Genomic DNA, 139,190 nt, shown 5'->3' with positions numbered 1-139,190 from the left:
TTTATTTATTCATCCATCTATTTATTCAGTCATCTATTCATACATGTCAAACTGTGGTTTCCAGTAATAAAAAAAGACAAAACAAAAATGATCTTGCAGTGCTTGCACTGTTTCATGCACGTGTTCAAAGCACTCTTGTGGGAAATTTTTCACAAAATCTTCACATCTAAAACTATGACTAAAAAAGAGGTAGTTCACCCAGAAATTACAGTTCTTTTGGGTGTTTTTTTACGTTTGAAAACTGGTCACCATTCACTTTCACTGTTTGGGAGATTCTGCAATGCTGTTTTCCTGTGAAGAGCCAGCACTGTTTCGTGGACTAAAAAAAATTAAACCCAACCTTCAATTAGCATGAGGGTGAATAGATATTATTTTAATTTTTGGGTAAACTAGCCCTTTAAAACCCATGGAGACATTTGGGAAGTAATGTAGTCCAATGTATCTAGGCTGAAATAACAAAATTTCCTTATCTTTTTTTCAAAAGATGACCTTTATTTTCCAAACAACACTCTATCTCTTGGGATACATCACCCATTTAGGGTGTAACTTAGACATTTTCCTGTTTTGTGTAAATAATTCATGTGCCAACTTTTTTAACATTTCATAAACTATTAACTTGCTACTTACTGTCATGTTTTGCATAAAAAGTATTAAAAAGTGAAAAAAAAACAGAACAATACTTATTCACATATATTTTAAATGCTGGAAACAAATCTGATCTTTGAATAAATAATAAGCTATTATTATGATGATTGTTCCTGTTGTATACAACCATCTGGGCAATGTATCCTCCAGGATACAGACATTTAATGTTTGATTCTCAAAGTTGTGAGGAGTTGTTCATTCTCTTTTAGCAAAAGCATATGAAAAAAAAACAAACAATTTTCTAAAACAAAATTCCCCATAACTCAATAAATACTTTAGTTCATGGCCACTGTCTCTGTCTTTGTTTGTATTTTGGATTCTGAAAAAAAATTATTATTATTATTATTGAATGTTTTTCAGACATTGTGAATCACAGATGTTCTTCAGTATCCAGGCATGTGCACAAAAATTAAAAGACTGTACTATGCAACATTAGCTGCAGACATTGCATAGTCAATCACGCACACAAGCAATCGCATGATCCCCTCCAGGCTTATGAAATGATGGAGGCGTGTCTGCTCCACTGTCTCACTGCCAAATACCACTAAGACCTGAAAAATGGACTCTCTGCCTAACAGATTAATTGGACCTGTACAGACATGTTGGAGCCACCAGAACCCGAGGATGGTGACTTACATATCAACTTGTTGCTATCAATCTGCAACAGAATGTGTTTTTTTTTCTTCATCACTGGATTGCTGAAACTAAAAGAAGCTGTCCTCTCATCACTTACACCGGTAATGCTAACTGCTAACTGCTAATGTGCTTTGGTTTATCTAGTGTTAGGAGTTGCGCAGCTCCAGAGCAGTATTGAGCCATGATCTCAGGTCCTCTCAAAAATTCCTGAACACAGAAACGGTCGAACTTCACAGTTCATTACTACAAACTTCTCTTTTCACATTTTCTGCAACTATTTTCCAATATATGGTTTGCAGAAAATGTCTGAATTTCCTTTACACAGACTTTAATGCTGCAGTCTTTGTTGGTCCTGGAAGCTAATGATGCCTAATGTTTGCAAATTTCTCTCAGTCCCACTGTAATTGTTAGAGGATATTTGGTGCATTGCCTTCAGTGTGTGTGTGTGTGTGTGTGCATTTTGTGTCCTGTGGTACATAATGCATGCCCTTGCAGTTAATGATTCATTACTCAGGACACTCCATATAAACAATTAGAATAAATATAAACAGTGCAGGTTGACAGCAGCCCACAGAGCAGCAGCATGTGTGTGTGTGTGTGTGTGTGTGTGTGTGTGTGTGTGTGTGTGTGTGTGTGTGTGTGTGTGTGTGTGTGTGTGTTATGGAGGCACCTACACCTTGCACAGGTCGATTGATGACAGACGGTGCCTGTGGCTTTTCCACCAGACCACCAACAATGAACTTCCTGCAGACAGCAGCACCTGTGAGTCGAGACAAAAATGTGTGTGCATGTGTGTGTGTCTGTGTGTAACACAGCTTACATTTGAGCTTCATGAATATTGCATGGCTGTATGGAAATAATGATGTTGGTCCTGAACAGATATGTATGTTCATGCATGCATAGTGAATACATATATGTATTTATCATGTTGTGGAGACAAAAATCAGCTCACAGTCACACTGTGTGACAAACATCCAGACAACAAAAGAAAAAACATTTATTTTAGGTTTGAGATTTGTTCTCTGGATAAAGTTTCCGCAACGCTGGTCACGTTGATTTTTGAAATGACCCATGTACACCCCTTTTCTGCTGGTAAATAGTGACTTTTTTGAGGGTGGAGCTCAGGTTGAGGCAGAAAAAATCCCTAAACACGTTAGCTAACACTAGTTAGCAAGTTTGGTTCACTTGATTCTTAACAATGGCTAAAGCAAATACAAGCTCTTTTGAATATATTCTTTCTCTCCAGACTGTGAGTGTTACCTGGAAAACTTTAATGCCATATGGTTGTTTGGATGAATATATCGAAGATTGTTTATTCAGAAGGATTTTTATTTTTAATGGTCTGCAGGAGTGACAGAAGCTGGACGCTGCTGGGAGGCGAGCAAGAGGAAAACAGTCTGAAAAAAACAGACTGTTTTCACATCTAACATGGTAAATTATAGATTTATTTTGACCAAACCAAAGTAAATGATTGTTTTAATGGTGGAAAGACTGACCCAGACAGTTTTGGTGAGTTTTAATTTGTTTCTGTCTGTCTAAAGAGTAGAAAAGAAGTGAAGTGTGATGTAATTAAAGGTCATCTTAGTTCGCTAAAAGAGAGAAACTTGAATTTTGAAGGTGATTGGTTATATTTTTCCTGTTTAATAATAAAAATAAGTGTGAGATTATTAATTTTCTTGACATTTTGAGTTCATTTTGGTAACATTGTCACGGCTAGGACATATCTTGCAGCTTTTGTGATTTTTTTTTTTTTTTTTTTGGCTAAAAATGGCTCTTTTGATAGTAAAGGTTGCAGACCCCTACAGAAGAGCATCATCTCCTGTTGCATTGACTTGCACTCAGACTTCACAGTTTCAGTAACCTTTTCACCAGCCACAACTTTTATGTAAATGTACATATACTTTTTTTTTTAACCATAACATGGGATTTTCTCCTCATACCGCGTCAACAGCCCAGTGCGTCTTATAAAGCTGCAGATGGATTTACACTGAAGTCACTTTAAATCCTGCTGTGTCGCTTCCAGCCACAAATGAGTACCATCCACATCTGTATGAGTCGCTGAGCGGCGGTGACAAATCATCAGTGTTTGATGAGTAGGGAATGAGAGCGGGCTGCTAGTTTTCCTGGTGACCGTCTCTTTGAGGTTTAAGGTTATGGGATAGGATGGAGGATAAACCTCCACGGGATCCGTATAAATCAATTCAATATGCTCACACGTCCAGTGGTAATGATGTATTAAGGAGAAAGAATGTGAAGCTGCTCGACTTTGACTTGGGGACAAACTGTCCTCCTTTCTGCTGTTTTCCTCATCTGATGTCCCAGTTCATCTCTTTGAATCACAACAGATTATTTTTCCATTATGCGAGAAACCACCAGAGATTTGCTTTTATGTAAGAAGTGATTTATTCAAGCTTGACACAACACAACATTGCTCACAACACAACAGTGAAAAACAGCCTGGAAACATGTTTCCATTTCCACATGTTGGTGCACCGAAAACCATCTGAGAAAGAAAAATCATAAAATGTATAATTCACTCTGTCTTAAGTACAGATGATGCATTATCTCTACTGTTGTCATTCAGTTTGCATTATATCAGAAACTGCATACAGATGGTTTTTTTTATTAACCATTTAACAACAAATTTTAAATATGTAATTGTCACAATTTTCCAATGTAAATAGAAATAGTAATATTACACTGTATATGAAAAACTTTTATCCTGAAAGCAATATGACTGCAGTTTCTTTAATAGTTAAATGACTCTGATCGTGCGTGTGTGAGTCTAATTAAAAAAAAAAATTAGTAAATGAAAATGATGAAGCTTAATGCTAGTTTCAGATCAGGTGCTGGGACCTAATGTGGAGGTGTAAAGTGTGCGTGGAGCTGTTGCAGCAAAATTTATTTGACAGAAAAATTGACATCAAATAAATTTCAGTTCAGACATCAACCAAACTAATTATATTTTAGAAAACAGTTCAATTAAAAAGAAGTGAAAGAAACACTTCCGGGCTCAGGCCACCTGTGATGGTTTCAGGGTTTATCAACCAAATATTGCACGCTTGTGGTCAGAGTGTTTTATATGTGCAGTGTGTGAAGTACATAGTCCGGTCTTACAGGGACATATATACATAAAAGATTTGAGTCTGTATTTTTATCCTAAACAATGACCATGATGTTGAAACAGAAAAAATCCATTCCTTTTCAGGCTGTACGAGATAACCTCAGATTTTATAAAGAACACAACATTTGAAAATAAGAAAACAAGAAATTTGGAGGTTAAAAACCAAAGAAGCAACTGATAGAACATGATTAGACTGTGTAAAGCAAAAGTGTAAAGCTGAATAATCAGACGTTGCATCAACAGACATTTTTGACCTTTGACCTGAATCCCTGCTGCTGTATTATAAACTACAGCTGACCTCGTCTCTGTTTGTCCTGATCTGTTCCTCTGTGGATTGGGTGGGTTTTCAAACAGCATTCCTCTGCACTGTACTCTGTGTGCGTGTATGTGTTTGTGTTGTCCCTGCTGGACACCTGCTGTTTGCAGCTGTATGTCCCCTTTTGGCCCACCCAGACGCTGCGAGGCTCTGTTCCCCCAGAGAGGAACTGATGGAACTTCTCTGAGGAGGAACAATGAAGAAGAAGCCCGAAGTTGTTGTTATGTGTAGATTAAGTCTGGTGGCGGCTCTCAGTCATGTCCTTCACCTCAGCTCTGTCTCTCACTGAAAGCCTGAAAAATACCTCGGCGGCAGTTTGATTTCTGGGTCAGATTACAGATTCATGCTCTTTATCATATTCTGCAAACATTAAAATGGTCTGATTCTAAAGAGAAGTTTTTAGAAATTCAATAGCCATTTCAATTCATGTGTATTTTTAAGTATTGCATTAGAAAAGGTTGATGGAAATGGCAAAATTTGAAAAAAGTTCCACAAAAATGTTTTTATTCTTACTTGAGGTGTATTTTTTTGTTTGTGGCTTTTTTAAAAGAGTTAATATGCTTAATTGGAGATGGAAACACTGCTTACAATCTAGAAGAGGCCACAGATTACTGCCAGCTAATTTGAAAAGAATATTTTGACATATACTCTTTAGAATTGCATTACATTAAACATTTAACTGTAATTTTATTATGTATTTCTTCTCGTAACTGTAATTCAGTCAGACAAGAATGTTAAGAATGTTTACAGCAGCAGCAGAACATAGTTAGAGTTCAGACGTCTAGGCTCCGACCTCATCACTCCTCACAGATTATGTTTACATAGAGATATAAGGAGTGATAAACACGTATCTTGGACCTCTTCTCGGAGCCTGCTGGTGGACGCTGGGGTGGTGGTGGGGCTGAATGAGCAGGCAGTGACGCTGTTGCAGGGCAGCAATGGCACTGACAGGCAGAGGGAGAGATGGGGGGTTTAGTAGTTTAAATAGAGTATCACATTGGAAGAGTGCATTTGGTTTGTACTACAATGAGTGAGGCATGTACATATGATTGCGGTGCAGCTTGAGTTGACAACCTGAACTAGCTCGCAGGCATCGCTACATTAGAATTAAAATTTTGAATTTGATTATTTTGTGGTTTGATTGCACATATAGTTACATGGAAGTAATTTCTCTCAAACACTGCTAGTATCCTTTTAGATATTTGTGTGACATAATAGCGTCTGAATTCCTGAGTTTATGGCCAGAAAGGTGATTTGTGAGGTCACAGTGACTTCTGCCCGTTGACCACAAGTTTGATCTGTTTGATCAGAGTACTCGGAGAGAACCTACACGGACATGAGGAGAACATGCAAACTCCGCACAGAAAGGTCCTGCCCCTGCCACAAACTCCCCAGCGGGTTGTGGCATTTAAACTCAGAACCTTCTTGCTGTGAGGCAACAGTGTTAACCACTGCATCACTGTGCTGCCCACAACAATGGCAGCACCTATGGAACCCTAAAATAATGCATACGGTCATATAACATATTGTGTTGTTTGTGCAAGAAGGCTGCACTGCTGCAGGTTCAGCTGAGTGAAACAAAAATCATCAGACTTTTTTTTCAATAACTTTTGGCATCATGGACCTGGAAGCCTTTAAGGTCGGAAGCTGAAGATTTAAACTGGGAAATTCTGACCTCTGATGTTGTTGCGTTATTTCTCTGTTTGTCTTCCACCAATAGAATCACCTCACCTGCTCACCCTCCACACTCACCTGTTTCTCATTCCCTCATTAGCTCACTAGTTTATATATACCGGTTCTTCTCCACTAGTCCTCTGTCAGATTGTCTTTGTGTCATTGTTCTGCAGCGTCCTGGTTTTTTTTTACCCAGCCTGTGTTGATTCTGCCTCAGCCCTTTTGTACCTTGTTCATCAGTCTGGATTTTTGTGTCCTTGAACATTTTTCAAGCAAAGACTTTTAAACCTTTACCTTTGCCTCCTGAGTCATGCATTTGGGTTCAACTGCTTTTTCCAAACTGTGACAATAATCATTCAGAAACAAAAGGAGGAAAAGTCACCAAAATCTACAGACTTCAACCTCTGGGAGCCAAAGACATCTGAACCAAATTTCACAACGATGCATTCAATAGTTGTCAAGATATTTCACTGTTGAAAAAAGGTGGTGATCAAACCAGACTGACAGTCAGCAGGTGACACATTTCTGCATCAACTGAAATGTTACTGTTGGTTCTAGATTGCTGATAATGTCAGTAAAAGCCAGTTCATTAGTGACATTTCCACCTCTTCTAGGTCACTTTGCTCAAATGACAGATTAAATTATGCTGTTCTGACTTTTAACTGACTCCTATTAACAGAAAGATATCCATTTGTACCAACAGTAAAATATCAGGGCGCTCAGGTGGAATAACATCCCAGCTAAAAATGCTCTGAGAATGTTACCTAGAATGTTCTCATAATGCTTTCAGTGGGAAGTTCCCTGAATGTTCTAGGATAACGTCCTCTAAAAACATTTTGAAAATGTTTTGTGATATCCTTCTTAAAATGGTAATTGACAACATTGCTAGAAAACAATGCTGTAGCGTTCTTGAAACCATTTTCAGCGGGAAGTTCCCAGAATGTTCCCTTCTTAATATATGAACTGTGGTTGAAGTAAGGCTGCGACAGATGGCAGTGCACACTGGAGGTATTTTAGGGAAACATTGTGGATTGGGTTAAAATTACTGCTAAGATGAGGGAAGCTTTGTCATCAAGGTTACAATAATAAATACTTGGTTAAGATTTGAGGATGATCATGGTCATTATTTTTTGTTTTTTTAAACAACAACAAGGAGTGTCGTTTTTGAAACAGGAAGCGAACAACAATCTCTCCTGTCATCCTCCCTGCCCTGTGCAGACTTGATCTCTTTGCAATACTGTCAGATTTATTCTTGTTATTATTTCTGTGGTCGCTAAAAGGCTTTGTCCCTTGAATAAAAAACATTGTTATTTGGGGGGCTGTGGCTTTCTTGGAAGGACAAACTCCATAAATAAAAAGATGCTGCGATCTCATGAATATTCTGCCCGTAGCAGCTTTAAGTAATGTGGAAGGACTGCCGCCTCCTTCATCCAGAGGATACAGAGCCTGCTGCTTTTATAGAGACAAGAAGCCACTAATGTCAGAGTGCAACCAGCTGTGGCTGGATGATGATGATGATGATGATGATGATGAACTCAAGGAGAGTCAATACTGAATTACCAAACAAGACAATCACATACAAGTGAGCCTTTAGTGCCTTTAGCAAGGGCCATGCTGGGAAATGTAAGATCAACATACTTTTCTGAAATAATATCTTTTTTGTGCAATTCTGTGTTGGCTGTCTTGCAGGTCGTGGGTCGCATGTGGCTGTACAGACCTCAGCTTTAACTAGAGTATAATTTATTGAGAACATGAATTGATATGTGAGCTAGCACAAAATTTGCGAGGGGCTGGTTTTGCCACGTTTGAAACCCACTTAATTTTATTGATGAGCAGCAGGGGCGTTCTAAAAATAAAGACACAGTAGAAAAACTCTGAGGGAAGTAAGCTGTTTTTTTTTGTCCTTCATTTCACAATAAAATCACCTGATCGTCATTCAGCAGGGGAGTCCACAATGTGACTTTCACCCACGTGTCCAAACACCTACATGTTCACGTGTCCCTGTTGTCCTTTTTGTTTGTGGAGATGCGTCCCGGTCCTGTTGGCGTCTGGCTGCAGACGGAGAGATCGCTGCTCTCGATGACCCCTCTGATGGACGTTTCATTGACACACAGGACGTGATAACCTTCAGACTCCCTCCTGGAATTCATGAGGAGACATTTATGAAGATGATTTGAATGATAATACACCGACAATCATGATTATATAACATCAAATATTTGATATTGCTTTTAGGCCATATTGGCTTTTAAATTAGCTCATATCATGACTTTACTGGAGAGCAATTCTCTAATCTTTGTCTCTTTCTCATTTCATTCTTGCTGTCTGTCGTCTTCTATTTTTCACCAGTTTGAAGCATTTGTGACTGATTTTTAAAGGATATTTAGACTATAAATGAGTTAAAGGTGACAAAATAGCCATATAAGCACAGTTTATGTGACATTCACTGAAATTTTTCTCATCTTTATTGATTGCTTTTGTACATTTCAAGTCAGAGAATTCATTTTCTACTATGTTTCTGTGTGCTGAGGGGGTTAAAGAAGAGTTGTGCTGAATACAGAGGATGCAGTCGATGTAAATGTGAGTCTGTTCATGTCTAATTTGTATTAATCTGCTGTAGGATTTTGATGTTTCGTTGCTATGTGAGGAGAGTTTTACCAGTGATCTCACAGAGCCATTTGAAGGTCAGATTTAATTGTATCACAGTGAGAAGTGTCTAGCTGGCAAGATCTTTTTATATTTTAACATTACGTCCAGACAGTCAGAGACATTGTAGACAGCACTGCTGGTAAGAGGGTCACAGGGTTGATTTGCAGGAAGTGAGCGGCCAAAAGTGCCCAACTGAGGGGCAGTATGTGATTGTCACTGCCTTCAGACACACTAGCCAGTCCGGAAAACACTGTTATACCTCACCAATCAAACTCCACAGGTAAAATGAGTAATTTTACCTCACGGAACACAGGAGCTGCTGGCTTTCTGCTGCCTCAATATGTTAGTTTGAGTAATTGTCTGACTTTGGCTTTTTAAAAGGACAGTTTGGATTCACTGAAGTCACGCAATAACACAAACAAGTAAAGGCTGAGTGCAGGTGTAGATGGGCTGCTTGGTTTAACCTGTTAGTCTAGTTTGTCTGACTCATTGATCCTTTATCTGACTGAGGTTTGTGCCTGCTAGAATCTGTGACCCCGACCACAGCTCTGAAATATCACTAGTCTAAACATGTCTTGATAAATCCATGGAGCTGTCCGTGGTGCTGAAGTAGCAGACAGATTTGTAACGCTGTAACAGCAGGACTTCGGACAACTAGGAACCAAGAACAACCTGTCATGGATCTATAATATTCTCTTAAAATACAGGGTGAGCTGGTAACGAGCTGGTTCGAGAGTTGCAGGTGAACAAGACAAATCAGATCCATAACCCCTGATAAAAACTAACAAAAGGAGTCTGTGTTCATGACAGCTTTTCAAGAAACTGCAGTTTCCCTGCCTCAAGTGAAATTTGTATGCTTTCAATTACGTGTCCACTTTTCATACCTTTATATTGAAGGGCTAGGATTAGAAGTTTATTTTTAAAATTAAAGGTCAGCCAAACTCCCTTCTGTTTTAGAATTAATACACAGCTTGAATGCAATCAGAATGACTTGGCTCAGCCACACTCCAAAGTTTAGTATTTATTTTGTGTATTACTGAGTCCAAACCCAGTACTCTGCAGTATCACCAGTATCTGTATCTGTCTTCACAGCAGAGCGGCTCCCACAACAACAGGGTCATTAAAAAAGAAACATGATCAGCATTATCTTCGCAAGGACTGACAACAGCAGCAGCAGCAGGTCTGTCCCCACTGACTGAGAGGAACCCTTCAGAATGAAAAGTCTGTTTTCTTCTCCCTCATTAGTCATGACCGAGGTCAGGAGTCAAGGATGAAGGCGGAAAACTGACGAGCAGGTAATCAGAGGAAAATACAAGATGTTTGCTGTCCCCTCTGACCCATGCATGAGGCTCACTGCTTTCATGTTTTATCAGTTTGTGCAAGAAAAACTGTCCTGATGACCAGCAAAATTATTATAGATTTTTCTGACAGTGGTAGTTCATATATAGCTTATTTTTGCTTAGCCTATGCAGACATAGTTTACAGTAAACAAGGTCCTTATGTGAGCTCACAAAATTTTCCAGTTTTAAATAGTTAATTTCATTTTTCTACAATCACTTAACCACCAATCACTGAGCTGCAGTGCTGCAAAAAGTTGCAGTATTTGAATTCTTTTCATCTTTTTTTGTATAATTAATTAAAAATCAACGACAACTTGTTTGTAGTGTTGTAAATATAATAATAAAAAAAAGAAATTGCCGCTGACCCTCTGCATTTATGCCAACTACAACATGTCTGGGTGTAGCTGGGTGTAGGGCAGGTTCAACTGGGACATGAGGAGACAAGGCTGCTGAACCTGGAGCTGAATCTGCATCTGTGGGACACCAGGGACAACTGATTTAGCACGAACTGTTTGCTTAAAGTTTGACTGCCTTGATTAAATGTCTGCTAAAAGAGGAGTCAAATGTAAACACTGTCTCAACTATCACCTTTTCTTCTCTTTTTCCTCTCTTTCTTTCCTTTGTTTCCATTTTTGGAAGCCAGATTTATCTTTAATATGAGACATGATGCTGCTTTAACGGCACTCCAAACCAAACCGATCCAAATAAACACTGTGCACGCCTGGTTTGGGGCCAGGACCGGACCATTTCATGTAAATAATGGGGGGTGTTGGGGCCAATAGAGGCTCACTGTTTTTTGCCATAAAACAAGAAAATGTAAAGACACTGTTAGTTTTAGTAGTACATTATAAATAAAAAGACTGTATTTATGATGATAGTTTAAGAATTTAATATTGAAAAAATACCTTAATATATATTATATGAATATATAAAGTATATTTTACCTAATATATATTCATGCACAGGTAAATATACATCAGCGGGTGTGATGATTATTAAACACTCTCAGTCGGTTGCATCACAGGTCTTACAGTTCTGAAACAGCTGTGTCAGTGACAAATAAACATGACAACGGCGGCTCATTAAATGGAAAGCTTTATCTCAGGAAACGTCTGGATGGTTCAGAGCAGAGTAGCGTTTGACACTGAGACAGTGGAGCAGACATGCCCCCTGCATTTCAGAGCAGAAAAAAATGCAAATTTTTTCAGATTTTGACACCTAATTTTATATATTTGGCATTTTTAAAAAATATTTCATGTGGCTGGGTGGATAATAAAACAAACTTCTGTTCTGTCACAATCTCAGAACACAAAAGGATTACAAAGGTGGAAACAAAATGAGCCCTGCATGGTGAGAGGGCATCTCCTTCATAAAAAAAGCAGAATATACAGTTGTTACCAACAAAGGGGTGCAAAGACAGAAGAGGTACACCTCAAAACTCAACAGCGTTGAGTCTGTCCCTTAACGCGCTACGAAAAAAAACTTGATTATTTTCCTAAATCCTTCTCAAAAAGAATGTCATTTTAAAAGCTATACCTCTTCAAGTATAAGTTTAAAGTTAATACTGGATCACAGTTAATTAAATAAATAACTGTAATTGGAGAATTGGAGTTTAAAGTTTGCTAAAGAAAAAAAAAAGCGTTCAGCTAAAGCTTTAGTGTTCTAAACCAAACTGAGGGGTAATTTTATTTTTTCTTATTTTTTCTTTGGTGACACATAATTTGAATTTAAACCTTGATTAATAAGGTCTAGAAAGTAATGATTGTTGGTGTGACTCAGTGTCAGTGTACTGTAAAGGGTTGAGGTAAGAATGACACAGCCTGGAAACACTAAACGACTCATACGGTGCTGCTGTGATGTGAGCTTTTGTGCACATCAACATACTGTGACATGCTGGTGAGTCTGATGCTGCGCCTTCAACAACAAATCATCTTAATGAATGGCAACCGCCCTAATGGAAAGAATGTGAACAGTGTTCGGAGATAATGGTGATTTATGTGCGCCTTTGAGTGTTCAATTATGAGACATCATCAGAAAGGGCGGAAATGCGCATGGTTCGGCTCATTCATCTGATTAAACCGAGACCTCTGAAACTCTATAGCAACCGTCACCACACGTCTTCTTTAGAGAAACAACATGTAAACAGAGTAGATCAATGAGCCTCTCTAAAAGGACAGCACAGGAGTCAAGCCTCAAATTAGGAAACGGCTATCTGTCTCCAACCTAATCTCCTCATTAAACCCTGCTCATGAGTCAGAACAAAGAGGAGCTGTGGGCCTACCCTGACGGAGATTAAGAGGTCACAGAAACAAGGGTCTCATTTAAGATAAGATTTGTTTTATTGAGTGACAGAGACATTTTATTTTCTTCACGCTGAGATGTGGGGGAAGATTCTGAGGTGTAAAACCAAGTTACTGTATGGCAACGTGTCCACGTGTCTACTTTTTTTTTTCACCTTTATTTAACCAGGATGTTCCACTGAGATTGAAGGTAGCAGCCAATCACAACATATATTAATGTTAATATAACAGTTAAAAGCATATTTCCCTGTACAATGAAATTCCTCCTTTGCCTTCCACTCTGAATGTCATTGAAAATATGAAATATTAAAAAAAAATTTGAAAGTACCTACATAAAATGTAAAAATATAACGTGCTACCTGCATGATTAGGATGTAGCAGGTTGATCTGGAAACAAATACTGAATATCAACAAGAAATTCTAGTATTGTGATTCTACACTACTTTCTACATGTGAAATTGAGATTTGGGTGATGTCATGCATCAGTCAGGAAGGTAGTTTCCACAACGCAGCATGGTGGAGATTTAAACAGATGTTTGTGGCTGCTGTGGAGTCATGAATGGGTCCTCAGGGAGGTGAATTCAAGTCCCTCAAAGTGCCAGTATAGAGGTTGCAGCCACCAAATGACAGATTAAGTAGCAGATTAACAGAAGGCCACCAGTTGCATGGAGGACCTGCAGCCTGTGGGAGATCGATTGGTGGTTTCTCACTAAAAGCCGGGTCTCGTGGTCCCATTATGAGTGAACTCATCTCTTTATACTGTGATGGATAAATCAGCTGCAGTCCCACGGGCAGCCTTTCTCTCTGAGTGTGACATGCTTTATTATTATTTATCATGATCAGCTGTCTTCATATGGCACTTTTTAATTTTTTAATCACACACTTCCACATCCTGGTGTCACTCTCTTCCATCTCATGTCTAAGCTGTCTTGGCTGAAGTATAAAGAAGAACATGGAAGTATAAGTCACTGTGGGAGAAATGATTTTGAAGCCGCAAATGAGACGGCGTTAACCTTTCCGGTGCTAAATTATGCAGATGGAACATTGGCCAGGCACCCCCTTTGTGAATATCTCCCATGACAGTTGGGGGAGTAATACACTCATCATGATGGATGTAGATCAGGGTCCCACAGGTGCTGATGACATACAAATCTCAAATCATATCCAAAGATCACCGCATCCACACTGCCGCAAATTAATTTCACACTCTAGAGACGTCAGACACACAAACCGCTGTAAAGACTACTGTATTCTGCCAGCATGTGTGCTTTAATGACACATTCATGAGCACTAATGCAGATAAGTAATTGAAAGAGCATATGGCTGTGAAAGTCATAACTCTCACAGGGTGGAGAGGAGAAGCAATAAAAGCCTTTCTTCTCATGGGAGAAGAGGAACTTTTTTTTATGAAACTGAATGGATTAAAAGTGGACTGAATGGAGATAAAAGCTTTAATACATGTGTGACCTTTGATGAAGATGTTTTATTAAAAAGAAGGAGGCAGAAGAAGACCCATTCATAAATAAAAATAGAAAAATGTGTGAGTGTGCAGAAGAAAAATAAACAGCCCCAGTTCAGGTCAGAAATAATAAAATCACAATAAAACAAATTAAAAATAAACCCCTTGACTCCATAAACTGGAAGAAACAGCATGACAAAGTTGTCTTGTGAGCTCTGGGATCAACCAATAAAACTTTAACTGTGCGCAGGAACAGATGTTTGACTAAACAACACAACATTTCTCTTTGAAATCAACCTCCGATCTGCATTGATTCATCAGAATCTGCGTTGACGTCAACGGGCTCGTCAGAAAGACGTCACTGGGACTTCCAGTCCATCAAGACTGATCATATTTGTTCCCTCTCCTATTGAAAGCTTCCGGACTGCACTTAGAGAGGATGAATGTGTTCAGAGCTGAAATGGATGACAAGGACACCATTACAGAGCTGTTTATTATATATAGTACCTGTAGACATCAGCAGAGTATTTCAGCAAGTGCTGGGGGACATTTTTTTTTTTACATTATTTTGTCAGTTCCTGTTTTCACTTTAAGGTGGTGGGAGAAAACTGTAATGATCACAAAAAAAAGTCACTCTGCTTTCCAGGGACAGTCCACATTTTGGTGGCCTGTCCTTGTCCCTGGAAATATTCCCTTTTTCTAACTGTGCATTAAAAGCACAAACTGTAAGAGGTCAGTCAGTAGAGTGCAGATCCCCGCCAGGGAACAGATGGTGAAGCACCTACTGCAGGGCACCACAACCAACAGAAGCAACCAGCAGAGATTTGGAACATTAACATTAACATGACCCCCACAAACGTCCCGAGCTGAATAACTGATAATGCGTTAACAAATTTCCTATTAATGCCATTAATTTTTTAATTAACATGGGATTAACACACGTTCTGTTATATTGATCTGATCAATAGTTTGAATCAGCAGCCGGAAATGAATCGGCTTGCTGTTGCGAAGAGGCAAGCTTCTGTTTGCTTGTCTAAGCAACTGGCTCAGTGCAAAGAAATAGAAGTAGAAGGGAGGAGGGAAGGGAATCAAGTGAGTGCTGATGGATTGAAACCAGGTAAAAGTGAAGGAAAGAAAAGCTGACCCACAGCAGAGAGAGAGGGAGAAAGCATCTGAATATGGACAGATGTGCCAACTTGATAAAAACATTTTATAATCATGAATCGTGTTACCATACACTTCTGTGCTGCGTGATTTTTTATTAAGTTTAATTTGTGTACTTTTAAATACTTAGTTACTTCATGCTGATTGATCACAACAGCAAGGGAGAGAGAGGAGCTGCAGAGAGGAGGGAGGGAGGAGTGCCAACGAATATATGAACTTTATTGATGGTGAATTCTGATGTTACTGTGCAATTCCGTGGTTTAAACACTACAAATTAAAATATCTGTCTCTGTAAAGTCCAAACTGACTGACGCTCGTCTCTTCCACAAAACATTTGTCACTGCGCTGCGTTATTGTAAGTCACGATGAAGAGTCCAGACTCTGTCTCTCCTCTTCACCTCTTTGGTGTGTGTCGGTGTGCAGTTTGCTGTCTGCTTTGGTCTAAAACATCCTCACTGATGTAAATGATCCTTACTACAAAAACATGAATATCATCATTATACAGACTGAGCTGATAGAGAGCTGAAAATTATGTCACAGTGAAATTGACCTCTGGCCTTCTGGATATAAAATACCATCCTGTCATCATTTTATCCTATTAGATATCAGATTAGCGAGGTCACTGTTACCTTTGAGACTGTGATCTTTTAAAATGTATGTTAAGATAGGACAGTTGCTTGTTTTGTGTTCTTGGATTACTTAACCTATTATTTCTGTATTTTTTTAAAGTGGTTTTTATTAAATGTTTCTTAGTTTTGTTTTGTGCCTGCGGACCCCCATGGCAACAAGATGATTCATCTCAAAGAGTTTATCCTCTTATTAAAATTTCAAAATGAAATCTCTGTATTAGGGACAGCTGACTAACTGCAGACTGTCTGTACATTCAGCGAGAATGATCTTTTCCTTCAGATTAGCAGGACTAGAAATGTCATGTTGACTTTGACATGGAAAAGGTCTGCTGCTTTGGGCTCTGTGTGTTTTATTATGCAGACATTATCTTCTTTCAACAAACCCAGAAGTAGTACAACAATACTGCTCAGACAAGCACAACTCTCTTCTTTATGTAAACACACACACGCCAGATCTGTACTTTTTTCTGCATAATGATGAATATGCTTGAAAATGCTGAGCGTGTCGGATTGAAAGGATGCTGCTGTGTTGAGTTGCAGGGCTGTATATTTAAGACAAGGCCGCTCTGCTCACTGCACCCTCGGGTATATAAAAGAACCCAACTCATCACAGAGCAGCGCACAGCACAGCACTCCTAACTAGTGTAGAGGTCATCCGCAGAGCTGATCACAGCGAGGCGGAGGGGAAACGCGGTGGACAGCAGGATCAAAAGCATCCGGAACGAAGACAAATATCCACCGAGGCATCGCTTGGAAAAAAAAGATGAGACGGGAAGAGTGAGAGCTGAGGAGACTTAATGTAGAAATCCTCGGCATGTATTCAGATCACGTGAAGCTGGAGTGCATGCCATGCTGGACTGATCAAGATGGGGTGGATGTGACACCAGAGCGCACTTCAAAGCCAACAAAGCAGCGTCTTGTTGTACCTTAAATGTAAAAGACGTTTCAAGTCCCTGCAAGGTTGTGAATCTGACTGTACATCTTTGAAGACTGCTAAACACTTCACTTCCTACTTGTTTTATGTTTCACACTAACAGTACTGGAGTCAGCTTTGAAATGTATATTTGCAGCAGGTGAGAAACAACTCAGAAATAACAGAGGCAGTTTGAGAGGGTGTGGAGGTTCATGCTATCAATCAGAATTGTGTAGTCACCCCTGTGTTGCTAATGCAGCACTGTGATCTCTTGCTGGGTTAAAAAAAAAATGGTTTTCCAATTCAAAGCTTGATCTTGATTTGAATAATCAATGTTCATTCATAAAATCCAAAATTGATCTTATAACATGCATTTGCTAGTGGCTATATGCAGCTTTAAAGTTCCCATGAAGTGGATATCATATGTTGTTGCAGCCACATACTATGCTGGAAGTTTTAGTACCCCATTGTTAATTCACTCGTGTGTCTAGGTTTTAAGACGTGATATATTGTATTGAGGACATAATGTCAGTTAGCAGGAAAGCTAATGTTAGCTGGGGTTAAATGCCACTCTGTGTGTGCGCTCTATTTACCTTGGTTCTTTGTAACTCACTCAGCCAGCTCTGGTGTGAGCCCGCTGAGTCTGCTTCACCGCTTGGTGGCTCTGGGGTTTGAACCAGGTTGGTCCTGAGATCCCGTTGTCTTCCTTGCACCTCCTCTGTCAGTGGTCCATTCAGTTTTGTTAGACACCAACATTAACACAAATGTAAATGAAATGAAAATTACTCCTTGGGGAGGTGAGCACTTCCGTGACTTTCCTTTCAAAAAGAGGAACAAGGCCATGATACGCTTAACAGCTCAGATTGGTGTCCTCTCACGAGGTGGAGATTGTGGTTTCCCACGAGGCCCCTGTATAAGCCTCCCCCAGCATACCCAGCAAACTTCCTACTCACAGTTACTGGGAACCGAGGTGCAGTTATTTAGGATTATTCAGCCTTAGAATTTTGCTTCTTCACAAGAGGAAACAGGACTTGAAATTCCTGCAGAATAATTCATCAGGTTAACAATTCATGAGTTAACAAAAAAACAAACAAACAATATATTGTTCGTTTGTGTTCTCAGTGATCAATAGTTAGAAGAGAATACTGTACACCTCACCCATCACACACACACACTCTCTCTGATGTACACACATCTTACCTGCTGCCAGAGTCCTTTCAGTCTGCTGTTAAACAAACATGACATTGTCCTGTCCAACAAACTTCGCACTCGCATTGATCTTTTATTCATAAGCACCATTTATTTCAACCTTTTTAAAACGACTGTGTTAATGTCCTGATGTTTCATGTTCCAGTTACTTAAGGATTTTTTTTTTCAGTGCTTTGATCTGACCTTCTTTCCTGTAAATATCAATTTTTAATATGTATTAGTATTTTTAGACTATCATATCTTTGTTCTGGACTTTATAACAATGTGATTGGGAAACAAAAAATAAAGGCACCAAGTTTTAATTGCGACGTCTGAAAAACCAGTAGGTTTGAAGATGACATAGCCTGGCTGGCTCATATCCGAAAAGCCAGATATCCAGAGGGATCCAGTAGATCAAGGCAATGTGTGTAGAATTTTATTATCCCCCTTCAAACTGATGAGAAGGCCGAGGACTGCTGTGGTGACATCAAGCTCTTTTAACCTTAAAAATCTAATCAAAGAATTTTGAAAGTCACAGCTGCTGCGGTATTTTAAGCAGAGCAGTGCGGGAAATCAATTTATGACCGAGCGTTTCTTAAGACTAAATGTACGTAAGAAAGGTTTCGTCAGTGTTCGTTATGGTGTGGATGACAAAGCTCTAGCAATCAAAGTCACAAATACTAATAAAACTAATAAAGTTTGTGACCTGTGTGGTAGTTTCCAGAGACATGTTCTAAATGAGAACATATTTCCTGCTGCTGACACACCAATAAAAACAATCTGTTTTGTCATTATTGAGTTGCAGGAAACTGTGAGACATCAAGCTAATTTATGTCTTTAATACACTCAACTATTGACTTACAGACCTGCAAACTTCAGAGTAGTGAAAAAGGTGACATCATATGAATTAAAATCACATAGGGAGTCCAAGGGCACTTTCACCCCGCAAGAAAAAGTCTTTATTTCAAGAGGGCTGCAACTGACAACTAAATTTTCATAGTCAGTTAATCTGTTCATTATTTTCTCAATTAATGAATTAGTTGTTTGGTTTCTAAAATGACAAAAAAAATTTCAAAATGTCCATCAGTGTTTTTTCCAAAAGCCAATGACAACCTCCTCAAATGTTTTGTTTTACACACAACCCAAAGATATTCAAATAAAATCATCAGCATAAACACAAACCGAACGTGAACCTGAAGAAGCCACGGGTGAAACGTGTTGTTCACGCCTCATAAAATCACAGTAATTCAGGTCAGTGTGCGGTGGTGTACGTTGATGATTTTATCTGAGACGTTCCTGCGGCCGACCTGCACCTGATCCTTGAGACTGGCTGCGCAGAGGGAGTTCTGTCCAAAGATAATCAGTTCACTTTCATAAAGGAGTAAAAAAAAACAGAAAATATTCACATTTGAGAAGCTGCAATCAAAGAATTTAACTTTTCTTTCTTACAGAATGACTCAAACAAATCAATTATCAAAATAGTTAGAGATTAATTTAGTAATGTATTAATAATCTATTAATTATTGCAGCTCTAGATTTAGATCATTTTGAGAATAAAGAGTATGTTTGATAAATATGTTTTCTTTTATTTTTTTAGGTCTCTTTGCCTGCATGTTTGCATTAATATCACAAAATACAACACAAGTCCTGCATTGAAATGGTGGTTTCTGGACTGCGAACAATGTAAGACTACACTGTGGTCAAAATTAAAATATCACTAAACAGAATTACTAAAAGTGACACTTTGGATTGGATGGAGCTTGCAAGTGAAAGTGTGCAAGTTTAGATTACTTTTCCATTTTTCCAAAACATAGAAAGTGACATTGTCTCTCTCTGAAAAACAGCTGCAGTGTTATTTAATTTCTGAGTTAAAGCTAAACTATTAGATATCAAGATGTTCCTGCAGAGATGTTAAGACCTTTGACACTTTTGATGAAGTGATATAAAGTGATATAAAGATGCAACATCTAGGACAGACAGTGTGTGAGATGTTAGTCCAAAGTATGACCCTGGGTGTAAAAAGCTGAGAGAATCAGAGAAACATGATCACATTAAAAGTACAATTGATAAATTAAGCAAAACATCAACATGTTTTTGCGGTTTTGTTGTTTTCCTACATTTGTCACCAAATATAGCCATGCTTCTCTATATAAAAATGTATCTCTTGCTGTTTCAGTAAAAACACCTGTAATTTGTGTTGGATGTGGGACATTTCTTTATTTATTGTATTTATTGAACTATAAACCAGTAGCAATAAAGATGGAGTATACAGGAAATGGAAAAGGCCACAGAGTCGGTTTTCCCAACATTGCGGTTTACTGTACTGTTATCCCAAATATCCCGTCACTTAGGATGATAGATGCAAGAGCATTTTCATATTAAAAAGCAGCATACAGCATAATTTCTCCTGAGGTGAAATTCAAATTTTAAACATTCAAAATTCTATAAAGCAGCTGGTCCAGCCACAACCCTAAACCACTCATGAGTCAGAAGAGTCTCACCAAATTAACATTTATACTGACAAAAGTCCCGTGTAGAGATGTTCCGACACCAGTATTGGAAATGCTTTCGATGCAGCCTAAAATGTTGGATCAGCGGGTGTGAATCTATGCACCGATCCGATATCACGTAATTCTTTAGCCCGGAAATGAAACTTTGAGCTTTCCAGCAGTTTCCCACAAGCCAATCTTTTTTTTTTTTTACCTGAGCCAGGCCATGCAACAACAACAGACAAATCAACAACAACCACATCAGATTCATACAGGGTTTGTAGTACACCGCTGTTAAAAAATATTATTATTTAATCTAGCTGTTCCCAAACTTTTTGGGCCATGCACCTCCTTCTAAATACTCTTCTACATATAGCTGTCGCTGTGGTGAAGGTGGTGCATTCAGACGCTATCAAAGATACCGGATGGAAATGAAGTGTAAGGAGTTGCCCATTCAGTCTAACATCAGGATATTAAGGCACTGTATCAGATTGGCACTTGATATGAGCTGATTCACAAAATTAAGGTATTGTAAAAATTGGTATCGAAACGTCTCTACCCTGCAGCAACATTTAAATTGCAACAGGCCACTCTGAAATCATTTTTTGAATGTCTTATTTAGTAGATTTGTTCATCTGCAGAACTCGCTCTCAATATAAAATGAGTAAATCTAACCTTTACAGATAATTATCAAACACCAAGAAGAAACAGCAAACTACAAAATATTAATATTACAGTGCAAAATGTCAATTATCTTTGCAAACACATGCTGATGCATGTCAGTGATTGTCAATTTCTTTTCTTTATAGTGCAAAATTATTGAGCAAGCAAAGTCAGTTTTTACTTTTTCTTCATATAAAATTAGAGAAGTAAACGAATGCCGTTATAAATAATTAAAGCCTGATAATACTTTCCCAGCACCAGGACAGTATACTATATATATATGTACATAAACAGCAAAAGAAACAATATTGTCTTCTATTGTGCAGTGAGTTTGCTGCGGGTGTTTCCAGTTTCCACTCAGCGGTACAGACACATGTTGGTGCTCTGATACAGGTACATGTAGGCGTCACAAAAGAGACGTTTGGCCACACCCTTCATGTCCCGAGGCACCTGATTGGCCAGCTCTGCAGGAGACATTTCCAGGTACGTGCTGACCTCAGGACAGGCGTGAATCTCTGGGATGTTGTAGCCATCTGTCTCACCTGAACGCAACGCACAACTGAGCCAAAGAGGACGAGAACAAATAGTGCAGATTATGAGATGGTGTATATAAAAAAAAAAGGAGCACTCACCCTGTCTGTCTGCCATGCTGTCGAAGAAGATCCAGTCTTGGCTGTTTGGTCCGTATTTGACGAAGGACACGTAGTGGCTGGTCTCGATGCAGAGGACAGCGAACAGCTCCAGTTTGTCTCTGGTCAGAGCGTGCGGTATCCCGCGACCTAAGTAACCCTTGGGGATTTCCAGAGGAGTTCGTTGATGGGACAGACGCTGAGGGTGAGCATGCACCTGGAAATAACCACATGCAGTATGAGCAGCTACCAATAACTATTTTCATTATAATATCAAGAGAATTATTGGTGTTTTCTATTTAAAGAATAACTATGGTGTTTTGTGTTTATTTTTTGGGTCCATGTGACAGATGGGTAAACCAGTTTTTAAAGAATTAAGTGAGACCGGTGCAGCCTGTCAAAGTATGAGCACTACAAAAGTGATTTTTTTTCTATTGACAGTTTTTCAAGGTGTCTTGACAACATTATGGGAAGGATCCTACAGAGAGAGATCTTTTTGTTTAAGACTAAGATTTAACTAGAAATAGACGATTTATCCCTCTGCTCTAAGCTGCAAGACTCCATTCACAGAAACGGTAGTCTTATCATCATAAAACAGATGCCAGAAACAAAATAAAACTCACCAAATCTGTCCTTTGACCATTCTAACAATCACCAAATCTGGCTGACTGGTTGAAATAAACCCTTTATTCACTGCTTTAGATGTGAAAATATTGGGAGAGGAGTGAGAGGGAGGTCGGACGTCACCGAGGGAGCGGAGAGAAATGGTGTGTAGAGCCAGAATATTTTCATATCTAGCGCAATGCATTGAGGGTTTATCTCAACCAAACCAGAGTTAATGATTTTTGGACCAGGGGGACGAGGAGCAAGGACAGTTTTGGTGATTTTGACTTTGTTTCTGTCAAATTTGAATGAGGTTGAAATGATGGTTGTGTGCCTCCTCAGAAATTAACGCTACACATACGAGAGCAAACGTGTGGTTAAACAATGATAATCTGAGCCTGTAAGTAGCTAAAACAATCACCTTTTGTGGATGTACTCTGATGTTTTGCAGTTGCGATAACTGTTGTCTCCATTAGTCACTCAGTCAGAAAAAACATGAGAAAACAGGGTCCAGGGTGAAAAATACCCAATTATCAAATTTTAGCACTACATGCTACACCCAACAATATCTCAACAGAGGGTATGGGTGTGAGGTCACGTCAGGTTCTGTCTCTTTCTCAGTTAGCATCTGCCCCTGTGCTTTCACTTAGGGGGAAAAAGTAAGAAACACTTTCTGCACAGGTTCAGCCATAGACACAGATTGACACTTTCTAGATTTTTTTTTAATGAAACATTTAATATAATCTGTATTTTTACAAATCTGTTAAGACAGGATATAGACCCCTAATGTTTTTCTTTTTGTACAGTTCAGTGGTAATTCTGATAACTTTTACTTTTGAAAGTATTTGTTGTTTGGTTTCCTCCCTGTGACAGAGCTATACCACAGGCTGGGTTGGATCACAAGGAAAGGGACATCAGTCCACATCCTCAATGCTGTATACAGACAAAATGATTCGGGTGTCCAGACAGTGACATAAACAGCACCTGAGACGAACACATCTTGCAGAAGACTTTGAATCCCGTCTGGCTGAAAAGAGGATCTTTAAAACAGTCGGGGCACTCCTCCTCCGCCAAGTTTCCGCACAGCATGCACTGCTGAGGACCTGAAACACACACCACATGTTGTATTCACTCTGTCCATTTCTGTGAAATCATGTTAGTCCGTGTTTGTTATGTGTGTGTGTGTGTGTGTGTGTGTGTGTGTGTGTGTGTGTGTGTGTGTGTGTGTGTGTGTGTTTAACCTTCAGAGAGGAGGTCAGTGATGTCCAGCTCCAGAGAGGGAATGATCTTATCAAACATCTTGAATTTCTTCCCAAAACGAGGCATCTGGAGGATGAGGCAGGACGGCACCTGCGATTATAAGACAACAAAATAAGTAGATCAGACAGAACACACAAACATGAACTCTTTACAGGAGGTGAGAAGATCTGCTAAAAAAACTGTCCAACAGAGCCATCTGCTGGAGAATAAACCTAAAAAAATGAAAACGTCTCATAAATACACTTCCTGACCAAAGAGATGAGGAGAACTAACAACAAGTTATATCAGTTTCACAGATCCACTTCAAGTTGACAAAGCAGCACAAACTCATGAACTAAACTTTAATTAAGTAATGAAATACTTTATTATTATTTCTGTGACACTTGTGAGATCAAATGTGTTCTAATTTATTACCAATAAGTTATCGATATGATAAAGTAAAATCACTACCAGTTTAATTGGCTGTCAGTTTAACTTGTTAAAATGAGAAACTGCAAAATTCTGTTGACTTTTTCTTGACTATCATGCTATTACTAACCACTACAAATGTGTTTAAAGGCAGAGTTAACAAAAATCAAAGTGATCTCACCTCTGCCAGCTTGAGTCCTGAACTGTGGAATGAATGTTCCAGCAGCTGCTGGACTGTCGGCAGCACCAGGCTGTGGTTCTGGTCCAAGAAGATCTGATAGCAGTAACTGTCCTGCACTTTACCAGCAGCTGACCTAAACAGGAGAGGGACAGAAATGACTGGAACTTTCTTCAGAGGTTTTTTTGTATTCAAGGTCTAGAAACGGGACATAGTGTTTTGCTGTGGTTTTATAACTTTACAATTTAAGTAGAGGATCCAGTGCAAGAATGTGGTGCATGATGACAGTAAGAAACTCCTCTGGATCTGGAACACAAACAGCACAGACAGTTACTTTAAACCAAAAGATAAATCAACTGTTTTAAATCTTACAGATCAAACTGACCCTTTTCGTCTGTGGTGAAAGAATCACTGTAGCCTTGTTTCTGCAGCTGCTTTCGCAGCTTCATGATGTGTCCCCCTTCCACAAAGCCCTTACTGCAAAGAACGTACAGAGAGCATGACACTTGATAAAAATTACCACAAAAATAATTAAATGTCCCGCAAAATACATGGAAGCACACACACCTGCGGAGGGGGTTCACAATGTCATGGAGCAGTGTTCTCTGTATTGGTGCATCTTGAGGTTCTGTTGATTTAAACAGCATGGAGTCCAACACGGAGGAGCAGGAAAACAAACTGAAAGCACAGACAGAACAACATGAAACAAGTGTTTAATTTATGAGCAGTCAGTTTCTATTCCTTTCAGTATGCTCTAAAATATCCCCACAAAGATGTGAAACTAGCTTGAAAATGTTAAACAGTAAACAATACTGGACATGGGACCATTTTCAGTGCCCTAAGTTTATTCATTTCAGGGATAGTCAATATTTTAATATGTGTAATAAAGGCAAGATGCAGCAGACTGCTGTTTTTGTACTGGTCATGCTCTGGTCAATTTAGAGATTCTGGGTTATTTTGCTTCTATAACATTTCTTCTTACAGACCAGTGGAAATAAAATGTCCAAAACATACAATTAGATGTTTATTTTAGTTCAGAGTCAAAAAAATGTATGCAAATTAGTGTATTTTTTTTAATTGGTTAATAGTTCATTTGCATATTTAGACATGAAATTGCAGAAGACTTCGAAAGATTTATTGGCAGAATATGGCAGGTATGTTTTCATTAGTATACAATCACCTGAAAATAACATAACATCCTGTGTTAGAGTCAATTAACTCAGGCAAGTTTTAAGTCTATACAAGTTGAATTCCGTAATGTACAGAAATGAACAGCTGTCTGGAATTTCCATATTCTAAAAAAGAATCTAAAAAATATTGTTACTTGGTTGACAGTCTACAATAATGTTTTGTATGATTAATGAGATAAATTCAGCTGAACTTCTTATGAAAATGCATTTGATTTACTGTCATATTTTCATCGTTCTGACCTGAAGAGGGCAGCGTCCATGTAGCAGGAGTTGCAGTGGCCTTGGATCCCTCTCATTCGTCCAATCAAAATCTCCCGAACCTGCTCTGTGCTGATGGGAGGAACAGGCTCCAGCTTCCCTGTGCCGTAATCTGTCTCATTATCTAAAATAACACACACGCATTTATCATTCGGTAACGCCAGAACAGATTACACAATCTGCATGTCCAGCTGATGATGACTGCTGATGTTGCCTCCAGATGGTTAGATAACTGACAAATAGAGCATTCTTGTGTTCAGTGGGCTGGGCATGTTTGTATTGTATTATTATTGTTATTAGAAAAACAACAAACAAACAAATTGTGTATTCTGTATATATACTTTATTGCCAAAAGCATGTGGACACCTCTGTACCTGACACCTAAGTGTATTTTTGATCTGGGACTGTTTTTCACGCAATGATCCCTTGCACAAAGCCAGTCAGTGTATTACCTACAGTAGATAGCTGTCAACATGCCCCCAGTTTGGAGAAGCACCAGGACTACTGGTGTAGGAAGCTAAATATACTGCTGATGGACAGGATCATAAGCAAAATGCATTTTAGTCTCCTTAAAAAGGCCCTCTTTAAAGGTTCAATGTGTAAGATTTACAGGAATGGAGTAAATATCTATCAGTATATTTTCATTAGTGTATAATCACCTGAAAATAAGAATTGTTATGCTTCTGTTTTTGTTCCCTTTTTTAAAAAAAAAAAAAAAATCACCATCAGTTTTTACCTTTACCTTACTATAAGACAGCATTTTCTGATGGGAAACCATTATATAAGCCCAATATCATTTTGTTTTTTAACATTTTAATGTTCATTTAACACTGTTGTGGGTCTAGAGTGATGGAGAGAGCGTTCCCTCAACTCCACCCATTTTTAAATGACACATTCAGCTATCACGTGTGGGTGTAATGTGCAAATGTGCAGGTATTCACAAACTTTTGGCCCTTTAACTAATGTCTATTTGTCTTTTATATTCTAAAATGAAAAACTAAAAAAAAGATTAAGATTGTACTGCTTTATCTGAACTGCCATATTTTTCTAGAATATATTTCATTACATTCAAACCAAATAAATTTAACTATGTAACTTCTAATATCCGTCACTATGTTGTCCACCACACCACTGTGCTCACAAGGGGGCACTGAATGTCAACTCAGTGAAGCATTCAAGACTTCATAATTCAAGACTTAACATAAATGTGTTGATGAATCTTGTTCTCACCTGTCTCTTCCTGTTTTAGCATCCTCTCACTGTGATTGGCTGTTGTGCTCTGAAACCGTGAGTCAGGACGGCAGGAGCTGAGCTTCACAAACAGAGCTCTCTTGGTAGGACAGAAGAAGAAACGCTCGTTTTTGAAGGTACCGTCACTCACTCCTTTGTCTTCCTCCTGGAGACAGAGGTGAAAAATGTCATTATATACAAGATTAAATGATAGAAAATAATAAAATGAAAAGTAATGATCGGCAATGGCTTTCAGTCTCTATAAACAATGACCTGTGACAAAAAGTAAATGAACAACATACCTAGAAGATTTTCCCAAACAGATGATACATAATTTTACATATTATTTATTTCAATTAGAGTCAGTATAAATATTACCAGCTCTAGTCCAGCCATGATCTCCTGTCGACCAGGCAGATTGCCGATCCAACGGATGATCCCATATGAATTGCCTTCACCCAACGTCACCTCGACCAGAGAGTCCAAACTCAGACCCATGTACAGACTTTGTGTGTTTAATTCCTCTGGGGGTGTATCAAGGACCATGTTCTCTGGCTCTACACAGAAGAATATGTTTGGGTCAGATTTATCACAAATGTGGGAAAAAGCTTCACACTTCATGATGTCAAGAGTTGCTCAAACCTGCAGGCACCTCCCCCTTAGCAACCAAATGTAGTGGCACTTCAATCTCACCACCTCTCTTTCCATTCTCATCTGTGTCCTGAAAACAGCAAGAAAGAAAATGTATAAATGCTTTATGGAGGGATACGTTAACACCAAAAAGGTGGTAAATCTAATTATTGAGTCTGAAGGTTGAATCAGAAGGATACAAACTATCACAGCATGGTGTTTGACGCTGTGAAGGACTTGAGCAAAAACTATCGACCCTTCCTACATTCAACCCTTTTTTGTTGTGTTCCAACAATTGAGTAAGCCTGGTACCAAGCTGAACCTCTGCCAAATTTTGAATGCCATGTTTCCTGTACTTAGAAATGTGCTCTACACTGCATGCTACGCTTGTCTATGTTGAAAAGAAAAGCAAATTTTGAAGATGGTCGGCAGATCTGTAAAACATCTAATGTTAGCAAAATGCTAGCAAATTAGCTTGGCAACAAGTTGTTAAATTTTTAACCACTGCAAAAATAAATAAATAAATAAATAAATAAATAAATAAATAAATAAATAAATAAAAAGTATTGTATTTTAAGGCATCATTTTAAGGAGCAAAACATCATGTTGAAAGTAACAATCTAGAGAATTTTAATTTAAATAAGTATCTTTAAGGTCCATATCTGTCACAATTGTGGTAATTGAGCATATGGCCGACTAATGGAAGAGTAATGCAATGTTTATTTGCAGTATTAGGAACTGGTTGTCTGTAATGACACTCCCAGAAAAAAATGCTGCACGTTACTGCTGATGTAACCTCTAACTGATATCTGCATATGAATGAAGAATGCTAAATTGTTGTCAGATGGTAGCCGATTGGTTCTGAGATTGCTGTCTGATGCAAACCAAACATTTCTTACTTCTTTAGCACCACATTAAAAGCATTTCACTGGTAAAACACAAGTTGCACATTTGACCACAGTACTTAATAATAAAAGTCAATGTGTTCACTGAGATAAGCACTGACTATTATTGTTCATCAAAACTGCATTTGCAAAACAAAACAACAATAATTTTCAGCATTTTCTGACAGCGGATCAGTTTGAAATATGTCAGGGAGAATGAAACAGTCAGGAGCAGCCGGCGACAGGCTGCACACCTGCAGCTGCTCAGCCAGGTGACAAACTTCTTTCACTCTATCCTGCTGTTCACTCCTGTCGTGTGCAGCATAAAATGAGGTCACAGTTGCTCACAGAATGATGGAAAAAGGCCAATTATTGCCTTCTTTATTAAAATGACAATAGTTATTTTGTTACCTCCAGAATAAAGCACATTTGCTTTTACCACCAGTAAATAGGTGTCACCAAATCAACCATGACTGAAATCGTGAGGACTGTAACTTAAACTCTATTGAGAAATAAAATAAGCAAAATATTACTTACCGTTGAAATCAGAACAAAATGTTGTGCACCCCTTTCCTCCACACCTAACACCATCCCATGTCGACATTTATTATCGATGAAGTAAGTGACTCTATCTCCTAAGGATAGAGCCTCTGTGTCTGGCTGTGGGGAGGGCTCATGGACAAGGGGTGACAAGGAGCTGGGAGTCAGTGGCCTGACTCTGGAGAATGGGGCAAAAATGCCACAATCTTTGGCACATTGGAAGAAGGACTGAAAGTGGAAGGACCCATCAGTCTTCCCCTTTCCCTTGTCTGATCCCTGAGGAGAGAAGAATAGCAGCCTCCCTGAATCAATATCACTTACACTCTCAGTTCAATACCTCCGCAAATGAATCTGCACAGGCAACCGATATAAAGGCTCAATTCACTCAAATTACAAAAATATTTAATTTTCAATTATAAACACATAATACAGTGTTGTGGCCAAATTATGGACTAAGCAGTACATTTTTAAGTTTTAACAATTAACTATGCATTGGTGTTAGTGTTTCACATCTATCTCACATATATCTGTGTCTAATCTGTACTGCAGTTAATTGTTAATTATATATTAGTGTTTTCTTCATGCACCATTCCACTGAGCTGGTTTTGACCCAAGACATATTTCCTATGAAACCTTAACAGCCTATTCTGTGAATTATTCTAAATAACACAGACATTTCTGTCAGCTTCAGGACAGAGATGTCACTGCCAAATTTTTAAAATGTAATTTTTCTGTGACGTGAGCACCACAAATGTAATGTGTACAGAAAGTAGTTCCAATAAAAAGTGTTCACACGATCAAGCAAAACAAACTGTTCACATGTTGTATTGGGAGAAAGTCTGAAGGACTCATTCAAATTGAGAGGCACACTTTTTCAAAAATAAGGTGCAAAACACCATATGTAACTGTATGTTTGCAATTCTGTGAATGTCATAACACATTTACCTCCACCATGTTGGGGTGGAGGCAGAAATATCAGGTATGCATATCTCTAAACCTAAGCATATGAAACCAAAACTACTGTATGTGCATGAACTGATACCAACAGGGGAAAACACAAATTTTGGTTTCAATAACACTTTAAAGCCCCACCTGCAGTTCAATGCCAAAGAAAGTTCCTGATAACGGAACGGAATATGATGATTTTGTCAGTCTTCCAATGTAGCGAATGATGCCTCTGAGCTTCTCTCCTCCTTCGTCCACAATCACTTCAGTACCCTCAGTGAGCTCCAATGCTGCTCGAAATTCATCTCTCCTCTCTCTGACCCACTTCAGCCTCTCTGCATCATCAGGCAGGGCCTGCAGTAGCTCTGCTTCCTTTTCACTCAGCTCCTCCAGGCAACTCATGTCTATATCATAGCTTAATGGTGAATGTGAGCCTACGATGACGACAATCACCTTTTTGGAAGAATGAGATGTTCTTTTGTTACTGTAGCATAAGCGGCCAACATTGGCGTGTGTTGGGTATTCAGGTTTTCTTGTTATGATGAAGTACAGGTAGTCTGTTGATGTCATTTTCCTAAGGCCAGGAGATGTAGCAGGATACTGTACAGAGACACATAAACACAGTACACACACACAGAGAGAAACAGTGTACAAACACGTGTTACTACAGTAACAATAAGCCCATTATCAATTTTGTAAACAAAACTCAACCTAGCTCGCTAACTAGCTTCAACACAGAACACACCAACAGTCACGAACTGTCACGTCAGACAGAAATCAAAACAGCCGTTAAATGTAACGTTAATGAAACAACATTAAATCTAGAATAACGTTAGTTTAGCTCGTTTCCCTTACTTTCTCAAGTATTTGTGGCAAAGTTTGCGTTACCTTCACTTGTTAAGCAACTTCAGAGTTCGCTTTCTGTTTTACCTCCTCTTTGCTTTAAGTTTCACTTCCCCTTTCATTTTATTTCACAGCGGCGTCACCAGCATTACACACCACTCTGGTGGAGAATGACAGTTTGAGGTTTTAAACTACATAAGCAACTTATTGGTAATAATGTAACTACTTCTTTTTTGAGCTAATTAAAGTTATGAAACGCAAACAGGAAGATTTTGTGACGCTGTTGTTTTCAAACGAGTTGACAGCTAACGGCAAGTCGAACGACAAGGCTGGGGGAAATTAAGTCCCTCAGCACAGTCTTACAGACAACGCAGACGGTTTTAAGAACGTGAAACCAGAACATTTAAAAAATATTTTGTAAATAAAAATGACCTGCTTCAAATTCAGTCAGCCGAATAAACACAAAACTTACAATTTGCAAATTAGGATTACATTGGACAGTTTGTCTTTTTGTTAATTAGTGATTATTGTTGAGTTCATACCACCGTATTCGTGTGATTAATACTGAACACACGAGTCTCCATAAAATTCTACCCATTAATCCTGTCGAAAAACCAAAGAAATCGATGGTCGTATCCCATGAACTTCTAACCTGTAAGACCGCGCTGAGGGACAAATCACACCGATCACCCTCATAGACCGCGTTCTCTGATTGAACGATATGAAACACGTCATCCGCAAGAGCCTATTTTCGTCTCTATTTGATGACGAATGAGTTAGTCGTAAACATGGAGGAGAGAGAAGCGCTGAAGAGGCAAATTGAACTTCTACAAAGTAAATATACTTTGTTTAATGTCGACAGTTTATTGTTAGCAAGGAGGTCAGAAATTGATTATTGCGCCTTCTAAATTTCGAGCAGTCATATTGGTGTGGGACCCTCCTTTTGAAGTAGCGTTATTTTAAAAATGAACGTTAACCGTTAGAAAGACTTTGGTGCCTTTATCTAACGTTAACGTTCATAATGTATTGCGTGTCGACATGGCTAGCGTTGGGGAATATACTCTGTATTCAAATTTCATTTGCTCTTAATAACTAGTTGGCTGTTTATGCTGTCAACAGGTTAATGGTTCAGCCCTGTTTCACTTTTCTGCTCGTTGTCATAACAACACAGCGGGAGATTCTTCATCTGTAACATATAACATTAGCTTAACGGTCGGTTCACCTTACAAACTAACGTTAGCGTAAAGAACAGATTTTTTGTACTTGCATCTGGTGGTATTTAGCTAGCGTTATATGACACTGTACCGAGGACACAAATCGCGAGGCTCACAAATTAAAAGAAAAGAACAACACAGTGTTTAAGATGTTGATTCAATTATCAGAACAGTTCAAGTGCTCCTTAGCATAGATTTTCAGGGCTCCACACTAGCTAACCTTCAAAATTGCTTGCCAGCCTGGCAAGCTATTTGTTGCCGAAACTGAATACACAGTTCCCATTTTTAGTTAGTTACCTTTACATTTTGACTAATTGTTATACTATGCAGTTATAGCTTTATTACAGTGACGGTAAGATTCCTTTTCTTTTTCTTTTTCTGTCTTTGTAGTTTGTGTTTTCTTTTCTCTGACATGTTTCAGAATTTGGAATAGCATTGCTGCTGTCATTGTGTTCTTCACAAGGGCTTTTCACACTGCACTTAGGCCCCAGGCCGAGAGAGCTGTTAGCCCCAGGCCAAGATCGTAGTTTGAGGCTAAAAGAGCTTTCACACTGACACATTCCTGGTTCAAACTCGACTGTTTTCTTTTTGTTTATCAGTCGGAAAAGTGATTGTACAATTAAATAACACCTATTTATAATTTCCCAGATCTCATCGATAATCATAAGAGTATCCATGGTGACACTCCATTTCCACGAGTCGAGCAGAGGCACCCAGGAGCTCTAGCATCAGCCAGAGGTCACAGCACACCTCATCCATCATCCATCCACCCTCACAGCTCCAGAGGGAGAATATATGTGCCTCAGAGCCGTGGAAGTTGGAGGAAAATATACTCCCTGAGAAACAAGAACCCCGAGTCCTCTTTGGGACACCCCTCAGCTTCGACCTCCTCCTCTGTTCATCAGTCTCATTCCCACATTATATCTCACAGCACCTCACTGCCCAGCCACAGCAGAGAAGAGTCGAGTGATGGAGTCAAAACTGCCACTTTATCATCAGGGATCTCTAAACAGAAGAGCGAGGGACTCATAAACAGTGTCACAGACCCTCTCAGAAAAACGGGGGCAGCTGTGTCTCAGCAAGAACGAAAAGGAGAATCAAGCTCAACGGGCACAACACTTCATAGACAGACTCAAGGATTTCAACAGAGACCTGAAAGCAGGTGTGTAGTCCTGCCAGAAAAGAAAGCCAGTGGTTCTTCAGAGGCGCCCTCTTTAGTCAAGGCCAACCACAAAACCAGCACAGAGAGTAAACTTATGATTAATACAACAACTTCAGCCATCCTCACATCTACTAATACAGCATCACCTCTCTCTGTTGTGTCTAAGGTGTCAAAACAACCTTCTGTTAACCCCACATCTCACACCAGCCAGAGCCAAGTCAGTGCGTCTTTCCTCAAAAAATCAAAGTTTACCTGGGTAAAGAGCCAGAATGTGGGAGGAGAGGAGCCTAAACAAGCTAGCACTGTTTCCTCACCCACAGGCAAAGCTGTGACTGTCGCTGCCCCAGTGTCAGTCTCAAAAGCTGGAGTTGCCACTGGAAGCACTTCCTCATTCAGTAAGAGAAGCCCTGCCAAGAGGTTAACGCGAAAACTGAGCCCAGTCGGTGTAGCCCCCAAGACCTCCAAGTACAAATGGGTCTCCTCCAGTGCTGGAGCCCAAGCCAAACCATCTCGAAAACCACTGTCACCCAAAGCCCTGACTGTTTCCCAGAGAGCTCTGGAGCGAGGAGAGACCACCAAGAAACTCAAAGCAACCCCCACTCCTTCTCCTAGGATAAAAAAGGGAATTGAGGGTTCATCTATGAACTCCTCTCCGAGTAGTCGTTACCGTTGGAAGGCTGGAGGTCAGAGTACCTCTACAGCAGTGACAGGAGGGGCAACAGTGGCCCGTCGTAGATCTGCTTTCTACTGGACGTCAGAAAAAAGCAACAGAGGAATGAAAGGAAGGCTTGTTGTTTCCCCATCTGTTACCCAACGTACTGTTCTGATGCCCTCCTCCTCCCCTGGAGGGTTCAAGCTCCGCAGCAGGATGAAGATCATTAGGAAGTCGGCTAGTAGGTAAGCAATACAGGGTTCATGCTGGAGGTGAACCATATTGTGTCATTCACAAAGTATTGTATGAATTTTTTCATGATAAAACAATTCATATCATGACAATGGTAAAATTACAGTGGAGGAGTTAGTTCCAAAAAGGGAAGCAACTTCAGTAGTGTGGAAGTGCATTGTTTACAAAAGATCAGATGTACAATCAGTGTTCAATGTTAGTGTTTCTTTTTTTTTTCAGGTGGGTCAGAAATCAATTTGAGTCAATTTTTATGTGCCCCTGTACAAATTGTTTTATTTATTTGCAGTTATCAAATATTAATTGTTATTCATTTAATCAAGAGTTGCAATGTCTACAAAATCTCAGCACAGCTGATCACTTATCAGATTTTTTCAAATTGAAATCAGAGTTATTTTACTAGTGATTGTTTGACTGATTTATATTGTTTGACTGTTTTATATTGTCTCAAAGAGGTTATATAGGATTCCAAGTCCACATACAGACAGATGGCACATTTTGAAACATGAAACTTTCAGTTTGAGCATGAATGTAAAAATGAAATTCACCACCGCTGTAAGGTGCTGGAACAGCTTGCAAACCTGCATTGTACTTAAAAGATCTGTTTCAGCTCTTGATCTTCTCTAATTATGTTTTCTATTAGTTTTTTATTAGTGTCTCCTTAGCCACAAGGTGGCAGCAAAGTATTGCACACTGTTCTTTGTATGTATAAGAATTAAACAGCTTTCTCTCAGTATCATTTGCCTTAAAGTGGCCTCCAGTGTATTGCTGATTACACTGTTCTTATTTGCCCTCTGTCTTGTGACCACAGTGGCGGTGGGTCAGAGAAGGTGACCAGCCCATCAGCAGTAAAGTTCTCCCCGCGGGGCCGGATGCACAGCTCAACCAGGAGTCCTGCAGGAGTGAGGAGGACACCCTCCAGGGAGCTTGTGTCTTTTGGTAGACACAAGTTGAGGCGTCTATCCCCCACCATCTCAAGGACAAGTAAGGAGAACACGCACTGCAGACTACATTACAAGATTATTATTGTTAGGTATTGTTCCATTCAGTTTTATTCAATGCTGGGCCACATTTTACCTATTTTGATGTCTAAATGACTAATGAGTTTTAAAAAAATGGAATTCATCACTACATTACCTTTTTTTGTTTCATTCATGAATGAAAAACATTTCAGTCCTGCTCTTGTTCACCCTGTTCATGTGGTGTCTCCAGTTTCTGTTGGTACCTGTAGCACAGTTACAGGTGTTCTTACCACTGTTATAAGATACCATTAGTAAGCCAAGATAAGATAAGATACCATTAGGCCTGGCCAATATGTCAATATTATATTGTGTTGTGATATGAGACTAGATATCGTGACAGATTTTGGATACGTCGTTATATCGTGATATAACGTAAGTGTCTTTTCCTGGTTTCAAAGGCTGCATCACAGTAAAGTGCTGTAATTTTTAATGTACCAGACTGTTCTAGCTGTTTTATTATTTGCCTTTACACATTTAGTCACTGTGTCCATATTACTGATGATAATTAATCAAAAAATCTCATTGGTTTAACATTTTGCGAAGGCACTAAAATTCATTTCTGCATTATTGTTGCAATATTGACGTATTTGGTCAAAAATATTGTGATATTTACTCACTTTATCACCTCAGCTGCTTCCGCTCCTTGGAGTACACAAGCACTACACTACTACACTAGCAGTTCTGCTCAATTCACTGTTCAATCCACTTAATTTTCAATGGCTGCTTGAAATATTCTCCTCCTGATTTGTACTTCTCTTTGTGATAGTTCCTGTTAGGAGCCACTATTGCGGTGTTTTTTAACACACAGCACACGTCACAGATGACACATGTGCATGACTGTGACTACATAGCAGGCTGATGTTGAAACAAAAATGCAGGAAAGACAAAACTTATTTTAAATTACATTTCACTGATCTCATATTTTAGATATTTCATTTAAGACTTAGTTGTGTTTTGATTGTATTATATGTTTTTCAATTCATTTAATTAAAAAAATATAGATATATTTCTGCAATTCCCCTGCATACCACTAGAGAGAACTTGCATACCACCGGTGCTGCTCGTACCACAGTTTGAGAATCTAGTCTTTAATGAGCTGTCAACCAAATGCTCATCCATGGTAAATAACATTACATGGTTAATCTGGAGAGTTATGGAAATGCTGGAACCATGTTGTTATTTTTCATTAATCTCCTTATATGCCTTCCCCTCTCTCCCTCTTACAAGTGTGTGGATCTCAGCCACTATACAGCAGCTAAACTTCACAGGCTACAATTACAGTCCCTAGTTAATAAGAATTACACCCAACAGCCATTTGTTAACACTATCAGAAAATGTTTTAGCCAATAACTCATCAACTGTCCATCACTCATTTAAAAACCTTACATTCCTAAGCAATTGACAAATCCTTCAGGAACTCCTGACCTTTCCACCAAACCTGGCCCAAATTGGTCACAATTAGTCAAATGATTAGTGTATTACTAACTCATATTAAAAATATATTAGAATAAGTATATTTTTTTCAATGTTGATGGCCATTTTTACACAAAATCATTGCTTTGACTTGTGTTTTGAGCACCACTATTTGCATCTCTCCAATCATTCACATATCCACTATGTCCTCCTGCTTTTCCACGACAAATATGGCACAATCAGATCAATGCTATCTTCTGTTACTGAATGTTTTCTACCAAAGAGGTTATGTTTGTGTGTGATGTAGCATTTATCTGTAAAGAGCCAAAGAAAACACAGACCCACTGATTAGTTTTGGTGTCTTCACACACAGCAGCCTCCCTAAGAGGGCACAGTTGGCCTTTCTTTTGCTTCTTCCAGGTGACAGGATTGTATGCATGATGCAATTTGATACAACCTCTTATATCTGCAAGCCACATGCCAATAACATCTACTTGTCTCACTGTGTTATTTGAGTCAATGTCAGCTCAAAATATTTCAAACGCCCTCAGTTTGATTTGCAATCAGAGAGCTCTTTGGGTCAAGCAAAGTCTTTTGAGCAATAGTTTCATCTTGATTGTGGTTTTACTTCCAGTGAGTTGAACATGTTAAGAGATTCTGTTGATTCTCACAAGTTTCTCACATTTCATTGACTTCTATTTCTTTTGAGTTTGGCACCATGTCTCCATTCAGTGCTTATGTCAGTTCTACAGCAGCTGTGCCCCAGTGTTTTCGATGGCTACCAACTACATACATGTAGAAAACAACATTTACTGGTGTATAGCGTAATTGTCATTTTACATTAGTTAGTTGTCAGCAAACCACTGTATTTTATCATTTAGGAAACAATGTAGTACATGTGCTGATGGTTCAATCAAGCTGTGATTTTGAAATCTACTGCCAGTTGTAACTAATTTGATAACTGATCAATCGTTTCAGTCATTTTTCAAGAAAATATGTCAAATATTTGCTGGTTACAGGTTCTTAAATATATCTTTGTCACTTATGACAGTAAATATAGAGTCTTTAGGTTTTAGACTAATTGGCTGGACTAAAGAAACAATTTGAAGACAAGTTTGAGCTCTGGGAATTTTTTTACATCTCATAAACTAAACGATTAATCGTGAAGATAATCTGCAGATTAATAAATGATGAAAATAATTGTTATTTGCGGCCCTACATACCTGAAACCTGCTTATAAATGGCATGTAGTATGGGTTTGGGAAAAAGCTTTTGTGTAATTGGCCCTTCAGTTGTGGCTCTGACAACAGCTTTTTCCACCTATCTCCAGCAGAGGGCAGCAGCTGCCATCCATGTAGTCCATGTAGGGGCTTTGTGTTGCTGGCTGTCACCAGAGAGGCTTACAGGCAGACTATAAGAGGAGGAGGGGGGAGGTTAATTGATTGCCCAATTCAGCCGTGATGGCGAACAAGTGCCGATAGCGGGTAATTTGCAGAGGTGGAGGCAGGCAGCGCCACTGCTATCAAGCCCTGGCACCGCTCTCCCTCCAGTAGATAAAAAGGAGCTAATGCATAATTATCCTTTTGCAAATTGGATTGTTTTAACGAACTGTAGAATATAGGCCTAACCTGATGGAAAGCAATCATTGTTTTTACAGCTCCCATCCCTCCCGCCCTCTCCCCCTCCCTCCTGCCTCTTGCCCCTCCAACCCCTCCGGTCATTCTGCGTGTACCCTACACGCCTCATGCCCATCTTGGTGTAATCTCCCATACTCAATGGAGTCAGAAGACATTAGAAAAGCCATCACTATTAACATTAGGCTTTATTCGTCCCTATGGCTCTGTGTCTATCAGTCTGCTTCTCTTTTTCTGATTCTTTAACTTTAATGTGTCGTCTCTCACACCTCCTACATCCTCTTCCCCGTTCTCTTCCGTTCCTCTTCATCATGTCTCCATGTATTTTCTGTCATGTGGAGAACCTGAATGGCCTTACAGCGGGAACATGTGCATCTCTAATTAAAGATGGGGATTCAGAATCAGAGGCATGGGAAAGGTGGAGCAGGGGTGAACACAGGGGAAGATGGAGTGAGGAAAGCTGCTCGTAGCCGTCTGTGCCTCCGATAAGAGCTGCTAATAAAGAGCAAATTGAATTACTAATGATGGGAAGCAGAGTCCCTATAGATGAGCCCGTTAAAAAGCAACCTTATGACCACTCACACACGCATGATAATACACTCACAAACAATGTGTCTTAATTTCCTCCTCAATGGCCGGCTTTAGCCTCCTCTCCATGTTAGAGGGCGGGTGTTTTCTGAGGTGCTCGGTTATCTGTGGTTTAATTTAAAGAGGGCATAAACCTAAGTAAGCAGTTAAGGGCTGTAATGAATCGAGAGGTGTGTGTGTAAATGTATATATACAGATGTGTGTGTGTGTGTGTGTGTGTGTTTGTGTGTGTGTGTGTGTGTGTGTGTGTGTGTGTGTGTGTGTGTGCTTGCATGTGCCCGGAGACAGCCATGTAGCCCAGATAATCTAATAAAGCAGATAAATGTCAGGAACGGACGGACCACAGAGAGGAAGAGTGCTGAGCCGTGCGGCTTCGGGCCCCATGTGACAGGCTTCCGGAGCGTTTTAGGTCTCTATCTCACTCCGGTTTCTTTTCCTCCCTCTCGCCATCCCTCATCCAGTCTCGCTCAGTCTTTTTCCTCACTGTAGCTGTCTTTGCTGCTCTGCTAATATGCCTCGTGACTTTTTTTAAGCCCAGTACTGTATATCACTTTGCAGACTGCAGGCATTTTCTGTATAATCTTTTTCTAGGTGTGAAGTTAATGTCGTATAAGTTCATCTGAATTTGTAAATCACATCCTGAAAAGTTAAATTTTAAGGAGTGAATATAATATGAAGATAAGCAAATCAAGGTATTTAAGTACGTTTTAGCTGCAAATAGCCTGTTTTTTTTTTATTAATGCTTAGTCTGCTGATTACTTTATCAATAATATTTTTTAAAATAGTGAAAATGCCTTTTTGCATCACAATTTTAATTTGCACTTAAAAAAAAAAATAAAATCACAATGATCTGAAATTTGTTGGGGTCTGTACCAACCAAACTTATTTTCTTACACCTGAAAAATAAGATTTGTAGGCCAGGACATCTCTGTAGCACTACAGTACTTCATTATAATGCTGTCTCTTCTGTGATTTGGATCTCGCACTTGGCCATATTGCAATTTTTATAATATTTCAATTAATTGTACAGCTTTATTCACCAGGCCGGGCAGTATATCGGTAGTATATCTAACTACAGCCTAACTTTGTTTTTGTACTCTGATTTAGTATTTATAAGTTGTTGTGACCACTGGCTCCTCCAGGTGTTTTATCAGCTGGTCCTTAGCTCTGTATATGTAAATTAGGGATGTGACAGTTCACTCATGCATCCAATGCATCTGGATTTAACATGCAAGATGCGAGTGTATCGATTCAGATGGCCTGTGTCGACAAAAAGCTAAACATGAATTAGAAAAAAATCCATGCAACTTTCCTCACGCATCATGCCTGCTGGATGCCTGCTGCCTCACTCACACAAAACAAGCGCTCCCCCCTCCCTCTCCCGTCTATCCTCTTCATTTTCTCAAAGCAAACAGTGAAAGAACTTCCGGTGCACCACGTCTCACCACCAAAGGTTCATAATGCACAAGTGTGGAAAAAGTTTGGGTTTTATAAGAAAAATGAGAAACACTGCTGCAAATCATTGATGCAAAATGTGTCTGTCAAATTCAGTCACCACCACAGCACTTTTCATATGACTTCAAAACTTCTTTCAAAACTCCCAGGATTTCTTCTTGCAACTGATAGTTCTTTACAAATATAGCATCAACAGAAACAAAATGTAAAGATTTACACATTGCATTGTAACATAATTCATTGTCACAGGGCTGAATCCTGTCATACTGAAATGTTAGCTATTTAAAAAATTCTAAGATGCATCGTACTGTTGAATGATGATTGAGATTGAGATGCGTATCGAATTGTCTCAGTCAGTGAGATGCAGACCCCTAATGTAAATCATCAAACACACACACGGATCAGATTGTTGACCTGTTTGTGTGCTGTAGTCAGAGCGGCTCTCTTGCGGTGACAGTGCTGCCACCTTTGCTCTCTCAGCATCAGCTTACCAACATGCTGCCCCCCACCGACACCACGGAGCCCATTACCACCACAAAAGATTCCTTCCTCCTCACCACCCCACCTCAGGGATCCTGTTACCGTGCCTACAGTGATCCCATTTATTTCAACCATAAATCATGTGAGCTGCTCTGCATTGAGGCGCTGCTCTCACGGACATTTTCCACTTTCTCCAGTGATATGTATGTATGTACACACTACTGTATGTGCAGACACATGCAAACACACAGGGGATCCTATTAACAAACAGCAAACAGCTATACTGTGTAAAGTCCAGTATCAAGTTCTTCATGATGTGGATCAGCCTGTGCGGAGAACATTCATCACTACATTAGGATTTTGTTTTGTTTTATTGATGAATGACATGAATGTGTTCCTGCTTGTCTGGTGCCTCAAATCTGTTTAATGCCTGTTGCCCAGTTATACAACAAGAAGGTCTGCTTACCTCTTTTTGAAGTTACCATGAGAAAGTTGCACTTAAGAAAAAGATGATTTTTTTGCTTCCATTTGAAGTAATTTGCTGATTGTAGCTCCCCTAAAAAAGGCAGTAGTGATGTATTTTTATACTTAAGAGTAACACACACTGGCAGCAAACCCATATTTCAGTAGACATATCTGTTGCTAGCTGGCAATGAGTACTGTCTGCTGTTTTTGAAGAACGTTGAACTAAATGTGTTCATGGAACTATAGTGTGTTGGCAAAGCTTCACAATACAGGGCATTGTCGCTGGTTGTTGCACGTCCACTCCACAGGATATACCACTGCTGTATTTCCCAGAACTGATGCATATAAACTTTTCAGAAAAAAACAGCGATTTTCACATTTGTACCTCAGATTGGGGAGGTTCACGTGCACCAATTGATGCGTATCAAATATCACAATGCACCGTATTGCAGCCTTCAGCATTTTTCTCATTCTAAAGTTAAATTTCAAGTTGAATGAAGAATGAAAATTTGATTTACCTGATACACACTGAAACAGCAAGTCAACAGTAAATTGAACATACAGGAAACTTATGTCTGTACAGACCACATGTCTACATTCAGCTAGGCCTGAACTGATGAATATGTATTTTAAGTGGTGTCAACCACAGAGCTCAAAAATGAAGAATGGGTTTATTATAACAGCACCTTGAGCCTGATTTACTAAAGAAAACCCAGCATAAAGTACTGACCAATTTGTAACTGATATTAAATATACATACGTATAAAAACAGTATAAGAAAGTATATAAAAATGATGCTAATGATATTGCACTTCATTGCAAAGTCACTATAGACATCTACCAGTTTGGTCAACCCTTCATCCAACTGTTGTCTTAATGCTCTTTTTTACTTTCCTCCCATCTCTTCTCTCAATCTTGATCACGACACTGTTAATTTAATTTAGTGTTTTTAGTCTTCTTAGTAGGTTAACACTTTTATGCTTCAACTTCTTAAATCTTAACCACTTGTTTTGGAGAGTGGGAAAACTTTGACCATTTTATTGTCCAGAGAGTAAGAAAATTTCTTGTTTTTATGGCCTTAAGACTTCACATTCTTAATTATACTATGTACTTGAGTTGCTATGAAAATATCACTGCCAACGAGTTTGTCTTTGGCCTGCACCCTGAAGTCCACCCTGTCCTTTTTTGACTTCAGCTTGGCGCAACGCACATTTGTTTATTTTTGTTTGTTTATTTGCATCACTCTCTGGTTCACACTTGCTCCAGTTTCTCCCACTTTTCCTTCACACCGCAGCCACTTGTCCTGTGCTCTCGTCTCACCGACTCTCCCACCACCCACCCCCCCAACCCCCACATACACGCAGTGCACAAACGCACACACAGAGGCAGCTTATAGAGGACATTAACTCACTATTTTATTTGTTTGTTTGGACATCGCAGCACATAGCTGGTGTTACTATGCACATACTGGAAGCGTCATTCTATATCTAATATATGTGTGTGCTGATCTTTCTTAGAACTTTTTATTGGTCAAATGATTTTAATAGTTTGTTTGTGTGTGTGTATGTGTTGGTGTGTATGATTCTCCCATCAGCTGCTTTTCTACATACCGTTCTCTGAATGCCATTCCCCACTGCCCCCATAGTATCATCAGTTGAATGGCACACACACACACACACACACATTTGCGCCGTGTGGACCTCAACCTAACGCACAGACACACACAACCACGCACACACTGGCATTCTGCTCATTCCTGTGCACTTTCTCAGGCTCTCTGTGTCAAACAGGTGGACCTCTGTCTTCTCTCTCTGTCTGTCTGTCCGTTCTTTCTCTTCCTTTCTTTTTATATCTGTCACCATTTGTCTCTCTCACAAACTCACACGTGCCCTACAAAACATGTGCGCCCACACACATGCAAACAAATGAGACCTCAAGCATTGTTGCATTGCTGTAATGATTTAAGAAGAAACTGCTGTTGCCGTTGTAGAGATGGAGAAGTACAAAGGTTTTTATTTGTTTCTGTATTGCACTTAGTAGCTTGAACGTTTGCATACTCTTATCTTTATGCCTATATATAAATAGCAAGATGATTCTGCTCTGTGAATGAGTCAGTTTCTCTTAGTGTCTTGTGCAGGACGAGCTCAGTATAGCTCACTGCCACGGTGCACAGTAACATTTGGCATTTTGATTAACCTCTCAAGACCCGGGGAGCTGTGCATGCCCGTGATCAAACCCTTGGACCTACAGTATGTCTACATGAGTAACTCCTCCTCATCCGTGTAGTAGGATCCCTCCTCCTTCCACGCACTCTCATCAAACTGTCAACTGGCCATAATTAAAGTTCTGACTCATTTGAGGTCAGCATGCAGATGGACCTCACTAGCCTTGAGGACACACACAGAGTTGTGAACCCTTGTAACACTCCGCTAAACCAGCTCAAATACCTTGGTCAATCTTTCTTAAATTGCTCAACAGGTTTTGTGCATTTTCATTAAGAATTATTTTTCTTACAGCAACTTTTAGATGTTCAAACAATCTTTTTTTTTTGACTCAACTTTGGTGAGCTCTGAGTACTGTTGGCTGTTGTGAGAGGGTGCTTTTATCCTATGTATCTGCAAGGGGGTGTGAGCGGCATGTGTTGAAATGTGTAATCAATACTATTGAGTCCCGAAACTTGAGCCTGAGATGACTGTGACTCCTTCCCAGTTAAGGAGGTAAATGTTTTCTTGGTATCCAGAGGAGTGGCCCATGTGCCAGGGTGTCTGAATAAATCAGAAACCTAACAGGAGGCAGGCAGAGCCCTACTAATTATTTGAGAACACATAGCAGGCAATGGTGGTGTCATTTATTGGTAAATGGCTTGGCTTGGGTCAGATATATTGCTGTTTTCAGCTATAGGGACATGAATCCTGACAATAACCTGATATTCCAGTTTTTAAACAAGCACAGTATGGTTATTTCAACACTTTATTTACCTCTAACCTGTGAATTCGGCCACAAAGATATTGAAAATGTATCATCTTGATGATGATTGTTTACAGTCATATTTTTAATTGTCAAGCACGTTTGAAGAAAACTTTTGAAATGTTGTAAAAGAGAAAATGCACATCAGGCACGTTTCCATCAGCTAGTTTGAAGCGAAAAGGTGGCTATGCAATGTGTAATTTTATCTGAAGTTGATGGTGTAGGCTATGCTAATAAACAGTAGAAGAAGTAGAAGTGAACAGGAAACAAGTCCAGTTGTTTGCTGTTTGCCAACAGCCAAGAAAGCAAGAAGTGAAAAGGAAAATGAGACAAAGAAGGTGGAGGATAAGAATGATTTATTTCAGTTGGGCAAGTTGAAATGAATGAAGAAATTAAAAAAGTAATGATCTTTTCATGACCTGTAGCTTCTTCTCAGAGTGGAAACAGCTGATCAGTCATATGAATAAAATATCCACTATGTGTCAGAACTTGGTAACTGGCTAGGAAATTGATTAGAAGAGATGGTAAATATATCAACCTGATTATCATATTTTGTAGACTTAGACTTTGTAGTCTTCTGATGTAATCAGTCTCTCTTCATTTCCAGCATGGTGGGGCTCCTTCACCATAAAATCTGTTCAAAAAATGTGCAAAAACCTGCAAAGTCACTGGAATGGTCCTTTTAAAAGTTAAATTCAGAACATGTTTGCAATATTGAAAATATACTAAACTCAACAGTGACAGGTCAAAACTAAACTCGGTTGATTCTGGAAGAGTGTCTCTAGTTGTATCAATCAGTGTGTGTCAGTCCTGTGTGCCTCTGGTCTTGTTGTGTTACATAAAGCATGTCTGTTCTGGTAACAGGGAGGAGAAAGTCAGGGGCCGTTAGGAGCTGCTCCATAAATTTTCACCTTTTGTCAGCTGGAGAGCATGCTGGTATAGTTGGCCACCCCCTCACCCTGCTGTACCCCCGACCCTATGACAGTAACATTATCTCCCCCAGCTCTCCTCCATATGTCTGCACACACTGACGTGTTACCATAATAATCACTGGGGGTTTGCCGTTTACGTGGGAAGACGAGCAGAGAGTCTGAGGAGCGCTTGGCATGTTAATTATGCCCCACACACACATACACACACACGGGCTTGGACACATGGTGGAGCAGGGATTGTGTGACTGATGGAGGGGGGGTGGGGGTTGGTCATTGGTTGGTCATTTTGGCCAGGGTAGGATTATCTGGACACTGGGCATAGCTGCTGACCTGGAGGGTGGTTTATGACCTCGGGGTCTTGTTGGGGATTTCTTAGAGGTTTATAAATTGTACTGTACAATTTAATCATGTAATGCAATCTTCTTTTAAAGGGGTTGACTGAGGGACCTCTATATTAGCTTTACAGATCCAAAATTGAACTGCAGATTAAATTCAGACTACTGTTGTTTTCCGTTTTCACCCCCTCTTCCTCGTTTTAAATGAGCTCGGCTCAGTTGGGGGAAAAAATGGAGTGTCGTCTGTTTCTGTGCAGCATGACAAAGTTGAGCAACATTCAAATGAGTTGGATCAGCAATCCATAAACATGTTTATGGCCTGTTCAAATGTACAGGGGGGCAAATTTTTATATACCTCACCTGTTTAAATTATATGAAGTCTTAAAGTTATGCATTAAGGGCATGTGCACTTTAACTGACTTTGATGGTTTTTGGATTTGTTGGGAGTTAAGCTAGTAATATGCTTTACCTGTCTGCAAGGATCCACTGGGTTTGTTGACATCCACGTACCTGCCCATTTGTTGTGACCACATGGGCTCAACCATGTGGCCATTACAGACTGCACATGCGTGGAGTGCTTCCTCCAAGCAGACTCCAGAAAGTGGTATAAACAGAGCTGAGAGGCATCCATAGGGTCCGCAGCTGTCCATGTACATGTCTCTTCGGGACTATAATATAGGCCTTAGTTGGAGGCTAGATTCACAAGTCAGGCTTTAAAGGCTTGCCCAATAGAGATTGAGAATGATCTCCCATCCTTTCTTGCTAAAATGTTTTAGGGTGACCCTTCATATTAGGGCGCTGACATACAGGAGTTGTGTGCCTATACTGAGGAGAATGGGGGGAGAGCTTTGTGTCCAATAAGGTGTGTCCTTACTGGACTCAAAGTCCACAAAGTTTGTTAGCGGCCATTTTCATTGCCGTTTAAGCACTTATTTTGCACTAAGAAATCCTCAGTAGGTGGCAAGACTTTCACAATGGCTCTTCAGAAACCTATGGGTCATGTCATGGAGATCTCATGTTTTATACACTATGTGGTTGGTTTGTTTGGCTTTTGTTGCCACTTTGAGTCAAGGAAAAGTTTAATGTCACCTGTCACATGTCAGTGGCTTGTTGCTTTGTGGTTTGCACACAGCACTCTGCTCCCTTTTATATGGATTTATTGGGGTGTTTTGATACACTAATCGCAAAATTCCTGGCATGCACATCCAATTTAAGATCATACATGATTCATCAACATACTCAGGTTGGTAAGAACAGACTTGGCTGTCTGCGCACGTTTCATGAACATCATGTAGGATTTTTGTATCTTCCTGTACTGCTTTGTTTAAGGACAAATAAGAGAAAAGACAAAACACATTCATGCATGAGGCCCAGTATTATGTAGATCCATCACCCAGCTACACTTTCTCTGCCAAATTTGCATCTAGTATGATTTTGCTCCTACTTTGCCAATCAAATTTTGTGATCAGTTCTTTAAAGGTGTCAGGGATGTTCAGGCATCAGATGTACACTTACACTCTTTCTGGTTTTCTATCTGCAGTCACATTCTGTGATTGCTCACCAGCTCCATCACTCTATTTCTACTTCCTCCCTGTCCACAGGGATTAAACGTATTCCCCTAATTAATGTCTTGGCTGCAAGTCTCAGTAGGTTGGTGGAGCCAAGCTGGGGCCAAGACCCATATTCCTGTAATGTTAGTGAATTTTGTATGGCTCTGATCTTTTTTATCTCTGTCCGTCTGTCTCCATCTTTCTGTCGCCCATTCAGTCTTATGCCCTCCCCGTCCCGCCTGCTCCACCTGGCAACCCCAGAGGCCTTGCTCCAGGTTGAGGCCCCCAGGCTGACGAGAAATCTGACCCCTTATATTCTTGACATATTTTTTTTTTTTTCTGTCATTCCAACTTTCCATTTCAGCCATAGCAGCCTGGACACTCGAACCCCTCAAGTCTATTCTGGTCTTGTTGAGTTATTCAGTGACCCTCTACTATCTCCCCCACTGGTCCCTACTACTCCTTTTCATCCCCTCTAAGTACCTCCTTTCCTCTCTGTCACCCCTCCTTCTCCTTCCTCTCCTCTGCGTCTTTGTCCCTCCCTTGGGGAAAGTTAAGTTTTGTCTGCTCTCTCAGGAGCCCCAGGTATTTCACCATGTGCCTCCAGCCATGATTGGCATGCAATCCTCAGAGCCCCGACTTTCCCTTGCGCCCCTGACCTCACTGCTTAGCAGGGGTTAGGCTTCTTGAGCCTACCCTAACCCCCCTACAGGTGTCCCCCAGATTTAACCATTAAGAAATAATGTTGTCAGTGTTGGAAACAAATGTGGAGCAAATTCTTCAGCCCAGACATGATGGACAGGTGTAAACTGCATGATTGATTGGTCCTGTCAACCACTCTCTTTACTTTCTCTCTTTAGAAGATCCAGTTTATTACACCTGGGGCTCAATTTTAGTTTGTAGCCAGTAACATGTTAATAGTGTTTTGTTGCAACAAGCACACAAATAAATCTCATTGATACAGTACAAACATAATGCAGTTGATATAATAATTAACTAATATATATTTTTAAGAGGACACACAGCCAAGTAGAGCAATAGAACCTATGAACGGCCATCAACAAGGACATATATTATTTGTGAGATTGATGCTAGAAGTTGTTGTTTCATTAGTGACTAATCTGGTAATTATTTTCTCAATTAATCAATTATTTGTATGGCCTGAAAAATTTTATAAAGTAGTAGAAAATGCCCCTGAAATTTTCCCAAAGCCAAAGGGTGTGGGCATAACGGTTCAAAACCTAAAGATATTCAATTTATGTAAGACAAGTTAGAACTACATAAGACAAGTTAGAACCCTGTTAGTCTTAAGCCTTCTTTCTTGAAAAAAAAAAAAATCACAAATCATGAGAATAATAATTATTTCACTCAATTGTTCTTATTGCTTTGTTCCATTCACCTCCAAGCTAGGGAGGATTTCACCCCTGAGTGGCTGGGTTCCAGTTGTACAAGCTGGAAAACCAAGATGAACACCTCCAAAATCCTTTGTTGTGCTTGATCTTCCACAGTTATGCTGTATTTTATACATACAAACACTGTGGCTATATGTCACAAAGATAGAAACTGACAGTATTGTATGTATGACTGATTTAATGAGACACTAAAAACAGAAGTGCCATTCAGGCTCCCACCCCCCTCACCACTCATACCCTCAGAGTTTTCATGTGTCCCTCCCGCTTCCTGTCCTCTTCCACAGGGCCTCTGGTGTGTTTTGGTATTGAATAATGGATGATTGTTTGTGTTTGTCAGTCAGCACGCTCTTGTTAAAGGACTTTAAGATAACTGCTAATTCCAGCAGGGCTGTATTGATTAGCTGCGCTGGGTGAGGATTGTTTTATAGCCTGAGAAGAACACTGCATCCCCCTCCATCACCTCCTTCCCATGCTCCTTCAGTATCCTCTCCCCTCGTCAAGGGTCTCTCTCTCTCTCTCTCTCTCTCTCTCTCTCTCTCTCTCTGTCTTTCTCTCTGGTTGAATAATTAATGCTTAACCTATTTAATTAGTGAGATTTGCTCTAAACAGAAGCAGAGTAATTGAGTCCTCAGCTGTGTGTGTGTTTGGGGGAAGTGTGTTCGTGTTTATCTGTGTGTATCTGTCACACGTACCGTGATCACAGCATTAAGTGGCTCACTTCCTCACCACACTCTCAGTAGAAACAGCTCGTATGATTTACACTGTGGCTTCGACGTGACTGTCAGTGAGTTGGCGTTAGCGACGTTGGCATCTGTGGTAGCAGAGGTGTAACCGTTGTGGTATGGCAACTCAGACGCTGGAAGCTGTGATTGTTTCCAGCAGCCGTCATGCCAGCAGGGTTGGCATGGAGAGCAGAGGGGGTTAGCAGTGATAGGTGGAGAGCTCAGACTATTAGCTGTGGTTATGATATTAATAACTACTACTACAGGCCAAAACAATGATGACGGATTTGTCATCATCACATCGTCCTTGGTGTTGTAATTGAGGCTCAACACTTTGATCCAGCATACTGATCGAATGGATTGAATAAATAGACTGAATGTTCTGGGAGTCAGAGGGCCGTGTTGGAACATAACCTTGGCTGCTGCGATGTATATTTTCTTGTAAGATGCTTGCAGTATATTTTCAGTTCAGAAAAGCAATATTCAATTATTTAAACTTCTGTAATTTTGTTTATTTAACATATTTAACTGAAGCAAATGGTCAGTGATAGTTCAGAAAACATTCTCTAGTAAATGCGAAAATTCAAGCGTTGATTAAACATGTATTTACATGCCCCAAAGTATTAATCAGATTAGAACTACAGTTTTTATTTGACATGCACAAACTGGTCCTGCCCACTGTGAAGCCTCTGATCTGCCAGAAAAATAACAGAAGAAGAAGTGGTTCTGGTTTGTAAAAAAAAGAAGAAGAAGAAATGTTTCCTCCCAGTATGTCTCAAGATGGAACCACATTGTATACTAGGAACAATATTACTGTCTTTACATCTTTAAAAGTTTCGAATAGAACAATTGTATCCTCTACTGACCAGTTCTGTCCCTCTTGGACAGTCGTTCATGACTCATCAGCTAACCCTATGTGGGGCAGACATACGCAAGAAGAATATATTTATTCCAACTACAGAGAAACCATTAAAATAAATGTTTACATGATTACTATATTCTTTTTGATCGGATAAGCAAAGGTTTATACCCTCTCAATCAGACTGAAAATTCAATCCAGTTAGGCCAGATCAGATCAGTCTTCTCTGATTGAGGTGTTTATATGAGGCACTTTTATTATGAGTGGGCTGTTAATCTGACTATTTAGATTCCATGTAAATGTGCCTATTGAATTTACAATTATATAAATGAGAGAGAAAAGTAGTGACAGACTGATGAACTGGTTTGCCAGTTAATCTCACAGATTATCTGGCATTCTGAAATCTGCAACGAAAAATGTCTGTAAAACACATCTGCAGGCAGCCTCGTCAGTGTGCCAGCTGTGGAACAATGTTGGCGCTCCCCTTTGTGGATTTTCGGTGGTGAAAAAGTTAGTTTGCCTAGGCTTTCATCAGTCACCATCACCTTTTCTAAATGTTAACACGTTTCCCACTCTAAATGACAGCAGATCTTATCCAAAACTACTTACTGGCTAGTGTTAAATATACATTTACATGTACATGTAACATACATATACATGTTGTAATGTATAGAATAATGTAGTTGACATAAATTCTGACATATTGAAGTCCGCTCTCTCTTAACTTCCAGTCAAATTTTGAATTCTACAGCATAACAAATGCATTTTTCTATTTTGTTTATAAATAAAAACATCCATCTAAAACACTTGTTGTTAGCTAAAATAACCACGTATATTGGATTGTAATATGCATGAAATAGTGAAATTATACATTTCTCCATTTTGATATTGGCATTAGATATCTACCATTGGCTGCCCTGCTCTCTAAATATCAGCATTGGCCACTGGAAAAACCTGTATTGGTTGACCACAAGACAGAAGCATCATATCCTCACAATTTAAAAATTGGAAATATAGGTCTTAAATGACAAAACTACAAAGTGTGTTATGGACGTTGTCGGAGATTCTGATGATTAATTTCTGATTCTCTGATTTACTTTAATCAACTAATCATTTCAGCGCCACATAGCTGAACAAAATTAAGAATTAACATCAGTAAATATAATAATTTGATGATGTCTTGATGATTAGTTGGTCTGTTCCTAATTTAAAGCCTGGCTGGTGGTTGGTTATCAGCTGTGGTTGGAGTCCTCTGGCAGTGATAATTGTTTGACTGTGATCCCACATTGGCCGTCAGTGGACTGCAGCAGGCGGCAGCACTGATTGGTCAGAGAACGCGGCTGGTCTCAATTCCATCACACTTTCTTGGGCCAGCAGAGACTTGGCAGGAAAACCCAGAACCGGGGGTCAGTACTATTTATACTCACCTGAGAGTGGGTCAGGGTGTACAGCCAAACTCAGGACCCACACTCACACTGAAACACACACCTGCACATGTACGTGTAAGTGCGTGTGCTCCTGCAGATCCAACTGCTGCATTCCTGCCAATGAGCTGCAGGGGGGGCTCTGCACATGTTGACTGCTGGCTCAGCAACCTGAGCAACCTTGTTCACATCAGAATTACAACAAACTGTCACTCAAAATTCAGGTTTACACATATTTCCAAGATAAACTTTAGTGTCTACATCTAAAACAACTGGCAACCTTGTCAAGTTTTTTCAGTGTGACACTTATCTTTATTAATTTTTGGAAGATGATGAGCAAGGAACATTATTTCAAGGAAATGTGAATGCAGAATTTGTGCCAGCTGTTAAAACTGATACTGTCCAGCCATTCTGCTGCTTCTGCTTCCAGCAGTAATGTTCACTGATTTCTTTTTTTGACAAATGTGATAGATTTTGCCGATCTCACAACAAAAAAGTGGTAGATTTGATTATAAAGATGACTTTAAAACCTCAACTCTTAGCTAAGCACATTTGGTTATTCAGATCTGGGTCATTATAGAGCACACAAGTTAACTTTATTCCATTATTCAACAAATTACTGTAGCAAGGAAACATCTTACCTATTTACTAGTAACATCACACATTATTTGACATTAATGTATCAAAAGGTAAAAGGATAACTCTAGTATTTTTAAACCTGGGCCCTATTTTTACACATTTTTATATAATGAGCACATTTTGGAAATGGTGCAGTGGATTAACACAAACAAACTAACTGATCGAGGCAGCAGTAGACCAGCAGTGCCCCGAGTTCTCTGTGGTTAAATTACTGTTTTTGTCAAAGAAGTCTGATGGCTTTGAAGAGAGCAATATTACAGCTGCAGTTCCCCTTTGGAAAGACCTGTCTAAAAATCATCTCTGTACAGTCTGAGCCCATCGGTGGCAAAAATGAGCATTTTTAGTGGACGTACTTTGACAAGTGCATTTGCCCCCAAATGTTACGTTGCGGCCTTTGCTGCCAATTTTATGGCTGCTGGCTGTGATGATCTATTCCATAACATTTTGCACCTATTAGTCATTTAGACCCCAAAATATAAAAAAAAATTAAAACAAAAGGGCCCAGGTTAAAAAAAAATAATAATAATTATTCTGTTGGATGTAAAACAATAAATTCTATCAAAAACCTACCAAAAACATGTAGCAAGCACACAAAAATCATCATATATAACATCATATATAACTGACAAAAACAATAATAAATGGGCAGAACAAGATGTAGATGTTAAGTATTGTCTGTGTGGATGAGCAGTACTCTGTATAACTACAGGTTCATCATTTGTCTTGTGTTAAAGTTGGGCACTGCTGCCCAGAGACGACTCTGTAGCTCATTGCTGCGTTGTTTTACTTCTGTAATTTTGTGGGTGGATCTTTTTATGTGTGGGAATGTTGCTCCAAGTAAATTGTTTTATGAATGGAAGCAGGGATATTGAGTGCAGTGTATTAAAGCTGCATGTAAGCAGGTTGACCTTAACCAGAGTATGACAAATAGCCAGGCTGCATCATGAATGTAAACAAACACGAGTAGTGTTACCTGCATCCTCATCAGTGTCCAAGACTCTCACCTGTGTTCTGAAACACTTCCCCACAAACACACTCAGTGAACATGACTTAACACATGAAAACACACTCGTCGGTATTTCTCTTTCTGAAATTCTGACTCAAACGTAAAAGTGTCTTTTTCCATGTGGACACACTTTTCTGTGTGTCTGTGGAGGAGAGCAGAGAGTGACTATGAGAGAGAGTACAGTATTGATCTGGGGCAGTTCATTTTCTGCTGTCCCCGGTGAGTTGCTCTGGGGGAAATAGCTAGTTTGTCTCCTGTCATTGTGGCTTCAGAGTTAAAGAGGAGTAAAAAAGAGAGAGTTTGGGGGGGGGGGCTCTTGTCCAACTGGGACAAGAGCATCACGATTTCCTCTGTCACACAGTACCACCAGGATCAAACTGTCCTCTTTTGAGCCTAAAATATTGTGTTCATACATAGGACTGACAAACTGTCCCCTGCACGTTAATGCGTTTGCACATGCTAAATGTATCTATGTGTGGGGCTAATATTGTGTAGGCGCCACCGAAGAAAGCGATATCGATCATTTGCCATTTACTGTCCCCTGCTCCCTCGTGAATTGCTCAGTGGGAAGTGGTTAATTTGTCTCCTGTCTGGGGGGCTTCTCTGTATGTGTGTGTGTACGTGCCACATGTGGTGTATGTGGTTAATTTGTGTCCTGTCTTTGGGGTGGGTGGGGTGTGGGGGGGTTTAGCTGTTAAATACTTCACTCTGTCTCCTGTGGAGAGACACACTGATATCATTGACCGCCTTGTTCGATGACAGTAATGCTGGACCGATTGCCAAATGGCCTCCATTAATAACATGAAGTCTAATGTAAATACAGATAATTAGACATGATATAGTGAAAGTGAGGCAAACCACAAGTTTTCAGGTTTCCCGTAACTTGTCCACCATCATACACAATATAGAGAAGGCACATGAGGTATGTGCATCTAGCCCCCACTTTAAAGTTGTCATAGACAGTTTGGTTTTCTCTCCCTCACTTGAATTACAATATGGAGAAAGGCTATTATGGAATTTTTGCTAAATGATGCTAAAAATAGACTTTGGCCACCATCAGGTAATTTCAGGAGAGGGCACTCCTGTTGGTTGTTCTACAAAGCCAGATGTGTGTACGCGCGCACACACACACACACACACACACACACACACACACACACACACACACACACACACACACACACACACACACACACACACGTCCCTTCAGATGCTGAAAGCTTGATTCATTGGCGGAAATCCTGCAGAAAACTTACAACTTGTGATAAATTTCCATTAACCCCTCCTGTAGTATCCTCTTACCCTGCTTTTTGCTGGCTTTACAGCTGATTCTGAAGCCTGGGGCCCTCTGCCTGTAGGCTGCGAAGCGCTGGAGCGGCGTCTTTGAAAAGATGAGGGTTAGTGGTGTGATATAGGCAGCAGAGACGCAGAAAGTTTTGCATTGTGTGTTTTTCAGTGATGCCTTTTGCAGCTTTAAATATCCCCATTCTGCTCTAAACATCAAAATCTCAAGCATAACATAAAATGGGAAACATACAAGATTAAAAAACAAGAAACAAAGATAAATCATTTGAAAATAAATTAATTAGTTAATAAAAATGTGGTATAGACACAGTAGCAGAGTCCTGTTTGGCCTATTTGGTATGGGGTTGGTGCATAGACTTGCATACTAACAATATCAGATCCAGTATGTTAGACTTTATCAGAGGCTGATACTAGAACAACCCTAATCCCATAGAGAGATTATCACAGAAAGAGCAGAGAGACAGAGACAAGCTAACACGTGTAAGTCTGAGAAAGACAACTTAATAAACTAAGTGAGTGAAATATCAAACAAGAAGAAAATCACATTTTTAAGTGAGGAAGGTGGAGCCTTTGGAGGTGTCCAGTTAAGCACATTTCTGCTATATTCATTGTATAAGTGAAGTGTCATGACTTTATATCAGGTTTTTATATCAGGTTTTTACTCCATCATTATTACATAATACCATGATTAAACTAAAAGGTCAGGTCACATACTGTACTTCCACCCTGTATCTGTCTCCTGCTCATACACAGAAACATTAGCTCCCTGCCTCTTGCTAACACCTCCCATGTACAGCAGCCCAAATGCGTGCATGTATGCATCTGTGCATGTGATACTTTATAGCATGTCTGCTCACTTACAGTTTAGCTTGTGCTCTTGAGGTCTGTGACCCCTGGTCTATTTTTGAGAGGATTACCATATTGCTATTTTCTCACTTATCTCTGTCACAGTGAGGCTTGTCTTTCAGTGCATTCTTGCTTTAATGAGTTTGTACATAAAAATGAACAATTTGGAGTGATGTGTGTTGAATTACCACAACAGTGGTGATTGTGTAATGAACCAACTAGCTTTGAGTGACATTCCATACTATTCCTAATAGTTCCTATTATTTGAGTAACAGTTGCTCTCAAACTTTGGCACTTCAGTTACACAGAAGTTCTACATTATTGGATCCATCAATCAAATGTGCTCCTTTAAATATAGTCATAATATAAGAAGTTTTTTTTTTATAATGGAGCTTACTGATCAAAATAAGGCCAGGAATTTTGGGGAATCCTACAGTTCCATATTATTACAGTTTTTGTTAATAATTTGACTCAGAGTGGATATTCAATTCAAAATCTGATACTTGATACTTGCTCTATTTTCAGGCTCAGACTGTAGGTTGAGTTATTTTTCTCACTTGACCAGAGTTGGCTGGTCTTATGTTTCTGGCCACTTGGAAGGGGAGAGTGAGGCAAGTGCTATTTGCCACTAAAACATACATACTGGTCCTTTGTAGTTATTAAATCCAAAATGTACCCAAACGCTTGTCTTTTTACACCAGTGTGCACGGTTTAAAATCACACTGCGGGACCCCTTCAGATTACCTGTGCCTATTGTTTTGACACTTGTTCGTATGTCTGAATACACCACTGTCCTTTTTTCCACCACTGACATTCCAGAAAAGCAGCAATTGTACTACATTTGTTTCCAAAATTGGTCCATTCCGGCTACCATACCTTGACTTTTTCTTCTGTCTGTACAGTTCATCTAGTATGCGCCAGGGGTGTCAAATTACATGGCACAATACAGTAAAGATGTGTGTTACACTTAAGTTTGATTAGCTGCTGGCTGATGATGCTGCCAAGCAGGCAGTGCTGTATATAACTATGCTAGAATGCAAGTCGTTTTGAGAAAAACATTAGTTAAGAATATACTATCTGGAACTGCACTCACAAATAAGAAAAACGGTTTTGTTTTTGTCATTTACGCAGTCATTTTGTGTATGACTTTGTGCATCAAGTAGATTTAAGAATTATTGTTATTAATGTTTTCTACTTTTTTACGTCAGTAATCTGTCATATTGTAGTCGGCTAGCAAAATCTACAACGGACATATGAGAATACAATAAATGAAATATTGCTGCAACTTTTTGTAGACTCGACTGTTGTTAGTCTAATCTAACATCTTCTATGACTTTGAAGGACCTTTATTAGTATATACAGTATGCCTCTGTGTATGTTTGTGAGCGGACTATGCCAGTGGTTCAGCAGCGGTGTCCGCTCAGAGCAGATGCCCGCTCCTCCTGGTCGTGATCAGCATTTTAGCGGGCTGCTGCCAGCCCCTCCACGGCCCAAAGGGACCAATTAAGCCCTGGCAGCTGCACCCAGAATGCCACCACGGAATGAGGGGGCTGTGGGTGGGTGAGGATGCTGCTCAAGAGAAGGGCAGATAAAGCAAAGGACACAAATGTAGACATGGAGAGTAACAACTCTGAGTTATCACAGGAAGTGTTTACCACTGAGTCTAAAAAAAAGAAAGTTTGTGTGAGCAGAAGGCGGCCAATAGCTGGAGGGCAGTTGATGTAGAGAGGAAAAGTGGAAAATAGTTTGGAGGAGGAACAGTTTGTTTATTTGGAGCCCGTGTCTAGTTCAGAGCACCTGCTGGTCCTCTAAAGGATCAGAAATGGTGGAGTGGAATCCCCTTGGCCCCCTGCCCTCACCAAATTAGCACCCAAACCGACAAGAGACTTGACTGTCTCCCATCACACCGTCATGCTCCTTTCTTTCTCCTGACCTTTAGCCCCTGAACCCTCACTTTTCACCCCGGTAAATGTAGTGCCATGTCAAGAGCTGCCCCCCCCCCCCCCCCGGTTACTTAGCTGACCATGGCCCAGGGCCAGAATGAGCCTTCAGACACAAGTTCTGTAGTTATTCCAGCAGGCCCTCTTAATTACATCGAGACTCAAAGGTCAAATATCAGTGTCCTTGCCGAGGGTCATCTGTAAATCTATACTATGTAACTATATATATATTATTGGACATGCAAACCTTAACGGTTACTCAAGACGCCACTTTCTTATCCTAATGCTGTCGTCAAATGCAGTCAATATATATATATGGCATTCTCAGATGGAAGGCTGTCATTATTGTATAGGGAGTATGTGACAAACACAGGGAGTATTAGGAGTCTATAGGAGTGATTAACATCTTTACAAAGTAAGGATCTGTATGATAAGCTTATAGTGGCTTTGAAAAGACTATTTGCTCAAAAAAATATTCAAATGTATTAAATATCAGGATAATTCCCTTTAGATGTAATGTCTGATTTTCTAGGGTGGCCCCTAAAAACACACAAAAAGAAGAGGGGAACAAAACAACAACATAAACAACAATAGCACAACACTGCCAATGAGAATAGAACAACCGGCAATCAAACCACATAAAACAAACAACTAAGACTAAGCAATTACAATCACAGGATATCCATGAAGAAGAGCAAGAAATAAAAGTGATCACAACAGTCAATTCGGGTTTTAGATAAGAAAACAAAGCATTCTTAAATAAACCAAATGAGGACAACGATTGATTATGTACAGGTGAATTATTCCAGTCAAAAGAAGCCGTAAACATAAAAGCTCTTTTTTTCCAGTTTCCTTGTTGGCTGTAGGGACCAATAAACAACAGATATCTAAAATGCAAGGACTTGTATCTATGTACTGTGCAGGAGTACTTGGCAACCTGGAGATTACTTTTATATATGATTATTTAACGTGTCATTCCAAAATCACAGAAGGGCATTATTGAGGTCCACCACTGGTGTTGGGTGGTGAGGTTTGGCTCACAGTCGGTGTTCCAGTTCCTTCCAAAAATGTTGGATGGGATTGAGGTCAGAGCTGTCTGCAGTCTAGTCAAGTCCTTCCACACCAAACTACCATTTCTTTATAGAGCTGGCTTTGAGCACGGTAACACTGTCATGTAGAAATGTGACGGGGATGAACACAAATTGTTGATACAAAGTTGGAAACACACTGTTGTCTAAAATGCTATGCCATGCTGTAGCATGAATATTTCCTGTCATTAGAACTAAGGGGCCTTAAGCAGACTATGAACAGCCACAGAGTACACTGAAGTATTTGGAGAGGAACATTCACATTTTGTTATCCATATTGTGTACAATTAGCTGTAGTAAACCTACATTACACATCTAATGAACATCTTGATTCATTTTCCTTACAAAATCAACATTGATTAAAGTAGGGCATTGCTTTTTTGTTCAACCAACACTTCAAAACCTGAGGATTTTCCATAATTTAGGACAGAAAAAAACAGCAAATCCTCACATTGGAGAAGCTGGAACCAATAAAACTTCAGCATTTTCCTTGAAAATTGACTTAAAGTGTGGATCCATCATTTTTTTACTTAAATTTTTCCCAGTATTGTTCCTCATGTATTCATTAGGAAATACATATGTTTAGTGTCAAAATGTTATTGCTCCCAGGTTTTTTTCCATGTTACCTGATGTAGATTTCCACATGTTTGTGTTACTACATACAGACCCCTTAGGTTGAAGGAGGCAAGGGGAGGGCATCAGCGCTGTAACGTATGTCACCACTTTTTGCTAACGGCTGAGTGGGAGTTTCCATTTGAAAAATCTGCAAAAGGATGCAAATGGAGTCACCCTATAAATGATACATTTATTATCAAAATATCTGACTACCAGTCAACACTTAGTTAATAGACAATCAGCAATACAGCTCTTGATCAAAGGAAAAACCTGAGTACGATAAACGATGGAGATGTCCTGGCAGTGGAAGAACTAAGTGGCAAACTATTGCTAGTGTTTTTGTTTCCTGACCTAAAGGAGTGCAACTATATGTAAGCCTAACCTTTATCCCCTGAGAGATGTCCCTTTGCTTACAGTTGAGTTTAAAGAACACCTAAATACTCCTTGTGAGCGCGTCCTCTCATCTTGGTGGTTCTCTTTTTGACACCCCTGTCCCCCCTTTTCTTGACCCGTGCTCGGCCCCGTGTCTCTCTTAACACTCTGACACATTTGGGATGCTTATGTGTCTCCTGGTGGGTCTGTACATCACCTTCTTGTCTCTCACTCAGTGGTTGAAACAGAAGTTGAGGGCTGGTGTCTGACCGGCTGACTGGGCTCCATCACTCACTGGCCCAAAAGAATCAGCAGCATGATGGATGCCCACCGCATTGGCATCTGCAACTAGAACCTTAGTCCTGGTTTAAGTCTACACCACTTAGCTGCCTCTGCTCCCTGTGTGTGTGCGTGCACACGCTCGTCTGTGTGTGTGTGTGGTGACTGACGTGCAGTACTGCAGGGCTCTCCATGTGTCTTCAACCCATCACTCATTATGGTGAAACAAAGACAACCAACATGCTGTAGGTCCACACACCGGCTCTTCTTTCTCAATATTACTTTATTCCAGTTTGAGAATGTTGTCAGCCAAGACATCCAAGGAGCAAACTATTTCTGGGTGTCTCAACACCGCTTCTTGACAAAACGACAACACAGTTCACAAGAGTACAAGCCTGATGGCAGGTGGGAGCAGGACACACACTAGAGCTTGACATAAACTGTATTTTTAAAGCTGATGCCTGTATCAGTTTATGAAACAAAGAAATCTGATAACGATATATTAGCCAATATTGGTTTTATTTTTTTTAACATAACATACAACCCCGATTCCAAGTTGGGACGTGTAAATAAATAAAGAATGCAATGGTCCGCAAATACTTTGACCTATATTCAACTGAATACAGTACAAAGACATGATATTTAATGTTCAAACTGATAATTTTTGTTGTTTTTTGTAAATATACACTAATTATGAATTTGATGCCTGCAGCATGTTCCAAAAAAGCTGGGACAGGACCTTGTGTATCACCTTTCTTTTAAGAACATTCAGGATGTTGTTGATATATGTCTTTCACTTTGCATCATAGAGTCATAACTTGCATTAGTACATACAGCCACAAACTGTGTTTATGGTATTCCAAAGTGTTTCTGAGCCCATGTACTTTCCTTTATACAATTACATGGATTTTTAATGCAGTTTTTAATGCAGTTATGCTTGAGGGGTCAAAGGTCACTGACATTCAGTGTTGGTTTTCAGCCTCGTCCCTTATGTGCAGAGTTGTATGTGAATTCTCTGAATCTTTTAATGATATTATGGATTATAGATGGTAAAAAAAAAAAGTATGTGTTGAGAAACCCAGTCATGATTCTGTCACCTGTTACCAACTCACTTATTTACCTGTGGAATAGGGGTGTCACGATTCTTCAAATCCTCGATTCGATTTGATTTTCGATTTTAGGGTCATGATTCGATTCGATTCGATTTTTCTTTTTCTTACAGCACAGAGGCCTATGCCATTTTTAGACTAGTCTAGTCTACGATCATTGGTTCTATTAGTGACTCTTTGGTTTCAGCAGTGTGCACTACTCATAAAATAACAATGTGCAACAAAACAAAATAAATAAATAAATGAATATAACAGTCATGTCCAAAGTCATGGAACAATTAGAGCCTTAACAAACTATATCCTAACAGTTGAACATGAAAAAAATAAGTAGTTTGGACTTTGTTGTCCCCATGAGAATGACTTTGTCATTTTTACATTCTTCTTTCAAGTTTTTTTCTTTAACAAAGATATGTTGTTATCTTTATCTGGAGAGAGAGATGCTCTTTGAGTTATCAAAATATTAACTATTTACATATTTATGGCCAGACAAGACAACTGTTATTTTTGATTTGTCATTATTGACGTAGTGTGCTGTGACGGTGATGTAACTCTCAGTTGCTCTTGAGGTGCAGCCATCTGTTATTAAGGCAACTAATTCTGCATTGCTCAGACCCCCAAAACTTTTTCTTTAACGTCTTCATACATGGGGGGGCAACACTTTTGTTGTAAAATGCGACCTGCTGGGCATACTGTAGTGTGGCTCAAGTACGCTACTTAAATGTTTAAATCCAGCGTTTTCCACCACCGAATAAGGCTGCAGGTCTGCTGCTATAAATAGCCCTATAGCGTTAGTTATAGCTTTTGCGCGAGCTGAGGTCTGTGGAAGTTTTATTGCAAATGAGGATGGAGTAGTTGGCTGGACCAGTGATGGTGTTTTCCCAGTTGTCAAATCTACATCTTTGTGATGCCGGCGAATGTGTCCTGCCATGTTCATAGTGTTTCCCGTGGACAGGTATGGTACACGCACATAGCATATCTTACACACTGTGTCTTCTTGTTGGCAACTCACCAGGAACGCAAAATATTTCCACACTGGTGATTTAAGAGAAGCAGGAGCGGCTTCAAGCTCCGGTGCCGCGTCTCCTTTATCTTGTCATGGTGTCAGAAACTGCAGGTTCCCTAACTAGTGGCATCGGTTAAAATGTGCTGCGTCATCATGTGCTTTTACCTCTTTGCACACCTCCCTGATGTATGTAAACCTCGGGAGGGGGGGATCGTCGATCCTCTCTTTGATTTCGATGCTCGAGACCATGGCGTAATTTCGATCGATTTCGATAAAAAATCGAAATCGTGACACCCCTACTGTGGAATGATCCAAACAGGTGTTTTTTTTTCCACAACATTCCCAGTCTTTTGTTGCCCCTGTCCCAACTTTTTTTGAAACATGTTGCAGGCATCAATTCAGAATGAGTGTATATTTACAAAGAATAAAAGTTTATTAGTGACATTAAATGTATTTAATTATTTGTATTGTCTCTGTACTCAGTTGAATATATGCCCAAAACAATTTGCAGATAATCGCATTCTGTATTTATTCATGTTTCACACAATGTTACAACTTTTTACTCAGAGGTACATTTTACAGTTGGAAAATTAAGTTGTTTCTGCTTTATAGTTGACAAAGTATGTAATGGCTATCATATCTTTGACATCTTTGACTTTGGGATCTGTTACTTACACTGTCACTATATCCATGATGTAGTTCTAGATACTGAAATAGCCAATAGAATACCTGAATAAATTAATAGACAAAAGTATTCGGATGAAAATACTGAGGAGATGCAACTAGAGAGTGAAAAATGAGAAAGTAAGTAAAATAAATACACTAATCAAAATAAATTCATAAATTAATGGTATCTACAATAATAATAAAAACATGAATTCTTGAATACACTTCTCCCCTGTCTTTACCATGTTGACAAAAGTGTAAGATGTCCATGTCAATACATAGTCAATACATCATTGAAGAAATCAGAACAAAAAGACCCATTAATAAACAAATCCATATATATCCACATTCTCCTCTTACTTTCCTCTCAGTAACTGACAGTCTGCTGTCTTTCTGCTGTGCCCTCATCACGCCCCCAACCCCTGGGCTGCTTACTTGCTTGGGGGTCTTGACGTGTATTTTTCAGGGCAGAGGTTCACATCCCTTGTGGAATCCTGTGTTGCCCTTTAGGGATGCACTCACTTAACCTTCAAGCGCCCGAGTCACACTTGAAAAAGGTTTTATGAGACACGCTTAACCCCCACACACACCATGCCTTTTCACTCTTACAAACACACACACACACACACAAACACACCTACACTCTCTATACTCACAAACAGATGCACATATAACGTATGTAATAATGGCAGTCCTTAAGTGAACAAAGCCCCAGGCGCTTCCTCTTGATGTGTCTAATGGGATCTGCTGATTGACAGCCACAGTCATCCCTTTGACTGTGTGTGTGACACACACGTCATGGGACATACATGAAATCTTTGTGGCGAATCCCAACCTGATGGAGTCCTGATCACCACTAAAGATTTTGTCAGCTCTCAGGGTTGGGGTCAGGGTCAAGGTTGAGTTCACAGGAAATGCATGTTTTCATCATGTCTTATTTACGTTATTGATGTACTTTATGGCTACAGAAGCATATGGCTACTCTGGAAAAGCATACATAGGGGCTATTATCTTTTAATTATTCATCAAGGATGTTGTCAAGTCTCCTTGCATATCATTCAACAATTGGAAAAATACTTAGACATGGATTGTGCTTTTAACTTGTGGAAATGAATTTTGATTGAGATGGTGTAATTATTGAGAATATATAGATTCATGATCGTAATAAGCTTAAAGTGGAATATGCATGACGGTCAAGAAAATTGCTTGTCTCCCTTAGCCGTGTTTCCGGCAACGTATTTGCATGCGCACTTTGAACTGTCATATTAGAAGAGGTTGATTGAAATGGCAAAATTCAAAAAACTTCCTCAGTTTCACTAAAAAGTTTTTACACCCACTTGAGATGGTTTTTGCCCATTTGAAAAATAGTTAATGCACTGAACAGAAGATGTAAACACTTTTTCTGAATAAGTTCAAATGTAGCAAACATTTAACTCCCATGACTGATCAACTGTTTCAGCTCCGACAGTCTCCTCATTACTCCCACTGATGTAACCCCTCTGATGCTCTTTTAATTCTGTCATCCTGTTGCGCCCTCTTCTTCTGCAATAATGTAGTTTTCCCAACTGAAAAATTGATGCCCCAAACTGCTAATCTTGATGAACCCAGTTTTGATAAATGCATAACTGTAGTGAATGAAAAAAAGCAGTCATTCACATTGTCTTTTGCAGATTTACTTGAGATTTTGTTTGCGTCTGCAGTACATTTGAATAGAAACAAAGCTGTTGTGAAATCATAGTAATGTGTGGCTTTAAGTTAAATTACAATCCTACGGCATACTGACTCACATTTGCTCAAATTATTTCTGTGGACTTTTTCAGACTTTGAATATCCTGTTATTTCTAACTACAGGTATATTTTTTTTTATCTGTTTTCATATATCAGCCTTTTGTCTGATCTTTGTAATTTTAATAGTATTTTTTTTTTCACTTCTGTTAGTAAAAAACATAAAAATCATCAACACTGTGTAGCAAAGCCATTGCAACAATCTTCCAGCATGCATTTGAGTTTGCATGTGTGTGTGGTTGAGTGGAAGAATTCCCCCTCCCCTGGTCACTCTGAGGTTCCCTGGGTCAGCTGGTATATGTTACAGCTGATGGCTCCACTGTGATGATGGACGAGGCCACAAGCCAGTAGCTCCCTCCCCTCCCACCAACCCCACTCATCATCACTACCACCACCACCACCACCACCACCCTCCTTTCCAAAACACACTCTTCCCCCCTGAACACGCCTCTGTGTGATGACATCACCACCCACCACCACACTGGCTGACAGCTGATGGCACGCACCAGGGGCCTCATGTGGCCCCATACAGCCGTCAGCCTGTCAGTCCATGTCAACTCTTCATCCACATACACACTAATGGAGCCCCTGAGTACTCCTCTAAAAGCGTGCATCAGGCCCATCATACAGAAATACTTTCTTAAAATAATACTGTTTATTTTCTGGCGTCTAACTTTCAGGCAAGTGTTAATTTGGTCATGACACAGGATAGAACTGAAGAGCAATTGATTAATGTTCAGCCATCTGTCTGTCATCGTACTTACAGTAACCCCAGTTCTCTGAAGGCTGTTCTGTTTTTAGTCTGTAGGAATTAATCAAGGTCATTTGCAGTATATTACTTAACAGATTTAAACAACATGCGCTGTAACTTAAAGTGCAGCTCTTCATTATTTTCTATTTTAAAATAAAAACAAGTAACTGTATTTTTCAAGGAATCACTTGTAGAGCTGAATCCATAGATAATTATATTGAAATCTGCTGCTGTTGGAACTTGTAGCCTCTTGTCGCCCTTAGTTTTGTTTTTGTGGCAGTTTTTTTTTTTATCTACTTGCCCAAAGTTAATTTTTACCTGTTACCATACAAATTGTTTTATTTATTAGCAGTTTATTAATAACAACAGTGTTAATTGTCATGTTTTATCTAGGGCTGCAGTGTCTATAAAATATCAGAAAATCGTGAAAAAAGTCCATCCAGTTTCATAAAATCCAAGGTGATGTCTTCCAAAGTGTTATTTTGTCTAAAATCCAAAAATATTCAGTTTAATATGATAATGAACAAAGAAAAGTGGGAACCCACCATATTTGAGAGGCTGAAAATAACATCTTCTGCAATTTTGTATAAAAATTACTGTAATGATTAGTCAATTATCAAGATAGTCTCATTCTTTTTTACCACTCACCCAGTAGGGAAATGAATTGCCGTATTTACTTGCCTGACATGGCATTTTACTTGCCCTGGGCAAATAGGCAGTCCTTATTGTTGAGCCCTGAAGGATCCCTTTTAATTTACTCTTTAAAAACCTGGTATACACTGAATGGAATGTTTTACATGGAAAAATAAACCTGACAATTCTTTGTGGTGGAAAAACTATAATATTTTAAGTGATTCTTAACTATCATCCAGAATTTCATCCTTTTTCATTACATTTTCTTGTTACTTATCAATCATCACCGACATTGAAACCAATAAAATTCGTGATAAACAAAGTTTGCCCGATATTAATGTTGAAATTATTGTAGTGTTAAATGTCAGCATCTAACACAAACTAAACCTACACCCAAGTTTTCTAGCAATTTAATTCTGACTAAATGGCCCATATATACACTAGTGGCATGTCTATCAAGCCACTACACATTAAACACACAAATACACATCAAATGTGCATCTGGACCATGACAGCAGGTCAAGAATTATAATCTAGCATTGAGGACAGTTATATGGAAGTGTATGAATATGATGTTAAGATTGTTCACATGTAGCGTCTCCTGCAAAACTCACATTCCAGTCATACTCTTGCAGTACATGAGATACTCTGATGAGTTATGGGATGCAGAATTTTTAAGACCTTGGAACGCAGTTCACTGTTGGCAGGGTGGGGCATCAAACTATGTTGACATCTCTGGGTAGTCTGTCAGAAAGTATCACCGGGTGTCAGACACGCAGAGATCATATTATCATAACCATGCGGGCTTACAGCAGGTTATTAAATTGTGGTAACTCCCTTGTTAAGTCTGATGTTAGCATGGCGTCCCTGTCTTCTATAAGAGCGCTGGAGCAGTGGGAGTCAGAAGATGAGCCCCAGGGGACGGGAACATGGGATGGCAGGGGGAACAGGCACTGTCAATAATAAGATTTATTATCCATCAGGTCGTCTCGGGGAGGGGGCAGACGGAGACCGCTGTTCCCTGGAATTAGCCGTCAGGTATGGAGGGGGAATCACTGGGGGGATCCCTAAGAGGATGGAGGAGGGGATGTGTGGTGCAGTGGCCTGTCAGTAGCCCCAGTCAGAGGGCTGAGGATAGAGAGATAGAGAGCATGAAAGTATCAAAGCTCTGAAGTGGCAGACAACTTTAGTCAAAGTTTAGTCCATGCCACTTAGACGAGGCTCAGTCATCTTAAGGATGTGACTGTAGTTCAGCACTCCCAGATCCACTTATGTGATGGTACATCTGCCGCTTTATGTCGATAAAGCAGCATCTACGTTAGTGATTTGTCACAAGTTCTGAGTGGATTCCTCACTTGGACTAACAGAAGAGGATCAGACCTCTTATAGAGAGGATAAACGAGGAAAAAAGTAACCTTTGATTTTGTTTTGAAGGGTAGGTTCACCAAAATTACATTTATCTCTCTAGCCATGCAGATTGTCATGGTTTTAATTGCTTGGATTTTGAGATATCTGTCAGATTTCTGACTCCACCGCTTCACAATGAAATTGAATGAATTCTCATTTCAAAAAATGACAAAAAACATAATTAATGTTTATTAGAAGTTAGGTTTTATTTTCATGTTGTTACCCATCATTTTTAGCATTATACTCAACAAGGTAATTGCTGAGGTTTGGGAATATGCCAACATAGTTTAAGAGAAGACTAAGCAGCGGGGTAACAATTAATCAATTATCAAAATAATTTAACAGTTTAAATTGCCAGATCTGCTTGCCCAACATGGCATTTTACTTGCCCTGGTTAAGTAAGCATTGCTTATTGTTGGGCCCTGAAGGCACAGATCAGAGACACATATTTCAAAACCTGTGACAAAACTATCTGCATGGTTAGATTTCACTGAGAAAATATGTTGAACCAGCCCTTTAATGTGGCTCTCTGGCTGGAAGGCAGGCTGCTTGCAGAAGGAGCGATGTGTGCAGTGTGCGGCAACTAGAGTAGATTATCTGTGGATTCACAGCGGCGAGTCAGCGAGAGATGGATGGACGGCGTGCGAGCTGCATGCGTCTGCAAACGGTGTCTTCACAGCACAGGGCGCCACTTCGCACGCTCCCCCTGCATTGCAAGGCAGGCCACTGTCAAAGGTCTATTAAGGGAAGATTGAGACCCCAGGTGTATATGTGTGAGTAAGTGTGTGTTTGTGTGTGCGTGTGTGTGTTCACATGCTCATTGGTCATGGTCCTGTAGTGGAAGATTGAGACCCCATTGCTCCCAGAGCCACTCAAGCAACACAACCTGCAGTGGTTTACAATCAGAGCAACACCGTCCATCCATCGCTGCTGACACACACACTCACACACACACACACACACCGAGGGATACTCACCAACAATACAGCTCACTATAGATGTCATTAAACAGTAGCCAAGGTGGAACAGCTGTGTGACAGCATCATGGACACGGCGAGTGTCATGATGTTGGAGCGAGGGTTTAGAGGCAGATTGAGGTGCAGGTCAGGAATGCTGGGAGGGAGGATGTGAGGGGGGTGTACGAGGCTGCAGGGTGGGAATCGTGGCAGCACCTTTGACAAGCCCTATTTGTCATCTGCCAGGACGCCCAAATAGCTCTGACTGCAATACGGATGGATTGTGGGAGAAATAGTGACTACAAGCCAGGCAACTAATCCTGTACAAACCCCCTCCCACCACCCCCCATATACTCTCTCCTGCTCCTTCTTTGGTGTTGTCGCTCTTTTTTTTTCTAACCAGGTCTCTCTCTTTCATTACCCAACACATGCTGAAATGGTTGAAATTAGTATCACTATATTAATAACTGCCTTTTTTATTTTTGAAATATTAATCATATGAATCTAACAACTTATTTTTTTTATAATTTTGGCCCTAATTTCCACAATTTCTGAAAACACTGAACTCACTAAAGTAATAGCTGAGCTCTGAGAATGAGGTGATATCATTAAAAGGAAGTCAAATGAAGAAATGTGAGCTGCAAGATGATCAGACAGGCTTTCAATATAATATATTGGGTATATAATAGGGTAAAGTGGCATTTATGTAATTTGCAATCTCACTGCAAGATGCCACCAAATTCTACTCACTGGTTCTTTAAAACAAGTTCAAGTAATAATGCTAGCATTAATTTTCTGTTGCAAATTGATTCTTTCCCTTGAAAGAAACAAAATTTCTTTCCCTTGAAAGAAACAAAATGGTAGGGGAAAGGCTGCCTTGTGTTCTCATTCAGGACAGTCATTAAACTGTTGTCTGGATCTTTAGGTTTTACAGTTTTTATGGACACCTGCCAGACAATCAGAACGGGAAAGGCATGGTATAACAGACCTATAAAGAACCTTTTTACCTACATTTAATGCAGTTGAAGTGTACATGTACAAAACACTGTGTGTGTTTTTGTGTAAGTGTGTGTCCTAAACATGCAGTGAGTATTTCGGCAGCCCCCCCAGCTCGCAGTGATTTGTTCAACAGTAAATGTTTGTGTGAGATGAATTCTCCAGCTGATCCAGAGCTGCATCCCAGCTGACAAATGAAACCAGCGCCTGGGGGGGAGGAAGGATGAGGGGGAGGAGCAGAGAGAAAAGTCACAATGTGTAGAAGTGGAAATCGAATCATTTTATTGTTTGTCACTGCAGCCCTTGTGGTCACGGTTTGTTATTGGACGCTAATTAAAATGGCGACAATCCTGACAATTGGCAATTAAAGACTTGTGAAAGAGGTGATAGGAAATGAGCTCCTCACCGGGTGTATAAACTCATTTGTTATCCCTGTTTCACACCACTCTTCACTCTGTCTTTTCTTTACTCATTAGGAAGACAGAGTGCTGTCACTGACCACCGCAGTGAATGATGGGTAGAAGGAGAAGAGGTAGTACAGATAATGACATGCAAGAGCATTTTTGGGGGAGTGGAATAATTTAAATTAATACGGTGAGCAACTGATTCATGTTGCATTAAATCTTCTCAGGGTGTAGTAGTGGAAGGTTTCTACCTTTTCATGAAGTAACTTGTGGCATATTAATTTTTACAAATGTAATTTTCCACAAAGCTTTAGTCCATGTCTGTGAAAACTTGGTGATATAAAGATTATGTAGTACATCTCATGTCTTATTTCTGTTAGTTTGGCCAGTTATTATATCAAGGATGCCACAGTGAGGATGTTTTCCCATCGTTGGCTGAGCTTGTGACACCAGTGCTACCAATCACACCAAACACTCAATCAGGGCTTTAAATAAAGTTTTTTCCTCACTGTTGTGCAACTTTGCCAAATCTTACTGTCCCAGACTTAAAAACTGTTGACCCAAATTTATTTTTTTTTTGTTTTCATTTTACATAAAATTCTGCTAGTTGTTCCCTGCACTTATATCTGATAAAATCAGTTTCCATTATTCTTTTACTCATTGGTTGAGTAGTGTTTGTTTATTTCTAACTGTAATTGGACATCTCATAGTAAACACTTTTTGTTTTAGTCTCCATGTGACATAGCGTAGAGCTTGTGCCAGTGCCACTTCTTATTTTTCCAGTTTGAACACCAAACGTTTAGGACTGCATCTAACAGTTATTTTCATTATTGATTAATTGGCCAGTTATTTTCATGATTAATCATTTAGTTGATAAAATGTGAGGCCAAAGTGTTTTGCCCAACAACAGTCCAAGTTCCAGAGACTCTTCATTTGCAATCATAAGTGACAAAGAAAAACAAATCCTCACATTTAAGGAGCTGCAAGCAGCTTTTTGTTGTCTACAAACAATTTAAATGATAAACATTTTATGACACATAAATGTAATAATTTAATTTGTAATCAAAATTTTCTCTACTATATCAGAATTGTTTCAGACACCCTGTCTTTGTATCCCAGGTCCTGTTTCCACTGTGTCCAGGACAGCGGGACTATCTGTAGAGTGCATACTTTGATTTTTAATGTTCTGGCCTCTCAGGTCGAGCTTTTTCTGCAGGCCCTATTTTGGTAGCATCTTGTACCTGTAGAGTAGAGGTGTAGCCTCCAGATTGTGGCACCTTCATTAGCGTTTGCAGATTGCCTCAATAATGTTGTTATGTTCCCTATTTGCATCGGAGAAAAACAATGTGTGTGGTAGGCGAGTAATGTGGTCGTTGTGTAATTGATGTATGCCTGAATACTGATAGATGACTGCAACAGGTGGAGGACATCAAGGCGTCTTCATCATGGAGATGGGCATAGTAACGGAGGATGTTTCTCTAAAAAAAGGGACTCACATAAATATGAGAAGAAATTGCCAGTACACCTGGCAGTAGGTAGTAGCCAATCTGAATTAATGATGATAGGCTTTATGTGTAAATTTAGAAAATGTAGTCAAACAGGATAACAGGTCAACATGAAGTTGAGTTATTTCTCAAACTCAAAATGCCCTCAAAGTAATGAAATATACAGTCATTGTGAAACACTGAGGTTTGGATAACAGCAGACTAAATACACGTGAATCCTGCGATAAGTCTTGAACACTCGTAAACTGTGTTTGTACCGAAGAGGAAATTCAAAATTAGTGAATGTGATAAGTTCTCCTAAATTAAACATAAAAAACACTTAAGAACAAATCTGTTCTGACGAGTAGTTCTTGCATGAGGCCCATTGTTCCTACGTCTCTGATCTCAGTAGAGAGATGCTTGGCCCATGTAGTCTTTGATTTTGGTGAAGTGATATGAACAAGGACTTGGACGACCCACAATGCAAATGCTATTCTGTTCGCTAGTGCGTCAGCCAAGCGCAGACCATCATAAAACAACATGATGGATACACAGCCAAATAAATAAATAAATAAAAACACTTAGTCCTCTTTTTTTCTGTTCCGATCTCTCTACTCTTACGCCTCTTCCCTGATGGATCTGTAAAATGATATAACGAATGAGACTTAAAGTGAGAAGGAGGGAGGGAGACCAGGCAGGAGGGATGAAGGCAGCGAGGAAAGAGACAGAGGATTTGATTTATTAGGCTCATAAAAATTCTGCCTTTGTTATTCCCTCTCATTTTTATATGTGACGCTTATTAAAGAGCACACCTGCCAGAGTCCTCAGACAAACTTGTGTGCATCTGTGTGTGTATGCACAGTTTTATGTATTCAAAATGATGTGTGCATGTGCTTACCAACTAGATGTTTAGCTATTGCGTCTGTTTGTGTGTGTGATCAGATTTTCATTTGCGGACTTTCATACTGATCTGTCAACTGTGCTGTCCTCAGGTCCTGCCCTCTCATCCCACCGTAACCCAAGATACAATACCAGATACAAGATAGTGACCCGCCCGGGCTTCAGCACCACACACCCCCTCCACTACAACCCTGCCCTGTCCTGGAGAGCCAAGAGGATCCAGTCCGCCAGGTAATCCACGTTAACAGAGACAAATACGCATACACCACCTGCAGGTCTGGCTTTAATGGGTCTCAATGGCCAATATCCTTCAGTGCAGAGCACCGCCCTGTCTTTTATGTCACCGTCATGTGCAGCATGAGTGGGAGAGGTCGGAAATTTATGGTGCTCATTTTTACACAGTAGATAACCCAGAGAATAAACCATTTACACCACTGTGCTCCTCGCATTAATTTACTGTGGACCAGCAGGGAGAGATTCTCACCCAGGACAGATAAGACGGGTGGGGGGGGGGGTCTGTTGCTTAATGTCATTACAACTCCCATCTCTTCTTTTTTCCTCTCATCCTTCATTCATCTAACTTTTGTCCCTGTGGTCTCAACTCTAATTCGTCCATCATTCTCACTTGAGAGTGAATCCACCAATGAGTCTGGATTACACAGTTAAAATATATACATATATATAAAATATCAATACATATTGATTCTGAATATTTGAAAGGATTTCAATACTCATTTACGGCAGTATCAATACACCAGTACCCCTTTACGCTTCCTTGCTCTGTCAAAAAAGACAGTGGGAGAAAAGATGTTGTGAGGGGGAGGGGGAAGTGTTGGTGAGCAAGCTGATAGCAGCGTTAACTAAGCGCATTTAGGGACTATAAAGTGAGATTGGCATACTCTCTTTGTGTCTATGAATACTAATCAACTGCTGCAATAACCACTATTGCTACATCACATTGAAATCATGTTAACCATGTGTTCACAGTAATACAGGGCGAGCTAGCTGGACTAGCCAGTTAGGGGAAGGGAATTATTAAATGTATATTTTAATAAAAATGTCAAATTTTAGTATTAGGGCTGTGTCAGTGTTTCCACGTGGTTTTGGAAATGTTATGTTAGAATATTTTTCAAGATATTATTATTAAAATATTGTGACAAAACAAATTGCAATTAATGAGAAATTTCATTAGGTTCTGCCCTAATGAACAGGAATTGGCAATATAACCAAAATCTTCTGTCACAGTTGTTTCATATGACGGTAGCTGAGCTGTAGGCGCACCAACCTCTCTCAGAAATGTTGCTGTGAAGAGGGACATCTAGAATACTCCGCTTAACCTGCTGCTGTGGCAACCTGACACTGGATAAGTGGAAGAGGATGACATTAACAGTGTATGTCACAATACAGTAATTGTTATATAAATCACATTTCATCAAATGTGATGAAGTATGGTATGGGTGATATGGTTTATTTAAACCATTTCTTGATTTAATTTAAGTGATTGTGAGGTTTGACTTTCTTCTTTTATTTTGAGCATCCATACCAACAAAGACAACTGCCTCACATGAGACGCTCATCTTGCGTTGGTTTGGATGCCTCCTGCTCTGTTTTTACAATTTCAGTCACCTCCTCCACATTTCTTCTGCTGGGGTTGGCAAGCCAGCTTAGAGACGCATTACCACCACCAACTGTTGATCTGCATCACATTAGAACATGTTACAAGACGATGGGAGATCTCATAGCCTACCAATCGTCTGGTGATGTCATAATGCAAATAGATGCTTGAAGCGAGAATCTACACTGTTTCAGCTACCAAATGCCATGAAAAGGTGAATAGACCTGCAACAATAAGTAACTCAGGTTCTAAGAAATTGTGATGAACTTTTTTCACATTTTTTCAAAAGTTATAGACTTAATGATTAATTGATTAACCATGAAAATGATCAGCAGATTAACTGATAATGAAAATGATCATTAGTTGCAGCCCCTTTAGTGAAATGTCCATCACAATTTGCAAAAGCTCAAAAGTCCAAGTGTCCAAATTGCTTGTTTTGTGTAACAACTAATTGAAAATTCAAATAAATTCACATTTCAGTGACATAAAACAGAGAAAAGCAGCAAACTGACAAATTTGGGAGAAAGTAGAATCAGAAAATGTTTTAGGTTTTTGTCTAATAAATGACTGAAATAATTAGTCAGTTGTCCAAATTACTGAGGACGTAATTTTTTTTTCTGTGATTAGCTATCAAATGATCGACAATTCAATTCAACACTAGTTTATAAATCTAGAATGAATCTGATATTACTTGTATATAAAATACATAATTTGTGTGCAGCCATATAACATACAGAGCTGAGAAGATCTTTTTTTTCTGTGTGCCAGGACTGGTTGTGGCAATGAGGTCATCTCTCAGGGAAGAGAGTTAATTAATGTTTATGAGGAGGTCATTATTGGCTGACGGACATTAAGTTAATGCCTTATTCATGGATTTATCATGATGAAAAAAGACACACGTTTATTAACCAAGTGGTGGTGAGTTTTTTTTCCCTGCAGTGGTCACACACTGTGATTGTGGAGGCTCTGAACAGGTTGTTGTGGTTGGTTTTGATGATCTGTTAATGTGTAGAGAATTAACAGGATGCTCCTCCTGGCTGAGGTATGACTAGACTGTCACACGCACACACAAACACAAACACACACACACATACACACCAAAATACACAGGGTTGAAAATGGCACGAGTGCACCTCTGTCTATTCTAGGTATCATTATATTTATAAAAGAGGTATGTATGACCACAACCAATAAGTCATTTCATTGTCACTAAATCTTTTGATAGTTGTTCTTGAGTAATCAATTAATTGTTTAGTTTAAAGGAAAATGGGAAAAATGTTCATAGAAGGAATCTACACCCCAGGGCGACATATTTAGATATGCTCTAGAGTCCAAAACCCAAAGATATTCAATTTATAATGGAAGATTTTCACATTTGACAAGCTGAAACCAATGGATGTTTTCCAAACTTAATTACAACTTCAATTATCAAAGTTGTGGAAAATGGAAAGTATTATATATATTTCGATGTTTGGTTTTAATTCCGTAAAACTTTAGAGCTATGGGAATAATTAAATCATTAGACTTACAAAACAAAAAGGCATTTTGTTTATTACCCTTACCCCTTGTGGTGTCAAGCTTCATAAAGGCAATCTGTGAAGGATTTTCCTAAAGAAAATGCATATACTCATACAAAAATAATCTCTCTTAATCATCATCCACCACCCCCAGAATTGTGCATCTGCAGAGACCATGCCCTCCCCCCATACTTTCTCCTGTGATTGAGACTCAACTGTCAACTATCAACTCAACTATCTTTCTGGCCCCTCTATAAACTGCAACAGAGAACTCTTACTTATTCTACCTTTTAAAGTATAGAATAATGACACAATGACACTTGAAAAACTCATCAGTCATAAAATATTTCATTTGTAGAAAGAAGTTCTTCAAGTGAGGATTGTTTACAACAGTCATGTTTCTGTGAGCATTTTTAAGTTTTGCATTACAAAATATTGATGAAAACTCTAAAAATAACTTCTGCAGAAAAGTTTTAACACTCGCGGGAGGTATTTTTGACTTTAAAAAAAAGAGTTAATGCTTAAGGGGAGATGCAAGTTCTGTCTCTGAATAAGTTCTGAAACATGATTGATGCTAAAGAAGATGACAAATATGTTTCCACTGTTGATGTTGACTGTCCCGTGAAAGAATAATTACAACTTGCTCAATCAAAGAAGTCCTGAAGATCTCTCTCAATCTTTCCTCTCATAGATAGCCAAGGCGACTGGTTTTGTTTCATCTTCTTTGAGATTTATTGGCAGTTTGCAGGTGGTTTTGTTGCTCGTTTGCAACCTCTGCTTCTATTAACATAGCTTGTATCACCCATTCCTGACAAAACAACACTATGTGGAGCCTATTTTATTCAAACCAGTTCATAGCTGTATGCCTAATCCACATTGTCTTTCTTTTTTTGTTTCTTTTTTGCAACATTTCAGAAGTTTGTTTCAAATTCACTTGACAGTTAGATGGAAACACGGCTAGTGAGAACTGTGGATTATCCAGATTTACAAGGAACCTTAACTTTTTCAAATAACGAAGCTGAATCACACACTTTTTCAGTCAGTTTTCATCAAGGCCAGTTACCTTAACTGCCACTCATGTTTCATACTGCTTACAATAGGGTTGCTTGTTTGGCTCGTCATACACTGGAATATCAGCCTAAAATGCCCCTAATCAGCTCCTAAATTAATTGTGTGAGATTCCCAAAGATTGCTAATCCTATTATGAACACCTTGAGCATATACTGTAATAATGAAACTATCCAAAATTTAGGTGAACTTGCTCTTAAAGTTTTGCTTTTCATTCTGTGTTTGGGTCGCCCTTTATAGTTAAAGAATTTTGTGCTTTTGTGTTTTGTGTGTGTGTTGGTGATGTGGGGGTTCATTTGTGTTATCCAGATTTGGTGAGACAGAGCAGCCTGGACTGTGGCTGGGCTCAGCCTCTGGTGACTTATTACTATTCATTTAGCTGCTGCAGTAAATATTGATTCATCAAGGGATTTTCAATTTGAGCCCCGTGACATCTTGTGAAATATCACCAAGTGTGTAGAAGTGAGGGAAGAGATAGGGAGGGAGGGGGACAGGTCGGGTCCCCAGGGATAGTGGATCACCCCCCTCACCCACCCATCCACTCCTCTCTCATGCTTATCTATCTGTTTAACTCCAAAGACCCTCCACTTTTATCAGTTTGAAGCTATTGAGTGGAGCATGAGCTCATATTCTTTGCTCTTAACTACTGAGTGCTGCTCTTCATCTTTGGCCTATCAGACCCACTGATCCCTGTCCTCATATGTTCTCTGCTCTTATCTCTGGTGCCTGCTCATAGCTGATCCCCTCACTCAGGGCCATACTTTTAAAAACACATCCCGGACCACGGTGGTCCAGAGGTTCCCAATGTCATTTCACCAGGCAGCCATGACACTGTTACAATGTTAATGCTTGGACTTCAGTTAACTAGAAATTAAGTAGTAAGATGATCATAGAGAACTCAGATGCTCTAGGTAGCATTTTTGTGTTTTAATTCTTTCAGTCAACTTTTATTTTGACAGAGCACTTCTTTGAGGCATGAAAACTCTGTTTTATGTGCAAGAAAAGCAGAGATAATGCTGGGTCATGTCACTTAAATCAGTATCATGATATTGATAAGAATCTCAATGTCTTAGACGTTGAGACTGTTTCACTATTATGCACATGTAGAACACAAACCTCAATAACATGTTTATTTGTTAAACTGATTACTCATTAAAGAAATGTTATATAATGCTTTGACCTAGAGCTGGAATGATTAATTGATTATTTAATTAATCACCAACTATTTTGATAGCCGACTAATCAGTTTGAGTGATTTTTTTTTTTTTTTTTTTAAGATGAAAAGCTTCTTAAATGTGAGTATTTTTGGTTTCTTTACTCCTCTATGACCATAAACTAAATATCTTTGAATTGTGAGTAAAACAAGACATCTGAAGACATCATCTTATACTTTGGGAGACACCAATTGACATCTAGATTGACTAATTGACTATGAAAATAATTATTATTTGCAGTCCGAGGCTGACCTTTAAATAGCAGCTTCAAAATCATTTTGATGCTACACTGACTAGTAATAGGGTGATTGGTGCCTCTTTCATTCCCACTCTGCACCCTGTATGCCTGCTCTTGCACCATGTAGCTTGGGTTGTCAGATCACCCTCAACGGACAGAGCAAAAAGAACGCACCCTCATATCTGCTACTTTGAGATTCACATCAGTCTGTAGTCAGTATCTGTCTGAGTAGTATAGAAACTTTCAAACAGGGAGACAATTTAAACTGATGGATATAAGAAAACTTGATCAAATCAAACATTGAGGAGGAAAATACTCAGTTGCACATTTTCACACCACATTTACCAACTTCAGTGTCTAAACCCTCTCAACCAGCTCCAAGGCCCACAGGAAGAGAGGTTCTCCCTACCCAGCATGCCGTGCTCTTACCTGGTTTCAGCCATAACGAGCGTGGTGGGTGATTTAGTGCTGGGCGGCAGTTTGAAGGGGCGGAGGAATCGGCTGCAGTATTTCAACCCCCGCCACCAGAAAATAGATATAATCTCAACATTAACTCCATTAATAGTAGCAGGAGTTGAATTAAGAAAGCCGTAAAGCATGCACACTGAAGGATAAATTACAGCCCAACCCTCCCTTCATCCCTCTCACACCCTCCCTATTTTTCTCTCTGCTGTCCTTCTTTAATTTTCTATATCCATGCGCTTGCTCTGTTGCTGTTCGTTTTTTATTTCCTCTTTGTATTTAATAATGCGTGATTAGGAATTTCACAAGTCAAGACAATTGATCTACTTCTTCTTTAGCTTCTATCTTTTTTCCAACTCATGTCTGCTATAAATGTTAAAGCCCTCAACATGGCGTGACCCTACACCCCCAAATAAGTACACTATTTTTTAAGTGTATACAGCTACACACACACACAGACACACACACACATACACTCGGTCCGGGCGCTCATCTCCTTTAGTGCTTCAGTATCGATCAGTACAGGATGTAAGAGACTGGGCAATAAAGTGAAGCAGTGCTCCCTCTTCTTCACTTCTCTCCTCCTTTTCCCGCATTCACTCCCCCATTCATCGCCTTTTATACCCCAATTCATTCATTTACTCATTACTTATCACATTAGTCATCCAGCCGTCACCTCTAGTTGTGTGTTATGATCCTCTTCTGCTGCTGTTCACACTGTATTCTACACAGATACTCCCTGGGTTTCCTCCGAGTGTTATTTTCTATCCTAAAAGAGGATTTTGTTCATTACAGCCAGCTTTCTTTAAGTTGGATTTGATGGGACGGTGATGCGTAATGACACTGCTTTGGTTTCCTTTAAGTGCCTGAAGAAGAGCAGCAGTTCTCACTGTTGGAATTAGCCAGATGACTGTTTTTGCTGTGCTCTGTTTCAAGGGTAACTGTTTCCCAATATGAGCTTACTAATGCTTGGGTTGCAGACAAATAGACAAGGGCAGCATTATTCTGAGCAGTCGCGCGACCCTCCAAATTCTTCCCTGTCACTAAAACAAAAGTCGGATCATTCATCAACAGCGCTGTTAGTGCTGAATCGCGCTCTCCTTTATCTGTGCATCGCATGGTCAGAGCAGTGCACGCACACACACCTGCCTCTACACGCACACACACACACTCACACACACACACACGTACGTGCATACGTATGCAGACTAGTCACAGGGGAGTTTCTGCATGCCCTTGCCCCCTCCTTCATTTCTTCTTTTTTCTCAACACATTTCTACCTTTGTTTTTGGAGAGCTGATGTTCTTTTACTGTGACCTCCAGCCGTTGGCTTTATAGAATATTTTAGTTGATGCAATAGGGGTGAAAGAAAATATTGATTATCACAATATTATGTTTGTGATACTGTGTTGATTCTCAAACCACTTTATCAGGATAGTTTAATACATGCAGTGGTTAATTTTGTGTTGTATTTAAACCCACTACAACTAAATAGCAGTGTCCTTCTTATCTATCTTCCCTGTTCTGATTGCATAAAGAAGTTAACTTTTTTACCTCAAAAGTTAAGCGTACAGTTGTGTGTCCTTTATACTATGACAGGTTTCCTAAAATTAGATTTTCAAAATAGCAATATATCTTCTTGCATACGGTATCAGAATATATCACAATATTGAACCTAGGGTTGGACGAACATATCAGCTATGGATGGTGGGCTCAATCGATCACTGGTAGGGTTTTTTTTTTGGCCAATTTTTGGGGCAATATTTGTCATTTTATTTTGCTAATGTAATGGTCTGCAGAGTGACAGCTGTCCTCATCCAGCAGGTCAGCGCACACCCACTTAGCCGGGCTGGATGAGGAGTGAGAGGTTAACAGCTGCAGAGCCAGACCCTTTTTACTCTTTTCACGTGGTGAATTAAGGATTTAATTTGACCACATCAGAGTTGGAGGTTGTTAAGAGAGTGGACAGACTGTTGTACAAGGAGTTAATATGACAGTTAAATGGCACTGAATGTCATCAGTATTCAAGGTATTGTACCAAAATTAGAAATTTCAGTATTGTCTCAACACTACACTGTACATTTTCATTGATTTTGCTCCTCACTTCTTTGGTCCCTTGCGGCCTAAAAAACTCCACAACAACCTGAAAAACCCCCACCTTTGAAATATTATCACTATTTGCAAAGGCTCACACATTTGATATATTCTCTTATTTCTCCTCTGGTCTCATTCACACTTTGGAAAAATATCTGACCCATTAGCAGTTACAAATTCCATTCCATTCACCAGTGAGTTTTTTTTTCTGTTCTGCTGGGTTGGTAGCTTAGACAGTGTTTATAGTTTCTTTGGGGGTTTAAAACCAGTGATAATTCCCCATTTTTTTTGCATTATGTGTTGTTTTTTTAATTTGTTGTTAACATAGAAAATATTAAGTAGTGCAGCTTTAATAGTTAAACAGTTTCTATGATTTGTGTCTGTCAGCAGAAAGGAAGGTGGTGGTGCACAATATCTGTACAGTTTTCCACATCAAAATAATTTCTTCTTGAAACAACCGGGTTGTCCAACAGGGGACAACCTGATAACAGTCTCTGATAACAGATGTCTCTCTGGGGGTCAAGGGCATCACTGGGAAGAGACAGAGAAAGACAGAAGGAAAAAACACCTACTCCTTAAATGCTATAATTATTTTGATGGGTTTGGGTTTCTCATGTTGCTGTTACACTGTTTGCTTTTGTTCTTCCTTCCTCTCTCATTACAGGCAGATTACCTTATTGTGAAGCTAATCTGCTCCTGCAAAGGCCGTTTTCACTAATGATGTTTGGCCTGAGGGTGAAAGTCATTCACATGGTTGTATGTACAGTCACACAGAAGTCTGAGAACTTGAGCTTTCTGCGCAGACTACAGAAGTAAAATGGATAAAAACACTGATACTTGAACACTGTTCAAGGTAATCAAATCAGTGCCTTATGTCTACATGTTAACAGTCCTTTGATATTAGCAACTCTGTCTGAAACTAGTTTCGGGTCGGCAAAAAATTTGGTAATATAAACCCCCTGTCTGGACACATTCTGTGTTCCACTTCAACCTGGTCGTCTTCTGCAGTCCATACCCTAACAGGAAGAAAAAAATCTTGTTCACCTGTCATGGTAACATAATTGGTGGCATTCTTGCTAGAAAGGTTTCACTGATGTACAAGCAGAGAATAATATCCATTTGTTTCCATACATGCACACAGACACACTTTTTTGGTCTCTTTTTCTTGCTTTTGCCAAAACAACGGGTATTCTGAAAATGTTTAGATGTTGTTTTTTGAGTAGTAACCTTAAATATTGACCAAAACAATAAGCAGTATTGCAACTTCTCCAGTCAAATGATACCTGCATTCAATCCTTTTTGTATCCAGATGTGGGGAAAAACAAACTCCCCCAGCACTATGCCAGCAGCTACAACCCATAGCACTTAAAGCATTAAAATTAAACAACCTTGCCATTCTGTCATCATCAAAACACCAGAATATTGTGGATTTTCAACAGACATTTAATATCAGTATTCTTAACTCATTGTTACAAGGACTGTGCAATAGAAAATTTGATTCATTCTCAACGTCTCCTATTCACACCACCTGTGCTCCTGGATGTCTTTAAACCTGCCAACTTCAAGGGCCAGAAGAGGGATTCCTGTCCTCAGTTGTTCAACCGAAGACCTCTGACTCCTTCTTAAGTTTGATGTAACATAAGATTAAAGGCCATAATTGTGTTTGGTTTGAATATATGTTTGTTCATACATGGATTTTGCCTCAAATCTAGCAAGTGACTTTCCTCTGATTAGGTTCATACTGCATGATAAATTATCACTACACATAAATTGCAACTCAGCTTCCTTAAAAAATATAATGAATCTCTTTAGCCCATGGAGAATTGTGTGTGATTTACGCCCTTAACCTTAATACCTTAATAGGATTTCAACCTATTTAATATACAGTCTATGGTTCAAACTCACTATTTGGACTGTAGAACTAATTTTTGGACACACAGTTGTTACACATTGCTCCTTTAAGGTTCTGGTATCATAATTTTTTTAAATGGTACCCAGCCCTGTGAACCTGTGATGTTCAGAGGCAACATCCTAAGACTGGGTGTTACACACCCGGTCACCTCCCTGGCTGCAGTTCTGTGTCGGGGTTAACTGCCGTCTGTGTTAACTGTTCATGTCATATCCCCATTAACCTCCATTGTGGCTCCCCAGGCCGCCTGGTCCTTGTTTAAGCCTCCCTGGGTGGCAGTCAGCGCTCCAACATTAGCCTCCATTACAGCTCCCCTGGCTGCAGTTGCCCCGTGTAGGGCAGCCACTGATCTTGTATCCATGAAACTGAGTGTCTGTGCCGCTGAGTTATGGCGCACGGTCAGGTAGACCATGTACGTGAACGTAGCTGATGGCTGATATCTGCTCCTTCTTTTTTCCTTATTTGCAGCAGTGCAGCAGCGCTCCGCCGGCTGCAGCGTGTTAAGGGTCCGTGTCAGTTGTTTTGTGCGCGGCGTGCATTCAGGGTAACCCTCTCTTTTCTCTGTAATGGGAGGCATGAACTCTCGCTCTAAACCCATTTCCAGCCCATCTGAAATACGGCAGCAAATTACCTCCAGCGGCACCCTGCACACCAGCCCCAATCCGCCCCAAATAGAAGTGACAGGACAGCGCAATTTATCGCCATAACCCCTGCACCGCCCCACCACCACCCAGCAGCCCCGTACACACTGCAGGCTCGCACATTCAGCCGCCGCACACATGCACACGTCTGCTGAGTGACTTCTGAACGGCGAGCACATGTGTATGGAGGCCTGTGATTGTGTGCACTGTACATACTGTAGCAGGAGTGTCTTGTGATACCTTCTGTGTGTGAGTGTGAGTGTGTGTGTGTGTGTGGTCTCTACGCTCCAGTGTAGGGGCCAACCTCACTGCCCTGGCCCCCTGCCCTGCCTATTATCTCATTGATTTCCTCCTCTCCTCTTTTCAATTCTCTCCATTTCCACACTGCCGTCCTTTCCATTAGAGGAGCAATTTAACAGAGTGCTGTGACATGGGAGGGAGAGAGAGGGAGGGAGAGGGGGGAGGAGGGGAGACTAGAGGATGGGAAACATAAAGTGAGGAGGGGAAATATAGTGGAAGAGCTTAAGGGAAGATAGGCAAAAGAGGGGTGGAACTGAGGGAGGGATGAGCAGATAATATCATCCCGGCTCGGAGGATGACTGAAAATTTCACACCATTTGTAAACTGAGCTGAACAGATAATTGTAATGATTCCAAGTTTTAATAAAACAGATTTATCCTTTGAGAAATATATATAACATATATATAACAACTTAATTTAAATGCTAGTCACAGAGATGTTTTCTTAACCCTTATTTCATCTGTTTGCCTCTGTTTTTCTTTTTCTGTCCCTCTTCCTCTCAGGAGTTTCCTTCAGAGCCGCCTGCGAGCTCCCCACGACAGACACCCGTCATCCACGCAGCACTGGAGAGGAAGCGGCATGTGCTGGATTCGTGGCTCCCTGTACCGGGTGTCAGCCAATAAGCTGTCCCGCACTGTGGCGTCCAACATGTCGATCAACCGAACAGGTACTGTCAGTGTCAATGCAAAACTCTGACAACTTACTGTCCAGTTTTTGTGCAGTCCCACAGTTGACTTGTGGCAATTACATCTTCTGTAGTTCGTTCTCAGTCGAAGACACAGTTACACAACTGTGATGATTCATAGGTAAAGTGTGGAAATTAAAAAAATTAGCTGTTTTTATACTTATAAAGAGAAAACATGGTGTGTTTGTATGAGGCCCCCAAAATATCATGGTCATTTTTTTCTTCTGAAATTACTTCGCGTTCCCTCTCATTCATAGAGAAAGACTGAGCTGTATTATGTTAATTATGATGTACTATAGTATTAAGTATTATGTAGTAGCACCCTCAGCTGTGGTTGGCTCAGAGCCAAGCCTGTATCATTGCAGCCCAGTAGATAAGATAACATTTTCTTTATTACTCAAAAAACCTGTTACACATCTTGCGCTTTGAGTCCAGTGTATGTTTTTCTTTCTATTTTAATTCTCTAGGTAGATTTACAAGACAAAACAAAATGCTGCAGTGATTATTTTGTTTTATGAGCTGATATTTGCAGAATCATTTCAGAAACGTTCACTTCACTCCCTCTTTCAAAGAGAATTCATAAAGACTCTTATCACATGCCAACCCATGTTCATGTCACAAAAATACAGAACATCTTAAATGTTTCATACACACAAGCAGATGGACCACCACTGTTATGCCATTATTAGGAGCTGGATCGTCAATAGAAACAACTGCTGGCAGCAGTTCTTGAGTTGGAAAACCATTAAACCATGACATAATTAAAAGAGCACCAGTCAAACCTCAAACGGTAAAACACAATGTAGAAAACATGATAAAAATCAGACATTTCCATTAGTTTCATGTGTCTATGTGAGGAAGTTCCCTTCAGATCTGTATAATGTGATCATGGATGTATTTTAAAGCCATGGGGGCCATGAGAAACAGCTCATGTGATTTTAAATATTCATGTCAGAACTTATTAAGAAAGTATTTCCATCTCCTATAACGTGCATTAATTGTTCTCCAAATAAGGTTTAAAACCACCTCAAGTGAGCAAAAAACTTTTTTGCAACATTGATTCCGGTTTTTTTTATGTTGTCATTTCCATCAATCTTTTCTAATGCAGTGCTTCAAATTGTGCATACAAACATGTTGATGGAAGCATGGCTACAGTCTCAAACTGGCAGAAATCAGAAACTGTCTAATGAAAGAACAGGAATCTGACCAGTCATTTGATACCATCAGATACTTCATCTATACTGAGGTTTGATACCCAGCCTTGTTCAGGACATGGTGTAGAGAGTGCAGGGGAGTGAGTTTGTGTGCTCCCTGAGGTGATAAAGAAGTGTTTATTCATGTTTGTGGCTGCAGCTCCGTCCACATGCTCTCTAATAGACTTACGGGAGCTGGCTGGATTTGCCATCTGAAATAATAAAGTTGTCATCTGTCAGAGCAGCGAGGGGGAGGGTCTGGAGAACTGGACGGTGCAGATTAAAGCCCGGATCTGCCTCTACCTCCTTCTCTCTTATACACACTCCGTGGCAACTACACCTGCAGGTGAAATTGAAGAGCTCCATTCTGTTAAACTCGTGACCGGCATCCCAACATGCATTCCTGCCTCCTCCAGAAACACGCCTCAGGTGTCTCCCCATCAGGACTTGCGGTCTCACTTCTTCCCCGCAGTGAGTTTCATATGTGTTCCTGGTCTGGAGCCACTGGCCTGTAACCCTGCTCTGCTTAAATCACACCAGGGCGAGCACTTGATGAGAGCCATAACAGCCAAAAAAGTTCCAAAATTAGAGGTCTGAATGAGATCAGATGCCATGTGTAACCGCAACCTCCTCCTCGTCTTCACCACTCCTCTCATGGCCTCCAACAACCTTCCACACACACATGCTCACACACCTTTCCGTCCAGTGTTTGTGGAGTGCATTGAGTACATAGTGTTTATGATGTTCTCAGTGCTGGACGTCACGTTTGGTGTTGGCACCGATGTGTCAAACCACCACAGTATAAATAACCAGGCACATATCAGGTTGTTATTGCATTTGGCTGCACAAACACACACTCAGACAGCATCAGTTCTGTCATATTGGACATAAATAATATTTATTATTTTCTATTATAGATAAGAGTTGTGTAAAATAACACCATCAAGACATGCAACATGGATACAATTTTTCAAATACAAATCAGACAGAATCAGTCAAAAACTTACCTCCACTCTTCTTTCAAATATGTATCTGTGTCTTCATCACCATGCAAAACAAATTGCTTTTATTGTGGTAACATTTCACAACATAGGTCAGTTAGGAGGAGTTAATTCATTGCAGGACTCACAGAAAATGCTCCTGGACATTGCAGTATATTAGTATATCTAATATAGGCAAGGTGTAATGCATCTAAAAGTGAAAAACGCTAACAGCTGCAGATGCTGTTAAAAGCTTGATTAGATTTCAAATATTTCATATTGTCATTTTGTACTTCAGTCTTCTCTGCACACACACATATGCAGTCCTTAAATGTTGAAGTAGGTATGTGGTGTGTTCTTGTACTTCTGTTTTGATAGAAGAAGTTGCCAGTTCCTCAGTGCTAACCAACGCTAATTGTTTATATGGTTTTGTTTATATATCAATAAAAAAATAAGCACCTATGGGCTTCATAAATGCTTTATGATGAACCAGTGGTACTCCATGTTAACGTCTTTGATCGTTAACGTCTTTGATCTTAATAATGATCAAAATCTGATCATTATTAATATTAAAAAATATCAATAAGAAAAAATAAATAATAATAAGGTGAAGGAATTCCATGAAATCCTCTACAATTTTGTCAAAATTAACTCTGTAGAATCACATATTACCTGTCTGTGTCAAAAGCAGGTGAATAAAGGAAAAAAATAAACCAAATGTTTGTGGACTTTATGTTGGTTTGTGGCCAAAATGACACACCTGTTCTTGTGGAACTGCAATTACTGTGGAGTCTGTTTGCTAGATTAAACTGCATACTGGACACAGGATTCTTTTAAATTACATTTAAATATATATGGTCGAGGCAATATGGTCGAGTTTTATCTTAAAACCTGCAGAGATGGACTAAAATTAACAACCAAATGTAAAGATGCAGCAGTTTTGCAATTATGTCGCAGAGAGATTGTCTGAAGTCAGCAAGCTAGTCGGCTCACTTTTTCTCATAATACCATTAGCGATTGTGAGTCACTGTAGCTTCCAGTCTGCTCTCAATCCAGTAACACCAAGGTGATTTTCATGCTGGGTTTGGTTCCTGGTACCTTGGGGCTGATCCCACGGAAACCACCATTCAGGCCTCCGAACATGGGCACAACTAATGCCTGAGCTCCCTCTGTCTCCTCTCCTGCTTCATGCCTCTCCTTCTTGCCCCTGGAATCTGACTCGAAGCTGTGAATCACCTCAGCATCGTTTTCCTTTCAACCTGGACTTCGATGGTCTTGGAGCCTGTGTTCAGTGCCCATCTGCTCTGTTCATTAAGAGACTGCTGTGCTCCATTCTGCTGCTTGTTCCAGCAGGATTTCCCACCACCTGGTACCCCCAAACCTCAGGGCTGAAAATATCATCCTACCACCGTTCCAAAATACCTACTAGCTATGTCAATGCTCCCCTGGTCCTCTGAGCTCCTCAGTTCGGGCAGAGTAGCTTATGGCTGCTACAGTTGACAGAAGTTAGCGCCTATTCTGGTTGGTTTACAGCATGAATGTAACAGGTGGACAGTTCTTACATATCACACTTTTAAAGCTACTATGATGAAGTTTCAGATTGTGTTGCTTTTGGAGGCCCTTGTGGATAAAAGTGTTAGTGTTCCACCATTATAACCACAAAATATAGCATCAAAAATAAAGTCATTTAAATAAAAATCACCCTCTGCTTATTTTTAACTGGCTAATGTACTACGCACTGTAACTTAGTCTGGGAAAATGTAAACAGGCTCATTTCATCTGATTTGAAGGGACGTCTGACCCAGTGGCAGGCATTAAGAACAACTGTACAGAAATAGCCAGTCCTCTTGCTGATACTCTTGTTTGCTTATGTAGGTCATACAGAGGCATCAGTATTAAACAAGACTGTTTCATAACCAGTCAAAAGCTCCTTGTGGTAGCTTTAAGTTGCTCATATGTCTCTTTTCCTCCCCATTTAGGAAGGCCTTTCAGCTCTGCCCAGGTCTCACCCATGAGTCCTACTTTCAGCCGACCCTCCAGTACCCGTCATTTCGCCAGGTAAGCTTTTCACACCACTGACTTGTTTCATATCTGCTCATCCTGCTGGCTGTCTTCATACAACATCATGAAATCAAATCCAGCCAAGACTTTTGCATTTGATCCTCTCCCCGCCTCCCTCGCCCAATATTAAGTGCCTTTCATCACTGTCAACTCAGGGCTGTAAAGCCAGAAGTAATCTTTTAAAATTAAAATTAGCATATGGTGGATACATTGACCCGAAGCTCCTCACATGGGGTGAGAGTTGGAACTCTGCTCATATATAATTTGTCCTCTCTGGTTACCACAAGCCGCTTATTATTGATCTGTTGATACCTGTGGTTTGTCTGTGTTTTCTCAAACAAGCCGAGCAGTCCAGCGAAGCCTCGCCATAATCAGAAACGCTCGTCAGAAGAAGCAGCCGAAGCAGTACTGCATGTACTATAATCGCTTTGGCAAGTGTAACCGTGGCAACAGCTGTCCTTACATCCACGACCCAGACAAGGTGGCCGTCTGCACCAGGTAACATAAACATCCCACTTGCCCCAGGTTCAGAAAGTAAAAGTCTTGTTTATTCTCAAATATTCATGCAGTGTAACTGGAGCATTTTAAGGCTTGTGTGGACATCACTGATCATGAACTGCAAAGTCCCCTGATTTGTGGGGGTCTTTGTGGCATGTCCTCCTGGTCTCTCTCCTGTCTCATGATCTGTCGCATCTTAACTGTTGTTTTCTATTAAAGGCAAAAAATGGGGGCCAAAAAATATTAAGAAAAACACTGTCCTTGTGAAATCATCAAAACAAAAGAAGTCTACAACCCTTGAATACAAAACATGTCTAGAGGGGATTTTAAAGGGATAGTTCAGGTGTTATGAAGCGTTTCTTCTCCACAGTCAGTGTATTACCTACAGTAGATGGCGGTATGGACACCTCCAGTTTGGAGAAGCAACAGGAGCACTGGTGCAGGGAACAAAGAATCAGAATCAGCAGCAACACTTATTTTATACACCTAAAAACATCAGTTTACGCGTATTTTTATTGTAATGTGCACTGGAGGCTTCAAGTTTCCACAGTCACGGTCAAATAATTTGGCTGCAAAATAGTTGTTATTTCACAAAATCCTGCTTTTATGTACACACGATAAAGTGAGATTTAAGATGACAACAGCAAAACTTTACACTTTCAGCTGATGGATGTGAAAACAACCTTCTAACATCAAACTCTGCACTTGCATTATTCTGCACAGTGAAGCTCAGACAACCAAATGAAACAACAAGAAGAAAAAGCTAATTTTTTTATGCTTGATACACCGGAAAAAATACATTGAATACTTCAAATAAATTAACTTTCAGACTATGAATCTCTTGTGTATAATTTCAGCGTCTGTGACATAGTGATTTGCTACCAATCGAAACAACCAGTTGTTTGAATTGGGCACAGCTGTGATCAGTGCCTCAAATGTGGTAGTGTTAAGAGCAGTCGCCATACCAAACTGAGGAAAAAAATATTAAAAATATAAGTATTTACGAGCAAAATGGATGACCATAACATAAACCTACAGTTAGAGTTCATGAGAGTCCTGTGTTTCTCATTGAGGATATCATTAAAAGAAAACTTTATCTCAGCGTGCTTGTTTCTGTTGTTTTTGTGCAGGTTTCTGCGAGGGACGTGCAAGCAGGCAGACGGGGCTTGTCCGTTCTCCCATAAGGTGGCAAAAGAGAAGGTAACAGACCTGCATGCACGCTCCCACACACATGTTGGACAACATAGTGTTTTATGGGTTTTCATTGCAAAGGGCAAGGTTGGGTACAGTGTGTACATATAACGTGACACACTATTGGGTACAGTCATCGTGGATCGTATTTGTGTTCTTGGCATGGCTCCTGTTTCCATGACACAGGAAGGCATGAGGAAGACTTGACCTGATGGGAGTTCAGGGACTTTTGGGTAAACGAGCAGCCTAAAGGTTGGAGGTTTGACTGAGGTCCTGCTTACACCTGGTATCAACATGCATCTTGGATCATCCGATTACAAGTGGACTGCTTCAAGTGCAGGCCTGAATGTACCCAACACGCGTTGAGGACATGTTGAAATGCGTGTTCAGAAGTGGTCTTGGCCACATATGGCCACATTCTTTTATCAGTGTGTAGCCTGATTTCCATTTGGGTCACTGTAATGTAAATGATGTGTTTGGGGTCTCTTACCTGCCAAGTTAAGCAGTCAATATTTATTTCAACTTATTTCACTATTGAAATAGTAACTACAATATTAACTGAAAAATCTTTACAATTTTGACAGTTTTTGAGTGAGAAGAAGCAAATTATTAATCATTCATGCTTTATTGTAAATTCAGAATTAAGTGCAATACACTAAGTTGTTTCTTCCCTTGTAAAAAAAATCGTGAGACTTTAGTACAAGTGTCTTGCTCTAGTTTGTACAAACAACAACAACGTGCAGCATGGATCTTTACCTCAGCTTATCCAACAGTTGATTTGATTAGGGAGTTCCTGCAAAAAAGAGGCTTCCTCTCTATGAACTTACTTACAACACTTAGTCTATCTATCAAATTGTAAAGAAACTGTAATGGGTATTTTTCACAAATGACTGTGATTAATCATCAAATTGACTGCAGAAAATAACTGTCAGATAATAAATAATGAACATATTCAGTTGTAGTAGTTAAAATTTGATTTTTTTATATATATTCTCAAATATATTGTGTGGAAACATGTATGTAAAGTGACATCTAAAATCATTTTAAATATGTCATCTGAACATCATCTACTCATAAAACTCTGATCAAACTGTCAAATTAGGCCATGCTGTAATGTGTTAGCTGTAATCTAAGAAAGTTACTCACCACACAGTCATGTTGAAAACGGAAGCAAGGAAGACAGAGAGGAGCTCACATGCACTTGCACAAACATGCACAACGCACATGCATGAACATGCACACAGATATGATACACAGAGAAGCTTGCATAACACATACATACAGGGAGTGTATGGGGCCACTGAGCTGAAACGCATCTGCGTTTTTTCCTTTCTTTACTATACTTTCCTCTCTGTACAAGAGTGTCTTGGACCAGTCAGACAGACCACTCCACCACTCACTGGGTAAGCTGGCTCATTTTTTCCATTTTTGTTCCCACCAGAGCACCTTGTCCTATGAAAGCTCAACTGACACACACTGAACATGCCAGTTTTTTCTTCTTTTCGTGTGACGTCTTTCTCTTTCTACCCATAAAACAAAGACAAATATATAAAAAGTTAATCAACATGAGGCAGGATTTACATTAAGGGTGTGCCATATTTTATCACTGATGATATACTGTTAGTTTTTTTCATGATAAAAAAAATCATATCATAATAAAGACAATATTATTGTGGAGGAGTTGGCTCCAAAATTGGGAGTGACTTCAGTATTGTGGACGTGGTTTGGTTAAAAAAAATCAGATGTGCAGTAAACCACAGTAATATATAAGGAGTGCAAGAAGACTGTAACAGCAGAAGAGGGCAATACAACAACTAATTTCACCACCTGGAGCAAAAGCACCCGATTGAATACGAGGAGAGAGAGACATCCCAAGAGGGAGACGTCTGTTGTGATACAGCTGTTGTGAATTCTAAACCCAAAATCATTTATCAGTATTTTGTCACATCATCAGAAATATTGTTATTGCAGAAAACCAAAAAATATAGTGATCGTGCATGTGGCTTCAATAAAACCAGACCTCCAAATTCAAATAGATAATGTGGACGGATCAGTCCAGATTGGTTGTTTGAAGTCATATCACATGGTGTCACCTGGAGGCTCTTTCCACATTTGGCCAAAGCCTCCAGCTGATCTCTGAGGGTGTGTGTGGTGTGTGAATGTGTGTGTGTGTGTGTGTGTGTGTGTTTGTCCGTACTCTTGCCCGTCTAAGGGAAAGTGTAGTCACACAAAAAGGGAAAGCAGTTTTCTTTTTCTGTTTTTCCTTGAGACAAACAACCCAATAACAGGTGCCCTGCCTCACCCACCAAACACACACACACACACACACACACACACACACACACACACACACACACACACACACACACACACACACACGCACACACACAATGCCCTGCACCTGTGTTGGTTGTCACACTACTGCCTGTAAGTGCTGAGAGCCCAGCTGTCTGTTTGTAATGCCACCTCTCCAACCCCCCCACCCCTCCCCTCACCCTCAAACCTTTGGCCCATCCCTCCACAGGATACTCCCGCTCTCATTTCATGTGGACCCCTCAGGACTGTACGGGGATCGGGGGGAGAAGTGGGGTTGATTTGAGGGGAGGGGTGTGGGGGTGTACAGGGTTATACACCCGAACCTGATCCAGGCGCTAGTGTGGATATGAGCCCGAATCCTGAGTCCTGCACCCCACCCTGCTGTCCCCCCACTACCACAAATACCTCGAAACCAGACACCCCTGAGCCAACTCTCCTGGCATTACCCCTCTACACACAGGAACACCACCACCACCACCCCCCCGCTCCTTCTCCCTCCACCACTGGCTCAGTCTGTGCACACATCCAGAGCACATAAACACATCATGAGTGCTGGACACGCTGCAGCCTGGATAAATATTTCTGTAGCAGTTAATTAGGTAGACCTGATCCCATCCCAACAAGGAGGAGTCCCTCTCACACTCCGCCCTCCTCCCCCGACCCCCCATCTTTCTCCACCGGACCCCCTCGGTGGTATATTTAGACCAGCCTCCACCAGGCTTGCCCACGCACACAGAACAGTAGACACACACCCGGCACACATGCTGTCAGGACACACATTCACTCTCACTCTGCCGCTGTCAACTGCAATTAAGGTAATTTAGCTGCTCAGAGTGACAGATTGTTTGGCACATGGGACACGTCTGAACTGAACATGACAGTGGTGTGATTTTTAAAACCACATGTCTGTTTACAAACTCATGTAATCTCATGTAATCTTGTGCTCTCATCACCCCGCCTCTATCTGTGTCACTGTTTTCTTTATTTACACTTGTTTCTGTTTTTATTGTCCAACTCATGGAGAGATTATTTTAGGGATGACTATTAGGGTTGGGCATAAGGGAAAAAAAATTTGAGTTTGCAGAATTTTTTTATATTTTGTGTTTTGAAAATAAAGTTGAAATGTCGAATGAAATTAAGTAGAAACAATATTTCAACTTTATTCTCAACATTTCAACTTTTTTCTTAAAATGCAAAAACACAAAATGTGCCATCTCTGAGAGAAAAAAATGAAAATGAAAAGTGTAAGGGGCAAAACCAGCAACTCTGGCTTCATTGTGTCCATGAAATAAACCAGTGAGGGGCTCAGTAAATAAAATGGAATGAATGAAGATATCATTATGTGAATTATTATCACATGAAAATTTCTAATATATAACCTGTCACAATCGTATTTGTTGTGACCATCTTTCTAATTTTCTGCCTGTCAGAACATCATTAATTGTGTCTTAAGCTGCCATTGTTGACTTGGACTGTCACAAAGCTGCTCTGCTCCTGAAATTTAGTGCTAACTCACAAAGATGGGCCAATTTTTGATCAGGAAAAGACCTCCAGCTGACAAAACCTCACAAAAGCTCATCTGTAAAAGAATATGAGTAAAACTCACAAGTAGGATTCAGCATACGGATTTACTGCAGTGCCTAAGAGTGTAAGAATGCCGAAAAAACAGTGGACTTTGAGTTTTTAAAGACATCATGCAAAATGTGTCCACAGGAGGGTTTGGCATGGAAAAGCTGGGGAACCCCTGACATAAACCACCTTGACCTTTCTGTTCAGTGCCCTATATTTGGAGGCTGCAGCTTTAACAGAGACTTTGACTTTTTTGCCAGTAGAAGCAGTCCTTTAATAAATATCTTAACTTATTGTCTGATGTTTTCAGGAAGAATGCCAACGATGGTAAGGCTTTTATTCAGTTGAGTCAGATTTATTATCCCTAATCAATCTCTTTAATCTTTAATCTGGGAGTTTGGGGCAGTCTCAAACTATATAAGGAAAGTCTGCCAGCTTAAACCCCTCAAACTAGTGCTGAGCAGATAATCACAATGTTATCAGAATCACAGTACAGCCCACTGCAGTTCTCAACTCTCAGGACACACCATATTTGTAAGGCAAAATTGAATATTGTCATTCTGCAGAGATGTTTTGGCTTACACATCATTTTGTACAGACTGAAAAACATCTTTGTTTGGTGCAGATCCCCACGAAACACACCATAATCCTTTTGATTAGTTTTTCAATGAAAATCAAAATACTGATGTTAAAATTAGTAGCTGGTAGAACATGCGCCCCATGTGCTCAGACTGTGAGTCCTCTGCAGTGGCTGTGGGTTTGATTCCAGTCTTTGGCTCTTTTCTGCATGTCACCCCCCACCACCACCACCACCTCCACCACTCTCGTTCCCCTTTTCCTGTTATACCTTCAGCTGTCTCGTCCAAAAAAAGGCATAAAATGCCCCAAAAAATGTTTTTAAAAAAGACGAAGATATTTTTTGTTGTTTGTTCAGCCCTACCTCCAACACAAATCAGATGAATCATTATGTTTTGACATAACAAAAGGAGTTTCTACTTGAATTCTTGTTTTCTGATTAAATGCCTTTTTGTAGAATTTTGTATACTTTTGATAAATTTTTTTGTTAGTCTTTGTCAAGTTCTTTGAATTTCTCAGGTTCTTACATTTTTGTGTGACTCTCTCTAGATGCCGGTGTGTTCCTACTTCCTGAAGGGAATCTGTAACAACAGCGACTGTCCCTACAGTCACGTCTACGTGTCTCGCAAAGCTGAAGTGTGTGAGGACTTTGTCAAAGGCTACTGTCCTGAAGGAGAGAAGGTACCACACATACACACACACACACACACACACACACACACACACACACACACACAAAGACATTTAACCTGAGTCAGTGCTTCAGTGTGTCTCTGAGACTTATTCTGACTGTACTATATGAGCATTCTTTTATCCAGCCAAAGCAAACAACATGAAGCAAACACAAATCTCCGGCTCCCTCACCCACATGACCACAGCGAACAAACTCCCAGTGAAATCAGCTCAACACCTGGACTGTACCTGAGGTTTCATTTTCACTTCTCTTGTCCCGCGCTGTCAGTGAAATGACATTTGAGGATCAATATCTTTAAAAGAGGTCCATCTCAAGTACAGACAGCTGTTCACCACAGAGGCAGCCTCTGAGCAGTGTTCAGCCCCGGGCCAGACGAGGGTTGTGGACTCTGGTCAGCTGATTCATTCATGTATTTTATTTATTTTATTTTCAGATTTTTCATAGAGATCACAATAATATTGTTATTGTGAATTCTTTTGGCCACAATAATCATGTATCAAACCTACAACCATGACAGCCCTGATTGAACCACTCAGACAGATCATCAACAGTGTCCATCAGATTTCACTGTTTTGACTGTTACATGATTAAAACGTTGTTTATTTTCATTTGCCCAGCCGGGCAAGTAGTTCAGAAATCTACTTGCCCAAAGTCAATTTTTACTTTCCCCTGTACAAATTGTTTTATTTATTAGCAGTTATCAAATAACAAAGTCTAAAGTTAATCCATTAATCCAATCCATTAATTTATTCATTGTAATTACAAAGAAATTAAAGATTTTGCACGTACCAATCGATACCAACAGGGTTTGTTTTCCTCATCAGTCATGATCTCCACTATATTTCAGATATTTATTTGATAGAGGATAAATAAAATTTTATTTACACTTAACATCTCAATAATCGATCATTGATTAATAATTCTCATTCCTACTAGATTTATTGGCCTAACATGACATTTGACTTTCCCAAGAAAAGCAGGAAATCCTTACTCTTAAACCCTGTTTTGTAATACATTAGAGCTGCAGTGATGAATCAATAAATCAGTTATTAATCGCCAACTATTTTGATTATTGACTAATTGGTTCAAGTAATTTTTTAAGAAGAAAAGTCAATTTGAGCTCCATAAATGTGAATGTTTTCCGATTTCTTTACACCTCTAAACTGTAAACTGAATATTTTTTTGTGGGCGAAAGAAGACATTCGAGGATGTCATCTTGAGCTTTGAGAAACATTGATAAAACATTTGTTGACATTTTGTAGACAAACAACTAATCAATTAATCAAGAAAATAGCTACTGATTAATCGACTATGAAAGTCATTGTTAGTTGCAGCCCTAATACACTGTCATTGCCTTTTGGATTTCACACTGGTTTGATCTTACTGGATCTTTATTTAATGCCACGTTGACGCAGTTACTCGATCTTAAAGTTCTCCGTCTAAGCTGTGTTCTTCATTTGAACGTATAATTATATTGTACAACATGTATACAGTTCCACTAAGGTTAAACTGAGGCTTAGGTAAACAAGTAGTTTGGTAATCAATCCGTACACACACACATACAGAGTGACACACAGGCAGGAACAGCTGCAGGGGGTGGTGGTCCATAATGGCATAACTGTAGTGTCTGAGTGACACATTGAGGGCCTGATGGGTAACAGAGAGCCACCTACACATGACTTGAGACACCCGAGTCCCCCCTCACACACTCTGTCCCCACATCCACCTCAAACACACCCTACGCTCCTCCCCTCCTGCCCCTCCTGTGTTTTTACCTCCTTTTGTCTCCCCCTCACTCCCCCTCTCCTCTCTGCTTGTTTTTGAGCGTCAAGTGTGAAACAGATGCTTTTTCACACTGTCAGACCTCATTTAAATAGTGCATGGGGAAATGAGGATATAGAAAACAAAAGGGATATTAATATTTATTCTATTAGCTGAAGTGCTTAGGTCTGTGATTTTCCCCCTGTGTGTGTGAGTGTTTGTGTGTGTGTGAGTGTGTTTGTGCCTGAGTGCGTGTGTGTGTGTGTTTATGGAGCGCTGCGCTGTGAGGCTCTGGTGGCTCTATGATGGATAGCAGGCAGTAATTATAGATGGGAAAACTGCTGAGGATGGCACTATGGGCCAGGCAGGCAGACACTCCAGCAGCTCAGGGGTTAAGTCTGCTCCTCGCCTCCATCCTCCTCCTCCTCCTCTTCTTCCTCCTCCTCCTCACAGACTTGCCACCATCCTGCCTCATCCTGGCTTTGTCTCACACTCACCCTCCACCTCGCAGGATCTGTCTGTGTCTTCCTAATTGTTCCTCTCATTTTGTTTCTCCACAGCATCATTTTAGGTGTTTTTAATTAAAAAAATATCACTTCAAATGTGCCTCATGTATTCTCTTCCACTTTCCTGACACAATAAGCCGACAGTCACCGTGTGTCATTTGACAGGGTTGGTGATAGTCGTCTCCTGTCAGCTCTTATCAATGACTTTTCATCTGATTCAGCAACTTGAAAGCTTTTCAGTAGCAGTCTGTAACAGAGAGCTATCTGATTGGCTGTTTAGCCTAATGAATCTGTGATTTCACCCTTATATTGCAGTTAAGGCTGGGAGATGGGATAAAATTTATCAACTGACGATTGCCACCCTCATGCAGGTGTGTGTGTCCTGGAGTTTCAGCTGGGAGATCTTAGGCACAGTGTCCACCAGAGCATTTTTTCCAGCTGCAAACGTCAGGTGCTCTTCTGAAAACACTCAGCACATTAGAGTGCTTTGGAGGCGCAGTGGTTTTTTAGCTGAGATGCTTTGATTGCTACGATTATGAATATCTGTGGAAGTAGCAGTTAATTTATGTTTCACAAATACTTAATGTCAAATATAGTTTGCTCTGAATCAGAGGAGCTCTGAAGCACACTGAGAGAAAGGACGGACCCGCCACTCTGTGTGGGTTGATGAGATTTTGTGGGTTAGGAAACATCTCTGAGGTACCATTGTTTGGTTCAAGAACAGAAGTTGGACAGAGTCCAGCTCAAGGAGTATGAGCAGGACACAGTTTGTCATAGCCTATTTGTCCCACCCCTCCACCACTGTGATTGGATGGCTGGATAAAAAGTGACAGTGACAAGTACAGCATTATACCCAAAGATGAACATTTTTCAACCCTTGGGGACCAGAAAAAAGACCAAACACTCAGCACAGAAAAGATGCTGAGCATCTCATCTCCTGTGGTCATTTATAGCAGAGTGTAAATACATGACATTTCTATTAGAAACAATAGGAAAAAAATAGCAGACCTGAGGGAAAAACACACTTTGGTAGACGGAGACCCTTACACATTTGTCTAATTAAACAGAAAAATACAGCCACACACCTTCTGAAGTTTCTTTCTTTTACATAACTAAGACTTGCTTAATTGCCTTGTTAACTCTTCGTAAAACACACTTCTTTCACAGAGGGTCTGCTGATGAGCAACTGCTCTCACTCATTTCTCTGAGGCAGACCCTTAAATTAGCAAAATAAAATGACAAACATTGCCCCCCAAAAACAGAGCCATCAAAGCACTCAACCTCTCGATGGTAACTGATATATTTGTCTAGTTGCACAACCATAAATACAGTTTTTCTTCATCTTTTACCTCAAAGCAAGACTTTTCAGTGACATCTAATTTTTTAAGATTTGTTCCCAATTTGTGTTCCAGGTATATGGCAATATGGCGGAACCATTAAAAACAAATTCAGTGTTGTGGAAATGTTTGGCTATAGTTTTCATTGTTCGTTACTGATGCTTACATCATCTATCAATTGGCTTTTTTTTTTGCTTTTTTTTTAAAGTGTGATGAAAACTCGCAGCAGAGAGAGAGAGAGATGGAGCCTGTAATTTGGACAGTGTTGACATGATTTAAAAAAAAAAACATCAACTTGTTGATCATATTTTAGTGCTGATTTTACTCAGGTCTGTACTCAACAATTCAGTGGTGGTTGAACTATAGTCCAGACTGGAGTGTCTGTTACAGTGAGAAATAGCCAGATAGATCAGTGTGAGATATGTTTGTCTCTTCTGTTTTGTCTCCGTCTTCATCTCCTTGCAGTTAATTCTGTGTTGTTGACTGTGTATTTGTTGTGGCTGCTTTGACATACAGTTCAAGTCGTCTGTTTGCTGTAGTATAAAACGAAAAACTATAAGAACTCAAATTGTTGTTAATAACTAACTACTAAGTTGACCTGGCCATTCAAATTGATGCAAAAATGTGAATATTGTGCACCACTCTGATGTATATAGTCTGATGTAGTTATATTGACTGACCTTCTCTCTGTACGCCCATCTGTAACAGACTTTTTTACTTTTATATTCACATCATTGTTAGCTATAAACTAGTTCATTTTAGTGTCAGTGTGAACTTGCACAACACTGAACTCAGGATAGGCCACTGCCCTGTTTCCCAACATTGGCATCTTCAGAAAAGCAGTAATTTTTATCACATTTGTCCCTGGATCAACACATCCAGGTTACACTTTCTGTCTTAGTGACGCATCCTCCTCTGTGTTCTACAGAAGTACTACAGTGCTACTCACTCAATGTGTGTTAGACTTGAGGACTGAAAATAGCTCACTCTAATAAAAAACAAAACAAGAAGCTACTTTTTTGTGGATGCTGGATCTCGTATCTGCAAATAAGCACCAATCCAGTATCATATAATTTATTATCCCAAAAATGTTTTTGTAACGCACTGTTACAAATAGATACTTGTTATCAGCTGATACACAAAGTTTAGGTGTCAGAATTGGTATCGGGAAGGACAGAATTATATCAGAACAGCTCTACTCGCATTGCAGCAAAAAACAAAAAAGCAGAAAATCCTGGACGATGTTACATCTGTGTTCCATCCCCACTGCATCAACGCTGTGGTCTCATTGAAATACATGAGGAAGCTGCATGTGTTTGATGCAGTGCTAATGTTAGTCTGGACATGACCTAAGATGTACTGATACAGTGTGAACTTTCATTTTCTTAATATTACCCTTTCTATGTTAATACACGAGCAACCTGAGCTCATTTATTGTTCCGTTCTACTCACTCTAAGTTGCTCTAGACAAGAGTGTCGGCTTAATGCCCAAGATGTAAATGCATGTCATGTCCCTTTTTTTATTTTACTGTCTTTTCCATCTCCTGCCCTCCCTCCCTCTCTCTTTCTTTCTTGCTTCTTTTGCTCATTCTCTCAGTCTCTTGGTAAATGTGCTGACTCCTCCTGGTTTTGGCCCAGCAGAGAGCTCTCTAATAGGCCCCAGAGACATCCCAGCATTCCTTAAATCAAGTGGAAAATTGTTAACTTGGTGTGGGATAAAGATGTTCTGTCCACTTTAGCTTTTTCCTCCCATTCCCCAGCTTGCTGTCTTTCTCCCTCTCCGTCTTTTTATGAAAATGAGGATGTATGGAGCTGTGGGGAGTGGACTGAGCTTTTACAGTCAATTTCTCCTTTACTTTCTGTTTCTTACAGTGAAAGTGCTTCAGCTTTGTTAACTCCTGTTGTCCTGTCACACTTGTCTCTGGACCAGACTTCTGTCAGAGATGGAACATTTTTGTAAAATATTTTAAAAAAAATTATTTGCCACAGCTACATTAAAATAAACATTTTATGTTTGCACAGGTTTGAAGATATAAGAACTCTGGTGTTACTATAAAGTTGAAAAATGATTAACTTCATTATTAGTAATCTGCCAATTATTTTTACAAATTGTGAAAAATGCTGATCACAATTTCCCAGAGCCCAAAGAGACGTTTTTACTTTTCTTCTTATGTCTGACCAACAGTCAAAATACCCAAAGACCACAAAAAAGAAGTACTTCTTTATATCTAATAAACTAGAATCAACAAATGTTGGTTGGCAAGTTATCTTCTTTTTTTATTGACTTGTCGATTAATCAACTAATCATTGCAATTCTAATTACAAAATGTGTTTACCTTTGCAAAGTTACATGTAATATTGTGTAGTTGTTTATGGCCAGAATGGTTATCATGATAATTTTTGCTCAACACTAAGATCACAACATACAAAAGCAAATGTGGATTTGATGATAATAACACAACATCCGCTTACAACCTAAATAAAGGATTTATCCATCCATAGAAAATGCATTTTGCCTTTGTAATAAAATGCTGAGGTCTGAAGCCACATCCATGTTATTAGAAAGTGTCTGCAATTAATAAATGCTCACTTTCATGCACCACAGTAGGTGCTCCATAATTAAACTTTTATTAATTGTGGAAGCAAAAGTCAGAGTAACAGTTATCATACAGCCAGTTCTGGTGGAACTACAGTGGGTTCAGTTTTATCAGATTAATGGATCAAAAGAAAGTCAATCAAAAGTTCTGGTAACTTATTAATCATCTAAAGCATTCATTAAGCAAAAATGCCAAACATTCTCTATTAGGGCTAGCACACAACCAGAAATTTTAACTTTGATAAAATGCTAGTGTAAGAGAAAAAAAAGTCACTGAACAGTTTTGCTACCAAATAAAGTGTGAACTTTATTTAGTTGCTGTGGGACTTTCAAAACTATGATAAACAGATATTGTATCGTTTTATACCTGTTCTATCAAATATACTCTTATATTATACTATACTATTCACATATCAAAAGTATGGCTACTTTTGACGACCTTATTCTCAATTTCAATTTCATGTCAATGGACATTTGAGTGCAGTTGTTTTTCTATATAATTTGAGTTTTTGACTGTTTGGACAAAACAAGGAAAACTTTTCACATCTTTTTTCACTGAACTGATAAGTGGAAACAAAGTAATTGAAGTCATGATCATGAAAGAAAAAGTAAGTTGCAGCTCTAAACTTTTGCATTACAATTGACAGTATTGCAACCCTGATTCCAAATAAGTTTGGACGTTGTGTAAAATTTAAATACAAGCAGAATGCAGTCAAATTCAAAATGAGTGTATATTTACAAACACAATAGAGTTTATCAGTTTCACCAATATCTCGTCTGTACTGTATTCACACAAATATAGGTAGAAAAGTATTTGCAAATCATTGCATTCTACTGTAATTTATTTTTTACAGTGTCCCATTTTTTTGGAATCAGAGTTGTAAGAAAACGTTTCACAACACAACTACAACAATTAATAATAAATCTGAGTGTGTTCCTCGGCCCTGTCAGGACCTGAGCAGGTCCTGGTTCAGTAGTGATGTCAGACACTAAATATAAACCACTGAACATCACTGACACCAGCAGCAGACCTGATTTGTTGAGCGAAATGTGGTGTCAAAACCGCAGCCCTATAAGATGATCCAGAGAAACATTTGACAGCGAGCTGACCCTGGACAGCCCTGGCACCCAAGGGTGCATGAACATGGGTGTGAGGGCAGTGGGGGGGGGCTCTGATGGCAGTAAGTCGGGGCTGCTGGGCTCCAGAAAGAGTTGACCGTAACGTCCTGGAAAATCGATCTCTGGATCCCTCTCCCTCCACGCACGCGCACACACACACACACACACACACATACACACACACACACACACACACACACACACACACACACATCCCCCGATACCCACTCTATTTCTGGACCAATCTGCTTCCCAGTCCTGCACTCCTCACCCCTCCACACACAGACGCACACAAACACACACACCCGTCGCGGCCTGCACCCCTGAGTGAATATAATTAGCTTTTCTGACAGGTGGGAGGGATCGGATCTCGTGGAGAATGAAGCTACCAATTTACACCCGTATTACACTGTCATACACACTCAGTTGCAAACATGCATGTGAAAGCTCGCTCTCTCATGCACAATGCTTTCCAGAATGACGCTGACTGTGACCCACTTGCTCAACTTGCACGGTAAAGGAGAGGGTGATGGAAAGACTGTCTCTCAGAAGTAGTAACTTATAAAAGTGTGGATGGAATAACGGAACATAATATCAAGTACTTAATCAGGATAAATCCTCCTCTTGCTCATCTGAAATGCAACAAGTCCTTAACTTAATGTGGTAAGATCTCTGGAGTACTACTAAATACAAAAGAAAAAAAAACTTTGACTTCTAAAAAACATTTTCTACTTTAGAGCTTCTCATAATGGTTGAAACATTATTTACATCTGTGACCTAAAAGACTTCATCTGTGTCATCAAGAAACCTGTTTTAAATGTACTTGTTATTTTGGAAAGGGCCATGATTGTGAGGGAACATGTTTTTGTTTAGTTTTTTAGTTTTGTTGTTTCCACCTGATCTGTAAAATTACCTTGTAGCACTCTGCAACAATTAATTGATTATTCATTGACTGTTAAATTAACCACCAAATATTTTGGTAATCAGTTAGTTGTTTTGAGTAATTCATTTCTTTCTGATTCCTTTTTAATCCTCTGACAATAAACTGAATATCTTTGGGTTGTGGACAGAACAAGACATTCGAGGACATCATTTTGAGCTCTACACTGATAAACACGGATAAACATTTTTCACTGGGTTCTGACATTTTATAGACCAAACAACCTGTCAATTAGAAAATAATCAACAGATTAAACAATGATGAAGATTGTTAGATGCAGCCCTAGTGGCATCCCATCAGCTTTATCAAAATATCAACCCATGTGTCTGACGGCAAAAGTTAAACATTGTTAAACTTTTCTTTTCTTTTCTTTTCTTTTCTTTTCTTTTCTTTTCTTTTCTTTTCTTTTCTTTTCTTTTCTTTTTCCAGGAGTCATTTATTGGCACTGGGTCTGAACACACTTACAAAGTTTATAACGTATTTTTACTGTGTCAGTGTCTTGAATCAGCTACCTGTTGGCATGTTTCCATCTAAATATCTCACAAATTTGCAAAGAATTTTGATAAAATTGGCAAAACAAAATGCAAATGAATGCATGTTTCCATTCTCTGCCGTTATGCAACTCTTAAGAGTTGGTTCACTGAGATAAAAAGAGTGCCAGTGGAGCGTCATAGTGAAAATGTATAAAGCAGGCTGGAAATTAGACATTTCTGTTTCTGTTGCTGAGCTGAAGGTTTGTGTTTGTGTTATATTTCTTTTATGTCTCTCACCAACAGTGTAAGAAGAAACACACTCTGGTGTGTCCAGACTTCTCTAAGACGGGGTCCTGCCCTCGAGGAGCCCGCTGTAAGCTACAGCACCGCCAACGAGTCAAACGTAGTGCCAGCAACACCTCCACCACCCCAGCCAAGAGAGCCCGAACAAAGGAGCCCACCAAGAGGTCAGGGAAGCAGATTGTACAGAGCTCAGTCCTAATGACAACAACCGGAAATGAAATTAACATCCTTTAATGTCCTGTTTTTTTTTTTCTCTCTCTCTCTCTCACTTCTAGGCCCCGTCTGTCTGTTGTCATCCCACAGGACTCCGAGGCAGCTCAAGAAACGCCCACCAAAGGTCCTCTTGCACTGCCGTCCTTCATCTCCCTCTCCAGCTCCCCAGAGGAGGCAGACGCTCCAGACACACTGCAAGCTGAGACCTCACAGGTTAAAGGTACGAGAATACACTACCCATCAAACCTAGAGTACCTCAGAGTGTCCCACAGTGTACACAAAACAAAACTATGACATGAAAAGACCACAGCGTGCTACCATAAAAAGCCACCCACTGGTAAGAGTCCAGGAAGATTCTGTGTTGTGACTGAGGTTTTAGCTAACATGATGTCTGGGGAAGGACAGAAGAGCGAGAAAAATGTGGTTGACATAGATCTTGTGGTGAAAAAACAACACATCTGCCATTTTAATTTATTCTGGATTCAGAAGAGACGGCATGTTATAAATGAAGGTCTATGCAGAACATGGTTAACGGGTGTGGCAACTCCAGAGAAACTACTCAAACTCTCATTTTTATGACCATCAGTCTTATTGATTATAATAACATTTTACTTACCTCCTCATTGCTGAGATAAGGCAGTGTAGCTAACAAGCGGCCAAGTGGTGATGTTACATAGTTTGCTTTTTTTTTTTTAGCAAAAAGATGAAAGAATCTTAACATTTTTACAGGTATACAGTCTGATCTGTCTATAAACATCTGTCCATTGTAATAGAGTTGTACCATATACACCTATGAAAATTTGCTTTAACTTAAGAAAGTGACTACACGAGTATCATGGTTGTTTGCACACTTATTTTCTGTGCAGTTTCTTATTACTGCTTGCTTTGGGAAAGTATTCAATCCCACTTTCACTTCCAAATAAGTGGTTCAGGCAATCTGTTTCAATTGTTGATTTGTTGTTTTTTTTTACAAGCTCATTTTGCCCTTGTTCCTTAAGAGGACTAACTGTGTGTTGCTTAGAGTAAAAGTGCTCACTGTCAGGCATATTGAGATGTTTGGTGGAAGGATCATGTTTGTCATGAAAGGATCAGGATCAGGCCTGAGTTCATGAGGATGGGGATCTGAGCTGCAGACAGATAATGATGATCAGAGCTCGACTGTAGAGCGAACATGATGATGCTCAGGGGAGGAGTAATAATGCTCAGGGGACAGAGGTAATAATATTTAGTTTTTGGGCTGGACGGGGGCACAGCTGAGCTCTCTGTTGACAGACTTGACAGATTGAGGATTAGGAGAGAAGCTGCAACCCCAGCCTCCTCCTCCTCCCACCAGGCTTGACCATCCACCTGCCCCTGCCTGCTGGGCAAACACATTCACACACACACACACACACACACACACGCAAGCTGACATTTAAACCCTTTCACCTGTGTTCAACCTGTTTTACCCCTCACCACTTTATTTTTCATTTTTGTTATTTTATTGTCTGCTTAACCTGATACTGAACTGACTATGCCATATGGTGATTAAGAGTCAAATAAATCAATTTGTAGTGCCATTAGTTTAGAAAAAGCAAGTGGTATTCCTTTAAAATTTCCTTGAAATTAGTTTTGTCCTTAAGAAATAACCGTAAAAGTCTTCAAGTGTGGCATTTTTTCCATGAAAATAAGATTGAATTTTGTCTTGGCTAAAGAGGTGTCTGGGGTGTTTTTCATTGACAAACAAAATGAAAATGTCCCAAGAGACTGAAACTGCTGAGAGACAACAGATTTGTCTTTGCTGCACCTGCTTTGGTGGAAAAGCTGGACATGGATCATCAAACTCATCTTAACTGCTTATCTTTAGAAGGTCTGCAGTTAGTTATTGATCTGAGATTTAGGTAGATTTTCTCAGTCATAATTCATGTCAGTCATCATTGATGTTTTCAAGATTTAAGGGCCATCCACACCAAGTATAACTAACCTTAACTAAACCTATTAAAAATATAGTTCTAAAATTGTTCTAACTCAGGTGGATGGTGGATTCTGGATCACAGCTTTGTAGTTGTGGTGTTGAGTTGGAACAATTTTAGAACTATAATTTGTACAGTTGCAATCCTTGGTGTGGAGGCCCTTTAATCCACTTATTTTGTAAAATGATACTACAATGTTTCATATTTATTTATTGACTTAACATGCTCAGGATTTCACAAACCTAATCACCCTCTAAATAGCATTCCTACTATTGATTATTTCCATTAATTAATCTGTAAATTATTCTCTCAATTAATCAGATTGTTTTTTAGTTTATAAAATGGTATAGATATCAATAAGTGATTCCCAGAGCCCAAATGACATCCTCAAATGTCTTGCTTTGTCCACAACCTAAAGATATTCAGTGTTTTGTAATAAAGGAGTAAAGAAACCGGAAAATATTGACATTTAAGAAGCTGGAGCCAGAGAAGTTTTTTTTTTTTTTTCTTCTTCTTCTTTAAACATACTCACACATACTCTCACATTAGTTGACAACTAACCAACCAATAATCGCTGAAGCTCTACTTCTGAATAAATTACAAAGCAAAAATATAATAGTTTAAAAATGAAGAATATTTTCACTATGATGTTTTTGTACTTTTCAGCCTTTTTTGGTTGTTTTTGTTCACAACTCACTTCCAACCTGAGGTCTGCCAGTGAAGGATTAGATGTGCAGATTTTCATTCCAACTGCTTCACATTTGATTGCAAACCGCACCGGTTCTGCTGGAGATCAGGCTTGGATGAAGCCCATAAGACCACATCATCTGCAAAGAGCAGAGAGGCAACTCTGATTACCCCAAACTGGGCATTGTCACCCCTCTGGTTGAGCCCTGTACCCACTGAAAACATGTTTGACTACTGAGAATACAGACACAGCTCTGGTTATATAAGGACTGGGTGGCTTGTAGCAATGGCCCCAGTACCCCATTCTCCTGCAGTACCCCTGACAAAATGCTTTGAGGCACACGGTCATAAGAGACACATGACGATGTGCCACACAACACATGTAGACTGGCGGGTCAAACTCCCATGACTCCCAGAGCAGCCTTGAAATGGTAAAGAGCTGGTCCACTGCTCACAGCCAGGACAAAGTCCAAATTGCTCGTCCTGGGTCTTAGGTTTGTCAATCAGTCTGAGCCTTCTCTCCAGCCCCCTAGCATAAAATTTCCCAAGGATGCCTCGATAATTGTAGCACACCCTCCCGTCCACCAGTCCAATAAAGTCCAGAGCCCTCAGCATCTCAGTGTGAATCTCACCCACACCTGGCACCTTGCCACTGAGAAGCTTCTTAACTACCTCATAGACCTCTGGCAGGTATATGGATAATACTTTCCCTGGGTCTTCAAACTCTCGCTTCTCCACACAGGATATGTTGTTTGAGGATGGAGTTCCTTGAAGTGTTCTTTCCACCGCTCAATAATATCCCCAGTTCAGGTCATTAGTTCTTCCCTGCTGAACGCAGCCATCATCTGACACTTTGCCAGATCTTCCTTGACTCCAGGCTAAAATCCATTTCCATAGTTTTCCTGAAAGTCCTTCAACATCCGGATTTTTGCTTTGACTATTACTAAATCCCCATATGGCTCATCTGCTGCTTCAGGATACTCCTCGGCCAAACAAGCCTGACTTTCTGACCACAAATCCAAAATGGAAGGTTTGAACATGACCCACTTGTATTTCATGTCCTCAACCTCCCTTGGGATGCATGAGAGATTCTTCCAGAGGTGAGAGCTAAAGACCTTGCAGACAGCAGTGCCCAACTGGGGGCTTGTGAGTATCCCCACACCCACGTGTCACCTCTCACAATCGGCAACTTCACAACTATTTGATTGCTTCATTTCTTCTTATGCCTCTATTGACACCAGCCTCTTCCTTTCAGTCCTGTTTGGTTCCTTCTTCTGTAATGTGTGACATTTAAATAGTCACATTATATAAATGTTGAAATCCTATATAAATTAAAAACAGCAAAGGTTTGTTTTTGAGTTGGAGCTGTGTCAGCACTCACCATCATGGCAGCTTCATAATGTTCCTGCTGGATGTTGAGAAATCTCTCAGTATTTCAAAATCAGGAGCAAGAAACTGATGAATCTGTTAGATGTTTGTGGCCACTTTTACTTTTTCAGGGGGTAATCCTCCTTCTCTTTCGTGGTTTATATTTAGCGTCCTCTGCTTGGAAACATGCAGGACCTTTGACCCGACCTGAGTCATGTTGACTTCTGACCTTCTCCACTCTCACACACACAGAGGACACATTTCTAATAATATTGTTGCAGTACATGTTTCATGTGTCCCCATAAGTTTCTGTTTGTTTGCGAGCATTTATTCTGGACCCTGCTATGTATATCCAGTAAGTATGGAAGGATGTTTTGATCACATCTAGAAACTCTAAACTTAGCTTCCTAACAGCAGGGAGTAGTGTTTCCTCTCTCCCTGTAGATGGTAACTGGAAAACATTTTTGAAAAGGGGAGAAATGTTAATATATTGTATTGTAAAAGATAATTAGGAGCAAGGATTTACTCTGCAAATAATTCGGGGCATCAGATTTTGCTACATATACGTCATACTTTTTTGCCACTATGGATGTGAAATGGGTCTTAAATTGCATTAATGATGACATTTAAAAGGTCTCAAAGAAGAAATATAGAAATCCCCATTGTTCAAAAATGAGTGCTGCTGTCCAAATAGTGAGTTAGAGCTGTAGATTTCTTCTTATGCCTCAATTGACAGAAGAAGGTGCATGGATGGAGACTATATTAAATAGGTTAAAATAGGCTCGGAGTAGAGCTGCTGCTCCCTCACATCGAAAGGAGGCAGTTTAGGTGGTCTGAGTATCTGACTGGGATGCCACCTGGGCGCCTCCCATTTTCTGGGCACATCACACTGGGTGTTCCATTACCCAGAGTCCACCGGAGGGATTTTATATCTCATCTGGCCTGGGACCGTCTAAGGATCCCCCAGGAGGAGCTGGTATTGCTGGGGAAAGGGATGTCTGGAATACCCTGCTCAGTCTGGTGCCACCTCGACCCGGCCCTGGATAAATGGAAGAAAATCGATAGATGGAAAGATCTACACCTTCTAAAAGATTATTAATGATTTCTTACAACTTCTAAACAGACACTTAATCTTTCTGCAAACATTCTGTATTAATTTGAACTGTAATTAACATGAAACAGACACGATGACAGTTGATCTGGCCCAGAATGCAAATTTCAAAGGAGTGCTGTTATTAAAAAAACTGGTATTTCAGTTTAGAACGTTTCCTTAAACTCTGATGACGTATCATATTCATTTTATGATTTAGTATCATAAATATATTGCATATTTCTGCTTCCTAAAAAGTCTAAAACTTGTTTAAACTAACAGAAACCCTGTGTTTGGATTTGCTGCTTTTTTTTTTTTTCTTTTTTTTTTTGCTTTTTTGTTTTTGTTTTGTTTTTTGTGAATTGAATAGCTTTGGATTTATGAGTTTTTGTTGAGCTCTGAAAACTTGAAATGGCTATGTTTCACTGTTTTAGACATTTTTTTGACAATAAAATAATAATCAAAAGATTAATGAAGATAATTGTAAGTAGGACTAGAGCTGAGCTTTTCTAGTGTTTTACAGTCACATGTACAAACTCACAAGTGAACCAGTGATCATTTTGTCGTCTCTCCACACGCTCTGTCCGGTTGGTTTGTGCTCTTAAGTATTACTAATGACACTCTGGTCCTTCGCTAACACACTGCACCGCCCAGAGCCTCATTAAAGGTGGAACTCAGCCAAACAAGCTCCTCTTCACTTTGCATAAATTAGCTCAGAAGCAATGTATCACTGCCAGACTGCAACCTCACACACACACACATACATACACACACACACAGTTCCTGTACACACACCTTCATCCATCCCTGTTGTCCTGTTCTCTTCCTCATTTACTCATCAGCTGAGATGTCATCACTCAGCATTTCAACAGGATTTAACACACAGTGGATCTGACTCAGTCACACATAAGTGAACACACACACACACTCCTTGTCTTTTTGTCATTTAAATTCTTCCAATAGTCGTCTTTTTATTTTAATCTCCTCTTTTTATTCCACAGAGAAAAAGCTGCAGATCAAACCTCGACTGTGAGACCACAGAGACCGGCAGCACTGATCAATGATTTCTGAGCTCCAGGTTTGTCCTGACAGGTGTTTCTGTGTGTCTTCCTCTGAATTTCTTCACTCAGGGCCTGAAAGTTTTATCTTCTATATCTCTAAATCAGTTTACATATCAATTTGAGTGTTTACATCACTGATTTTTTTTTCTCATCAGGCTGTGTACATTTTAAAATGACAAAAAATAAAAATATCAACTCTTACCGTGTGTAGTTTCACCAACTCTTTTTGACATGTGAAGTCAGTGCCGTGAGAGTGTTTATAGCCTGTGAGCGTGTTTCTGTTTGGGAGCAGCGGTGTCGTCACATGACTCGAGCGTGTATGCGAGAGGTTCATTGGGAAGGTGGTGACAGAAGCAGCAGTGGCCCACACTTTAAAGCCTGGAGACGAGACACATGAGTGGACTGTGACTTCATCCTCACCATGCTGTGAGTGGGCGTGTGTGTGTGTGTGTGTGTGTGTGTGTGTGTGTGTGTGTTTTTAGAGAAGGCATGCACACACAGAAATTAGCCTCTTTTTGTATTGAAACCATTTCCAAGTCCTATACAGCACATCAGAACACATTTTCTCTCTTCTTCTTCCATTCACATGACATAAAATATTCCCTTCTCTGTGATTTAATTCAAGGCTCCAGATGGCATTTTAACAATCACAAAATTAAAGGATACGGCCTGTAATAGACAAAGATCAAAGTTAAAAGACAATACCGACCTGTAGCTGACAGTACAACAGCACCTTCTTATGAGCTCTGGCTCTCCTGATGGCTTAAATATTTAGCCACCATCGTATTGGCTCCCAAATAGGCCTGTGTTGATGTTAGCATGTTTCTGTTTATCAGATTAGTGAATGACTTCCTCCATTTTCACACAAAGGTCAGATTTCACACTTAGCTCTTCATGCAGAAATAACTCAGAGATCACCTTTAAAAGACAAAGACTTGACTTGATGAACTTAGAGTTGGCTGAGGAACAGTAGGTATTTGCAGTTGTAATTATTACCAAAGCGCACATACCACATATGAACTCCGAGCAGGCTTAAAATCACTGACCAGCGTGGCTTAAAGTTGCAGTAGGGAAAAGCTGTGCAAAATCTTCCCCTTCTCTCTCTCTGCTGCCTCATCACTCTGCTAAGCCCCTCCCACCAAAGAGTCGGTCACCCTGTGAAACCTCATGCCTCATAGGGCCCACTGTCTACACCAGTGTTTCTCAAACTTTTTCCAAAGGGAATTTTAGTGAAATAAAAGTCAACAGCATCAGCAACATAATATCATAATATCAGCTACATAAATCATTCATTGATTCACACGATATTCTCCCCTGGTCATCCACATCCCACTTGCAGTGGCTCTATGCCCCACCAGCTATACGGTGTGACCTTTGTCAAGACCCCAGTCCCTTTTGTTGCGACTTGTCTTCCCACAGACACCCCTCCTGGGCAGAGTGTGCCAGGCCTCAGAGGCACATTGTTGAAGTGCACCCACCTTTTCCAAACACACTATACATTTACTGCCACACTGACAACTTACTGCTAATCTTTTCCTCTGCTCTGCTTGCATTCACCGTCACCTTTCAGCCACTCGTTTTCTTTCACTTCCTCAAAAAGACTGCACATACACTTTTTGTGTGTATGTGGAGACAAGCTCTGATGAAAGGTTGCAGGCAGCAAGACAAAAGGCCACTGATAAAATGAGAGAGATCCCACATCAGAGTGTAGATGATGATGACCAATGGAAATTTTAAAATAACTGATTCAAATGTGTAACAAGCTGAAATCAACTGGACTGCTTGGTGGAAACATAGCTTTTAATGTAAAACTGCACACAGCTTATTTTTGTCAAGAAATAGTCCCACCACGTAATAGTACATCAGTTTCAAGCCACATGTCCACCTTAAGTACCTGGAACTCTTAGTCACAAGAACTACTTTTCAAGGAACATAAAGGTTCCTTCCATCCGTTGTTGTCTCCAGTTGTTAAGATTAGGCAAATGAGAAACATTTCAGAAAGCGACAGCCATTTTTAATATAAAAATACAACGCCGATGACCCCATATAGAGCAACAAATAGACACCATTTTTGTCCGGATTTCATCCGTGGTATAAATGCTGAATGCATAAAAGGCCTGGACGTTGGCGTTGGCCCGTCTGTTGTATTCTTTTTTCTGTGACTCTGCATTGAGGTGTATTTTCTAATTTTTGACAGAGCCAGGCTAGCTGTTTGCCCCTGCTTCCAATCTACATGCTAAGCTAAGTTACTTGATTGACATCAATCTTATCACCTCATCAGACAGAAAGCAAAAAGTTTCCCTCAAAAATACTGTATTTCTGTGACGATGCCTGTATATCATACATCATTATTACGACCCCCAACATCAAACCAAACAGAGAGATCAGTCATGATTTTGCCACTACTTGGAAAACTTCAGTTCATGTACAGATTGTCACATGCTGCCAGTTAAACTGTTTTTAATACATTTTGTCAGGATGGATGTTTGAATTGTGTGTGAGTGTGTGTGTGTGACTGTTCAACTCGATTTTCTCTCAGATGTATTGACAGCAGTGAGCGGAGATGGAGAGCTCGACATGTTTCTGAGAAAAGGCAGGAGACAGGGAGCCATCACTCTTCTCTTCTCACCACACGTTTTTTTTTTTTTTTTTAATCCTTCCTCCTCCTCCTCCTCCTCCTCCTCCTCACCCACGTTGCTCCTCTCCTGCGCTGAAGATGTAAGTGCCTTAGACAGATGTCTGCTGCCTCTTGTCTAAAACCCTCAACGCGAGCTGCTGAGCTCGGCAAACTCTAATTAAGATCAATATTTCAATTTTTAGTAAAAGCGCACGAGACGGAGAGAAGACGGAGGGAGAGAAATCATCTGTCCACAAAGACTCGGAGAGACAAAAAGAAAGGTCAACTGTGATTCTTCATCGTGTGTGTGTGTTTGTGTGAGAGTGTGTGTGTTGGAGAGACTTGATAAGGACTGGTTTGTGTGAGTGTGTGTGTGTGCTTCATGTCTTTTCTTCTGGAGGTTTCCTCTTTTGAGTTTTGCTTCCTTTGAGGGGTAAGTCCAGCTTCAGCCTGGATCTTATTTTTATAGATGGATGGATACACTTACTTTACAAATCATCATTGGGGAAGTTGTTGGACAAAACAAGAGAAACAGGTCCAACAGTTCATAACAGGTGACATGTAAGATTGAGAAACCTACACTAACTAATAAAAAGCTAAATAATTATTACAAGTGATCTGCTCCAAAACACACACATTCATAGGTAATGTACGGAGGAATAAGACCAATAAAACAGTCACTGCATCTGAAACAAAACCCTAAAAGAAATGTCTGAAACATCCAATATCACAGAAAACAACATGTCATTTGTCGCAGCAGTAACATTTTCTGACCAGACCAACATCAGTAACTTGCAAATGAACGTCACACCAACACCAACTCTTGAGTGAGATCTGAAGGCTGAACTATGAAGGAAGCTCAACATAACCAGGCTTTATTTCAAAGACCTGGCTCGACAAAACTTAAAACACCAGTCAGACACAACGGGTGTCACAACGGCGGTTATCAACTTTATTTGTTAAGTCGGGCTTTCTTTTTCAGGCTCTGCGTACGTTCCTGTAAATGTGTGCAGGTTTTCTATCAGTGTCTGATCGTCTGATGACAGTACACCTTATTATTGACGGGCTGATAATAGTTATGAGTTGGGCGTGACGATTGATCTGACCAAGCTGTTCCAGTGTGGGTCAGGAGCTGTTGACTGTCGGCAGCTAAAATCATACAGTGCTGAATTGTTTGTCCTCTGATCAGAGGCAGGGTGGGTCTCGCTTTAAGCTCGGGCTTTAAGGTACAGCAGCACACTGGGAGAGATTACTAGACCGTTAAGACAATTACACAACCCTGTATTTAGCAAACAAAAACACAATTGATAAGGGAATGACAATTAAAAGAAAAAAGAAAACTTGTTTCTAACTAATCAATCTCTTAAATAACAATGTTTGAGATAATCCTGACCAGAATTGACAAAAGTGCAGACATTCTTTAATCAAGTAAAAGTACAAATACTTGTCTTAAAAAAAAACCTAAAAATAAAGATACTGATTCACCTTATTAACTGCAGTAAAAAGTGAAAATGCACAATCTCTGTAAATGTCCTCAAAGTAGTAAAAAGTTGTCATCTGAGGAGCATTTCTACTCTCTGTGCACAGCTAAGAGAACCTTACCTTCCCTCTGCGGTTGACTCTCCCTCTGTTCAGGCTTGTTACTCTTTTATGTCATTTTTGTCATATAATGTCCGTTGTGAGTGATATGCCATGATGGCTACACCGTCTTTTCTGTGTTACTGTCTCATGTATATAAAGTGAAATCGGTCTTGATGATGGGAAGGCGGCACACAATGATGCAAAATAAATAAAATCAATAATTCCCCTAAAATACATTAAAACCACTCCTGACTTCAGCCCTGCTGCATCTCATCCCCGACTCTCTCCCTCTCCCTTTGCACTTGCTTCCCACCTTTGGTCCAGACATACATTGTTTTTTCCACTTTAGGTGGCAGTCAGTCTGTAAAGTCCACGGCTGACTTAACCCGTATTGGCCTGCAATGGCGCTAAGATTTGTCTTGAACCTCCCAATTACCCATACAGAGGAGAGAACCTGTTATTTTGTAATGTACTTTAAGTTTTAGTTGAGAGCCACAGTTCACATGAACTCTAGACTCCGTCTCCTTCAGCTCTCCACACAGTTTAAAGTCCATGTTTTCCTCCTCTTTCCATCCATCATCTCATCCAAATTTAGTGTTTTCCTCCCTTTCTTTTTCCTTTCAGTGGACTGCAGTGTAAATGAGAAACTCTTTTTGCTTTTATTTACTTGGTCGTCCAATCTTTGAAGGTTTCGTGTCGTCTTGCGGCCTGCGTCCTCAGCTTTGTGTCGCCATGTTCTCAGATCTCAGCAGTTACTGTGGTGAGTTCAGTGTTTCCACCAAAAGAAGTAATAGTCAAAACTACTGCTGCTTTGAGACTGAAACCCTTTTATCACTCTGGTGAACAAACATGATTTCTTTACAAGCGAGGCCTCCTACATGTGGTGAAACTCCTGATTTCTAAAGTAAGCCTCCCTGTTAACTTCACTGTCCGTGCACATGCATGCGTGCGTGTCACATCCCTGCACAATTAAAGCTGATTCCTTCACAGCAGCATTAGTGGCTTAGCGGCAGTGACAAAAACCTCCAGGCCTCAGATAACCCTGAGCCACCTCCCACGAGCCGGTCCTTTCTGGTTCGGATGCTGGCTACCTTGGCTCAAAGCTCGCCTCGCGGCCGGCTCAATGCCCGCCGCCGTCGATCCTCCACCTTGCTGATGTCCATTTTGCTTAAATCGGTAGAACTGCACTTGCAGCGAAGTCCCAATATGCAAAGGCACAATGAAAACCCTGACTTCAAAAATTTATGTCTCAAGCCCTCGGCCGCAGACACTCCCCTTCCCCTGACAATGAATGGACCACAGCAGATCTTCTTAAAGGTGCCATTTCAATGCAGACTGCTTAGCTTGGCGTTTGAGGGCCAGCTCCTGCTTATTTGATAAAAAAAAACCCTCTCCTAATGACTTAGCGCACCTAAACTTAAAATACCTTGATATGATTTCCATCCCTTCATCTCATACTCTTCTTTTCATCCTCGCCAGCAGATTTGACGCAGGAGGGGGGCGGGGGGCATATTTCATGGCCATTTTGGACTGGAAGTTAAGCTCAGCAGCTGTGCAAGGTTTTCCTCTTCACATCTGACCAAGTTAAACTTACTGCCACCTGTTTTTTTTTTGTTTTTTTTCCCGCAGATCTGCACATTATCCCGCAGATATATCACTCACACATCGGTGGGGAGATGGGACTCTGGGGGGCGGCCACTGCTGAAAAGGCTAAAACTGGTCAGGTGCAGCAGTGGTCTTGGTTTAAAGGAACAGTTCATCCAAAATCAAAATGACATTTTCCTTTTTGTTTTTGAGCGACAGTTCATCATAAAGTTGAAAACACATTTTTCGAGTGCTTTTTATCCATCGAAGTAGTTTTGGTGTGAGTTTTGGAGATACTGACCATAGATAGATATGATAGATAGGAAATTAAATTGTCATAGCAGCCAGGTATATTAAAATACAAAAGACAAAAATTGTTGTTGTGAGAAGTTTCATGTTGTTTTCTTTCTACTGTCCATCAACCGTAGCACTGTGCAGAAAAAATAGCGTGCATCTAGTCATGGATGAGAGGCTCATCTTTGTGATCTTAGACATATGAACGCTGCATTGACTGTTTTAGCCCATTGCTTCAACACATCATTGCCACCATATTGGTCTAGTCAAGACTGGACGGTGAATAAATATATGTTTTTTCTGGATAAAAAACAGTACCGTTAAAACCTCATCGTGATCATGTCTGTCTGCATCAAATTGACCACTGTGAGCTGATATTTATTAGAAACCTTTTTTCTTTCAGATTACCATCTAATTGACATTTCCATATTCATTACATGAATGTAAAGCAGTGAAAGAGACAGCTTTGCTACTTACTACATTTTCTGAAGTTTCAAAAAACAGTGCAGCTGTTTAGAACACTTTTCAAATGATTGTGCAAATGAAATTACTGCACTGTAAAGTACTTTATGTATAATTTAGCTTAATGTAGTTGCGCTGCCGCACCTCGTTGGCTTGTTTTTGGCAGTTTGTCATTATCTTTGAGGAGACTACATGGAGACTATGAAGACTATATCTTTCTCCTGTCGTGATTTAAATCTGCATGCAGCAGCAACCTCAGGTGGCCCGCCAGAAGAAAAAGAAATGACTTTGAAAGTTTTTGTTGACATGTATGAGAAGACCCAAAATGAACACTGCTGAGCAGCTATAAGACAAGGAGAAATATTACTGTAATAAATCATAAAATGGGTGTAATATGTCATCAGATTGAGGAAACATGCCAAGTCAAAATACTCACTTCACTGACAACAATGCTCCAGCCAGTTCTCCTTTTGACAGTCCGTGTTGTCGTCTTCTGTTACTGTTTGCCCATTTCATGTTAATTTAGGCTTCAAATTAATGTAGAATGTTTGCCAGATGGGTCAGTGTCTGTTTATAAGTTGTAACAAATCACTGAAAGTCTTGTTGATGGATGAGATGTTTATAACAGTTATATTGAACAAAATGTTAATAGAGTTTGGCAGCAGTGAGACAGACAGTAACTGAACTCCAACTCCAGAGTGTGTATTTTCAGAGCAGTGGGCTTTTGTTTTTGGAATAATGGACTTAACTTTACACCGACAGACAACTGAGGACTGAGGACTTGTCCTCACTTCTTATCGTCAGTTTACACTGTTCTGTTCTCCTGCAGCCTGCCTGAGCTTTACCAAGTCTGGGGAGGAGGAGGTGCGGGGAAGCAATTCCCTTCAACCATAGATTGTATATTAAATAGGTTGAAATTCTATTTAATATACAGTCTGTGGCTCCAACTCACTGTTTGGACTGCAGTAGTGATTTTTGGATGTGTAAACTGGTGTGTTTGTAGGCCACGTTGACATATGAGCCAAAGGTCAGTGCAGCATCCACAAATACATGTCTATGCTTGTGACAGTACGGGATGTAAACATTACTCAGCTGAGCTGTAACCTCTCATCTTTGAGTGGTTGCAGGCTTCCCTCTCAGCAGGGACACGGTTTGCGGGTGTCGCTCTGTAGAAAGTATGTAGTTCCTCCATGAAACTGCTCAAAGCAAGGTCTGTAGATTATCTTAAGTACCCCAGTTCATGATTTCTGAAAAGAGGCACTGCTGTTGAGATGTCTTTTTTTTTTTTTCCTTTTCGCTCTTGGGGCACCACAAGCTGAGTGCCTTCTAGTTTCATTATATTGGAGAGAAGGCAGACATCTCTCTGCAACTCACACCAAAACTCCCTAGATGGAGAAATAACCAGGTGAGAGGAAAAATACATAGTTTTGATTTTTGGGTGAACTGTCCCTTTATGTCTTGCTCCCAGGGCGCTATCGACATCCTGCTCGAGCTTCTCCACGAAACAAAAAGACATATGTGTCCAGGATGGAGACGCACGCGGCGGGCCTTAATTATCCGTCGATCCGCGGAGATGAGACGGGATGCAATTTGTGGTTAATTGCGAATGAAAACCCTGCAGACCACCGCGCGCCAGCACCATCCAATCATACTTAACCCCGCGCGCATGCAGCCACAGCGCGGCCTCCTCGCGGAAATGCCGATTGATTTTTTGGCAGAGGGGCGAGCGGCCTTAAATCGATCAGTATTGATAGATTTGGTAGTTTGTGGTGTCAGAAGCATCCACAGGCTTCCTCTGAGAGACCTGAAGAGTAGAAATAGATACAATAAACTGTTTTTAATAAAGTTAATAAGGAGGAATGGCTTTTATTTTGTTACACATTTTAGCATTTTAATAAGTTTAATACGATTCTAGAGCAGTTATCAACTGGACACAGTCTTTTAGTGTCACCTGTATTCCTACTTTGTGTTTCTTTTTTCAGCTGAGTTATAACTGCGGTTTTCAAACTAGGGTCCGGGGACCAACAGGAGTCCTTGAGTGGGTTCTAGTAGGTCCTCAGCAAAAGGAGAACTGAATATTTTAACTTTCATCTAGGGCCACAACTAAGAATTATTTTCAGTATTGATTAATCCAATTAGTTGTTTGGTCTAAAAAATTGTCAAAAATTTCAATCAGTGTTTCCCAAAACTCAAGATTATGTCCTCAAATGTCTTGTTTTGTTCACAAACCACAGATATTCAGTTTACTGTCAGGGCGGAGTAAAAGAAACAGAAAATATTCACATTTAAGAAGCTGGAATCAGACTTGGGATATATTTTTTTTAATGACTCGTGATTGATTGATTATTTAAATGGTTGGTGATTAATTCAATAGTTGACAACTAATCAGTTAATCATCACAGTCCAACTTTTGTTACATTTTTTGGAATTTGGAACAAAAAGGGAACAAATGAGGTTGGCCTTTTTTGATTGTAAGTGGTTGTATAGTCTGATCATTAATTAATAATAAAGACTTTATTAAGCCGAAAAATAGAAGAAATTCCAATGAAAACATTAGAGGGTATTCCTTAAAACAAAATCCTCTCAAAATTTGGGTCTAATGTGCATCTAATCTTGGAGTCCTCAACATGAAAAGGTTTGGGAACCACTGAGAAAAAAACATTTTTAATTCTTTTGTGTTGTAACTTTATCTTTATTTTTTCCCCTTTATTATATGTGTAGCTGTTCCTTGCTGTACAGTGTGTATAGATGCACTCACAAGTCATATTCCTTCTAAGTTTCAGCATATTTAACCAGTTAACTTCTCTGTAAAAATAAACTTTTAATAATTTAAAAAAGTATTGTTTGGAAGACTTTAAATTTTTAAGCTGGCTGGATTGGAAAAGACAAATTGTGGTAATTTTGTAATGATTAAACACAACATTTTCAAGTAAACTTAGTTGGTATGACTTATCTTACAGTGTATTACAGAAACTCGGGAATGTTTTCTTCAAACTATAAAATAAAAAGGGTTTGAGTCAAACAATACAGCCTGGGAAACCTGCTGTTTCTTTATAAACTTAATTTAATGAGGTGATTAAAATCTGTACCAGACATCCATTCGGCTAAAGACTTGAGGACAGAGGAACTAATGTCTCTAAGTTTTAATGTGAATACTAGAAATTTGAACTTTAATTAAATTGAATAAATAAAACTTGCATATTTATGTTAAATCAATGAGAAATGGTTGATTGATTACAGCTAGTTTCTGTATGATGTTTACAGTATTGATTCTGATTTAAGTCAGCCTGAGTGATGCCTTGTTTTAGGGGCTAAAGGTGAGTGAGTTGGTTTGTCACTGATGTCAGAACACATAACTCCAAAAACTGTCCTGCACTGACTGTAACTTGCTGAAAATGTTGGAAGTATTACATGAGTTTATATTTGCAAAGAAAAGCTGGACCACAAAAAAACGTGTAAATTTAAGTTACTAGCATTTATGCAGGGGGATAAAAAGTTTAAAAACAGAATTTATAAAGAAGATTAATGGGTTTCGTGTTGCATAGGATCACTGCAGAGGCTCCAAGAATCTAAAATAAATTCACTTTAAAGTTCTTCTGAGGTGATAAATTGATAAATGCCATAAATTAACAACCTGGAAGTCATTTTCCTCTCATGTGAAATCTAAACTCGTGCTGACAGCCGTGTTACATAACTGACACACAGTTCTGAGACGGTGAAAAGTGTTTCTGTGTTCCGAGTAAACATTTTTTTCTCGGAGAAACTCCCTCAGCTCTCATCTTACTGCGCCGTGCAGTAGCATCTGCTCGGTCACTAGAGGGGGGGATCTGCTGCACCTGTTCTCCCTGCGCGCTCCGCTCTCTTCGCCTACGCTCGGCTCTGCTCGGCTCCACTCGGCATCCACGCTGGTGGAGGCTTCTGCTATAGGAGAATGCAAATACACCGCTGTGATCTCCTCCCATTGGCCCGTCACACCTCTGTGTGGGAGGGTCGGGGTCCACGCTGTCTTTATAAGAGCAGATTGCCTTCCAGCATCTCAGTGACACTGCGTGGTCTCACCGTGAAGCGCTTAGAAACAGTTTGAGGGCCGTTAGAGAGGAAAGCAACTGGAATTTATCACCTCTTGCATAATAACACACACACACACACACAGAGTCAACACGTAAGGTCACCAACGCGCCCTAGTGAGGGGGGACAGGACCGTGGGGACCGAAGCTGTCAGAAATATCTGGACTGACCACAACATCAGGGGACCAGACTCTCCTGTCCCTCCAAACAGGACCTGCAACTTCGCTTTCACCTCAGCTGCATGTGAACTTTGAAAACTTCTACACGTGCCATTCCAGTTTGGATTCCCGGAACTTTTTTTTTTTCGGCACACTTTTACGCACGCTTGTGACTGTCACACACACCGTGTGATCTGACTGTGTGAGAAACTTCCATTCCGGGTCATGCTGCAGTGACTCCAGCCCAGCTGCCTGGAGCTTCATGATCAAGTTGTAAACAGCAGGAGGCGAAGAAGGATGCTGGGAAAATATTTATAACGCACCGCACGGAGGAGACGAGATCTGTTCGTGTTACTTGATCGAGCAGAACCAGAGGACAGTAAATCACAGGGAGGCAAGTGGGCTGCAGAGGTGAAGCGAGGACAAGACAGGTTGGTGTCTCCAAATTCAGCGGGCTCGAGTTTCAGCCGCCCCGGGGGCTCCTGGTATTAAAGCGTGCATCTGACCTGGGATAAGTTGTCAACAAGAGCAGCGAGCGGAGGCGCACTGGCAGGTGTACAAGTTCATCTACATGCAGACGTATATTCACGCCACTATATATAGAAGTTGTCTTCGGGACGAGCAGCCTTAAAAAGTTTCTCCACCCACCCGTCCGCCGGCCCTGCAGCAGCCCCACGCACCGGGCGTGTGCGTGAGTCTATATATACACCATACAGGCTTTTATTCCTCTCCGCAATCTGTATCCGAGGGGGCTGCCCGCCGTCGGTTTGGCTGTGAGGGCAGGAGTCGTCGCATGGACTGAAATGGCCACCGACCTCGCCATGAGCGCAGAGCTGCCCAACAGCCCTCTGGCCATCGAGTACGTCAACGACTTCGACCTGATGAAGTTCGAGGTGAAGAAGGAGCCGCCGGAGGCCGATCGCTACTGCCACCGCCTCCCGTCGGGCTCCCTGTCCTCCACCCCGATCAGCACTCCCTGCTCCTCCGTGCCTTCCTCGCCGAGCTTCTGCGCCCCGAGCCCGGGCGCGCAGCCCGCCCAGAGCCTGAACAGCGGGGTCAACAGCAGCGGCAGCAGCAACAACAGCAGCGGCAACAACAATCACAGCAACGCGGGCAAACCCCAGCTGGAGGACCTGTACTGGATCCCCAGCTACCAGCACCACATCAACCCGGAGGCGCTCAACCTGACCCCGGAGGACGCGGTGGAGGCCCTCATCGGCAACGCGCACCACCATCACCACCACCACCAGGCCTACGAGGGCTTCCGCGGGCAGCAGTATGTCGGCGAGGACCTGTCCACGGCCTCGGCGGGCCACCACCACCAGGCACACCACCACCACCATCACCACCACCACGGCCACCACGCTCGCCTGGAGGACCGCTTCTCGGACGAGCAGCTGGTCAGCATGACGGTGCGGGAGCTCAACCGGCAGCTGCGCGGCTTCAGCAAGGAGGAGGTGATCCGCCTGAAGCAGAAGAGACGCACCCTGAAGAACCGCGGCTACGCGCAGTCCTGCCGCTTCAAACGCGTGCAGCAGAGGCACATGCTGGAGACGGAGAAGTGCACCCTGCAGAGTCAGGTGGAGCAGCTGAAGCAGGACGTGGCGCGCCTCGCCAAGGAGAGGGATCTGTACAAGGAGAAGTACGAGAAGCTCGCCAGCCGAACCTACAATGCAGCCGGACCCGCGAACACGAGAGACCCGTCCGGGAAACAGGCCAACACCGAGTTCTTCATGTGAGAGACTGACACCCCCACCCAAACTACACCCTCTTGACTTTAATTTATATTTTTCTGCGTTTGTATTTTGTTTACAGTTTTTTTCTTCCCTCGACAGACAAAAAAGACTTAACAAACAAACCGCATTAGATGCATTCTGAGTCTTAACTTCTGTCAGCTCACTGCAGCCTGTCAGTGAGCACATGGGATCACTGAGCCTGTTAGACTGATGATGTCTGGTGGTCACAAGTCTTACTGAACCAATCTGACGTGACTGTCTTAAATCAGAGATGATTTTGTCTTAAAACTGAGGGGGGAGAAAGTTTTTTAAAGAGTCAGATTGGACTGAAACAGAAGCAATACACCGCCTCTCCTTTAGCTTCCACAACAGACTGTCTGTGTGACAGTGAGGCGGTCTGTGATGCAGAGAAGAGACCTTTTCAATATTGCAAGTCTATAGTTTTCCCATCCCTATTTGCAACCCTGCATGCAGGACATGTATGGTAACCTCCAGTCATTTCCCACAATCCTTCCTTTCCACATGTATGGACAGCATGGCCCATGGTTCTCTACTCCTCTAAAGCTTCTCCTTCTCCTCCTCCTCCTCTGCCATCAGTAAGGCCTGGGTATGCAAAAAGCCACAAAATGCCCCCTTTCCCCCCCAATAATAAACAAGAGAGGTGCAAGGACTGCGGACAAAAATGCAACAATCTGCTCTGAACATGGATGCGTCTTTAACTGCTATTTTCAATCAATTTTTCTATTGTTTTAAAAAGAAAAGAAAAACGACAAAAAGAGATTAACTGAGCCAGATTTTAGACTGTATTTATTTCCACCTGTACATAATGTGTAGAGAAGAACAGTTAACTGTGTTATTTTACATTTTTTCTCTCTTTTTAAAGAAAAAAAAATCTGCTTTTGTTGCTTGGATTCTTCGAAATGTCTTAATACAAAAATGTTTGTATGTTACAGCATGCAAATCGTCTATGGTTATCCTCCTCCTACTGAACATGTGTAATGTCAAAGGCAAGCCTATACTGCACTAAGAAGAGATCAAACTGGACAAACGTTTTGTTTTCTACTATTAATAATAGGACCTTTGATCTGTTACTCTCTAAAAACCTGGATGTAAATTTGATGAGGTGAGAGCCTCACTCATTAGATGGACAAGGACTGCATTCGCTGCTAAAACTCTATGCACCAACCTGATGATTAAAATAGTTTAATGTTTTTTTGTTTTTTGTTTTTTTGTTTGTTTGTTTTGTTTTGTTTTTTACTTTGAATATTTGTAGAGGAAAAAATTTTTCTCGGGCCTGCGGGTTTTATTCTGCAGCCCGGTGTCTTAATGAGCTCTTGTGTCTGATGGGAGGATGCTTGATTGTTTGAAAAGAGGTGGTAGAGCTTACTGTTCTTCTTGGAGTAACTCGATGCATTATTCTGTCAACAAGAAATCCCTGGTTCGTGTGTTTTCTGCTGCCTAGATATATGTGCAATATTGTGCAGAAGTGTGCGATGCTGAGCCTACCTGTTGGAGGGCGAAAACTTGCAGGAAGAAAGACTGGAAATTATAATATTTAAATCAAAAAACGCCACAGGAAAAACATCTAGAAAGTGCTAAATAAAAATGTGAGATTGATATTTTTATTGCTCCCAAAATGTTCGATCTTTTATGTGAGCCAAAAGAACAAAAACAAAAAATAATCTTGCAAATTAATCTCTTAAATGAAGAATTAGGCATCAACATTTTCCCTTTATTTGCTTTAATTCTATTTTGGGGGGATTTTTATAACCTGAAATTTTAGTGATTTTTCACAAAGCCTAAAAATCCTAATTTGATCTGAAAGGAAGGCTGCGATAAATACATTTTTAAAAATGAGATTTAAAAGGAAAGTAAACTTCTGCACAGTGCTGTTAATGTATATCTGTACATATAATTTCTATATTTATTCAATGAACGTGTCCTAACGTGTCAACAAGTGAAAAACCTACAAAGTGGAACGTTGTTGAGAATCTTGTTTTCATAATGTTTAATAAAAAGTTCTGTCCCAAATCTGTCGGACTGCTGCTGCCGTCATTGTTACAGAAATTAACAAAAAAAGTTTTATTTTGAAAAAAACTTAAAAGAAACAAAAAAGGTGTCTTGCCTCTAAATAATTAAAGCTCCGGGTTCATGTAAGAATGTCATACATCTGGGAGAGATTCGTTTCTTATTTTAGGCCATATTGAGTTTTCCTGCAGCTTTAACGTATGAATGTGGCTAAGAAGTAAAAGCCCTTTAAAATAATTAAATCTGTCATGTAAATGATTATGTTCATTTTTATGAAGGGAAAAAAACTGAAAGAAGTTTGACGAAAATACTCGAGTTTAACCTGCATCCAACAAACATTTATACGGCTTATAAAATAAAATTATTTGTGAAGTGCTGAAATATAATATAATAATAATAATGAGTTATAGTTATAAAAGTTATAATATATTGATAAATATAGAAAATTACTGCAATTGAATAATGATAATTGATAGTATATAATAAGCTTTAAAGACAGTATTTTGATGAGTGTTAAAAATCATAATGTAATGAAGATTTTGACAGTTATTATTATTCTTTTTTGCTGTATGTCATCGTTAAAAATATTATTATTATTATTATTATTAAATGCGGCACAAAAAAATATAACACATTTCCTATAATTAATAGACCTTTAATGAGTGTTTTCCTAAATTTTCTTTCGGTTTTTATTTTCTGGCGTTCGGCTGTAATTTATCCTCTGATGACGCAAGTTTAACTGAGTTTTTGGGGGAAGTTTGTCCCGAACTGATCCTGTCTGGGCTGCACGATTTACGTGGAGACTCTGCTCTGATGTCCGTGAACATCACAGCGCAGATTTGCACGTTTGTGTCCGTATACGAGGGGCACAAACTCAGCCTCGCTGCCCCGGCTTTGGTCGCCCCTGAGCGGGCCTCTGTGCACCCCATCAGTCGCTGATGGATGGATGAACGCCGGCCTGCTCTCTACCTCCTCTTCTTCCTCCTCTTCCTCCTCCTCCTCCTGCCACCTCCGACCAACGAGCTTAACTCTCTTCTCACTCTCTGTATGTTGTGAGTGTGTCCATAGGGCAGCTCTGCATGATACCCCCGATGTCCACAGAGTGTGCGCGCGGTCGTGCACGCGCCCCTAAGCTGCATTAAGTGGTCTCTCCTCCTCCTCCGCCTCCTCCTCAGGGTGGAGGCAGCAGCAGCAGCAGCGGGTTGAGACAGATGCCACCCCGCGTTGGTGCTGATGTGACACCGCCGTCAGGCCCGGTGGGTGGCGGCTCACTTCAAACACAGATCATAACTCACCGTGGATGAGTGTGTGACGGAGAGAGAGTGTGTGAAGGTGTATGTTTATGTTGCGGGTCAGTAGATGGTTAGAGGTCAATAACAGAAAGGCAGTGATGTGCACAGCACTGCAGCTTCTGCAAGTGCATGTTTATGTGTTTACTTATGCTTTTAGTTTAATTCTTTATTTTTTATTAACCAGCAAGACTGGAAATACCAGAATGAGTCAAAAGCCTGGTTTTCATCTGGCCAGATGTTAAGTTGGCAGCCTAAAATCGACTTAAATGTAAAAAAAAACAACTTTATTATAACAATAATCTTGATGTGGGACATGTTAATTACAGTAAGATCAGAACAAAGATGATATTAACAAAATACTGACATAGAGGAGAAAGCAGAGCAAATTATGGCTCAACAATCCAAAAACAAACAAACACAAGCGGGACACGAGCAAAAGAAAGTTTCAGAACAGTATTGCAAAGACAGATATGATCAACAAGACAACAGTTGCACTAAAGTGTGCATGTACACCTGTTTATGTGTTTGTAGCTGTGTGTAATCTTGGTATTTTAAACTTTACAATTCTTTAATTGAACAACAGGAAGGCTGTCACAAAAATGTGTTCAACTGAAACAAAAACTGCTTATTTTTCTTGCAGGCTGTCAGATAATCAACTCAGTATAGAAACCAAAAAACTGACACATTTGATAGTTATACTTGTTTAAAGTTTGTGCTGGTTGCTTTGAATAATTAGTATTTAAAGGTAGAATATGCAGGATGTGTCAGTTGCTGTTTGTAAAAACACCAGAAAGAGAAACGATTGATTCCAGGTTGTTAAATACAGATGCTGATGCCCAGAAATGTTGCCGTATAGATGGGAGGCTTCAGGGTCTTTGCAGATTCACACACCACTGCACACTTCTGGTGAGCCATATGTGATGATATAGAGGGATTATTTATTCATTGTTATTTAGGAAAATCCTGCAATGTATGATTTTAAATTGATTTATAATTTTTTTTTTTTCCTGCAGGTTGTCAGATAAGCTTAATATAGAAGCCACAAAACAAGTCTTGCACTGTCGTTGCTCAGGAGGATAGTCATTAAGTGTGTGTGTGTGTGTGTGTGTGTGTGTGTGTGTGTGTGTGTGTGTGTGTGAGTGAGTGAAGTGAAAGAGACAGATAAACCGGTGCATTTTAGGTTTTCCTTCTTCCAAAAGTATCGGCAGAAAGTTATTTCCATTTTCCTAATTTCTTTCCTTGCAACACATTTTCAAACATCTGAGTCCCATAAATTCATCTCGTCTACTGGAAACTCCTGTAATGTCTTGTATGAACTTTCGTGATTAAAATGTCATCTACAGTGTAGCGTATTACATAATTTAATTAATTAGCATAATGAGGTAATTATTTGACAAAAACTGGAAACAACTCTATATTTTTTTCAGTTAACTTAGAAAGCCCTGAAGCCCTGAATGCTTCATAAGAAAAATGTTTTATGAGTGATGATGTGGAGTCCCCCCTCCCCCACCCTGTAACTGTTCTGAAACTATACGTTACTTTACTTAATTGCTGATACATTTGTCATTTGAACAAGCTTGTGTTTTTCATTATTTGCTTGTAGCCACCATGAAGATGTGATTGCAACTGCAGCATCATTTAACCTCCTTGATGCAAGGATCATTTTTTGCTTGTTTATTACTACTATTTGTTTTTTTTTATACTATTTTATTACTGCTGGTAGCATAATGGTAACAGTATACTAGTAGAACACATCTGAAATAATGCTTTTTCATTAAATATGGTGTTGTTTATGATTAATATGCTAATATAATCCCTCCTTTGAAACTTTATTTCCAGCTGGAATGACTGTTTTGTTTTCCTGTTTTACATTAATTAGAGTTCAAATTAATGCAAAATGTTCGCTGAATGCATAAGTGTCTGTTTATGAGTTGTAAGAAATCATTAATGATCATTTAGAAGAACTTAATGTTTATAACGGTTAAACTGAGCAAAATGCTAATGGAGTCTGGCAGGCAGTGAAACAGGCAGTCACTTTTTGTTAGCTTTTGTTTTCAGGATAACAGGCTTAGCTTTACATTCACAGACAACTGACATTTATAAACATCTGATTTATCGACAGTATGGAACTCATTGCTTGTTATTGTCGCTTTCTGATGCGGCGTGTGTCCTGCACTCCTGCAGCGCCTCTGCAGCTCTCTGAGTCTGGGGAGGAGGGGGCAGGGGGATATAAGTCGCTTATCGCTCCTTCCTGCTCTTTGGATTGCATAACCAATTTTTAGATACACAATTATTAATATTGTTCTTTTGATACTAAAATAAAGTTTCTCGGGGAAGTCTGTCATGATTTTTGAGTTTTCTGTTTCCTTTATTTTACCTGATAGTGACCTAAATATGCTAATTATGTAACATGCAACTCTTAGCAACCAAGTTGAATTCTAACCGCCGAGCCTATAGATGGTATATCATTTATAAAAGTTTACAGGAAACAAATTTCCAGTTCCAGTTGAGTTCTCAGTTAAGATATTAAATCTTTATTCACACATTGTGTCACTTGTACATCACATCTGTCCATACTTATAATATTAATAATAACTGCATAATTAATGTGCACACAACACTCATCCATATAGTTTTCCATAAAGCATCTTGTCAAGACATTATTCTAATTATTATTATTATTGTTATTATTTCCTACACTTGTATGATCACTATAGATGATCCATCCGTGTGTTTCTGTTCACTAACTTCAGTAATTAAATTGCCAGAAATGTGCAACTCTCCCCTCATTCAAATTTTAATTTTCTCTCAATTTAATATATATTTCTCTTCCTCCTCTTTTCTGTCTCTCTTTCTCTCCCTCCTTTCAGCCTCTCCATCACTCTCCTCCTCTTCCTGTTTTTGCTGACTCAGAGGAAACGTCGAGCAGTGTGACAGCCATCACCTCACCGAGAGTCAAAGAGAGTGTGTGCGCTCAGAACACACACAGATTGAGATGGTTTGCAGAGGAATGATGAGGGAACAGGCATGTTGAACGGTGTGTGTGTGTGTGTGTGTGTGAGAGAGAGAGACAGAGAGAGAGAGAGAGAGATCACCATGACTACACTGTGGGCTTTTCTCTCTATAAATCAGGGCAGAGTCCATCCGAGCTGTGTCTGAGAAACAAAACAAGTGAAGCAGTGAACGGATGGAGAGAGGTGCAGTGTGTCTCTGGCGTCTGGAGCTGCTGCTGCTGCTGAGATTCAACACAGTCAGCGTCTCTTCGGCTCAGCTTACCTACAGTATACCCACCAACACACACACACACACTCTCACACACACACATCATAAACAGAGTCCAGACAAACAGTGTGGAAGCAGCTGATAGATTCACTTCCTTTTAATAAGACTGATAACAGCCTCCACCTCCTGTACCTGTACCTGTTGTTGTTGTTGTTGTTGTTGTTGAGGTGAGATGACTGACCGGACAAAGACAGCAACCCCCCAGGAACCCCCAAATCTTTACGCTCACAATGATAAATAAATATTTTGCTTTTACCTGTTATTTAACATTTGACGCGAGTTGCTGAGTTGTGGAGATACCAGCTGAAGAGATGACTGCCTTCTCTTCAGAACAATGGCACTCGACTTGTGGTGCTCAAACTCTACAGTAATGTCTCTTTCCTGAAATCATGACTCAGATTATCAAGACAATCCACAGACCTTGTTATGCGCAGTTTCATGTAGGAACTGTTTTCTTTTTACTGAACTACACCCACCAACCATTTTGTGAAATCCTGCGGTGAAAACATAGGATAGAAGTATTGATTTGTCTGTGATTAGATAAAAAGGCTTGTACACTATTTAAAGAGTAAATTATACGTGTGGCCACTTTTGCACTCTCAATTGATTCTGGTTCCAGTTTAGAGGGTTCATTGTGACATGAGTTCTTTGTCTTTTACCAGAGAAAATCATGTTTGCTGCCTTGTTGACCAAAACGGAAATCAGCATCACGTTAACTTTCCACTGCTTGTTTTTTTTTTTTTTTTTTTAATGAATCTGTCAGTCATGAGTTTGGAGTTGCAATTTGTGAAGGTATTTAGAGACGGAGGCACTGAGAGTGGTAGCAATGGCAGTAATAAGGTCGTTTGTTTATAGTGTGGATCAGTGTTACAGTGTCGGGGCAAATTTAGTTCCTCCCTACTATTCATTCACTCCCCCTCCTCTGCCACTCTCCACTGCATCTGCTGAAGTGCTGCTAAGCTAGCAGCTCCAACTAGTCAGACCCCGAACTACTGTTTTTTTTCCGTCTCTGTTGCAGCTTTCTAGACTGGCCAGCAAAAAAGGCGCTTTCTGTTCCATAAGGAAGACTGTGGCTATTATACTGCTGGCAACACACTAAAATAAGAGTTTAGTGTGGATTTTGCACAGGGATGGCTCAATACCATTTTTTCATGTCTGATACAGACCACGACCTTTAGTGTCTGCCGATACTCATACCAATCTGATGATGTCTTTTTGTAAATAATACATTTGCATGGATGCACTTTCCTTAAACATAAATCTGTGAAACAAATATTCTGCTCCCACATAGGAAGAAATACATAACTAACAACACGAGTCAATAATAATTATTAATGCTGCTTCTTTTTATTTAAAGTCAGAACTTAATTTAAGTAAAATGCCAAAAACTATAAATGTCAGTCAGCTTTTTTCTTCCTTGAGCTTAAAATAACTCCACACAGCTGACATGATGAAATGAAGCTGGGTGATAAAATAATAGCGACATCTGTTGGCAATAGATGCATCATCAGTAGTAACAAGAAAGTAGTTTGGTTTAAATTTTGATAGTTTAACTTAAATGCATTAAATGCAAACCGCCATGAAATGAACACGCCCCATCTCATAAACAGCCTGTTATATCCTTTGATAACAGTGTCGTTGAACAGGTGTTTTGTTCGGTTGCCCCATAGACACGCGATAAATGAGATGAAAAACAAAAAAACAAAACTAATAATAAAAAATGTCCTAATTCTCTGATTTCAGCTTCTCAGATGTGAATATGCTCTGGTTTCTTTAGTCCTCTTATGACAGTTCACTGAATATCTTTGTGTTTTTGACATAGAAAGGACATTTGAGGATGTCACCTCAGACTTTGGAAAACAGCAATCAACATTTTTCAACATTTTCTGGAATTTTATGGACCAAACCACTGATCAATTAATAATCGATTAAATAATCAACAGATTAACTGATAATGAAATAAGAATTAGTTGTAGCCCTACATGACCTACATGATCAGTTATTACTGATCTCAACCAATATTAAAGCTCACTGTGGTTAAAGACTTTTCAACTACCCACTCACCCAGGCCAGTGATAACAGCTCTGCTGACAGGCCTCAGGAGACACATGCTGCTCATCTGTGTCACTGCAACACATCTCTTTTTATGGCATGATGCTGCAAAGTTTACTTAAACATTTGCATGATAGTTTAGGCTAATAAATCATCCAGTATCCACTCTAATGATTTCACTTATTTTGCATGGCTCCTGATATAAATGTTTGCACAGTTGAAACATGTCTGGTTTAATCAGGCTTAGACGATAAGGTAGGCCTACTCACACTATCCACAGACGGGGGGAGGTAGGGGGCCCAGCAGCACATTTTTGCCCCAGGGTCCTCTTTCTGTTTAGTCAGGCAGTGTATGTTATTGTTCTCTTGCAGCCTTTATTTACTGCAGAAGTTCTGATCCAACACTCAGATGATCGAAACTGTAAATTCTCTTTTAGCAGCAGGATGTGACAGTAATAGATGCTTTTATTTTGAAGAATCGGTGTCTGTATAAATAACATCCTGCCTGGTGCCACTCAGGCCTTTTCATTTAGCAGAAACTCACACGGCTCCACACAGTCGAGGTGTTCTCCAGTTAGACCCGCTCCCTGGGGACGTGTCCAGCTTCAAAAAGTTGTCACCCTGCGCAGAATGTAATCGACGTTTTTGATAAATCACCTGCGTGCTGTTCATGCTCACGGGGTATTAATAATTATTACTCCTGATCTGGTGATTGAGTTAGTGACCCGGGGCCAGGAGCCCCCCCACAGAGCGGGGGAACCGGGGGGCCACCACGCCGTCCCGAGCTGCTCCCTGCCTGACGCGACCGGGGGAAAGCAATTTGGCACCGGTGGCGCCGTACTGCTGCTGCGACCCCTGAGCGAGCGCATGCCCTGCCTCCACCGGCTCCACACTGTCACACACACACACACTCACACACACACACACTCTGACACGCCGCATGCTGAGTAGACAAATTCAAACATGCTATCACAGGAGAAAATATGCCCAAACAGCAAATCTAACCTTGTCCCATGCTTTGAAAATACAGTAATAAACAAACCTAACCAGCAAACAAACAAATAAATGAGAGCAGAGGGATGATGTGCTGATCTCTAAACAAGCAGGAGGAAGAGGAGGAGGAGGGGGGGGGGGGGGGGGGGGGGGGAGGTGTGTGAATCACAGAAAATGGGGTACATTTTACCTGAAACAAGGTAAAATGTGCCATGAAGGGAAAATTACCTCCAGATATTCAAGCAGAATAACTGTTATCACAGTAATTTGCATTATCACAAATAACTGCACAATAATTCTGTATTTATTGTGCTGCAGATTGTTTTTGTGCTTTTTATATCATCTTTATGCTCACTAGCAGTTTCAGCTCGTTATTTGTTGCCAGGAATTCACTTAAAAGGAATTTCCTCCGTGTTGTTTTATTTTCCGTTGACGGCGGTCATGAGGCGATTTACTGAGTCAACCTTTTAACGAGGGGTCGAGTTCCTGCTGAATCCCTCAAACCACCACTATCACTTCCATTCATGTTTCACTTCCCCATCTGTGTGTGTGTGTGTGTGTGTGATTCAGCATTTTGTTCAAATCCATCAGTCATTGTTTCTCATCATTTTTATTGTGTCACAGGCCAAACGGGCCCTTTCGTTGTGATAATAGTTGTTGGTTTGTGGCTGCGGTTTGTGGGCAGAAGGATCCCACATACTCACACACACACACACACACACACACACACACACACACACACACACACACACACACACACACACACACACACATATATGCTGTATATACACACAGTTGCACACATGCTGTTGACCAGATGAGTCTGTGCAGTAATGCAGTGGAGAGGACTGTCCTCAGTGGCAGTGGAGGGTCAATCGGCAATCAATTATTCCACTCAGCCTGGCCTGCAGCCATACCACAGACTCACTGCCTGCACCAAACACACACACACACACACACATATGCACTCACAATCAAAGACACTCACATTCCTTCAGTCTCCAGTTCACATGCATGCCTAAAACCTGCATATTTTCATTTTTTAGTAGATAAAGGATTGTCTCAAAGTTATGTAACAGTGCTACAAATTTGTATTTCCATGTAGTCAATGCTGTTTTTAGTTTTTGACCAGGTTTTAGAGGGTTATGGTTTAGTTTAATTGATCAACACAAAACCCCTTCTGAGACAAAAAAAACCCAAACATTTATTTTTGTTAAAACAGATTTGAATCTCCCATGAGTTTGGGCTCAAACAGAAAACATGATTACAGTCACTCATTTCCATACGTCAATGCTGCACAAACTCTGCATGGACAGGTGGACTAAACAAAATAGCTGTAGTTACATGAACAATAATTCTAATCAACTGAAATAATTCCAACCACTGTGCAGACAGTAAATAAAGAGACCTGATGAGATGTGCATTTACATTAATTTAATCACAGTATAATTTTTTTGATATACACAAAGTGGTTCTTCTCGCTGTGAGATGATGCTGTGGGAGTCAATCTCACTATTTATCATGAGACTGGAGAAAAAAGTCAATGGGAATGGATGGGAGCAAGAATCATAACATCAATTCTAGTACGAATGCACACTATTTTCTTTATTTTAATCATAATGCTCATCATTCTGTCTTTTTTATTCTCTCCTGTCTGCTTTGGTGGCTGACCTGACCAGTGCATGATGTGCGCAGACTGTGGATGGACAGGAATGGGATGGGACGGGAGTAATTTACCCAGGACTGGGACGGGATGGGACAGGAGTATATTTGTAGGTGTTGGAATGAGGAGTGAAAATCCACTCTTGTGTCACCCTCTAGCTTCTAGCACTTAATAGCACAGATAGGTAAAGTGTGGCATCAGCATGGAAATTCGCTACTGAAAAAGATTTTAAACATTGTTTCATAAAGGGGAAAAAATCTGAGGTTGTTAATGGGAAGCCAACACCTCAAGTAGGCATATTTTTTCATTTATAACCTAAATAATGTGGACTTTATTTTGTCTATCTGTGTGTAATATGAACTTGTGCTGGTGTGTTAATTCAGTGTGGACTTATACAATAAGAGTACTGAAACTCAATAGGAACACAAGCTACTCTTCCTATTTCACATTTTTCCACTAAACATTAAAACACTCTCTGGACTCTCAGAGCTGTAACCATTCAGCCAGATGTATTCTCACTCTCTCTGTCCATCCTTCACTCTCAGCAGGACTGTATAAATGTCACACTGCATGAAGTCCAACCACATATTAAACACAATCTCATCACAGGAGCTGTTTTTCTCTGTCAGTGACTCCTCTTCAGTCCTGAGGGTGGATCTCCGCTTGCGTGGTGCCAAACAGACTCCCACAGACGTCAGGGGAGTGCCAGGACCACGCCGCCCGCTGTCAGGCACCCTGTCACCCTCAGCGCCCGCAAAATGCCGCGCAGGCACTCGTGGTGGCGACGGCGGTGCAGCTGCAGAGCCGAAGTGACTGAGGTGTCACTGAGCCTGACACACACACTCAAGACCTGGACCCAGAGGCAGACACACACTGCCTGGGCTGATGCACATCTAAAAGGTGGCTTCCCCCCTCAGATGGAGGGACAGGGTGTGTGTGTGTGTGTGTGTCTGTGTAATGTTTGTTAACTGTGTTCTGTCCAGTTTGTCGTGTAGGAGGCCTTTCAGGTGGAGAACGGAGAACTTCCCCTCTGCTGATACGTGTCTTACCACACCTCATGTCAACTACAGAGGTACAGGAGATCAATGAAACATTACATTTACAGGTAGCACACTGCATTTCACAGTAGTGTTGCAGCTAACAACTATTTTCATAGTCAGTTAATCTGTTGATTATTTTCTCCATTAATCAATTTGTTGTTTGGTCCATAAATTGTCAGCCGATTAACAACCCAAAGATATTCAGTTTACTGTCATAAACTAAAAAAATATTCACATTTAAGAAGCTGAAATTTTGACTTTTTTTTCTTAAAATTTACTTAACCTGATCAAAATAGCTGGGGATTAATTTAATAATCGATTAATCATTGCAGTTCCACTCCACAGCAGACCCAGTAGTTGATTTGCAGTTCAAAACACCCACTTTTCAGAGATCTGTCCACTCAAGTGCAAGCTTGTCAGTCACTTATTTTTTGCAGCACTGGTCTGAAACTCTGAAACAGAGTTTGTATTTGTAGAATTTCACCAATACCCCACCTCAACCAGTTATCAATCACTTTGTAATTCAGCTAATCATCTGTCTCATAGGAGACCGGGGAGGTTTGACATTAGCAGGCTGCTGTTGTTTTCCCTCTAGGACTGTTGATGTGCCACTTCATTAAGTTTTATTATTTTTTCAAGTGTGAGTAACCATGCATATTCCCAGTATGTGGCCGGTTTATTCAAATGACGCTTATTTGGAAATTTGGTCAGATGTTTTAGGAGCTGTGAGGAGCCACATACGGCGTGCCAGTGGGTACCTGAGAGCAGCTCGACTCCTAAGATGATCGACCCGTTAACGTCCATAGTCATCCCGGGGAGAACATGATCCGATGAACTGATCTTTGCAGCTCATTTTTGATTTGCCGCTGGCTCTAATGTCTCTGTCTGTAGCATGTTGAAATATGCCCTGAGACAGCCTTCAGCGAGCTCCAGCAGCCGGTCTAAAATAACCTGTACATCTGCAGAAATCGCAATTAAGCTCATCGATAATTTTATGACAAATTTTCTGTCAGTTGTGTCCTGGCTCTCACGTCTGGGAATGACATACAGTCGATGTTCATTCATGCTACACAAAAAAATACAACAGATAATAAATTACATTCAGTCCAGGATTAGAATAAAATATAAAACAATATCTACAATAATTTGCATATAAACACCCAGGAAAGTTGGTGATGATAGTATGATCGACATCTTTGCATGAAAAGTTCAGCACCTGGGAAAGTTTCGACTGAGCTTGTGCACGAGTCCTCGCCTCCCCTCCCCTCCTCTTCCCTGACAGACGCACATATTTCTATGTGATATTGTTCTTCACGAGCCTGGGCGATCAGCTTCCTTCTTAGCTTGTGTAAAGTCTTCATGAGTAGCTTCTGATCCAAACAGTCACTCCAGACTTCATGATGGAGAATTGAAGTTGATGTTTTTTGACCATAAGAGCTAGTGCATTTTTAAGTTTTTGCACCCACCACCTAGCTAACATTTTATCGTGTGTTGCATCCTGACACCTTGAGTGCCATCAAGTGCAACAGCTTGATCCAGGATGTTGCGGTAGAGCAGACCTCTCAGTGCGGGCACAACAGCCTCTGATCTCCTGATGTTTCACCAGCCTGAGTCCCATTTTGTCTGTTTCATCCTCCAACAAACCTCTGATTGGTTACTTTATCAATCAGGGTTCAGCCATCAGTGAGCACCTGACCTATTTGGATCTGGAACCAGGACGAGAAAGAACAAACATTACCTGTACTAGTTGTTGGTAAGGAAAACAAGGACATGGGTTGTTTTAATCATTTGAACAAATCTTCAATGTTTTGTCGTTTTCCTAGCGAGGACAGCCTGAATGTAGTGTCGTTCTACATGTGTTGGTAAAAGTTTGGTGTTTGTAACCCCTAAAAGTTTTCCTCAATTAAATTTAGAATAAGAGAGTGAATAAGAGAGAAAGAGAAAGCGTCTAAACTCAATCACACTGAGTATCTGACAGACTGTCGGAGTAACAGAAAGTGACGGTACGATGTCCTCTTTCTTCTGCGATGTAACTTAAACTGGGGTACACTCAAAGCTTTCTGCCTTATAAAAGCATGTCCTCATTTAGCCTGTTTAGTACCGAGCAGAGGAACCGTTCTGCGGGAAGAGAAAGACGAGGAGAAATAAACAGAATGAAGAAGTGTTTGTGGTGAAGGAGTGCAGACTCAGCGCTGCCGCCGGCGTGCGGAGGAGACGGAGACGGAGTGCTGAAACTGTCATGGCAGCCCTCGCTCGGTGACAGAGAGGTGTGAGCCGTCACAGAGAAGACGAGACGGAGGAGAAGAAGAAGAAGAAGCAAAGGAGGTAGAAACTAAAGGGAGTTGGTGAAAGAGAGGAGCTACTTGTCTGACATGTTGCTGTTTCATTTAGAGGTTTTTTTTGTGGTGAGAGATGTTGGCAGTTTGGGGCCAGCTGTTCTGTTCTTTTTCTGTCTTTTCTCTAACTGATAATGCTCTCTACCTTTACTGCTGCTGCTGCTGTTGTGGTGGTTGTCGCTGTTGTTACAAACCTTATTGTCGTTCCGTTTTGGTTCTCTGTTTCTTGGTTAAATCCTTTCGCTCAAGTGTTCAAGTTTGTTCAGATTCAGAGGGCCAAACGCTTCCATTCACTCCATGTTCCCCCCCTAGATTAACGGAAATATTTCCCCTCTTTTTTGTACCTTTTTTTTTACATCAAACCCATATACATACACAAAGTGGCACATCGTAGTACTGTTGCCTCACAGCAAGAAGGTCCTGGGTTTGAATCCCGGCTGGGACAGGGATAATTTCTCCCATCAGTGCCATTGACCCAAGGCACTGGCTGAGAACTGGAGTTGGTCCCCCGGGCACTGCATGGTGCAAGATTTTGTTCACTAGGAGGGCACCCTAGAGTGCACTTTACCATGTGCTGTCCACTAGGGCACCTAAGAAGGCATTTTACCACATTTTGTCTGCTAAAAGACACACTAGAGGGCACTTTACCACATTTTTGGCACTTTAGAAGGCACCAGAGAAGGCATTTTGCATCCTTTTTTTAAAAAAAATGGGGACACCAGGGGCATTGAGTCTCCCAGTGCACTCTACTGTTCAAGTTAGTTCAGGTTCTTTGTCTGCCTATGATCAGATTAATGATAATAAATGTTCAGCCATCTTTGTTTTCATAATCTCCTTGAAACCCAAATGCTTCAGTTCTTTTCATATTTTCCCTCTAGATTGTTGGAAATTTAGTTAACCCTCCTTTTTAAATTTTCCTAAAATGTAACAAATAAACTCTAAAAATACACAAGTTGGCACAACTTAGTATTGGTGCCTCATCGTAATAAGGTTTTGGGTTTCTGGTTATGGCAGAGGCTTGTATGTTTGTATGTTAGTGCCACTGACCAAGGCACTGGTGTAGAACTGGGGTTGGTCCCCGGGCATTGAACAGTGTTTGAAGCTGCTCTAATATTGTTGGGTCAATTGTTAAAAACACACAGGGAACTATGTAACTATTTAAAGGCATGGAAAAGGCTAAATAATTTTCTAGTATGTAGTGTAGCCTATATGGCACTGTATGCTGTTTTCTCCACAGAGCTGGGCTGTTTTCATCTATTTCAACAGCACTGTCAAATCTCAACTTGAGGAGTATCACATCTGCTCCATGAAATCGTCACATTCAGTCTGCTCAGGCCACACAGAAAAGAATCTCTCTTTAAAATTTTCATGCTCCTTTTATTTGATTATGTATTTTTATTTGACCACAATGCAAGATTGCAAGTTTGCTGATCAATAATCACATGCTTACTCAGAGAATTAAGTCTGAAAGCAAATGCTGGAAGCAATATGTCACAGCACATCCATCCTGTGGACGCTGGTCACATTAATGTTCTTTTTTTTTTTTTTTCTACCAGAGCTGTTGTCATAACCAATTTTTGACTGCTTCACTTTAGTGATGCTGCTGTTGCTCAAGAACACGCTGTGCATATCAGTCTGTATGAACTTAGTGTACATCCTCACCCTCATCAGGGCCACTTACAGCATGTCCTTATGTCGACTCCACCACCTGTATAATTCTAGGTGGTGTAGATCAGCAATCGAGCATGGCGACATTCACACGCAATCAGCCTCATGAGCGGGTGGACACACATTACCCCCCTCTGTCAGCCACCAGGTCGCGGTCACACAGGGCTCCATGAATAAGTCATCCACCACACCACATCCACTCACCTGCGCCTGTTTACACAGATTAAATTTGCATGACCTTTATTAAGATTTAAGGACGGACGGCAGGTTATCGTCAAAAAACAAAACTACGCGGGTGTTTATTTGGGCTAAAATTGTGGCTCTTGTGTGTTCACCTGGTGTGAGTGGACTGTTTACATGAAATCCATTTTCTTACACTTGTCCAGGGTCGGGTCGTGGTGGCAGCAGGCTATGCAATGTAGACCAGACATCCCTCTACCTTGCAATGTTTTCTTGCTCTTTTTGGGGGATCCTGAGGGATTCCCATGCCAGATGAGATATATGATCCCTACAGGGAGTTCTAGGTCTACCTCAGGGTCTCCTCCCACTTGGACGTGCCCGGAAAGCCTGCAAAGAAAGGGGCCATCTTAGTCAGATGCTTGAA

The 139,190-nt window shown here is 40.2% G+C and overlaps 3 protein-coding genes across 3 annotated transcripts; 2 read left to right on the top strand and 1 right to left on the bottom strand.

Annotated features, from left to right (window-relative positions):
• Positions 1–21,262: 21,262 nt before the first annotated feature.
• cyldl (cylindromatosis (turban tumor syndrome), like) lies at positions 21,263–30,544 on the bottom strand. The gene is made up of 13 exons (XM_084723551.1): positions 30,092–30,544; positions 28,961–29,275; positions 27,588–27,666; positions 27,324–27,502; positions 26,946–27,111; positions 25,698–25,839; positions 24,835–24,945; positions 24,653–24,744; positions 24,510–24,573; positions 24,271–24,403; positions 23,663–23,771; positions 23,406–23,524; positions 21,263–22,035 (listed from the first exon to the last, which is right to left on the bottom strand). Exons 1-13 carry the CDS (start codon positions 30,512–30,514, stop codon positions 21,547–21,549), a joined length of 2,421 nt encoding a protein of 806 aa, XP_084579677.1. The 5' UTR covers positions 30,515–30,544; the 3' UTR covers positions 21,263–21,546.
• Positions 30,545–31,497: 953 nt separating this feature from the next.
• Positions 31,498–109,934, top strand: zc3h3 (zinc finger CCCH-type containing 3). Its single transcript, XM_084723550.1, has 12 exons — positions 31,498–31,621; positions 32,650–34,060; positions 34,876–35,048; positions 71,599–71,737; positions 83,068–83,231; positions 87,402–87,480; positions 87,826–87,981; positions 89,112–89,181; positions 94,183–94,314; positions 103,363–103,526; positions 103,638–103,795; positions 109,674–109,934. The coding sequence occupies exons 1-12, from the start codon at positions 31,552–31,554 to the stop codon at positions 109,703–109,705; spliced, it is 2,748 nt and encodes a 915-aa protein (XP_084579676.1). The 5' UTR covers positions 31,498–31,551; the 3' UTR covers positions 109,706–109,934.
• Positions 109,935–120,302: 10,368 nt separating this feature from the next.
• Positions 120,303–124,264, top strand: mafaa (MAF bZIP transcription factor Aa). The gene has a single exon (XM_084723547.1). The coding sequence runs from the start codon at positions 121,301–121,303 to the stop codon at positions 122,234–122,236; it is 936 nt and encodes a 311-aa protein (XP_084579673.1). The 5' UTR covers positions 120,303–121,300; the 3' UTR covers positions 122,237–124,264.
• The last annotated feature ends 14,926 nt before the right edge of the window (positions 124,265–139,190 follow it).

This window comes from Lutjanus erythropterus, chromosome 7, assembly GCF_056507025.1.
Source record: "Lutjanus erythropterus isolate fLutEry1 chromosome 7, fLutEry1.hap2, whole genome shotgun sequence".
In the NCBI taxonomy this organism is placed as follows: domain Eukaryota; kingdom Metazoa; phylum Chordata; class Actinopteri; order Lutjaniformes; family Lutjanidae; genus Lutjanus; species Lutjanus erythropterus.
This window is presented reverse-complemented; position numbering and strand designations above follow the sequence as displayed.

Bases quoted from the DNA above. Each gene is read 5' to 3' on its own strand.
- cyldl (XM_084723551.1), bottom strand. From the start codon at position 30,514: ATGACATCAACAGACTACCTGTACTTCATCATAACAAGAAAACCTGAA. The intron at 29,276-30,091 runs GTGGGGCTTTAA...TTCTCTCCTCAG, and splicing joins TCTTTGGCATTGAACTGCAG to GGATCAGACAAGGGAAAGGG. The intron at 27,503-27,587 runs GTTTGAGCAACT...TCTTCTGTGTAG, and splicing joins TAAGGGGGAGGTGCCTGCAG to AGCCAGAGAACATGGTCCTT.
- zc3h3 (XM_084723550.1), top strand. From the start codon at position 31,552: ATGACGAATGAGTTAGTCGTAAACATGGAGGAGAGAGAAGCGCTGAAG. The intron at 35,049-71,598 runs GTAAGGAGAACA...TGCTGTCCTCAG, and splicing joins CCCCACCATCTCAAGGACAA to GTCCTGCCCTCTCATCCCAC. The intron at 103,527-103,637 runs GTCAGGGAAGCA...TCTCACTTCTAG, and splicing joins ACAAAGGAGCCCACCAAGAG to GCCCCGTCTGTCTGTTGTCA.
- mafaa (XM_084723547.1), top strand. From the start codon at position 121,301: ATGGCCACCGACCTCGCCATGAGCGCAGAGCTGCCCAACAGCCCTCTG.